Source organism: Lolium perenne, chromosome 3 (genome assembly GCF_019359855.2).
Source record: "Lolium perenne isolate Kyuss_39 chromosome 3, Kyuss_2.0, whole genome shotgun sequence".
NCBI lineage: Eukaryota > Viridiplantae > Streptophyta > Magnoliopsida > Poales > Poaceae > Lolium > Lolium perenne.
In genome coordinates, this window is record NC_067246.2 from 150,248,591 (window position 1) to 150,392,769 (window position 144,179).

General features: G+C 45.0%; 2 protein-coding genes and 2 long non-coding RNA genes across 6 annotated transcripts; 1 reads left to right on the forward strand and 3 right to left on the reverse strand.

The window, feature by feature from the left end:
* Nucleotides 1-1,850: 1,850 nt before the first annotated feature.
* On the reverse strand, nucleotides 1,851-6,625 carry LOC127327086 (protein LOW PSII ACCUMULATION 1, chloroplastic). The gene is made up of 9 exons (XM_051353868.2): nucleotides 6,299-6,625; nucleotides 5,528-5,631; nucleotides 5,085-5,220; nucleotides 4,782-5,013; nucleotides 3,618-3,775; nucleotides 3,345-3,530; nucleotides 3,124-3,224; nucleotides 2,310-2,406; nucleotides 1,851-2,144 (listed from the first exon to the last, which is right to left on the reverse strand). Exons 1-9 carry the CDS (start codon nucleotides 6,548-6,550, stop codon nucleotides 2,070-2,072), a joined length of 1,341 nt encoding a protein of 446 aa, XP_051209828.1. The 5' UTR covers nucleotides 6,551-6,625; the 3' UTR covers nucleotides 1,851-2,069.
* A 38,897-nt stretch (nucleotides 6,626-45,522) lies between these two features.
* LOC127326953 (uncharacterized) lies at nucleotides 45,523-48,625 on the reverse strand. Of its 2 annotated transcripts, XR_007868265.2 has the most exons (4): nucleotides 48,402-48,625; nucleotides 48,068-48,246; nucleotides 46,370-47,945; nucleotides 45,523-45,807 (listed from the first exon to the last, which is right to left on the reverse strand). It is a non-coding gene; the product is annotated as an uncharacterized lncRNA (long non-coding RNA). The 2 variants fall into 2 exon arrangements; XR_007868264.2 differs by having other exon boundaries at nucleotides 46,370-48,246.
* On the forward strand, nucleotides 48,104-49,394 carry LOC127326955 (uncharacterized). Its single transcript, XR_007868267.2, has 3 exons — nucleotides 48,104-48,242; nucleotides 48,926-49,031; nucleotides 49,123-49,394. It is a non-coding gene; the product is annotated as an uncharacterized lncRNA (long non-coding RNA).
* An 8,288-nt stretch (nucleotides 49,395-57,682) lies between these two features.
* On the reverse strand, nucleotides 57,683-63,825 carry LOC127327049 (respiratory burst oxidase homolog protein B). 2 transcript variants are annotated; one of them, XM_051353831.2, is made up of 13 exons: nucleotides 63,555-63,825; nucleotides 62,089-62,679; nucleotides 61,850-62,009; nucleotides 61,584-61,632; nucleotides 61,375-61,488; nucleotides 60,866-61,300; nucleotides 59,539-59,925; nucleotides 59,367-59,459; nucleotides 59,036-59,151; nucleotides 58,843-58,945; nucleotides 58,637-58,716; nucleotides 58,025-58,536; nucleotides 57,683-57,936 (listed from the first exon to the last, which is right to left on the reverse strand). In XM_051353831.2, exons 2-13 carry the CDS (start codon nucleotides 62,642-62,644, stop codon nucleotides 57,827-57,829), a joined length of 2,715 nt encoding a protein of 904 aa, XP_051209791.1. In that variant the 5' UTR covers nucleotides 62,645-62,679; nucleotides 63,555-63,825; the 3' UTR covers nucleotides 57,683-57,826. The 2 variants fall into 2 exon arrangements, with proteins under 2 accessions (XP_051209791.1, XP_051209790.1); XM_051353830.1 differs by lacking the exon at nucleotides 63,555-63,825 and adding an exon at nucleotides 63,369-63,548.
* Nucleotides 63,826-144,179: the final 80,354 nt, after the last annotated feature.

A 144,179-nucleotide genomic window follows, 5' to 3' on the forward strand; every position in this document is an offset into this window, starting at 1 on the left:
TTGTTGATTAAACTTCTGCATAAATTTTACAATAAAGATGTCCCATGAGTTAAACTCATTTGGGATGCTTATTATGAGGACAGGATACTGCATGCTTGCAATCTGATAGGCTCCTTTTGGTGGAGAGATATTTGTAAACTAATGGATAAATATAGAGTAGTGGCTAAGCCGATGGTTAAGGCTGGGAACACCATTTTATTTTGGTTTGATGAGTGGGAGATTGGAAATGCTAGAACACCACTTAGAGCACGCTTTGCCAGATTTTTTTCGTTTGCTATTAACGACATGGTGTCGGTCCTTGACATGTGGCAGTCCCATGATAGAGCTGCACAATGTCATCTTCCTCTTTCATCAAGGGAATACGATGAGTTTACCACAATTTCCTCTTGGCTGGATGGTGTCGAGTTGAGTTCAACTGAAAATGATGAATGGAAGTGTCAGTGGAAAGATGGGGCCTATGTTTCTGCCAAATATTACGCTTTGGTTCATGAACCCATTGTTTCTTGTCCTGTTTATCAGTGGATTTGGAGAAGTAAGTGCATCATGAGGATAAAGATGTTTTCATGGCTGTTAATCAGTGATCGTCTAAATACAAGGGACCTTCTAAGAAACCGAAACTGGAGAGTTACGGAAGATAATCATTGTGAGCTTTGCCCAGGTCGTCATTATGAGGATATTTAACATTTGTTTTTTGATTGTACGTTCAGCCAAAGGATTTGTAATTACCTTCAAATTAAGTGGGAATCCGGTGATGATATGTTACAGGTGGCTATAAATGCGAAGGAAAGTTTTAGGAAGCCATTCTTTTCAGAAGTGACATTTATAGCATGTTGGCAAATCTGGAAATTAAGGAATGGGAAGATCTTCAGAAATGAAAGGGCTAAGTTTACAGCTTGGCGTAGTAACTTTATTCATGACATCTCTTTGCACATACATAGGTTTTCTAAGAAAATGGCTGATGTTGTAGAAGTTTGGTTAGACAATCTCCCTTAATTTTTCTTTTCATTGTACAGCTGTAAATATGTTATCCTTTAATAAATTATAAGCTGTGGGGCTTTTGCCTCACAGTAACCGGTCAAAAAAAAAATCCATGATCTAGTTTTGACATGATCCATCGACGGCAACACTTGTGCGTCGTTACCCTTTCTGAAGGTGTTACTTTTCCAACACTCATGGTTCATCTGTTGTCAAAATGGTGGTTGATGTCCTTATTGGTTACTATTGCCTTAGATTTGTTTTCTTAATAAGTTGGCTGTGTGCATCTTCAATGTTTTAAATTGCTCGTGATAAGTTGTGGCAGTGGCGGGACTATATCTTTTGGATATTTATATATCTTCTAGACAGAGATACATAGCAGCCCGTAGCGAAAGCATAAAAGTCAAAACAAGAGTATTTATAATAAAATGCTGATTTTTTTTCTTGGACTAGTTGAACGCTTTCGCCAGATATCGGCTGTGGAAAGGGTCTTTGCGTCAAGCTTACGTATGTATTAGACACTACCAACTGCACCCACACCTATTTGGTTCCAGCTAATGTCCAGTTGCCAATTAAGTTGCACACCTGCCGCAACAACCTTTTCTAATGGACTAGGATTTTCTATATTCCATTTTCGACCTGATTGATTTGGTGTTCACAACAAGGCGTATGTTTCAGGTAAGTCAGTTCAGGAAAAAGAGAGGTACGCTTCAAGGCACGCAATCTCACTGTGACATGAATGTAAGGAATTGCCATGTCAACTATAATGGCTCTGCTCATCTGCTGTAATACTCTATTTTAAACATGTATTTCAGCATCCCGTCCTCTCTTCTTTCAACAGATCCTTATCACATATAATTGGGATACTGTGGCAATATTGCAAAACAATTCGTCGCTTTCTTAGTATATTTTGCTGTAACTCTACATTTTTCATGGGTGGCGCAAAAATGCCACTTCTTAGAGATGTAAGGGGTATCCACATATCCCATGTTTGCATAAGAGAGAAACTTAGAATATGATATCCAATCTGCTGAGCAACACAATGGCCCGGCCTTCACAAAGGATAAAATGGCACCCATATATGCACCTCTTCTTCATCGCTCAAGTTTGCTCAGCAAATCTTCAAGACGTGGCAGTTCCTGCAAAATGCCGTTCCAATTTGGCATACCCTGCATAGAAAAGCACGCACTTAATTATATACATCTACCGCTAATCCAAACTTAGATAGATTACGTTTCATTCATTCTACAAACGAAATTTATTACTTCTATGACACTACATCAGCAATCAATAGGAATAATTCACACAAAATAAGCCCACAGAAGAAGAATTACTCTTCCAGATCTTCTCACACGACCATCAAGACGGAGGATTATGTAGACGTCTTCACCAGGAGTGACACCTTCCGATTCTTGCTGGTCGCGTATCCAACTGAACAACGAGCAAATAGATGTCAAAGCAATTTAAAAGATAACAAATTGGTGGCGCCAAAATTTTAGGAAGTGGACATTTGAGTTCCTACAGCTACAAACAATACTACTCCAATAACATTAGAAAAAGAGTAAACATACTTAAAGTCTTGGGGTATTTTTTAAGAAATAGTTTTAATGTAGGGTACGCAGAGCCAGTGAAGCTAGTAAAATTCGTAAAATTTCTAGCCAACATATCATTTTCTCTTGATTTAATTCCTAGTTTTAAAATCCCTATAAATTCTAGTCAAACTGTGGCTGACTAGATGCGAACAGGGTAATTTTGCTGATATTCTTCTGCGCTCTGGTTAGCTATGTCCATTATAATGCAGAATGGGCACACTATTAGCATATACAGGGTCCCTTCGGGGATGTCCAATAAAAAAATATTAGCATATACAGGTCACACATATTTTAATGCTAATGGTGTGTTCTGTTTGCGGATACATTAGAACTTTTTGACATTGTAGTGTTGTTAAGAAGCTTATTGCTGTGCGCAGCATTTCCATAATGTGCCTCCACAATTCATCTATGCCGGCTATGCTATGTATCTAATTATGTTACTGTGCTATGTTGAAAATGTAAGATCATCTAAAGGAAATAGAGTGTAGTTGCTTCAAAAATATCATTAGAGGAACAAAATTTATATATTGACAGGAGGAAGGAAAAGAAATTTGACCTTTCCCATTGTTCAGGAGAGACAATATCAGCCTTAAATCGAACCTCAGCTCTCAGGCGTGATTTTGCCGCAATAGACTCAGTACGCTTTTCAAAGTCACCCTGCCAAAACAAAATTTGCGTTGTACTATAAGATGTAGGTACCAAGTTTTATGTATGAAACTACAAACTGAGAAACAAGTGATAGCTTTTGGATTAACAGATGTGTAGGACTAGTCTAACCCCAATTGAAGGAGCAGATGCAGCAGATCTTGTAGTACCAAAGCCTTTTGGTTTTATTTGGGCTTTTTGCAAAGCACCAAAGATCACAGGAATTAGAAGAACGCCTCGTTTGAGAAGTTCAGTTCGGTACCTCTCAGCTCTTTGCATTGCTTGAGTAACTGATGCTTTTGAACCTGCCAATATAACCTATAATACTCTTAATCAACAGGACACTAAGTGAAAGTTTAAACGAAATGCAGTACAGTATGAAGATGATAAGAGAATTATACTGACTGGCCTAGTAATGTCTCGGAGTTGCACAAGTTCAGTAATGCGGTTGGTTGATAGACGCACAGGTAACCTTGAAAGGGTTTCATTGCGAGAAATATTGGTAATCTGCTGCTCTTCTTTCTTGTTTTCCCAGAGAAATAAAGCCACAAGCACAACAATACCTGCAGTGGGCTGATTCAAAAGATTAGTTATTTTTAACAAAGCCGAAAAAAACTGTTCAACAGATGAGTCGCTTGTGAAATAGCGAAGAGATGAACAATAATTAAGCCAACGAGTTCTCATCAATATGAACTTCTCCAAGATTCACAACTCAGCAAACTATGACTAAAACTTGTTTGCATTTTCTTTCCAAAAGAAACTTTTGTGGTAGCTAAAAGCTAATGAGCATTGATAAATGTTAATAAATTTAGTTATCAGTAAACAAGTGCAGAATTATGTTGCGCATATTCCTATTGAGGCATCTAAGACAAAAAACAATACTTAAGATGATCCCCAAGTCTTCGGGAAAAATAATATGCATTGGTTTAGGCAACAGTACCAACTACCAACCACATGAAATGAACAAAATGTTTAATCAAACTAATTTGAGTGAATTATATGTTTGGCGCTGGAGGGTATAGCCTCGCTTCAGGTGGGGCACTACAGCAACTCTGATACTATCATTCTTATTTACTGTTATTCTTAATTTTTTCTTCCCTTTTGTTTTTGTGATGAGTCCACAAACTGTAATGAAGTGTTCTGGCATAATTTTAAATTCAACAAAACGATATGTGTTTAAAAAAGGAAACATGTCTGACGTGAATAGTAGCACTTGCTATAGTTTTGAATTTTTACTAGTAAAAATTTATAACCTTTATTACTCATAATGAATTTGTACTTGAAATGGAACACATAGGTACTCCTACTTTAAATTGAGAAGTACTTCTATGCTCAATCTTTTGGATTTTTTCAGGTAGATTTCATACCTTGGCTGACTTGGGTTGAATGATTACACCCTAAAGTCAAATTAGCACAGGATTTTTTTTTATAGATGACGTTTCTTTCTTCATATGCTGCTACGTACTATGCAACATGATGAATTGCTGCCATTTACTGAGGGGACACATTCTGCAGGTGACCAACCGTTTAACTGTTTTGCAACACCTCTTTTAGGACATGCCAGTTTACCTCCAATATTAATGGCAGCATTCCCAGCAGTTTCCAGAAAATCTGGAGCACCATCACCACCTTGAACTGCAAGTATAAGTCTGGGAATGGTAAAGAATGTTGAAATTCCAGCTGCTGCAATGAAAGCCACATAAAAGAACCTCCGGACACCACGAAATGGCGCTTGTACTTCACTAATAAGCTTCAGGTCTCTTCGGAACCCAGAACCAATATCTTCTCCACCACGTAATGCCTGACATGAATTTAGAAGGTGAATTTTTTTTCAGCATCTAGCAGATCACTAAGTTAAGCATAAAGCCCTACCTCTTCTTGAAGTTCCTTAAATTCTGGTGATGCCCTGAATGGCGCCATGTCTGGGTCATTGAGAATTGTGCCAAATTTGAGATTGTAATCTCGCAAAGCTGTCTTCAAGCAATCAGCTGCTTTTTTGCTTTCTTCCCTGATGAAACAGATGCATCATATAAGGGAAATAAAATAAATAAGGAAAGCTCAAAAGAACAAATCCATCAAAGAATTTAACAATCTCATCAGGTAGCCCAAAGAATGCAACATCCATCCTACAAAAAATGTCCTAGAGTCTTGATGGCAATTTGCCGCCTTGATACATTCAAACAAATTTAGAAAAGTGAAGTTTGAACTGAAAAAGTGGTACTGACGGAGAGGCAAAAGTACTGGTCACAAGCCTAAATGAGAACAGTATGTTCGTAAAGAAAAATCCTTGCACAGTAGCCCGGAGGTGCTCTCACCTGTATGCATGGCAGCATGCCTTGTTATAGAGCGCTGCTTGGGCTTCGATGGTATTTGGATCAAGCTCTAGGGCATTATCAAATTGTTCAAGTGCGTCTCTCACCTGTGATATGCACACACAAAAAAACCAAGAGACTGTAGACAATGATGGAAGATACTACATGCATCATGATCATATCTGTTGATTCTCCAATTAATTGATTATTACAGGAGACCCATGTAACAGTTTGTTTATACAATCAACCCATGGAGGAACACACTTCAGAGATGTATTTATGGGATCGTAAAGAGATATAGGTATTGAAGCCGCAGTAATAATCTCCATCATTAGCAGAGTATGAAGTCTAGTTGTATGACTTTTGAAGTCCAATCTACCAAAAAAACAGTGGTAGTTTACAAGGTGACATCTCAAACTAAGAATATTAGTAACTTTTGGTTAACAACAATTATTCCCTTGAAGGTGCTTTCCAAGCATACGTTCAATGGGATATCCCACAGAAACCCAATTTATACACCCAAACCTGGATGAATTCCGCTGAAATTCATCCCAAACTTAATCAAACTAGGCCTAATCCAATGGACAACATGTTCACTAGAGGAGCTCCTGCATCCAAATTCAAAAAAGACACATCCACCTTATCAACTAAATGCCTAATGAATTCCCGTACAATTCCTAGCTCATATTGATAGACATCCTCCGTGCAAACGAGTAAGTATCCCAGGTCACTCGAACGTTGGAAGAAATGCGACTCGGAATCGGCTTGGCTTACCCTGCCCTTGGAGAAGAGCTCGAGCCCGAGATTGACGCACGACTCTGCTGTCGGAACCGCCTCCTTCTCCGGCGAAGGCGGGGGAGACGGAGGCGACGAGGAGGCATTGGAGCGGAGGATGCCGCGGTGGCGGTTGGAGCGAATGTGGAGAAGGAGGGGGGAGACGATGGATAGAGTTCGGAGCGCGGGGTTGGGGATTCCGCCGCCGCCGGAGAGAAGGGCGAGGTGGGGCCGGAGTGCCGCGGCCGCCATTACGGTTTGAAGGAGGGTGAGGTGGTCGTTTCTCTCGTTATCCGGGTGCCAGTAGTTCTCACTTCTCAGTTCTCACTTTTTTTTTAATTCGTCTCTTGACCTCTCTTTTCGACTCCTTGTGCCTAAATTTGTCCGTGACCTCTAAGTTCCCTATAAATTCCGGCAAAAAAAAACAGTATTGGGCGTTCCAGGATCTAATTTTCTAGCCTCCTGATCCCGTGCTGACACGTGTCTTTTTTTTATTGTCGAGTAGTAAACAAAATCATATTTTTCTTCGTTTTAGCAAAAAATGGTTCATTCGTGAAATAAAAGAAAAAGTTTGAGCTCACCAAACAGATCACTGAAGACTCGCCGGAGACCTCGCAGCAAAAGAAATACTATTATATAAAAAATGGATATCGTCGGAGACATTGACGGAAACTCACCGAAGAACTCACCGGAGACTCTAGTAGCAAACATATTTTGCAATTGTAGCAAAACCGTAAAAAAAACTTTTTAGCAAAATAATTATTGATATGTTGCAAATCCTCGGTGACATCAACGGAGACCTCGCCTGCAAACGGCATCAGCGCCGTCCAAGGTTGAATCAACTCCATCTTCCCAAGGCAGCAACACCAGAACCGCCGGTAGCAAAGCCGGCCTCCATCGGTAGCAAAAGCCACCCTCTACCGGTAGCAACGCCAGAGGCCTAGGTAGCAAATCCACCCTCCATCGGTAGCAACGCCGGCCTCCGTCGGTAGCAAACCCCAAGCGCCCAAAGTAGTAGCATCGTGCCCTACACCACACTGGAGCCCGGCCATCGAACATAGTGTGCCCAGCTGCATACTGCATACCCTAACTCCGAGCCAGTCTGTGATCGCATCCCAGCGGCGAAGCAGTCGCCCGCGGCGAACCAGTCTGCTTGGATGGTGCCTGATCCCATCCAACATAGACCGGCAGCGGGAACTAGGACGCGGCAACACAAGAGAGTATTAGCGCGGCGCTCGGCATCCATCTAGCGGCGGCGCGAGCTCCATGGGCGACAGAGAGGGAGAGACGGAGGGGGGAGGAGAGAGGATATGCAGCGCCGGTGCTTTAAAACGACCCGTGTGAGGCTAGCGAGATATGCGGTGCGCAGCACTTGGTGAACCGGTGGCAACGCTGTGGAGACCGGGGAGCATAGCGTTGTGGAGGAGGATGAGCACATCGGCCTTATCCAAGAAGGAAACGAGTGGATGGCATGCAACGGAAGCGGTGGGGCGTACGTGGGCCATGTGGGACGCGTGGCACACATAGAAGCAGGAGGTTGCGAGCTTATCATCCCCCAGGGAGTAGAATCATTTTCCAAAAAAAAGAAGAAGCAAAAGTCTAGTCACTCCCATAATTTTTCGGGCGCGAGGGAGAGCCAACCACCAAGCTGAAATTTTCCATATCTTATCCGCCGCATCTCTCAATGCCACCATCGGGTCACGGACTCCTCACTCGCACCACAAACGCCACTCGTCTAGCCTTAAATTTTGTGGAGAGTCTCCTCCGCAGCCGGATCCAGCACCACATCCACTATGGCTTCCCTAAGCTCGCTCAGGCATGTCTTGTGCCCAATGCCCTCTTGGGCTCATTGCCACCACCGAGAATTCTCGTGAGCTTTACCTCGTCCTACTCGTCCCTGTGAGCTTGACAACGCCATTGACATGGTCCTGTGGACCGAGAATAAGGATAGTGAGCACCTCGGTGGTGTCAGCAATGCCACGAGTTACTTGGATGAGGTAAAATTTTGTAGGGTTAGGTGTTCGATCAATTAGGGCTACGACTGCGTAATTGCGAGCAAACTCATTTCTGTCTCTGCATTGATTAATGCATAGGACCATATACCATCCATTATTTTTAAAAGCTAAGAGCATCTCCACCGGCGGCCCCGATAGTATTTTGAGGGCCGGCAGCGAAAATGGGCTCGCACAGGTGCGCCCCAAATGGCGCCAGCCAATTTTGGAGCCCAATAGAATCGCAGGCAACCCCGTGTCGGCCCCATCGCCAAGGGCGCGAATCGGGCGCGCCGACACCTCGCGGTACGTCTGAAAACCCCCTCAACCGGCGGCCGCTGTTTCGCCCGGAACAGAGCTCGCCGCCACCGCGATAGCATCGCCTCGCCCGCAAGGTGTTCGTCCGATTGCCGCGATGGACAGCGACGACGAGATGATGGTGCAGCTGTTCACGGAGGAGCAGGACGCTCAGGCTGTTCGGCGGCAACAGCAGCAGCTGATTTCTAACGAACATGTTGCGCGTTCGCCAGCCTTTCTTCGTCGTGCCTCGGTGCGGCGGCTTAAATCCAGTCAAGTGGAGGAACATCAACCGGCATCGCGAAGCCGGCGCAATGCTGCTTGATGCCGACTACTTCAACGACGACGTGACTCATTCTCCGAAGGAATTTCGGCGCCTATTTAGGATGAACAAGGACCTGTTCTTGAAGATTGTCCACGACGCCAGGGAATACGACAACTACTGCATGGCCAAGAAAGATTGCACAGGTTTGTGGGGCTTCACCTCAATTCAGAAGTGCACTGCTGCGATGCGTTGTCTTGCATACAGAGCTCCTCGAGATACTACCAATGACTACCTGTTATCACCAGATTTTAACCAAATCGGAGGTGGGCCGTGATTGAGATGGGCTTGGAGAATATACACGGAAAATATGCATGAATCGGCCTTGTACAAGAGTTTGGGCTAAATTGCCTGTGTATCTGTAAATATAGTAGGATACGTGTCGGTTAGGATTAAAAGGTAGAGTTTAGCTCGTACACGGTTGGGATTATTCCCACGTTAGAAAGTCTACGGACTATAAATATGTATCTAGGGTTATTGAGAAGGAAGACGATCACGTTCACAACAAACCAATCTAGGCGCATCGCCACCCCTTGTTTCGAGGGTTTCTTCCGGGTAAGCGCTATGCTGCGATCTAGGCAGAATCTTGTTTATTCGTTGTTCATGTGTTGCTCGTACTGAAGCCTTTTTGATGGCGAGCAACGCCGTTATCATGGATATGTTAGGGTTAGCATCGGTACGTTCTTGATGTATTTGATTAATCATTCTATCCCTGGATATCTAGCCACCCTTGTACCGATCCTAGGTGCAAGGGTGGCACCTCGCTTAGTCATTGTTTAGTAGATTTGATCCGTTACAATTGCTCCTTGTTCTTCAAGGATTAGTTTGATATCTACATAGTTAGGCCTTGCAAACGAGTTGAAGGATCCAGTAGCACGTAAGGTATAGTTTGCTAGTCCTAGAGAAGATGTTCCGGGAATCAACTCCACGTTGGTTTTTAGGCCTTGTCTAGGGCTGGTTTACTATCATCTTTCGTGTCTGCCAGTGACATAGGCATCCCAAATGGGCCTACCGAAGATAGTACCCGGGGTTTACTGAAGGCCCACTACCCGAAGAATAAGAAGATTCGGAAGCCCAAGATATTATTAAGGAAAGCTAGAGTTGTAATAGGAAGTGTTATTTGTAATCTTGTGGGATGAGTTAGAAACCTTCCCGGACTCTGTAACTTGTACAACACGAATCCCTCGGCTCCACCTCCTATATAAGGGGGAGTCGAGGGACGAAGAATCATCGAATCATTGTTTCTCAAACCCTAGTTTCATAATCGTCGAGTACTTTTCGGCTGAAACCTTCGAGATCTACTTGCCCTCTACTTCCAACTAAACCCTAGTCTACAACCCGTAGGCATTGACAAGTTAATACCTTGTCAATTGGCGCCGTCTGTGGGAACTAGAGGCGTCAAGGATCTGATCTCGATGGCATGTTCAAGATCGTCGACTTCATCAACCGCAAGCTGAAGGAGATATGCCCTAGAGGCAATAATAAAGTGGTTATTATTTATATCTTTATGTTTATGATAAATGTTTATATATCATGCTAGAATTGTATTAACCGAAACATTAGTACATGTGTGATATGTAGACAAACAAGAAGTCCCTAGTATGCCTCTTAAACTAGCTTGTTGATTAATGGATGATTAGTTTCATAATCATGAACATTGGATGTTATTAATAACAAGGTTATGTCATTGTGTGAATGATGTAATGGACACACCCAATTAAGCGTAGCATAAGATCTCGTCATTAAGTTATTTGCTATAAGCTTTCGATACATAGATACCTAGTCCTTATGACCATGAGATCATGTAAATCACTTATACCGGAAAGGTACTTTGATTACACCAAACACCACTGCGTAAATGGGTGGCTATAAAGGTGGGATTAAGTATCCGGAAAGTATGAGTTGAGGCATATGGATCAACAGTGGGATTTGTCCATTCCGATGACGGATAGATATACTCTGGGCCCTCTCGGTGGAATGTCGTCTAATGTCTTGCAAGCATATGAATGAGTTCATAAGAGACCACATACCACGGTACGAGTAAAGAGTACTTGTCAGGAAACGAGGTTGAACAAGGTATAGAGTGATACTGAAGATCAAACCTCGGACAAGTAAAATATCGCGAGACAAAGGGAATTGGTAATGTATGTGAATGGTTCATTCGATCACTAAAGTCATCGTTGAATATGTGGGAGCCATTATGGATCTCCAGATCCCGCTATTGGTTATTGGTCGGAGTGAGTACTCAACCATGTCCACATAGTTCTCGAACCGTAGGGTGACACACTTAAAGTTGGATGTTGAAATGGTAGTACTTGAATTATGGAATGGAGTTCGAATATTTGTTCGGAGTCCGGATGAGATCCGGACCTCACGAGGAGTTCCGGAATGGTCCGGAGAATAAGATTCATATATAGGATGTCATTTTATGTGAAATAAAATGTCGCGGAAGGTTCTATGGAAGGTTCTAGAAGGTTCTAGAAAAGTCCGGAAGAAACCACCAAGGAAGGTGGAGTCCACAAGGGACTCCACCTCCATGGCCGGCCAGCCCTAGTGGGGGTGGAGTCCCAAGTGGACTCCACCATAGGGGGCCGGCCACCCCCCACATGGGAGGTGGGAATCCCACCTTTGGGTGGGAGTCCTAGTTGGGCTAGGTTTCCCCTCCTATGGAAGGTTTTGGTTTCGGGTCTTATTCGAAGACTTGGACACCAACACTTGGGATCCACCTATATAATGAGGGGCCAAGGGAGGGGGCCGGCCACCCCAAGACCATAGCTTGGCCGCCCCCCTTGAGTGGCCGGCCACCCCCTCCCAAACCCTAGCTTTGCTCCTCCACTTCATATTGCCCGCGTAGCTTAGCGAAGCTCCGCCGGACTTCTACACCGCCACCGACACCACGCCGTCGGGCTGTCGGATTCAAGAGGAGCTACTACTTCCGCTGCCCGCTGGAACGGGGAGGTGGACGTCGTCTTCATCAACAACCGAACGTGTGACCGAGTACGGAGGTGCTGCCCGTTCGTGGCGCCGGAACCGATCGTGATCAAGATCTTCTACGCGCTTTTGCAAGCGGCAAGTGATCGTCTACCGCAGCAACAAGAGCCTCATCTTGTAGGCTTTGGAATCTCTTCAAGGGTGAGACTCGATACCCCCTCGTTGCTACCGTCTTCTAGATTGCATCTTGGCTTGGATTGCGTGTTCGCGGTAGGAAAATTTTTGTTTTCTATGCAACGTTATCCTACGGTGGTATCGAGCCGTGTCTATGCATAGATGGTTGCACGAGTAGAACACAATGGTTTGTGGGCGTTGATGCTCTTGTTATCTTTAGTTTGAGTACTTTGCATCTTTATGGCATAGTGGGATGAAGCGGCTCGGACTAACTTTACATGACCGCGTTCATGAGACTTGTTCCTCGTTCGACATGCAACTTGTATTGCATAAGAGGCTTTGCGGGTGTCTGTCTCTCCTACTATAGTAAAGATTCAATTTACTCTTCTATTGAAAACATTAGTATCAACGTTGTGGTTCATGTTCGTAGGTAGATTAGATCTCTCTCGAAAACCCTAAACCACGTAAAATATGCAAACCAAATTAGAGACGTCTAACTTGTTTTTGCAGGGTTTTGGTGATGTGATATGGCCATAATGTGATGATGAATATGTATGAGATGATCATTATTGTATTGTGGCAACCGGCAGAGCCTTATGGTTGTCTTTAAATTTCATGTTGAGTAGTATTTCAAAGTAGTTGTAATAGTTGCTACATGGAGGACAATCATGAAGACGGCGCCATTGACCTTGACGCTACGCCGACGATGATGGAGATCATGCCCGAAGATGATGGAGATCATATCCGTGCCTTGGAGATGAAGATCAAAGGCGCAAGAACAAAAGGGCCATATCATATCACATATGAACCGCATGTGATGTTAATCCTTTTTATGCATCTTATTTTGCTTAGATCGCGACGGTAGCATTATAAGATGATCCCTCACTAAAATCTCAAGATAATAAAGTGTTCATCCTTAGTAGCACCGTTGCCAAGTCTTGTCGTTTGAAGCACCTCGTGATGATCGGGTGTGATAGATTCAATAAGTACATATGACGGGTGCAAGACAAGCTTTGCACATGCGGATACTAAGGTGGCCTTGACGAGCCTAGCATGTACAGACATGGTCTCGGAACACGTGATACCGAAAGGTAGAGCATGAATCATATGGTTGATATGATGAACACTTTGAGTGTTCGCCATTGAAATCACACCTTTTCTCGTGATGATCGGGTTTAGGTGCGGTGGATTTGGTTCGTGTGATCACTAAGACAATGCGAGGGATATTGTTTTGAGTGGGAGTTCACTTAGGTTTTTAATTATGTTGAATTAAAATTTGAACTCAATTTGTCATAAACTTAGTCTAAACTATTGCAAATATATGTTGTAGAGATGGCGTCCCCAATCAATTTTAATCCGTTCCTAGAGAAAGAGAAACTTAAGAGCAACGGTAGCAACTTCACCGACTGGTTCCGTCATGTGAGGATCTTCCTCTACGGCGGAAATCTGCAATTTGTGCTTGATGCACCGCTAGGTGACCCTCCCGCAGAAGATGAATCCGATGAAGTAAAAGCTGTTTACGCGACTCGGAAAACTCGGTACTCTCAAGTTCGGTGTGCCATCCCGTGCGATCTGGAATCCGATCTTCAAAAACGTTTTGAGCACCATGATCCTCATGAGTTGATGAATGAGCTGAAAGCTATATTCGAGACTCATGCGGCCGTGGAATGCTATGAAGCATCGAAACATTTCTTCACTGTATGATGGAAGAAGGCAGCTCCGTTAGTGAGCACATGCTCGCCATGACCGGGCATGCGAAGAAACTTCGATGACTTGGGAATAGTGATTCCTAACAGATCGGGGATTAATCGTGTCCTTCAATCACCGCCACCAAGTTACAAGAACTTTGTGATGAACTACAATATGCGTAACATGAACAAGGAGTTACACGAACTCTTTGGCATGCTAAAAGCTGCTGAGATTGAGATCAAGAAAGAGCACCAAGTGTTGATGGTCAACAAGACCACCGGTTTCAAGAAACAGGCAAGTCTAAGGGAAAATTCAAGAAGGGTGGCAAGAAAGCTGCCACGCCTCCTATGAAACCTAAGAACGGCCCTAAGCCCGATCTTTGAGTGCTATTATCGCAAGGAGAAGGGACACCGGAAGCGTAATTGCTCCAAGTATCTCGGCTGATCTAAAGAGCGGCCTTGTCAAGAAGAAGAAAGAAGGTATATCTGATATACATGTTATAGATGTTCATTTCACCGGTTCTCGTTCTAGTACTGGGTATTTGATACCGGTTCGGTTGCTCATATTTGTAACTCGAAACAGGAACTAAAGAATAAACGACAACCGCTGAAAGATGAAGTGACGATGCGCGTTGGAAACGGATCCAAGGTCAATGTGATCGCGGTCGGCACACTTCCTCTACATCTACCTTCGGGATTAGTTTTAAGCCTAAATAATTGCTATTATGTACTGCGTTGAGCATGAACATTATATCTGGATCTTGTTTAATGCAAGACGGTTATTCATTCAAGTCCGAGAATAATGGTTGTTCTATTTTTATGAATAATATCTTTTATGGTCGAGCACCACAAAAGAATGGCTTATTTCTCGTTAGATCTCGATAGTAGTGATACGCATATACATAACATTGATGCTAAGCGAATTAAACTTAATGATAATTCTACTTATATGTGGCACTCGCTGCCTTGGTCATATTGGAGTGAAACGCATGAAGAAACTCCATCTTGATGGATTACTTGAATCACTTGACTTTGAGTCACTTGATAGATGCGAAGCATGTCTAATGGGAAAAATGACAAAGACTCCATTTTCTGGTATAATGGAGCGAGCTATCGACTTATTGGAAATCATACATACCGATGTATGTGGACCAATGAGCGTAGCATCGCGCGGTGGTTATCGTTATGTTCTAACCTTCACGAGATGATCTGAGTAGATATGGGTATATCTATTTCATGAAACATAAATCCGAAACTTTCGAGAAGTTTAAGGAATTTCAAAGTGAAGTAGAAAATCAACGTAACAAGAAGATCAAATTTCTACGATCTGATCGTGGAGGTGAATATCTCGAGTTATGAGTTTGGCATGCATTTAAAGAAATGCGGAATACTTTCACAATTGACACCGCGGGAACACCTCAACGAAACGGTGTGTCCGAACGTCGTAATCGAACTCTCTTAGATATGGTTCGTAGTATGGTGTCTCTTACTGATTTGCCGTTATCATTTTGGAGTTCTGCATTAGAGACAGCCGCATTCACTTTAAATAGAGCACCATCAAAATCCGTAGAAACGACACCGTATGAATTGTGGTTTAATAAGAAACCTAAGCTGTCGTTCTGAAAGTTTGGGGTTGCGAAGCCTATGTAAAGAAGTTACAACCGGACAAGCTAGAACCCAAAGCGGAGAAATGCGTCTTCATAGGTTACCCTAAGGAAACTATAGGGTACACTTTCTATCACAGATCCGAAGGCAAAATCTTTGTTGCTAAGAACGGAACCTTTCTTGAGAAAGAATTTCTCACTAAAGAAGTGACCGGAAGAAAAGTAGAACTCGATGAGATTGATGAATCTATACTCGTTGATCAGAGTAGCGCAGATGCGGAAGTTGTACTGTACCGCCTTCACCGGCAACAGAGGAAGCTAATGATAATGATCATGAAACTTCGAACGAGGAAACCATCGAACCTCGCAGATCGACAAGGGAACGTGCCACTCCTGATTGGTATGATCCTTGTCTAAATGTCATGATTGTAGATAACAATGATGAGGACCCTGCGACGTATGAAGAAGCGATGATGAGCCCAGATTCCAACAAATGGCAAGAAGCCATGAAATCGAAATGGGATCCATGTATGATAACAAAGTATGGACTTTGGTAGACTTACCTAATAGCCGAAAGGCTGTCGAGAATAAATGGATCTTCAAGAGAAAAACAGATGTCGATGGTAATATTACATCTATAAAGCTCGACTTGTCGCAAAGGGTTTCCGACAAATTCAAGGAGTTGACTACGATGAGACTTTCTCACTTGTAGCGAAGCTAAAATCTGTGAGGATTTTGTTAGCAATAGCTGCATTTTTCGATTATGAGATTTGGCGAGATGGATGTCAAAACGGCGTTCCTTAATGGAGACATTGAGGAAGAGTTGTATATGGTACAACCCAAAGGTTTTGTCGATCCTAAAAATGTCGACAAAGTATGCAAACTTCAGCGTTCAATCTATGGACTGAAGCAAGCATCAAGAAGTTGGAACCGACGCTTTGATAAGGTGATCAAAGACTTCGGGTTTATACGGTGTCATGGAGAGGCCCGTATTTACAAGAAAGTGAGTGGGAGCTCTGTAGCATTCCCGATATTATATGTAGATGACATATTATTGATCGGGAATGATATAGAACTATTAAGCGTTGTTAAGGGATATTTGAATAATAGTTTTTCAATGAAAGACCTTGGTGAAGCATCATATATATTAGGCATCAAGATTTATAGAGATAGATCAAGACGCCGAATAGGGCTATCACAGAGTACATATCTGGACAAGATTCTAAAGACGTGTAGAATGGACGAAAGTAAGAAAGGGTTCTTACCTATGTTACCAGGCAAGGTATTGAGTAAGAGTCTAGGCCCGGCTACGGCAGACGAAAGAGAAAGGATGAGTAACATCCCCTATGCTTCGACGATAGGCTCTATTATGTATGCCATGCTATGTACAAGACCGGATATAGCACATGCCGTTAGTTTGACTAGCAGATATCAAAGTGATCCAGGAATGGAACTTGGACAGCGGTCAAGAATATCTGAAGTACTTGAAAAGAACTAAGGATATGTTTCTTTGTTATGGAGGTGACCAAGAGCTCGTTGTAACAAGTTACACCGATGCAAGTTGGAACACCGATCCCGATGACTCTAAGTCACAATGCGGGTACGTGTTTATATTGAATGGTCTTTGCAAGCTGGGCAAGCTCGAAGCAGGTGCACGGTGGCGAAGTCTTCAACAGAATCAGAGTACATAGCGGCTTCAGAGGCTTCATCGAAGCGGTATGGATGAAGAGGTTCATTGTAGAGCTCGGTGTGGTTCCTAGTGCATTGGACCCATTAATCATTTCTTGTGATAACATGGGTGCCATCGCCAACGCACAAGAGCCAAGGACACACAAGAGGCTGAAGCATATCAAGCTGCGTTATCACGCGATTCGCGAGTACATCGAAGATGGAGCAGTAAAGAATTGCAAAGTACACACCGATCTGAATGTAGCAGATCCGTTGACTAAAGCTCTCCCTAGGGCAAAGCATGACCAACACCAAAATGCCATGGGTGTTAGGTATATTACAATGTAATCTAGATTATTGACTCTAGTGCAAGTGGGAGATCAAGGAGATATGCCCTAGAGGCAATAATAAAGTGGTTATTATTTATATCTTTATGTTTATGATAAATGTTTATATATCATGCTAGAATTGTATTAACCGAAACATTAGTACATGTGTGATATGTAGACAAACAAGAAGTCCCTAGTATGCCTCTTAAACTAGCTTGTTGATTAATGGATGATTAGTTTCATAATCATGAACATTGGATGTTATTAATAACAAGGTTATGTCATTGTGTGAATGATGTAATGGACACACCCAATTAAGCGTAGCATAAGATCTCGTCATTAAGTTATTTGCTATAAGCTTTCGATACATAGTTACCTAGTCCTTATGACCATGAGATCATGTAAATCACTTATACCGGAAAGGTACTTTGATTACACCAAACACCACTGCGTAAATGGGTGGCTATAAAGGTGGGATTAAGTATCCGGAAAGTATGAGTTGAGGCATATGGATCAACAGTGGGATTTGTCCATTCCGATGACGGATAGATATACTGGGCCCTCTCGGTGGAATGTCGTCTAATGTCTTGCAAGCATATGAATGAGTTCATAAGAGACCACATACCACGGTACGAGTAAAGAGTACTTGTCAGAAACGAGGTTGAACAAGGTATAGAGTGATGCGAAGATCAAACCTCGGACAAGTAAAATATCGCGAGACAAAGGGAATTGGTAATGTATGTGAATGGTTCATTCGATCACTAAAGTCATCGTTGAATATGTGGGAGCCATTATGGATCTCCAGATCCCGCTATTGGTTATTGGTCGGAGTGAGTACTCAACCATGTCCACATAGTTCTCGAACCGTAGGGTGACACACTTAAAGTTGGATGTTGAAATGGTAGTACTTGAATTATGGAATGGAGTTCGAATATTTGTTCGGAGTCCCGGATGAGATCCCGGACATCACGAGGAGTTCCGGAATGGTCCGGAGAATAAGATTCATATATAGGATGTCATTTTATGTGAAATAAAATGTCGCGGAAGGTTCTATGGAAGGTTCTAGAAGGTTCTAGAAAAGTCCGGAAGAAACCACCAAGGAAGGTGGAGTCCACAAGGGACTCCACCTCCATGGCCGGCCAGCCCTAGTGGGGGTGGAGTCCCAAGTGGACTCCACCATAGGGGGCCGGCCACCCCCCACATGGGAGGTGGGAATCCCACCTTTGGGTGGGAGTCCTAGTTGGGCTAGGTTTCCCCCCTCCTATGGAAGGTTTTGGTTTCGGGTCTTATTCGAAGACTTGGACACCAACACTTGGGATCCACCTATATAATGAGGGGCCAAGGGAGGGGGCCGGCCACCCCAAGACCATAGCTTGGCCGCCCCCCTTGAGTGGCCGGCCACCCCCTCCCAAACCCTAGCTTTGCTCCTCCACTTCATATTGCCCGCGTAGCTTAGCGAAGCTCCGCCGGACTTCTACACCGCCACCGACACCACGCCGTCGTGCTGTCGGATTCAAGAGGAGCTACTACTTCCGCTGCCCGCTGGAACGGGGAGGTGGACGTCGTCTTCATCAACAACCGAACGTGTGACCGAGTACGGAGGTGCTGCCCGTTCGTGGCGCCGGAACCGATCGTGATCAAGATCTTCTACGCGCTTTTGCAAGCGGCAAGTGATCGTCTACCGCAGCAACAAGAGCCTCATCTTGTAGGCTTTGGAATCTCTTCAAGGGTGAGACTCGATACCCCCTCGTTGCTACCGTCTTCTAGATTGCATCTTGGCTTGGATTGCGTGTTCGCGGTAGGAAAATTTTTGTTTTCTATGCAACGTTATCCTACACAAGCAACGCAATGGATCGAGGTAAACAGATCGCTACTGGTCCTGTCAATTTTGTTCCTCACCCGCCCTCCCGTTTGGATGCATATGCGTATCTGGAGGAGCCTATGGAGATGACGTTCGGAAGATTTCACTTTCGCGTCGAGAAAGAAGGATCGTATCGTGTCGAAATTCCGATTTCGTTGGGATCGTCGGCGGTCGATTCCGATTTTTCAAGCTATACATCGTCAACCGAATCAGGAGAGGAAGAAACTTCGTCGTCACGCTTCATCAGCACCAGGGCAAGAAAAAAACTCGCCAAGATCTTCAGCGACATGTCGTTTGAGTCATCTGCGGACTCATATATAAGCGATGGCTCAAGCAGTGTCGACAGCTACAACTTCATCGACAAATCCACTACAGTGGGCAAGGTCTTCGCCAATCTTAATGATGGTGTCACCAAACCCAACATAGATCTGAATACAAAGTATCATCAGATTTATGTCATCGGAGAGCCAAGCCATGACCAGGAGGAAACATCTGAGGCTTTCGACGATTTGGGAAATCCATACGTTGATCCCTCTAATTTGCGACGAGGTCTAGGCAATAAATATATCGGGCCACAGCCGCGAGACAGAGTTCGACTCCCGCAAGCAGCATGGGATAGAGCCGCAAGAGCTATGGATGGCTCAGAACCAATGGCCACCACAGCCACGCCTGAAGAATTACAAGCATATCAATATAGGCTCGCACGAGCTGCAAGGGAATTGGAAAAACAGACAGCTGAGTTAAACAGAAGAAAGGAGGCAGCCTCTGCATCAAGTAGGCGAAGAGCAGAACTGAGTCGACAATCTAGAACTTCGGGTGATAGCCACCGGGAGGCTCGAAACAGAGCAAGATCAAGGTTACAACACGTACCTGAAGGAGAAAGAGAGCACTTAGTCCAAAACCTCGACATGTCTTTTATGTCAATAGACACGAGAGGGAACATCATCCCTAAGACACCAGAGGCTGGGTATATGGCGTCACAAGCTTTTATCCTCGCATCCAAACCACCTCCAGGAGATCCAAGGGAAACACTGTACAACATGGCGATAGCAGGAGTTGGAGCCATGGGGACGGCGTTTGTATCAACACCTCCCGAAGGAACGGCAAGGCAAAATAGTCCACGACCTGCGACAGCAGCAGCAGCAGCTCCTGAAGGACCAAGTGGAGCTAGGGACACGACAGCACAAGCAAGGGTCGACAGGGCACGACAAAGCAGAAGGGATCATCGGCAGTCCCCAGAATTAAACGACGAGGATATGTGTGGCTTGCCGTGCTTCACGAGGAGAGTGCGAAAAACTCGAGTCCCTTCGGGATTCAAGTTACCTGATAATTTCAAAAAATTCGACGGCCTTCAAGATCCAGAGGATTGGCTAGTTGATTATCTCGAGACGGTGAAACTTACAGGAGGAACCAGAGCAACAGCTATGCAAAGCATCCAGATGCATTTGAGTGGAGCCGCATGATCTTGGATAAAGAAACTTCCTCCAGGATCCATCGACAGCTGGGAAAGCTTCGAGGACGTGTTCGTCAAGAACTTCCGATCCACATGCAAGAAACCCGCGTCATTGGAGGAGCTGAGAGCGTGCCGACAAAAGCCAGACGAGCCAATGAGAAAATATATCCAAAGGTGGAACATTATCAAAAACTCGGCAGAAAATATATCTGACGAGAGAGCGATAGATGCGTTTGTTGCAGGAATTAGGCGTGGAGATTTTGTCGAGGATTTGGGGAGGACCAATCCAAAGACAGTATCTGCTTTAATGGAAATAGCAAACAGATGGGCAGATGGAGAAGATGCTGTTCACAACAAACGGCATAGGTCGCCAGAGGAAGACCGCGGTCGAAACTATCAACCAAGGCGACGATTTCCTCGGCAGTACCCGAGTTATGATGCTCCAGGTCAAATTTCGGCAGGCTTCCGAGCAAACACCGGAGGAAACAATAGAGGTGATTACCAGAGAAGCAATGAGCAACGAGGCGACAATAGAGATGACTCTCAAAACAATAGGCAAAATAGTGGACCAAGGTTCCAGAGGCCTTTCGTGTCTCCCGAAGAAATGATGAACGGGCCGTGTCAGATGCACTTTTTCCTCGACAGCAACGGGAAAAGACAGTCAGGACATCTGCAGAAAGACTGTCGCAATTTCCAGGCAATGTTAAGGTGGGCAGAGCATGCTAATGCTCGGGCAGCACAGAGAAATCCTCGAGAACCCAGGAGTGAGATTCACTTGCCACCTCCTCCCGTGATTACGGACGAAAATCGACATCAGCTCAGAATAGCGGCAGCACCTGCGCCACCGCCTTACGTTGATCCTAACTCTAACGGAGCGGTCTCGATGATTCAGAAGGGAAGGCCATCCAATAGAGCTCAGAAAGTAATCTCGCGGCAGGTGTTCATGGCAGAGAAAATGCCTCCACCAATAGTTGAATACCTTAATTGGTCAGGGCAAGACATTAGCTTCACCATAGCAGATCATCCACAACAAGTTCCTCGACCAGGACAGTCAGCACTTATACTACCAGCGGTCATCGCAGGATTTGACGTGTCTCGCGTGTTTATAGATGGAGGCAGCAGCTTAAACCTTATGTACGCAGATACATTAAGGAAGATGAACATATCCCTAGCAAACCTGAAGCCAATAGATACGAGATTCCACGGTATCACACCAGAGAAGCCAAGCTATCCGCTGGGGAAGATTAATCTCGACGTTCAGTTTGGGACTCGAGAAAATTACATAATCGAAAAGTTGGAGTTTGAAGTCGTAGATTTCCCGTCACAGTACCACGCTCTGTTGGGACGACCAGCATATGCTAGATTTATGGCGGTACCACATTACACGTACCTGCTGTGGAGGATGCCTGGACCTAAGGGACCAATCACAGTCAAAGGAAGCTTTGCTTTAGCCGATAAATGTGACAAGGATTTTCATCGGATATCAGAAACTTTCGGGATGCAAGCTGAGTATTTGGCGTCAAGGCTTATGACTGACTACGACGTGCTGCCAGACGTTGGAAGGCCAAATAAAGAATCAACTTTCAACACTGAGAAAAATTCTAAGGAGGTGCAGATTCACCCGACAGACCCGAAAAAGACGACGTCCATCGCAAACGACATGGATCTCGCATAGGAAAGCGCGCTCGTCGAGTTCCTCCGTGAGAACTGGAAAATCTTCGCATGGTGTCCAGCTGACATGCCAGGAGTACCCAGGGAACTTGCCGAGCACCACCTAAACTTGGATCCATTAGCAAGACCAATCAAACAACCTCTGCGGCGTTTTTCGGAACCAAATCGCAAGGCTATGCTGTCTGAAATTGATCGACTGAGAGAAGCTGGTTTTATCAAGGAGTTGCACACAGAGGCCACATGGGTAGCAAATCCTGTGTTGGTGCCAAAGAAAAACACTAAGGTCCTTCGCATGTGCGTCGACTTTACGTGTCTCAATAAACATTGTCCAAAGGATCACTTTCCCCTCCCGAGGATCGATCAAATTATCGACTCCACGGCTGGATGTGAACGTCTTTCCTTCCTGGATGCATATTCTGGTTATAACCAGATCAGATTAAAAGAAGAAGATGAAGTAAAAACAGCGTTCATCACACCTTACGGCGTGTTTTGCTACAGAACAATGCCCTTTGGTCTGAAAACCGCGGGAGCAACATATCAGAGGATGATGCAGAAGTGTTTGGCGACACAGATTGGAAAAAACGTGCAAGTATACATCGACGATGTCGTCATAACATCAAAAAAGGGGGCGACGCTGATCGAGGATCTCAAGGAAACCTTCGATAACCTCGACAAATTCTGCCTCAAGCTGAACCCGACGAAGTGCTCTTTCGGCGTCCCAGCATGAGAACTTCTTGGGTTTCTAGTTTCAGCAAGAGGGATTGAAGCAAATCCCGACAAAATACAAGCTATCGTAACAATGAGGAAGCCAACAAAGTTGAAAGAAATACAGCAACTAACTGGGCGAGTCGCAGCTTTGAGCAGATTCGTCGCCAGGCTGGGAGAAAAAGCGTTACCGTTCTACGCTCTGATAAAGCAAGGGGAGAAATTCCAGTGGAACGAAGAAGCCGATAGAGCTTTCGAGGATTTGAAACGCACAATCTCGACACCACCAATCTTGGTGGCGCCGAAGGAAAAAGAACCTCTCCTACTGTACATTGCAGCCACACCCCAGGTGGTTAGCACGGTGCTAGTTGTCGAAAGAGAAGAAGAAGGGAAACTCCATGGAGTGCAAAGGCCGGTATGTTTCATCAGTGAAGTTTTATCACCTTCAAAACAGCGGTACCCGCAGTACCAGAAACTAGCATATGGAGTAATTACAACGGCAAGAAAGTTGCGCCACTATTTTTCGGCACATCCGATAATAGTAGTCAATGAAGCACCTCTTTCAAATATACTGAACAATCCAGAAGCTACAGGGCGTGTCTCCCTTTGGGGAATAGAACTTTCCCCTCGGGACATCACGTATGAAAAAAGAAAGGCAATCAAGTCGCAAGTTTTGCCAGATTTCATTGTAGAGTGGATGGAGCTGCAAAACACGGGACCCCCAGATTTATCGAGAACTTGGACCATGAACTTCGATGGATCCAAGAGAGTAGAAGGAGCTGGCGCAGGAGTGATACTTATATCACCTGAAGGCGACAAATTAAAGTACGTCCTACGGATGACGTTCCCAAACGCATCCAACAATGAAGCAGAATACGAAGCCCTCATACACGGGATGAAGATGGCAAAAGCTTGCGGTGCAACTCGACTAAAAATCTTTGGCGACTCACAATTGGTGGCCCAGCAAGTTATGAACCAATGTGATGCAGTCAATGATAGCATGATAGCATATAAGGAGGTGTACAATGAGCTCGAGAAGCTGTTCGATGGATGCGAGGTAAATCAGATCAGTAGATTGAGCAATGATGAAGCCGACGTTCTCGCAAACATTGGGTCGCAGTGCCTTCCAATCCCGCCAGGTGTATTTTGGGAAGAAATAGCGGAGAGATCCACGAAGCCGAAAAAGGTGCAGAAAAAAGCAAAAGAAGAAAAAACTTCGGCGCCCCTCAAGGAAGCCGTGGAGGACGAAGAGGACCAAGAACTTGTGATGATGGTAGAAGTTCCTTGGATGCAAGCGTACATGTCATATATCCTCAGGAAAGAAATACCCGACGATCCAGTTGAGGCAAGGCGAGTTATTCGACGATCCAAAGCTTTCACAGTGATCAAAGGGGAGCTATACAAGCGAAGTATTTCAGGCGTCCTGCAAAGGTGCGTCACACCCGAGGAAGGAAGGATAATCCTAAAAGATGTGCATGAAGGAATATGTGGCCACCACGCGAGCAGTCGAGCTATTGCGGCCAAGATTTTTCGGGCAGGATTTTACTGGTTGACAGCAATTGAGGATGCCAAAGAAATAGTACGAACCTGCGACGCGTGCCAAAGATTTGCCGCAAAACCTCACTCTCCGGCGGCAGAACTGATGCCAATACCATTGTCATGGCCCTTTGCCCAATGGGGACTTGATATGGTGGGCAAGTTGCACAAAGCTTCGCCAGGAGGATATGAGTACCTGCTGGTGGCTGTCGACAAATTCACCAAGTGGGTAGAAGCAAAGCCAATAAATTCACCAGATGCAGTGTCGGCAATAAAGTTTGTGAAGGGCCTCGTTTTTCGGTTCGGAGTGCCTCATAGCATCATCACAGACAACGGTACTAACTTTACAGCCAAGGAGTTCAAGGCATACTGCGCAGAAGTAGGCATTAAATTGCACTTTGCGTCAGTTGGACACCCGCAAACCAATGGACAAGTCGAAAAAGCCAATGGTATCATCTGCAACGGCATCAAAAAGCGCTTGCTAGGACCGCTTGAAAAAGCTCGACATACCTGGCCAGAAGAATTGCCAAGTGTTTTGTGGAGCATCCGAACAACACCAAATACGGCAACACAAGAAACTCCGTTTTTCCTCGTCCACGGAGCAGAAGCAGTACTACCAATTGAAATAGAGCATGATTCTCCAAGAGTAACAGAGTATGACGAGGAAACATTACGAAAAACTCGGGAGGACGATATGGACGCACTCGACGAAGCTCGAGATGAAGTACTATCACGAGTCACCAAATACCAGCAAGACCTGAAAAAACTACCACAGCCGATGATTGCGGCCCAGATCTTTCCAGGTCGGTGATTTGGTTCTACGGCTAAACCAGCAAAGTACTGAAAAGCTCGAGTCACCATGGTTGGGGCCTTACGTCATCACGGAAGTCATCGACGGAGGAGCATACAGGATCAAGGACAAGAAGACAGGGGTTCCCGAGAAAAACCCCTGGAACGTGGCGCAGCTCAGGCGGTTCTACGCTTAGAGTCGAAATATAGTCCTCTTCTGTAAAAATACAATGTACTGAAACGCCTGCGAGTTTTCAGACGCACTCTTTTCCTTTTCGGGGCACCGAGTGGGGCCGGAAAGGTTTTTAATGAGGCGGGCTCGCGGTGCTGCAATATAATAAAGATAGTGGAGATATACTTCTTATTCTTCGACACGCTCGGGGGCTCAACGCCTTCAAGTTACAAAATATATACAATATAGATAAACTAGACTTACCGAAATATTTCGCCTTGGTACAATAATACCTCGCCAAATATAACATCGGAAGCTAACAATTATAAATATAGTATACTCATCAAAATCTTATTGCTTTGGTCTGAAAACCTCGCAACAAAAATATAGAACTTCGTCACCAAGACACTCGGGGGCTTGTAACCCATCGATGGAAAAATAAATATGTCTTCTTACGACAAGAGGAAAAAATCTTTGAGATAGCAAAACAGTATAAACTCCAGCCAAAGGCTCGGGGGCTCGGTGATCCAAAATAGAAATAATACAGAATTGATAGCTTTACAATATAGATCATGTTTACAAATATACAATGACGTATCAATGATGGAACTACAGCAAGAAAAAAAAATCCTCAATGGAAACCTAGCACATGGTCTATGGTTATTCGCTCATTAGAAGGACGAGTACTATGCTCAGCATAGCTTCCCTTCACGAAGAATTCAGCATCCATCCGAAGAAGTTCATCCATCATATCTTCGGCGACAGGAGTCACCAAATCATCAATCTTGCCCATATTTCTCTTCTTCTTCGACATTTTAGCCAGGCACGTGGGAACAATTTGATCCATGGGCAATTTTGGATAGCAAATTTTTATCATCATCATGGCAAATCTTACGCCAGCAGAGAGTTGAGCCCGTACAAAGCCATGGATTCGAGGAGCATCTCGAAATTTTTCCATTAAAGCAGGAAGGGTTTCTGGCATCTTATTCCGAGGGAACATGGTTCCATAAACTAAAAATAAAGTCTTCGTACAGAAGTCGAGGAAGTCACGGACCTGAGCCGCGCGATCTTGGAATCTGACAATTTGGCGGGTGCGCTCAGGAGTAACCCAAAAGTTAGATCCATGTTGTGCATCCAATCTAAGCAAAACATTGGATCGAGCTTCAACACGTTGGTCTTCGGCAGCAGTATCCAAAAATGAGCCTGGCACAGCAAACAAATTATCAAGGAAAGAAAAAACAGCAAGAACAACATCCAACATGGTTATGAACAGGAAACATACCTGTCATGTCCAAGCTGGCGTCAGTCATTAGTTGAAGCATATAATTTTTGCGAGAAGAAGTTTCGGTAGCCTCAGCAACAGCAGCATCCTTTGCAGCAATGGCTTCTCTTGCCTGTTGAAGAGCAATTTTCTCTCTCTCGGACGCTTGTCGAGATTGTTCCATCATCGCAAGAGTTTGTTTCTTCATGGATTGGAGTTGTTGGCGAAGTTGTTGCAAATCTTGCGACAAGTGTTCACTTGAAAAATCTCCGGTAAAGGCTTTCTTCGAGAATGAAGAAGCAGGCGAAGTATCAGCAGAGCAAGGATTGGTCGAGTAGTTATCAAATATTAACTGGAAAAGAAAGTCTCAGGATCAATAATAGTGCAAGGAAGAATTTCATTGATTTCCAGGAAACTTACATGGATATTACAGAAGGGGTTCTCCAAAAGGACTACTGAAATAATTGTTGCCAAAGCTAGTATGGCGTCAATAGCAAAAGAAAAAGAAAAAACAAAGAACGAAAAAGAAGAGGCATTCAACTAGACCTCCGGCCTTGATGAGCTAGGAGTTGCAGATGGCTTGATCCCGAGATAGGCCAGGATTTTCTTCGAGTTGGGCTTGGCTGCCTTGATCAAAGATCGCCATTTTTGTTGCTCTATCTGTTCGGTGTCGCCAACTTTCATCCAGTCAACAGTTTGTTGGCTGTCAGCGACCAAGGCAACAGTGCTTTCGACAGCAATCTTCATGTTTTCTTGGCGCATCTTCAGCCCAAGATCTTCTGGTGGATTGAAGTCCTTGGCAAGAGCAAGGAAAGTCTTGGGCTCCTCTTTCTTCGGGAAGAAGTAGGGGTACAGCTTTGATAATCCTGCGTCAGCATGCTCCATGCCTTCGCGAACTTCGGTTCCATGAAACTCCAGGAAAGATAGTGCGTCAAGGAGAGGATCATTGTCGGGATCTTCAATCTCAAATTCTTGGTTTGTTTTACCTGCCGCAGAAAATATATATTGGTCGACAGCAAGCAAGGAAAAGCAAGTCTAACAACGATAGAAGGGATCGACAAAATTACCAAGGAAGCGTTGATTCTGCATGTTCAAGCGCTTGTTGATCGCCTGTTCACGAGTAGCCTGTGCGGCCTTGTGCTCGTTCAAAGCAGTTTCGGCATCATCAAGTCTTTTTTGCAGATCTTCGACACCAGCAGCTTTTGCCTTGGCCTTATCAGCCTCTGCTTTAGCTTGGCTAGCGTCAAGTTTAGCTTTCTTGCGAGCCGTTTCACTTTGCTCTAGTTTTTGAGCAAGCGTGTCGACAAGCTTGTTGGCTTCTGCAAGTTTCTCTGCCAAAATAGTAAAGAATCATCAAAATGGCGACAAAAAAAGGAGCAAGGAGCTTTACACAAGGGTCAGCAAAAAAGTTAGTACCTTCAGTCTTGCTGGCATACTCACGGTACCCAATGAATTGAGCACCGATGCGAACAAGCTCTTTGATCATAGGCTGTCAAAGAAGAACAAAGAAAGAAAACGTCGGTATGGGAAAAATACGAAGGCATGAAAAAGCAAACAGAGGAAATATAGATAATGACAAAAAAAATCAAGAACTTACATCATCCAAGAGAGAATTAGAGGAGCTACCCAATTGGAGGGTAGGCTCCGGGATTACTTCAACCCTTGTCCTTTTTGGTGAAGGGACAAGAGGGCTTGAAGGAGGAGTGGGAGCGCCAACATTTTGTTGAGGAGGCGAGGATTCCTCCCCTTCAACTGACGTCTCCGAAACAATTAAAGTGTGTGACGTACTCGTTCGAGCAGCCACATCAAGAGTTGGTACTTCCTCCTCATCATCACTGCGATCAAAAGTCGACAGCATAAAAAGCAAGATAGGCAAAAAACTTCGAGTACAAAAAATAAGGGAAATAAAAGTGACTTACGAGCTGATGAGGGATTCAAGATATGGATCATAAGTTGCCTTCTGACGTGAAGGACCAACTTCTTCGGCTTTGGAGGTGCCGGAATCTTCGGCATCATTCCTTTTCCTCTTGTTCCTTGGAGAAACAGTAGGAGGAGGAGATTGTGCCGATGCAGTGCCTTCGGAGGCAGCCTCCTTTTCAGAAGATCCCGCAGATTTTAGAGAATCCACGGGTTCATTCACAAAGGAGGGGGCATCTTGGTTGTCATCGGTGACAACGGCCCTTTCTTCGACTTCTCCACCTTCAGGAAGGGGAGGAAGCGAGATAAGATTTGGGTGGTTCTGTACAAAAAACAGGGGAAGATGTCAGTAAAGGAATTACAAAAACAAGGGGATAGCAAAGCAATAACAAATCAAGCGACAAAGTTTACCTTGGGAAGTGGATTGGTGGCGCTGAATGGCTTTACACGGCAAGAAGAAGGGACAGGATCTTTTTTGCTGAGAGACGAGATTTTTCGGACAAGCTTTTCTAAGTCTTTGACCTCTAAATCCGCTGACAACCGATCTGTGTCCTTGTCGCAAGCATACTTCCAGAGAGGATATTTACGAGCCTGAAGAGGCTGCACTCTGGTCCTAAGGAAATACGCCGTGATTTGGATACCTGACAACTCTTTGCCGCGAGTATTTTGCAACTCATGGATGCGAGTCATCAGGGCTTCTGTCGTTATTTTTTCTTCTTCGGTAGCCTCCTCGTCCCAGGAGCGGCGGCGAAGAATTTTTTCGGCGCCATCGAAAGGAGGGATGTTGTCTTCAGCACATCCATGGTTCTCCTCCTGAATGTACAACCACTTCTTGCGCCACCCCTGAATTGAGTCAGGGAGTTTGACGTCGAAGTAATCGACGGTGGGGCGAACGGAAATTACAACGCCACCTATATTATAGGCGACATTGGGAGAGCCATTGCGGCGACAAAAGAAAATGCGCTTCCATAGCGCCCAGTTAGGCTGGACGCCAAGGAAGGCTTCGTAGAGGGTGATGAAAATAGAAATATGGAGGATGGAATTGGGCGTCAGGTGGTGAAGTTGCAGACCGTAAATAAAGAGCAGTCCGCGGAGAAAAGGATGAATGGGGGCGGAAAGACCGCGGATGAGGTGGTCGACAAAACTTACCTGATACCCCATTGGAGGGGTTGGGTAGCTTTCCTCACTAGGGAAGCTCAGCGCTTTGGGCTTCTTGCTGATCCCCAGCTTCTTCAGCAGATTGATGTCCTGGGTGGAAATCTTGGACCTTTCCCACTCCGCCGTTCCCAGATCCACGGCAGCCATTGATGATTCCGGCGTGTTGTGCTTGATCAACCGACGTGGTGGCATCAACAATGGCACAGGAATGCAGCTTGGAGGAGGTGAGCTTAGGGAATTGAGGAGTGCAGGAGGAGGTTTTGCAGAGGAGAGCAGGAGAACGGCGCGAGCGGAAGTGCTCGAGGAAGAAGAAGGAGTGCTTATATAGAGGTGCGCCGAAACGGCGAACCGTTGGATGGGAAAAGTGTGCGGCAGATGATAGCCACGTGGAAACAAGGGTAAAAAAGTATTTTAACATTGGAAAAGTTACGGTGCGTGCGCCAGAAAAAGCGGAGGACGTGTGTCCCCCACTTGCACGACATGTCAACATAGTGGATCAATTGGGCCCGCAAGGCAGCGGGAGAAAACTTCTCGCGATTTTCGGACTCACAATCGTGGCTATCGTCAGCAATAACGTCACCTAGGCAGAAAAAAAAATTTCGCCTCACCAGCTTCGTAAAAGGCGACATGGAAAAATATTGGTGAGCCTTTGATCAAATACAAGTTTTTGATCAAATGCTCGGGGGCTACTTTGAAAAAATGAAAAGATCAAGAAAGACAAAATAGAAATGGCGTGAGCCTATGACCAAATACAAATATTTGTTCATAGCCTCGGGGGCTACTCCCATCGGGAGCGCTGTTCGCACACCCGAGCAATTGTAAAACTTCGGGAGAGGAAAAAAATATAGCGGCATAAGGCGTGGAGCCTACAACCAAGCACAAATCCTTGGCTGTAGCCTCGGGGGCTACTCCCATCGGGAACGCTGTTCGCGTGCCCGATGAAATTATAAAAAAGAGAAAGAAAGAATGAAAAGAAGAAAGATAGAAGAGCAAAAGAGTATATTTCGAGTTATAAATAACTCTGCATATACTCCCATCGGGAGAGCAATATAGGTCATCTTTGACTCGATAAAATGTGCCATTCCAACAGCCGAATAAGCACTCGACAATATATTCTCAGAACGCCAAAGATGCAATCAATTTCTGAATGCCGCAAATTTGCGAAGGTAAGACCCCAGATCCGTTCTGTGTGGTGTGGCGCCGTCTCTAACGTCGGTTTGCTACTTTTATCCATATCAACAGATACGAAGAAAAATCCTAACGGACGTGTTAGGTACCCGATAAATTTTACTGGGACTCGACAGAATGGTAAGACCTTAAGCGGCACCTATCGAAGTTTACACCGGTATCCCGAGATCATGTCCAGGGACGTGATCTTGAAGTAGGTTTTTGCGGATTGCCACTAGAGCAGTTAACTAGTACCTGATCCGTCAGATGAACTAGCCCCAACTACCATTATCCCTGTACAATATAGAAATTTATGTGAAGAAATATAGAAAAGTTAAAGTTGTCGAATAAAAATAAACAGTGGAGATTTTCCCTGACTCTACGATTCAAGCAAAATCTCGGGGGCTACTGACATAGGCATCCCAAATGGGCCTGCCGAAGATAGTACCCGGGGTTTACTGAAGGCCCACTACCCGAAGAATAAGAAGATTCGGAAGCCCAAGATATTATTAAGGAAAGCTAGAGTTGTAATAGGAAGTGTTATTTGTAATCTTGTGGGATGAGTTAGAAACCTTCCCGGACTCTGTAACTTGTACAACACGAATCCCTCGGCTCCACCTCCTATATAAGGGGGAGTCGAGGGACGAAGAATCATCGAATCATTGTTTCTCAAACCCTAGTTTCATAATCGTCGAGTACTTTTCGGCTGAAACCTTCGAGATCTACTTGCCCTCTACTTCCAACTAAACCCTAGTCTACAACCCGTAGGCATTGACAAGTTAATACCTTGTCAGCCAGGCTCAATTACGTGTAGGACGTTCCGGTTATGTGGTGAAAAACCTAGATCGTCGTAGATCGTTTTAACCTAATATTGATCAAGCAGGACCACCATGTTATCGTAGATCTCATGCGAATCATGGGTGGATCGGCTCCTTGAGCCGATTCACAAGACAACCTGAGAGCCGATCGAGGCTCGTATTTAGTGTTTACGTGTATGCCATGCAGGAAACTAGTCGAAGCAATCCATCACCTTCCTGACCAGGTATAGGTCAGGTGGCACGCCCTTGCACCAGCATCGGACGTGCGTGCCGGAGCATTGCGGGCCGCCGCCCGAGGGACCAGGGCCCACCAGCAGTCCTGGGAGCCTCCCGGCTCTTCGTGTTGCCCGTCGCTACTCGTCGGTGGGTTTTGGTGGTCAACACATTCTGGCACGCCCGGTGGGACCTTCTTCTACATCAACTGCATCAACATCCGCATCAGAGATGGCGGAAGATCCAGTCACGTACGAAGACCTGTCTGAGGAGTACAAGAAGAAGTATGACGAGATCAAAGCTCTCTTCGATGCCGACCTCATCGGCTCTTTTCAGAGGACCCGCTCACACGACATCAGGTGGAAAGGGTTCTCAGCTGAAGGCGCTCTCGATGGAGTGGATCTGTCTACTCCTTCAGAAGAACGCACCAGGTCTCTACGTCAGGAGGTTAATCACATGGTAGCGCATTCGTTACACCGCCATTCTGAGAGCCTGGTGAACGCTTTAGAGCGTGTCGCGCTGCGCGTGGTCCAGGAAATCATGAAGCATCAGTACTCTCCATCAGGACCTGCCCTAGGGACTCACCAAGGAGAGATACCGTTCCAGACCAGACCACCGCTGCCGTTCGCGCTAGCAGCACCAGAACTGCCGAGTTCACCGGCATACGTCGTCTACAAGATCGGTGGCGATCCTAGTGATTACCAGTTCTTGTATGAACCGCCTAAGGAGATCCCGCACGGATACATGTGCACATGTGTGCCAGACTGCAATAACTGGGCGCGCACGAACCAGGTTGCAACAGTAGGGGTTTCTGGAGCAGCAGGAGGGATTTCTGGATCGGATCCCGAGAAGCAGGCGTGGCTAGCTAAATATGCCACTCCAACGAATCATCAAAGCTCAACTCCTGCAGCTAGCACCGTGGATCAGATCAATGCAATCTTGAGGGACCAGTTTGGCATGGTGCCGAAAAGGAGGGCAATCAGCTATTCCAAGCCTTACCCCAACGAGTATGATTTGATCCCATTACCACCCAAATATCGGCTCCCTGAATTCTCCAAGTTTAGTGGATCAGAAGGCTCTAGTTCAGTTGAGCATGTGAGCCGATATTTGGCGCAGCTGGGCATGATCTCAGCATCAGACCCATTACGTGTGAGGTTTTTCGCGCAATCTCTCACAGGATCGGCTTTCGGGTGGTACACCTCGCTGCCACCAGATTCGATCCGGACTTGGAAGCAGATGGAAGAACAGTTCCACATGCAATATCACTCAGAAGATTCCGAGGCTGGCATTGCCGATCTAGCACAAGTACGACAGAAGCGCGGAGAAACGGTATCGGAATACATTCAGCGCTTCAGGGCCGTCAGGAACCGATGCTATTCGGCTCGTATGAATGAAAAAGAAGCAGTCGATCTGGCAGTGGTGGGTCTCGCATCACCGATCAAGGATATGGCTTCCCAAGCAGAGTACACTTCACTGGCGCATATGGTTCAGAAACTATCATTATATGAACAGCGCCACCCAGAGTTGTACCAGGACAAGTTCAAGCGCTCGGTAGTCCTGGTTGAGACAGAAGAAGATGAAGACTCTGCAGGAGATCATGAGGTAGCCGTGGCTGAATGGACTCGGGGGGAAAACCCCGTGTCCTGCAAATGGGTTAAACCACAAGGTCCTGCAAAAGGGTTTGACTTCGACGTAAGCAAAGCTGAGCACATTTTCGACCTCTTACTCAAGGAAAAGCAGCTGAGGTTACCCGAAGGCCATAAAATCCCTACAGTGCAAGAGATGAACGGAAGGCCATACTGCAAGTGGCATAACTCGTTCACCCATACCACCAGCGACTGCAGGGTGTGGCTTCAGCAGATCCAAATGGCGATAGAACAAGGCCGTCTAATTTTCAGCCAGTACGCCATGAAAGTTGACACGCACCCCTTCCCTGGCGTTAACATGGTAGAGTGCACTTACCCCGGGAGGTGCCATCCAGGTTTCTCGTTCAGCATTAACATGGTAGGGCCTGTGCACCACCCTGGTAAGGACAAAGACGAGAGCAGCCGCTCTCGTGGCAAGGACAAAGAAGAGGCCGTTCCACGCGACCGGCCCCAACGTAATGACAAGCGCTACATCACAGAGGAGCAAGTGAGGAACGTGCGGTACCAGCGACCTCTCTCCGAGCACCTCCTCAACAAATATGAGCGTCAGTACGACCAGCGCCGGCGATACGACAGCGACGGCGAAAAAGATCGTCGGTCTAGTGTGGATAACAGGAAATATCGTCGGTATGATCGAGATGACGAAAGATATTAGCGCCGTGCCAAGGAAAAGTCAAGAGAGCAGGACGACGTGGACAGACACTGGGATTGTCCTTTCTTCAAGCATTGCTGGGATTCAGGGATGAGCCGATTGCCTACAATCGGCAACTGCCCAGAGTGTAGACAGAAAAAGAGGGACGCAGGAGATGTGTCAGTGTTCAAGCGTCTAGGGCCTCTCCCGTCTCGGAACAAGCATGCTGAGTCCTCTCGGATGGAAGATCTCGAGGAGTTAGAAGATGAAGATGAAGAAGAAGAAGATAGATACCACCGGCCAAGGTGGTGCCCTGATGGACTCAGCCATTCTCAAAAGCGTAGGGTTCAGCGACTACGTAGCGTGGAGGAAGCCGAGAGACGATACCTACACGCGTTAAGAAAAGCGCGGCCCGATCTGGCCGCGAAAATTCAGCAAACTCTGGACGAGGAGGGTCGTCCACAGAAGAAAGAGTGGCGCCCCAAACAAAAGAAAGCCGATGATAAGACATCGGCTGGCACGAACATGGTGTTCATTCTTCCATCGGAGTTTTGTGCTCCAAGAACAGAAGAGGCACCTATAGCACAGCTCGACTGCGGCCCACGGCCAGTTATCTTTGAGAAGCCACGAGAAAGGAGCTACAGGCATCTGAAGGCCCTGTACTTGAGAGGTTATATCAACGGGCAGCCTGTCAACAAGATGTTGGTTGACACGGGAGCAGCAGTCAGTATAATGCCATACTCCATGCTAGATCGCTTGGGACGCTCTAGCGCGGATCTGATCAAAACCAACGTCACTCTGAACGACTTCAACGGCCAAGCATCAGAAGCACAAGGCGTTCTGAACGTGGATTTAACTGTAGGCCGAAAGACCATCCCTACGTCATTCTTCATCGTCGACAGCAAAAGCACCTACGCTGTCCTACTAGGGAGAGATTGGATCCACGCTAACTGCTGCATTCCATCCACGATGCACCAATGCTTGATACAGTGGGATGGAGATGAAGTGGAGGTCGTCCATGCAGATGATTCAGCCGAAATCTCAACGGCTGGCATGAACATTTGGGAAGCGGGAGACCAAGAGCCTCTCTCCGGAATCAGTTTGGACGGCTGTGAGTGCATCGAAGTGACAAAAAACGGGGTGAGGCTGGTCTTATCCACCGGCCTGACAGTATAGCAAGAGCAAAGGCAACAGACATACGTGGCAAGGCCGATCCCTGCGATCGGCCCCAAAAAATAAAAAGTGACCATCTCATCTCAAGCATGTCACGTAGTCACAATAAAGCACGAACAAGATGTAAACCTTCATTGAGCAATGCAATCAAAATGGGGGCCGATTCCAGCAATCGGCCCATACTATCCTCGCCATACGTTTTGCCTGTGTTTAACATCGATCTAGCAGGCGACGGAAAGCTAGGGTATGGGTTTACATCGGCTGATGAGCTAGAAGAGGTTGACATTGGTCCTGGGGATAAGCCACGACCAACTTTTATCAGCAAAAAGCTAGATCCACATCTCAAGAGCCAGATGATAGCTCTGCTAAAAGAATACCCAGATTGCTTTGCATGGGATTACACAGAGATGCCTGGGTTAGACAGGAGCATCATTGAGCATCTGCTCCCTCTCAAGAAAGGATTTCGGCCGTTCCAGCAACGTGCACGTCAGATGAAGGCCGATATCCTAGAAGAAGTCAAGAAAGAGGTCGAGAAAATGTTGACCGCCGGGTTCATCAGGCCGTGCAGGTACGCTGAATGGATTTCCAATATAGTGCCTGTACAGAAAAAGGATGGCCGATGGCGCGTTGCCATAGATTTTCGAGATCTCAATAGAGCCACTCCAAAGGATGAATATCCCATGCCGGTAGCAGAGACATTGGTCAATGCAGCTGCTGGTCATAAGGTCTTAAGTTTCATGGATGGCAACGCCGGCTACAATCAGATCTTCATGGCTCCAGAAGATATACACAAGACTGCATTCAGAGTACCGGGTTCAGTGGGCTTGTTTGAATATGTAGTCATGACTTTTGGACTGAAGAATGCCGGTGCAACGTACCAAAGAGCCATGAATTACATCTTTCATGATCTCATCGGCAAGTTGGTGGAAATTTACATCGATGACGTGGTGGTCAAGTCTGTCTCCGTAGAAGGACACCTGGAGGATTTGCGACGCATCCTGAACAGAACCAGAAAATTCGGGCTGAGAATGAATCCAAAGAAGTGTGCCTTTGGGGTGATGGCCGGTCAGTTCTTGGGATTCTTGGTTCATGAACGTGGAATCGAGATCGGCCTGAAAAGCCAGGAGGCAGTGCGCACCATGCAACCACCTACCACGAAGAAGGAGCTCCAATGCCTCATCGGCAAAATCAACTTCGTCCGAAGATTCATCTCCAATCTGTCGGGACGAATTGAGCCGTTTATGGGATTGGTGAAAATTAAATCTGATGACGAGTTTCACTGGGGGGCAGAGCAGCAGCAAGCGTTCGACGAGATTAAGGAGTATCTATCGACACCGCCTGTGCTGGTTTCGCCTCAGCAAGACAGACCATTCTACATTTACTTATCGGTAGCCGACACTTCCATCGCGTCAGTAGTGGTGCAACTTTATGATGGTCTGGAAAAGGTGGCTTTCTACCTCAGCAGAAGAATGTTGGATGCAGAGACGAGGTATCCTGAGATCGAGAAGTTGTGCCTCTGTTTGTTTTTCACCTGCACCAAGCTTCGTCACATCTTTCTGACGGCAGAAATCATCATCATATGCAAATCAGACGTCGTCAAACATATGTTGTCGGCTCCTGTTTTAAAAGGCCGACTTGGTAAATGGATGTTTGCATTATCGGAGTTTGATCTCCGGTATCAGCTCGCGAAAGCAGTCAAGGGACAAGCGTTGGCCGATCTCATTGCTGAACGAATCAATACTAATATAGCAGCACTATCTGTACGTGCATGGGCTATGTTCTTCGATGGATCGGCTTGTGACGATGGTTGTGGCATCGGCATTCTGCTCGTGTCGCCTCGGGGGGCAACATATTCCTTCTCCATCAGGTTATCTACCCCTTTCACCAACAATGTCGCTGAGTATGAAGCAATACGCAAGGGAATGGAGTTGCTTTTGGAAGCCGGGGCAGAAGCGGTGGAACTTTTTGGAGACTCTAAGTTGGTGATTTCCCAGCTCACGGACGAATACAAGTGCGAGAGTGAGTCACTCTTCCCATTATGGATGGAATGCCGTGAGCTGATGGCACAATTTCGGTACATCAACTTCAATTGGGTCCCAAGATCTCAAAATACCAAGGCCAACGATCTCGCACAGATGGCGTCAGGCTACAAGGACATACCAGACGGGTCAGAAGTTCAGGTGCAGTTCCTGGAACAGGATGACTGGAGAGCCGATATCTTCAATTACTTGAAGGATCCGGCTCGGGGGCACCTAAACGGATAAGGTATAAGGCCATGAAATATGTCCTTATAGGAGATGACATGTTCTACAGGACGTTAGAAGGGTTACTGCTCAAATGCCTGGGACCAACCGAGTCTAATCGGCTCTTACACGAGGTGCATGAAGGCGCCTGTGGAACTCACCAATCGGCTCATAAGATGAAGTGGCTGATTAGGCGATCAGGGTTTTACTGGCCCACCATGCTTGAGGACTGCTTTAGGTACTATAAAGGGTGTCAAGCGTGTCAGATGTTTGGGAAAATTCAGATGGTGCCCGCATCAGCAATGAACCCCATCATCAAGCCTTGGCCATTTCGAGGTTGGGGCATGGATATGATCGGTAAAATCCATCCTGCATCGAGCAAAGGCCACGAGTGGATTTTGGCCATTACAGATTACTTCACTAAATGGGTGGAGGCTGTCCCTATGAAGAAGGTAAAATCGGAAGATGTTATCAATTTTGTGAAAGAACATGTCATTCATAGATTCGGGATTCCCCAGACTATCACGACCGATGGAGGATCGGTCTTTGTTTCTAAGGAATTCAGAAAGTTCTGCGATGACATGGGGATTAAGCTGATCCGATCGTCTCCATACTATGCTCAAGCCAACGGGCAAGCTGAAGCGTCCAACCAGAGCCTTATCAAGCTGATTAAGAGGAAAGTTGACGAGAACCCTAGGCGTTGGCATGAGGTATTGTCAGAAGCTTTGTGGGCCTATCGCATGTCATGCCATGGAGCTATAAAAACTTCGCCATACCAGCTGGTCTATGGGCAGGAAGCCGTATTGCCTTGGGAAATTACGGCTGGATCGAGACGTGTTACGTTTCAGAATGATCTAACAGCTGAAGAATATGCAGCCCTGATGAGTGATACTATTGAGGATTCAACGGAACTCAGACTTTGGTCGTTGGAGAAGATTAAAGAGAATAAAGCCAAGGTAGCCCGCGCATACAATAAGAAGGTGAGACCAAAGGAGTTTCAGGTTGGTGATCTAGTATGGGAAGCTGTGCTGCCATTAGGGACTAAGGATAAAGAATATGGTAAATGGTCTCCTAATTGGCACGGTCCGTACAGAGTCGACCAGGTTTTGAAGGGTAATGCATACATGCTCGAGCAACTGGACGGTGTTAAATTCCCAGTAGCTGTCAATGGTCAACATCTCAAGAAATATTGTGGGATGACGGACAGTGAAATATGGGGAGCCGATGTATAAAATCGGCCAGTAAAAAAAATTATATACAAATCACAGCCGATGCACAGACATCGACTTTAGAAATATGGATACCAGTACAGCCGATGCACGGACATCGACTTCAGATAAATAAATAAAAAGCCGATGCATAGCCATCGACTCTAGAGGAACAAGCTCAATTGAGCAGTTAACAGATCATTTTCAGGCCAGAGACCGTGACATTTGGGATGATTCTCCCATTGGATTCGCTGAGGAGTTGAATCTGTGCATTTGAGATTTAAGGTTGGCCTGGGCACGGATTGGACCTGTTTGGACGGCAATTTGGGGGATCTGATTTTATTCTCTCAAACGAAGGTTCAGATGACCGCGTAAATAGGCAACTGATTTGGCCTTAATCGCGTTTTGTGGTAAAGGCTGATGCCCTGCCATCGGCTCTTTGTGCGTTGACTTACTTTGGCAATCGGCAAATTTGATGTGAAAGCAAAATCGACATAGGAACATTTTCTTCATTAATAGAGGGGATTTTTTACAAAGAAAGAGCCGATTGCTCAAGGGAGGAAGAACAAAAGAGAGGTCTATTGACCAATCTGCTACTACTACTAGACCTATACTAGTAGGTGCTACTCTACGTGCCGTCGCTGCCCTCGTCGTCGCCGTTGGAGCTGCGGTCGGCACTGCTGCCGGCGGGCTCCTCGTCGCTGCTCCCGTAGCCCTCATTGGGAGCCTCCTCCTCCTCCTCGTCGTCGTCGTCGTCGTCATCTGATCCGGCGCGGAAGCGCTTCGCCGGCGGGTAGTCTTCGAGGGAGTTGTCGTCCTCCTCTTCTTCCTCCTCCTCGGAGGAAGTGTAGTCGTCCCAGGAGAACGAGTCATCCTCGCTCTCCGCCTCCAGTTCCCCATCGGCGAGGAACTGGAGGTCATCGTCACCGCTGGTCAAGGACTTGTCGTCCTCAGACCAGACGGAGGAGTTGTGGTCCTCCTGGTCCCATTCCTCTGGGGCGCGGTGGTTGTGCGCCACCGTCAAATCCCACTCCGGCGTGGGTTCGCGGGAGGAGGAAGATGAGGAAGAGGAGGATTGGGAAGAAAGACCTGACGAGGCGGAGGAGGGGGAAGAGGAAGACATTGCTACAGGAGAAGGGGTTTTTTTTGGTGCCGATGGCTAGTACAGAGCAAGGGGATGAAGAGGCGAACTGTTCGGCACGGTTAAATAAAGGGGATATAGTGGAGATTTAATGCCACAGCAGTTTCCGAGGAAGTGGTGCCACAAGAAAAAAAAACTGTCAGATCACGCGGAGAAGTTGAGAAGGCAAGGCATCATGATGAAGGATACTGTGACGGTTCTGCTCTGCCACGACATGACCCGACGAAGAAAAAGCAGAGTGGTTTTGGAATTATCATTACCAAAACCAGGGGGGCATGTGTTATCACCAGATTTTAACCAAATCGGAGGTGGGCCGTGATTGAGATGGGCTTGGAGAATATACACGGAAAATATGCATGAATCGGCCTTGTACAAGAGTTTGGGCTAAATTGCCCGTGTATCTGTAAATATAGTAGGATACGTGTCGGTTAGGATTAAAAGGTAGAGTTTAGCTCGTACACGGTTGGGATTATTCCCACGTTAGAAAGTCTATGGACTATAAATATGTATCTAGGGTTATTGAGAAGGAAGACGATCACGTTCACAACAAACCAATCTAGGCGCATCGCCACCCCTTGTTTCGAGGGTTTCTTCCGGGTAAGCGCTATGCTGCCTAGATCGCATCTTGCGATCTAGGCAGAATCTTGTTTATTCGTTGTTCATGTGTTGCTCGTACTGAAGCCTTTTTGATGGCGAGCAACGCCATTATCATGGATATGTTAGGGTTAGCATCGGTACGTTCTTGATGTATTTGATTAATCATGCTATCCCTGGATATCTAGCCACCCTTGTACCGATCCTAGGTGCAAGGGTGGCACCTCGCTTAGTCATTGTTTAGTAGATTTAATCCGTTACGATTGCTCCTTGTTCTTCAAGGATTAGTTTGATATCTACATAGTTAGGCCTTGCAAACGAGTTGAAGGATCCAGTAGCACGTAAGGTATAGTTTGCTAGTCCTAGAGAAGATGTTCCGGGAATCAACTCCACGTTGGTTTTTAGGCCTTGTCTAGGGCTGGTTTACTATCATCTTTCGTGTCTGCCAGGCTCAATTACGTGTAGGACGTTCCGGTTATGTGGTGAAAACCCTAGATCGTCGTAGATCGTTTTAACCTAATATTGATCAAGCAGGACCACCATGTTATCGTAGATCTCATGCGAATCATGGGTGGATCGGCTCCTTGAGCCGATTCACAGGACAACCTAAGAGCCGATCGAGGCTCGTATTTAGTGTTTACGTGTATGCCATGCAGGAAACTAGTCGAAGCAATCCATCACCTTCCTGACCAGGTATAGGTCAGGTGGCACGCCCTTGCACCAGCATCGGACGTGCGTGCCGGAGCATTGCGGGCCGCCGCCCGAGGGACCAGGACCCACCAGCAGTCCTGGGAGCCTCCTGGCTCTTCGTGTTGCCCGTCGCTACTCGTCGGTGGGTTTTGGTGGTCAACACTACCTACGGATCGCAGAGTCGACATGTACAGAGACTCTCTACAGGTTATGCCGAGCCGTCATAGCAGTGTTTGCTAAAGACTATATGAGAGCACCAAGAGAAGATGATACAGCCTCGGATCCTGCAAAAGAATGCAGCAAGAGGGTTTCCTGGGATGCTCGGAAGCATTGACTGTATGCATTGGGCAGGAAGAATTGTCTTTTTGCTTGGCAGGGGATCTACAAGGGGCATACTGGTGAGTGCAGTGTCATTCTTGAGGCGGTGGCAGACCATGAGCTTTGGATTTGGCATGCATTTTTTGGTATGGCAGGAACAAACAATGATATCAACGTGCTGCAGCGCTCTCCGGTGTTTGCTGTTAAGCTTCATGCACTAGCCACTTGAACCAAAAGTCCGAACTGATGGAAAGGGCTAGGCAATCCACATATACACTTCACAACACCCCCACTCGCGTGTGACGGGAGAAGAGAAAGTCAACACGCAACACCCCCACTCGCGTGTGACGGGAGAAGAGAAAGTCAACACGTGAAAGAAGAAGAGCACACCGAAACAGCGGTGGCTAAAGAGGGGGGCAACAGCAATTTTTAGGCTTAATTGCGAAAACCACGTGAAAGACAGGATTTGAACTCAAGACCTGGGGCTCTGATACCATGTTAAGCTTCATGCACTAGCCACTTGAACCAAAAGTCCGAACTGATGAAAAGGGCTAGGCAATCCACATATACACTTCACAACATTTGCCAGGCTAGCTGAGGGACAAGCTCCTGCCGTGAACTTTGAGGTAAACGGTCACGCATACAACAAGGGGTACTATCTAGCTGATGGTATCTACCCGACGTATGCTACATCTGTGAAGACAATTCCCTCTCCATCAAACGAGATGGAAGCCTATTTTGCAACATGTCAGGAAGCAGCACGCAAGTATGTTGAGGGTGCTTTTGGGGTGCTTCAGCAGCGTTTCGCCATTGTCAGGTACCCTGCTCTCACTTGGTCTGAGGCACAAATGTGGGAGGTGATAAACGCATGTGTGATCATCCACAACATGATCATTGAGAGCGAGCGCGACACACCTGTGCAGGATGATCATCCATTTAATTATCAAGGGCCACCAGCTGAGGTAGAGCATGTACCCCAAGAATTTGCTGCTTTTCTTCATATGCACAATGAAATTCGAGATACAGGTGTCCATGCATAGCTGAAGGCGGATCTAGCTGCGCATTTGTGGGCGAGGAGAGGAGCAGCCAACAATGCATGATTTTATTTCTATTTGTTTGCATGTATGAATAATTTAAGTATTAATTGTTTGTTGGGTTGTATGAATAATTTAAGTACTATTTGTTTGATTGATTGTATGAATAATTTAATTCTATTTGTGTGATTGTATGAATAAAATGTGATTAATATGTTGTTACAAAATATTGTAAAAAGAAAAAAAATTAGGGGCCACAGGGCGCCAATATGGGAACAACTCCCCCAAATAGAGGATGCAGTGCCGACGTCTCCCAAACGGAGATACCGGCACTCCTGTCGACGCATATTTGAGAGCTACCGATGAAGATGCTCTAAGCAAAGCCAAGCATCGATGCCGAACAAAATCAGCTCACAAAAAAGAACATATCTCTCCTACCTAAGCATGATGACGCGTTGGAGGTCAAGGACCGACAACACTGCCAAACTGGTGGCCAAGGTGCTTTCTATCGGGCTGGCGCTATGAATGCCGCAAATCGTCAGGCACACCAAAGTGCTTCCATTCGCTATCAGTGTATGAACGATAATTTCCAACTTTTCCAGTGCACGGAAAGAAAGATACACAATATTTTTGCTAGTGCAGTCATACTTTCATGACTTTGAGTTCAGAAATATAGCTCTCCGTGATAAATGGTTTTTGAAGCTTCTTATCGAAGATGGACTATGGAAAAACCTTCTAAATATAAAACACATTGGCTATAGTGCATTGTCCAAAGTTTAATGAAAACCCGGTGACTCATACTTCTGGGGTGGACTAACGGCGAATTAAGAAGAAACACTTCTTATTACCATACGGTTTCTTCGAAATTAAGGAGAGTTCTGGGATGATAAATGGCTAGATAATGCTACATTCTTAAAACAATATCCAGCTCTATGCAACATTGTCCGTCACAAGGGGCGATACGATCGCTAAGGTGTTGGAGTCTTCCCCACTAAATGCGACGTTCAGAAGAAATTTTGTTGGTTCTGGGCTTGCTTCATGGCATGCTTTTCTACATCGTTTTGCTTTGGTCTAGTTGTTCCAAGTGACTGAAACGAATTTTGATGGAATCTACAGGAGAGTGGCAAATTCTTAGTAGATTCGAGTGTATAGAGCACTAATCCAACTAGAAGTGCTAGTTAATAACAATAAAAAGATTTGGAAAATGAAGACTCCGCTAGAAATAAAAAAAAATCTTCGTGTGGTATCTTTGTAGAGCGGTAAGTGGTAATCCCCACCATAGACAACCTTGTAAAACTCAATTGGCATAGAAGTACAAAGTGTGTATTCTGTCAAGATGGCTGTATGATCTTCGGATTTATCTTTGTAAATTTGAATGTATCTAGATACCTTTTTATGTATAGATACGCTCGAATTTAAATAAATCTCTGACATCCTTCTATGGTAGGAGAGAGTGCGATAATAGAACTCATGCAGCAATCGCTTGAGGCCCATTTGGCTAGATTTCGGCCTGGCTGAGCAGTGTTCTGGTGGGCATAGCCACGCGACTACGCGTTTTGGGCCAAGTTAAACAACCTGTTTAGCTGGCTTGGTCGGATGTATCCTTGTATTGGACAGACAAGGAAGTACACTCACATCCTTCAAATTTGGCGAGGTTATCATAGCACATTGATTACATGAACACACAAGCAAAATATGTAGAACAACATGCTTAACACACTAAGTTGATCACTAAATTGGTTAGGCTTTAGGCAGGTACATCCCATGCCACCTGATTGGTACCTCACATCAGGGATACAGACCTCCGACTCCAAAAGGACTGGTTTTTTAATGCAAACTGATTAGACAAGTATCACATCTAATTTTTTTCAAAATGGGGATGAATTTGGTCTTCGCATCAAAATGATGCACACAACCATTTATTGTGAAGTACCACTACTACTAGCGACAACTATACATCTTCGTCGTCCTCACCTGGTAGTACCGGAAGATTACTCGCCAAGTTAAGCGCAGACGACCAGCTTATGTGCGTTGTTGTAAGACCCGAGGAGCGTGATCTTCAAGCCCTTATTATTGATGAACCTAAACATGAGGACGTCGCCGACCCACGGCTTGATCTTCCGGACGAAGCTCTTCCAACTTTGAAGAAGAGCCCCCCTCCGCCCGTGTATAACTTCATATCGACACCATACTCGCAGGTGTCAATCCTCAGAGACAGGTTGCGGCATCTTCACCAAGATTGGCTTCATTTTGGGAGGGACCTGAAGAGCATACATGTCCCTCACTTTGACCTGGATATTGAATAGGTGAGGCTCGCGCTCGACGGCGTGGTGCCCAATCCCGGGAGCATGGCCGACGTGCTCTGTCATGTCCATCTCATACACAACCTCAATCAATTGAGAACCTCTGGCCTGACGACGAGATCGTTCTGTCAGATGAAGTCCACGTAGCCCAACAGATGGGTGACTATGCTCGTGCACAGAGTGCCCCAGTCGTTCTTGGGTACCTTGGCATGCACAAACGATCATATTGTGCAATCAGAGGATGTCCTAGCAGTAAAGTAGTAGTAACATACTAGGCGGAAATGCGTGCTTCGTCGTGCCGCCTACAGTACGTTTTGGTATGGTGTGGTACGCACGGTGGACTTGCAGGTTGTTTTGGCCAAGTCACTCTCAGGAATACATCACAAACAACAAAGCCACATTAAAGACGCAAATAAAATTGCATGAGAGAGCCGATCATAAAAGTTAGTAAGACAATATGCCTTCAGAGCATCTCTAGCACCCTTGTACTAACACCCTTAAAAATCAAGAGCAAGGAGTAAGCACCTGCAGACCGAGCTACATCATGAGTTTACAGTAGGACCATGAGAGTAGGAAAATTATATTTTGTATTCTAACTGAATAAAAATAAATCAAGCAGGTTACAGGAATACTGATTTTTTGAAAGCTGAGCAATGTCTAGAATTCCACTAAGCTCAGAGGAAAATGACATGTGTTGACTAAAAGAAGCAAATACATCATTGTTTACATGCTCCTCTACCAAGACAATATTGTTGTTACCGTTCTGAAGCGCCTCATCCTTGACAAAGTCCTTCAAGAATGCTCTGAAGATAAACAAAATAGGAAGAAAAGTTCAGAACCACATGATAAATTCTATATTGACTTGCAAAAATAGTAATATGGAATATCACAAGCTAAGTAGTCCTCTATTTTGACTTAAAAGCTACCAGACTGCTTATTACCAACCGTGTGCACTACCATTCCAGAATAATCAAAGGATCGAGATTTTGGTTTATCTTTTCTGACGCAAAGGAGGTAAAGGAAAACAGTGAAATACCTAAGAAATCTTGCACGGTATTGGCCACTGAGGCGTATTTCGATGTGGCCATAGGAACCACAAGGTGAAACAGAGCTGATAAAAGAATTGGTTGGAAATTAAACCTAATAAATGAGAACATTTTCATGAACACAATTACTTCATATAAACTACACGAGATCAACTCAATTTATTGTTAAGTACAGATTTTTATGTTAGCTTCCATTTTGCAACACTTCAAAAAACAAGTTGCATTTGCATGTATATCTAGACAGAAGCACTATCTTCTATTTTTTTTAGATGCAGTATAGCTAAACAATAGAAGGTTGCAAGAATATAATGTATCTCACCCTCGCTGAATCACTGCCATCTTTGGTTGGACGTTGAAGTACCATCTGAGACATGTACTTATAAAGGCTAGCATTCCTGGAACAATCTGTTCTAGAGCACAATTGCAGTTAATTTGTCAAGAAGAATATGTAACAAATGGTCACTCAGAGAAAAAACACTATCACAGATTCTTTTGTTGATTCCTTTGCGATGCAGTAACATTGGAAGACTCCAAGATGGATCCCCATATATAGTCACAGTTAAGCGTTGGTTTAAAGCATGGCAATACTTTTTCACGTATTTGTAGAAAACTGCACTAAGCTTCAGCAATTAAGTAATCGTTCATGCTCCTATGGTTGGTTTCGTTCCAACCTCCGCTGTGTCCTCCATTTGTTGCCAAGGACAGCGTCCACCAACTTGCACAACAAAGTTCTCTACGTAATGCCCACAAGAAAAAAAAAATGAAATGGTATTATACGAAATAGTTATAGCGGTGTACCTATCTCCCATGTCCCACGTAGAGAAGCTATACATGTCAGGTGGCCATCCTATAAATGAACTATAAGAATATTATGATTTGGTTTTTCTTCTTAACTGCAGATCGGCAGTACTAAAAAACAAATTAGCACTAAGCATGCGTGTACGAAAATGGAACTTAAATACACATGATTGTATTGTTTTAGGCACGTCGATCTTTTCCCAGACCACGCCCAGCCAACATATGTTGTACTCAACAATTGACTGAACAGCCAACAAATAAAGCCTAAACCACCACCTTAATTAATTTACATCAAAACACCCATCGTCTGGGACGTGGTGTTTTTGCTCCCATGTACATATGCTCCATTTTAAGATACATTTTACACATATTTAAAATGTCAAAAAATGCAGAATAAATTGTCGCATGTATATTTCTACATCCTACGTGCTAATAAAGTTTTTTAGCCAAAAAATAAACCTTCTATTCAGTCCGTGTAAAAGGACAAATTTTAGTGCAAAAATAAGGCATCTCTCGAGACATATTTTAGATAAAGGGACCATATGCACCTAAGGTCAGAAATGCATTTCCGCATCCTCTACATATAACAAATTAATTAATACACAATAAGAGCTAAGACTGAAATCACAAAATGGAAGAATTAAACCATAATTGAGATAAATATGCATCAGAAACTGGAGCACATGAAAAGGAACACCAAATGGTGATTGACCACACCACCTGCATATTTAGTTCCTGGCAGCAGCTGCTAAAATGGAGCCAGTGATTAATACGTAGGAAGGACCCCGTCAGCTATTATTGTGCATAATCAGAAGGTAACCTGGCTTGCATCGTGAGGAAAAGAAACATCAAAGCCGGATCATGGAACGAGGCCAAGATCCAAACGGCATGGATGGCTGGATGCACCAAAACGACAACATCAGTATGACAGTATTCGTACTGGAGTGTGTTGGCGAAGAGCAACAACACCGGCAGCCCATAGGACACCGTTGAAATAACCCAGACGCAGTACCAGCGGTCGGGGCCGACGCTGTGTGCCGTTGCAGCCGTGCAGTCCAGGAACCTCAAGAGAAAGGGAACACAGAGGCCTGACAAGTCTGCTGCAGCGGCGTAGATCAGAATCAGGTAGTGGCGTGGCTTTTGTAGATGGAGGCAATCCCCCGGAACCGTACAGCCTGTCCCAGAGAGACATCACACCTCCCTCGTAGTAAACTCTTACCTTCCAGCAGCACTTAGGCCAAGAAGAAGCTGCAGACCTAGGGAGATGGTGGAGCGACGGGGCGGGCCGGCCTAGGAGACGCGGAGCAAGAAGCGGGCGAGCGGCGGCTGCTCCTTTGCCAGCCGGCCGGGATCCGGGAAGAGGCGCACGCCGACCTGCTCTTCTCCGCCGACAGGTACCTGTTTTGGGGGATATCATCAGGCCGACGGCCAGTCTCATCTCATCAAACCACGGCTAAAGTTCAATTGAACTGCACATAGAATTTCTACTGCGATTGGTGGCGTGGAAGATGGGAAAGTTTGAGAGTTCTGACTCAGAACTTCTGAGGGTGTACCAGTTCCAGATGCCGAGCTTGAGGGGCGGTAGGAGCAGGGGGGCGAGGTGTCGATGCGGCACTGGGCGACGCGGTAGATGGTCTCCACGCGAGTCTGGCCCGTTGAGGGTTCCGCTGCCGGCGCTCGTGGTCGCCGGAGAGCGGTGCCTGAGTGGCCGATTGGACGGCGAGGCCGGAAACCTAGAGCGACCCAGATAGTTAATATATGTAACTCACTTTGGCAAGAAGGTCTATTGCTTAGTATATGCCTGAGTGGTATCATTTTTATGATGCTCACTTTGGCAAGAAGGTATACTGGTTAGTTCTGCGATGGATAGCTTATGTGCGTTTTAAACTAAATTTCTGTTTTTGGTAGGTAGGAGTTTTTATGCACATTGTTGCTTGTGCAAAAGTCTGCAAATTCTTTCTGCATCTAAATAGTGATTAACTTGCACATCAACATATAATATTGCACACCTTATTGATTATTCACAAAATCCTTTATAGAATCTATAAACTGGCTGTATGTATGTGTTTATTTTCAGGGAGACTCGTACACAGATAGACAACCAAGTCATGTGGATCTGTTCAGGGAGACACACCACAACAAGGCCGATCGCGTCTCCCCCGAAGTAGAACTTGTTCTTATGAGTAAGCATTCAACGAGTTAGCGCTGAAACTAAGTTTATATACTTTACTTCATCTAACACCAATCTATCTTCTATCTTTATTGCTAAACAAGCCTCAGATTGAAAAGGAGATGTCTCAACCTACTCGATCGAATTTAAGCACCCAACCTGATTTACTGGAGACCGAGCCGAGGGGAAAAGGGGACCTGCAAGATCTTGTCAACTCCCATAATGCTAATATGTTCGAGCTTAACAGAAAGGTCCAGGAAGTGAGAGAGAAACAGGCTACCCTTGAGGCAAGGCTTGAAACGTTAACCAGGTCCGTGCCCGAGTATACATGGTGAACTGGTGGTGTTATGGTGAATAGTTGAACTGTATTTTGGGCTGGTGGTCTTGCTTTTGGCGCAAGCTAAACTGTTATTATTTTGGAGGAGCTCAACTGTTATGGTATGGCGCTAGTACGCAGGATGAACTTAAGATCGAATGTAACTTGATGCACAATTATCTAGTTATTCTGTATGTATTTTTTGAGTGTTTATGTATTATTTCTATGTAATAAGGCCGCCACAAAACGGCCGTTAGTTGACACGCCGGGTTTAACAGGCTGAAAGGAATGACCTAGTTGAGTTAACCAGGCCGGCATTTATCGGCTAGAAGTAATGGTTCGGCTAAGAATATTAATGCACCAGCATTGATGGGCTTGAAGTAACGGGCCGTTTTTGCATTGATTTTTTGGGACGTTGCAACACAATAACGGACCGGGATAGTGCTACGCGTAGTTGACGTATGTCTTTCTGTTCAACACGCGACCATTGGGAACCCCAAGAGGAAGGTGTGATGCGTACAGCAGTAAGTTTCCCTCAGTAAGAAACCAAGGTTTATCGAACCAGTAGGAGCCAAGAAGCACGTCGAAGGTTGATGGCGGCGGAGTGTAGTGCGGCGCAACACCAGGGATTCCGGCGCCAACGTGGAACCTGCACAACACAACCAAATTACTTTGCCCCAACGTGACAGTGAGGTTGTCAATCTCACCGGACTTCTTGTAACAAAGGATTAGATGTATAGTGTGGATGATGATGTTTGCAAAGAACAAAGAGAGCAGTATTGCAGTTGATTGTATTCGATGTAAAAGAATGGACCGGGGTCCACAGTTCACTAGTGGTGTCTCTCCCATAAGATAAATAGCATGTTGGGTGAACAAATTACAGTTGGGCAATTGACAAATAAAGAGGGCATGACCATGCACATACATGTTATGATGAGTATTGTGAAATTCAATTGGGCATTACGACAAAGTACATAGACCGCTATCTAGCATGCATCTATGCCTAAAAAGTCCACCTTCAGGTTATCATCCGAACCCCCTCCAGTATTAAGTTGCAAACAACAGACAATTGCATTAAGTATGGTGCGTAATGTAATCAACAAATACATCCTTAGACATAGCATTGATGTTTTATCCCTAGTGGCAACAGCACATCCACAACCTTAGAACTTTACACACTTGTCCTGCATTTAATGGAGGCATGAACCCACTATCGAGCATAAATACTCCCTCTTGGAGTTACAAGTAAAAACTTGGCCAGAGCCTCTACTAATAACGGAGAGCATGCAAGATCATAAACAACACATAGATTGATTGATAATCAACATAGCATAGTATTCCATATTCATCGGATCCCAACAAACGCAACATGTAGCATTACAAATAGATGATCTTGGTCATGTTAGGCAGCTCACAAGATCTAACAATGATAGCACAATTAGGAGAAGACGGCCATCTAGCTACTGCTATGGACCCATAGTCCAGGGGTGAACTACTCACACATCACTCCGGAGGCGACCATGGCGGTGAAGAGTCCTCCGGGAGATGATTCCCCTCTCCGGCAGGGTGCTGGAGGCGATCTCCTGAATCCCCCGATATGGGATTGGCGGCGTCTCTGTAAGGTTTTCCGTATCGTGGCTCTCGGTACTGGAACTATTATCGACGACGGCTTAAGTAGGCGGAAGGGTAGGTCAGGGGGCGCCACGAGGGACCCACACAGTAGGGCCGCGCGGCTAAGGCCTGGGCCGCGCCGCCCTAGCGTGGCGTCGCCTCGTCGCCCCACTTCGTTTCCCTTTCGGACTTCTGGAAGCTTCGTGGAAAAATAAAATCCTGGGCGTTGATTTCGTCCAATTCCAAGAATATTTCCTTACTAGGATTTCTGAAACCAAAAACAGCAGAAAATAGCAACTGGCTCTTCGGCATCTCGTTAATAGGTTAGTGCCGGAAAATGCATAAATATGACATAAAGTATGTATAAAACATGTGTGTATCATCATAAAAGTAGCATGGAACATAAGAAATTATCGATACGTTGGAGACGTATCAGATAGTAAGGTCGCACATTTAGGCTGTTAAAAGGTCGGCTGTGAGTGGGCCAAGAAAGGGCCACGGTTAACGGGCTTACCTTAATGGGCCACCGCAAATGGGCCTTGTGCATAGCTGGCAGTTATAAACGGATCGTCTTTTAATGGGCCACAATAACCTGGGCCCAAAGTCCAGTTAGTGCCACGTGTGTTCCTGCATGTGGCCCCCGACGTCCACGTGTCGGCATTTCATTTTGCCACGTGTCGAGATGGTATTGGGTCTTCTACACGCATATGTTTCTATTTCGGGTGACACGTGTCGACATGCCAATGGTGACGCTCTAGACACGTGTCAACCTTCGAATGCAAATCTACATGGCCACGTGGTGGGAGAAGGTTCATCCGGAGTGGTCAGCTAGACGACAAAGATGACATCATGCGCTTTTAATTATTGGACCGACAGCTCAATGATTGGTCTGACACGGTGGTCTCGATCGGGGAGGCAGCCGTATGACGGTTATGCCCGTCATGACGTACCGGGCCGGGTGGGCTTTGGGTGTGGGCTAGGCCGTCACGGATCCATGATGGGATAATCTAACCGTCAGTCTGGCCATCTGCGACGCGAGGTTCGCCACGGAATTCCAAACCGTCAGTATGAGGCCTCCATGACAGTTTTTGGCCTTTCACTGACGAACTAAAATCGTTATAGACTAGTGAAATGCTACTAGTGGGAGGAGGGCGCCCCAAAATTCAAATTTCAGAGTAAACATTCTGTGGCGCATGGTCATATGGTGCGCCACAGAATTTGTTTTCGAATTTTCTATTTTGGCAGGAAAAAAATCTTGACTTTGCTGTATCTTTTTACTCTTTTCGAAATTGGCGATTCTAAAAATTATCTAACCGGGTGAACCCGGGTGAATCCGGATGTAGAATTTTCTCCCGGTCATTTTGATATATTGCGCATTTTTTCCCGAGTTCGTATGCAACCAGAAATCCAGTTTGATGATTTTGAAACGCAATTTTGCAAAAAAATGTCGAAATTCATGTTTGTTAATTCTCAATAAAACTAGATGACATAATACATGGGCACCTCGAAGGATTTTATTTTTGAAATTTCTATCTATTTATTTTGTATTTTACAAGGAAAAAAAAGTGATCCAGGGGGTGGGGGGTGAGTGGGGGTGGAGTTGCCTGGAGAGCAAAAAAAATCTTCTGTGGCGCATGGAGTTCATGTGCGCCACAGAAATGTGGATTTTCTGTGGCGCACCAATCCACATGCGCCACAGAAAGTCTTATTTTTGTGGCGCACCACGTAAGGTGCGTCAGAGAATGTCTTATTTCTATGGCGCAGAAAGTCTTATTTCTATGGCGCACCAGGCAAAGTGCGCCACAGAATGTCTTATTTCTGTGGCGCACGTGGTCATGTGCTCCATAGAAATAGTGAAAACAATTATTGGGCCTGGCCGGGTGGGGCCCACCATATTTTTGTGGCGCATGTCAGTGTGGTGCGCCACAAAAATACGCTATTTTAGTGGCGCACAGGAATTATTTCTGTGGCGCATGCAAAACAGGTGCGCCACAGAATAGCATCCCGCCTATAGCTAGTTTCCTACTAGTGGTGGCTGCGATGTATAGCAGTAGAGGTTCTTTTTCACGTGGTGCCACTAGAACTGATGATGTCGAAATAGTGCGTTTGAAGTTCTTGATCGCTTTATCTGCTTCCTCGTTCCATTCGAACTTTTCTCCCTGTTTTATAAGCGTTTATGAAAGTTCAGAGATGGTAAACCTAGAGGGGGTGAATAGGTTTCTACAAGTTTTAATTCTTTCTTTGCAATATTAGGCTTTGCGGAATATAAATATTAGCCTAATGCAAACTAGGTGAGGTACCCTAGATGATAATACAAGTAACTCAAGCACGAAGGCTCTCACAGCATATATAGCACAAGTAAAGAGTTCGGTGAGGGATAACCGAAAGAACACGAAGACGAAGACGAAGATGTATTCCCGTGTTCCATTTCTTTGCAAGAAGGTACGTCAAGTTTGGAGAGGTGGGGATCCCACGAAGGATTTCCCAACGCCATGAAGGCTCACCTTCTTCTCCGAGCTTATCCCACGAAGGAATAGCTCTTTCACTTTTGGTAGACTGTGAGGCAGCCTCCAAACCTTCACAATCTTGTCAGGAGCAAGTTCACAGCCCGGATGCTTCCGGACGCTTTTGCCCACCTAGGGTTTCCAAGAAACCCTAGAGAGCAGGTATCTTGATGAATACAAGGGGGAACAAGATTTGGCTCGGTGGAACTATAGATCAAGACCTCCTCTAGCTTTTCGCCGGAGGGATTTGAGTTTGGGTGGAGGAAGAGGGAGATCTGAGGCTTTTGGTGTTTCTATCAATGGAGTATGAGAGAGTGAGCTCAAGAACAGTTTTTAGTGTAGTGCCTAACCGTTCTGAGCTAGGAGAAGGGGTATATATAGGTCCACTTGAAATCCAACCGTTGGGGACTTGTCCAACTCAACAATGTGTCGAGGAGGCCGGTCCGCCGAGCCTGCCGGTGGCACACCCGGTGCCGCCGGGCCACAGACCGGGCTGGCTGGGAGCCGCTGGGCCTGGCACCGGGCTAGTGTTGAGCGTGAGTGTCGAGCCCCTAGAATCTGCTCCGGTGTGCACTGGTGTATGGGCCGGCCTACGCAGGGCCGGCCGTTGCAGGAGCCGGTGCCACCGGGCTGGGCCCTGGGCCACCCGGTAGAAAACCGGGCGTGGCACCGTGCGTGAGGTGTCGAGTCCCTGGATAGTGCCCGGTGTGCACCGGTGTCAGGGCCGGCTGCGCCGGACCAGCTGGTGCAGCACCCGGTGCCGCCAGACCAGGCGCCGGCCTGAGGAAAACTAGTGTTCCCCTTTTTCGTCGAAGTGGGGGTCTCCCTTCACCTTCTTGTTCCATTGATACACCATTATGTCTGTTAGACTAATACCTGAGAATAATCTTATAGGCATGTATTAGTTCGATTACTCTAGCTACGGTGTCATTGTTACCAAAATAATGGATAGGGGTAAAATACCCTTACAGTATAGAATGGTAAAGCTTTTCTCCCAACCTGGAGACAAATCTACTCAAAGTTGCGACACGCCCCGTTAACTGTTGTATTTCCTTAAGCTTGGTTCGTTTCTTCATCGTCAAGAGGGCTTGTATTTTCTCAGGATTTGCTTCAATTCCTCTAACCGGCACCAAGTATCCGAGGAGTTCTCCTGCAGGAACACCAAAGGAACATTTTTTCGCGTTCAATTTGATGCGAAACTTATCGAGGTTGTCGAATGTTTCTCGAAGATTATCCATTAGAGATGACCCATTTTTTGTCGTGATGACCACGTCATCGATATATACTTGCAACTCACTTCTGCATCATGCGCTGATATGTGGCCCCCACGTTATTGAACCCGAATGACATTGTTTTGTCGCAGAACATGCCATGAGGGGTTATGAAAGATGTTTTGACTTCGTCTTCTATTTTTAATCAAATTGCGTCTTGTGCGGCTGAGTTTATATTGATATGATGTTAGCTCCTCCACCGTTGCTTGCGTTGTCATCGGTTTTGTACCGTTTATGGCCCTTGCGGCTCTATCCCATGAAGCTTGGGAAAGCTGCACCTGCTCTCTTAGCTGAGCTCCAGCATATTTGTTTCATGTTCCTTTTGTGAAATCTGCAGGATGGACATAGGAGTTACCTAATGGGTCGACAACTCAGATTGTTCATCTTCCTCTACTTCGCGACCCGAAACCGTGAGCACGCATATCTGATGGCGTGTCGAGTCTGCGCTATCGTCGAGCTCGGGATCTTGAATCGTCGAGTTCCTTCTGCGTGATGCTAGACTTGGCATCCGCACACCATGCAAAAGGTAGGTGACACTGTCGTATGGATCGGCAAAGACCCCCTCGCTAACAATGAAGTTGATGTTGTTGGTGAGCTAGAAATTAGTGAAGTTGTTGGAGTTCGTGCCCTGAAGCAGATCGGTTTCAGTGGTCGACCCGAAAGTCATCCCGCCGAACAAATCGGTGAATTTCCCGCTATCAGCGGGCTTGGTGAAGCATAGAGGTGAAATCGCCTCGTCGCCTAAGTCGATGGATGGATTCGACGGTCCCGAGGATTCAGACTCAGCCGCCGACCGTCTCGAAAAAATTGGGGCCGAAAAGCGATATGAACCTTCCTTCCCGACGAGGAAGCGGAAACTCCCGAACGTCATGTCCATTGCTTCTCCCAGGTTGGCATATGCAGTCAAACGGGTGGGAGGGTGAGGAACAAAATCGACAAGACCAAATTGGATCTGTTTACCTCCTTCCATTGCGTTGCTTGATGCTAACGATGATGATGCCATCGAGATCAGGACTTTGCTACCTCTCTTCCCACAGACGGCGCCAATTGACGAGGTATCGACTCGTCAATGCCTACAGATTGTAGACTAAGGGTTTCGTGAAATTAGAGGGCAAGTAGAACTCGAAGGTGGTCAGACGAACAAAGGCGTCTAACTAGAAAGAAACGGTGGCTAGGGTTTAACAATGATCGATCCTTTCTTTGCCCTCAGCTTCGCCCTTATATAGGAGGGGAAGCCGAGGCTTTCCGTGTCATACAAGTATACAAAACATCGGTCCGCATTGGGTCTTTCCATATATTGCTACAAGTTTCCCTATATTGACTCTACTTCCTTAATCCGCATGTCTTCAGCTTCATGGGCCTCCAAACCTTCGGGTATGTGGGCCTTCAACTCCTTAGATACCTAAAAGCATGAATCAGGGATATATACGTGACATTCCCATTAGGCACACTCATGTCAGCTCCCGAGCGGTTCTACCAGGTGTGAGAAGAGAGAACGATTGATCCCCCCCCCCAAAGAGGGGAGCTACTGGGCTTATATAGTGCCCGCTACATTTACAAGGAGGCCCTAGAGTCTATGACGCCAACTTCGCCTTCTCTGGCTTCTTCGTGTGGTCCCGAGGCACTGGGGGGCCCGGCAGCCATCCCTGTCACGTCCTTCTGTCGCTGCTGACAGGGACAAGACAGGGCGACGGATGGCTCGTAGGCCGGCATCTAGCCCTGCTCCCTGCGGCTCCTAGCGTAGCGCCGCCGTAGTCTGCACCACCCCGGAGAGTCGGGCCATGATGGCTGGTCGTCACGCTGATCCCTGTTGATCTGCAGTATCGCGGGATCAGCGGGATAAGTCGTCCTCGTGGACTTTTGCACCCAGACGGGCGTCCAGGAGCCTTATCCTGCAAGGATCACCAACTTCTAGAGTCGGTCAGGGAAATGACAAACCCGACCAAGGATGGGCCAGCCGGCATGGCGATGCCGAAGCCGGCCGACCCCGTCTCAAGCTGGATAGTTGATGTCGAAGCCGGCTCAGACCACGGCGCAGCTGGCCATGACCAAGCCGCCCAAGACTTGGTTCCAGCCGGCCGGCCCGGCCCCAAGGCGGCCAGCCACGGCCCAAGCCGGCTGCTCCTCAGCAGGCTTCACGGTGAGCCAGCCGGCCCTGAGCCAACTGTTCCCAGTCCTTTGACATACACGGGGTCATCCCCCGACACCGCCTCCACCTCCTACTCCACCGCAGATTGGTTCCCCCTCGTTTGGTTAGCCTCGTCGGGAACATGAGGGGTGGAGAACCCGATCTACGAATGGAGGTTTCGATAAAAGTAGTGCTTTTCTATACAATTAGGTTACGGTAGGTTAGGGTTTAGGTAGTCGTCTTCTTTTGGTTTCCAAATCAATGGAGAAGACATCGTCTACAATAATTAATCTTTAGCCCCTCTTTCGACAACAAGATCTTCCTCCTGGCGTTAATGATGGTGTTGGAAGATTAAAATTTTCTAGGTATGGTTCTTTAGATTTTTTTGCTGGATCAATCTAGGTTCTTTTCTGATAGTTGCCACGAGGATGTTTGTCCTTGCAATATTTGTTCCGGTTGCTACGTCCACAACAATGGTGATTCGTTCTCTCAGCTCAGGCTATACGGTTGCTTTTTCCTGGCATATTGATGTTGGAACTCTTGTCGATGGTGATTGACTATTTCAATGGTTGCGCGTGTGCACGAAGCCTTGGCATTGCAGCTCAAATTAAAATCATGGGAGAACCTTCATTGATATCTTCAAGTCTGAGCTGCCTCCAGAAAAGTATAAGAAAGAGTTTGAAGATCTCGAAGATTTGTTGGTTTCTTTCGGACTTTATTTTATTTATTTTATAATGGTTGAAGTTAGCTCATGTATCTTTACCATGTATTATTAGTTACTATAAATATGTGGTATTGATTGTCAAAAAAATGCATAACTAAATGTCAGGTGAATAAGTTTAACGTCACATGCTAGTAAATATGTCTGGGCACAAGGCTAAGCAAAACAACTCCAGTTTTATTCATCTACCCTTACAAACCGTATAATGCACATGATGAACCAGACCCTGGACACATGTTGGTATATAAGTTGTACCATCAGAAGTTCTCCTTATGAAACTCAAACTTTGTATTCGTCTTGTGGGTGAAATCTGCCGACAACTGCCGAAGCTGTGGCACGAGAACAGGCTCGCCACAGTAGAAAACCCCTGAAGTAAAACCAAATGTTAGCAGGTGATGGGAGGTAACGGACATTTCTAGTACCATGTGCAGAGTGTGGCAGCAAAAAAGACCTACCAACGCGTTGATTCTCATGGTTGACCGCGACACGCTTGAAGACACTTCGCCAATTAGGCCTGGCGAAGTGAGTCTTGACACTGGTTCCAGACAAGATATCAACCCCCTTCTTTGCATGTTGGAGCTCTTGGAGCATGACAATGAGGGCAGAACGAGCATCGCCTTCCTGATACACACTTGAGCAGTGGTTGTGGAGCTCGATAACTCCATCCTTATCCTTCTCAGCCACCTCATTCATCACCCCTCTGAACCATTCAAAGGAGCCTTCTTCCCTAGTGACCCAGTAGAAGTAGGCCCTCTTCGTCATGAATGGCCTCTTCTTTGCCCTGCCGCTGGCTTCAGGCTCTGTACCACCAACAGACCCCCCACGCTGGATGTGGTTAAGCACATCCTTCACAATGCTGATCAAAGGAGTGGCTCCAATACCAAGTCCGATGAGCAATAGCACATCATACTCTCGGTAATCTTGTGCTGGAGCGCCATATGGTCCATCAATCAAAAGTTTTGGGAATCTAGTACATGTCAACGAAGTTCAGGATCAGGTGAGAGTTTGAAAATACATATACTATGATAAAAACATTTTGGAAAGAAACTGAAGAAATTCCTGTTTACCTTGCATTGCTGTCAGTGACTCCCATGGAGAGGTCAGCTCTAAGAAGTCCACTTTCTCCATCGGCAGGGGGGCGACAAGCCTGGTTTACATTTAGAGTTATTATCGGTTCCATCAGGTAGAGCAATGGCAATCAAATATAACAAACGAACAACTAAAAAAATTACCATGCTTCAGATAAAACAAAGGCCAAAAGATGCTGATTTACCTCAGAAAACACAGTCCTAAGCCGAGAAGTCCAATCACCCCTTGTGCGAATGTGGACACTAAGGTAATTATCTCCTGGTGCCGATGTAATGGAAAATGGGTGCCTGTGATAGAGCAAATTTTCCATGCTATTGGTCATATGCTTATTCAATAATTAAATTAATGCAACTCTTAAAAGTGTGTAATTTGGGTACCATTCATATGGAGATACGGCACGGCAATTTATAAAGATGTACTGCCCACTCCGGTATCTGAAACCAGGTGGCTTGGACATATAAAGAGCCAACACATTCCCTGGATATACCGCAACCTGTTGGGAACATACAAATTGAAGGCCATGAAATAATGAATCCAGAAATTTGCACTAATTAAGGCTTAGTTTCTGTTCAGAGCACATCTCCATATTGAATGGTTTGGTACATTATTATTAGGTGTCATATTTAAAAGAAAAGACCATTACTGTTCATCACATTGAGGGTCAAAAAGATAAACAACGACAGAATTTGAAAAGTTTAATTGTGGTACCTTCTGAATCTTAACTGCATCATGGCTTCTAAATAACCGAACAATGCGCTCACAGGAATATAAGAAGACAGGGTAAGCAATGTACATCCACGTCTGATCATATTAAAAAGTTATCAATAAGTATCAACTTTGATCATTAGATATTCTATTGGTGTGAGGGTATAGACTTTACCGATTTCTTGTACCACTCCTTCGTTAGATATAAACTTGTTCCATGGACGATGAGCAGGGCATACACAATAACAAATAGGTGGTGTGTAAACCAAAAGGCATTGAAACCAGTCAACTTCTTGAGTGGATTAGTGTCCTTGAGCTTGTTACGCCGGAACCATGGCTGGGCTAATACAAAAGCAATTGACATGAGCACTACCATGGAGATACCTGTCCACCCTGCAGTTCCTTTTACAAACCACCAGTAATTTGGTGGCCTTGTGGCCCCAAAGAAAGGCTTCATTGGTTCATATTTTGCATCACTTGCATGGAGCAGGAGAGGAAAATCACATGTCAGATGAGCACCTGCATGCAAAGCAACACCAACTGCAACACCTGCTGCTATTACCTGCACAATCGTAACATGCATATTAGGTAATATCCACTATTTTTAGATGCGGCTGACATGAAGATCTTGTGGCGGCTTGTTTTTCTCTTTATTTTTAGATGGCTGATCCATGTGGAAACTTTGTGTGATCCATGAATTGGTGTAAGAATGTAACTCAGACCTTTTAAATAAGATTAATAAGAGGCCGTATGCACCAATTGATGCAGAGGCTGGGGTCTCCCCCTTATCGAAAAAAAAGGTAATATCCAATATAGTGATGTAGTCACAGTTTTAGTCAGTGGTAAATTATCTATCTGGCCTCGTCAACAGTTTATTCTCGTTTTATCGAGAATTTTATTATTCTCGTTGGCGAGCAATTAGAGACGTTTGAGAGGATTAGAGGCAGGTTATTCTTTAGCACTAGGTTCTTCTATGATGAAGGATCAAAGGGCCCTAAATGGTTGGAGAGAGTCGCAGGAGAGCAACAGTTTCTTGGACTATTTTAAGGTCGTACAAGGCATCTAATTTGTTCTTGATAGAACAGATGCTCATTGTTGTGAAGTGTATATGTGGATTGCCTAGCCCTTTCCATCAGTTTGGACTTTTGGTTCAAGTGGCTAGTGCATGAAGCTTAACATGGTATCAAAGCCCCAGGTCTCAAGTTCAAATCCTGGCTTTCACATGGTTTTCGCAATTAAGCCTAAAAATTGCTGTTGCCCCCCTCTTTAGCCACCGCTGTTTCGGTGTGCTCTTCTTCTTTCACGTGTTGACTTTCTCTTCTCCCGTCACACGCGAGTGGGGGTGTTGTGAAGTGTATATGTGGATTGCCTAGCCCTTTCCATCAGTTCGGACTTTTGGTTCAAGTGGCTAGTGCATGAAGCTTAACACTCATAACATATCTCACTATACGATATCAGATCTAAATACACATTAAAACAGTGTACATATTATTACCATTTACCTTGTGAAAATTTATGTTGTCGTTGAACGGTACAACAGCTCCAACCTTTGTCTTGGATCGAATCCAAGTGATTGTATTTCTGCAGACAGGAAGAAGGACTAGTGCCATATTAAATTTCAGGGTCTCAGCAGCACCCTTTGCAGTGGCAACACAGTAGCCCATAATGTGAAATACAGCTCGGTTACGATACTGGATGAACTTCCAAATGAAAAGGGCGATGCAGATGGAGAGCCAGAGAGTGATGACCCATATCCGCTTCCAGTTTTCTTCTAGGAAGTACAAAAACTCCTGCCAATAATGGCGAAGTGGGCTCATTTCCTTGCTAGGTGCAAGCTTCATGCTAAGAGCTTTGCTAAGTTTTGAGCTGTGGGTGGTCGTTGATCTTGCAACAGCTTCAGATGGCGACTGCAGCAATAGTGCCTCCAAGTCTTCGAGCTGTTAACATTGGAGTGGTCAGAAAAGAACTGTGTAGCGATTCTCAACTGTTATTTGACTAAAAATGGACACACCTCTATGTAGCCCAAGTTGTTAGGGTCAAGCTCTTCCATTATGAGGGCTGTGTACTCATCAGCTCGCTCCTTGATCTTGGAAAGTTTATTTGCTGATGCACTAAGGGCAATAATCTGCAAAAGCATGTTACCATTTGCTTAATCATGCTTTAAATTTACACCATGAGGGCATTAAGATCATATTTTCAGTTTGGAGTCTTCTGGCTGACCTCTTTAACTTCCTCTGCCGTGATTCTTCCATCAGCATTTTTGTCAACCCTGAACAAAAAGGTGACGACATGTTAATACATCAAATGACCTAGAAAACCATAACTAAAGATAAGTTGTTCGATAACTTCACATGGAAATCCCTGTACCACTTAGTTAATTGAGTTCAGTGTTTTGAAGCGAGTTTGGAATTGGCATTTATCGCATATAGGATATACAGTGTGTCTGTTAAGATGCCAAAACAATATATATAGCAGAAACTACTAACATGTCAAAGAATGTCTGGAGACGGTTGTCAAAACCCTGATCACTAAGTTGCTCCCAGAATTCTTTGAGCTCCTCCTTAGTGAGGACTTCCTTCACTATTCCTCTCTTCCTCGCTAATGAATCAAACATTTGCATTGCAAAATCATCAGACCCTTCCATTCCTGCAAAATCAAAAGCAACAACTGAACCACCATTCTATCAAAAATTATATGTCTAGATGCAGTGGAAAATTCAAATTACCAATGCATTTCCCAAATCTCGAACGAAGCAGCATGCCATCGACTTGCAGATGATTGAATCGCTTCTCCACCGCAGCCCAGCCATCATTGCCAACTTTCGCAGTCACAAACTGCATCCCTTTGAGTGCCACCGCGGCCGTACTCTTGCTTCGGTCATATCTCTTCCTTACGACCTTTGGCGCCGGTGTCTGTGGCAGTGGCGCCTTCTTGCTCGGATTCGTCAGCTTTAGCCCATTAGTCACCTGCCTCAGTTTCGATGACAGCTTGCCACCCCTTGATGAGGAAGGTGACACCAATGACAGGCCATCAAACCCACCGCTATGCGCTGAGCCACCATCATCAACCGCCCTGACATCTTGGATTGCCACTGAATCACGTTGTACATCGAGGGTAATCTCGACAACCTCGTCATCGTCTTTGAACCTGGTGGCCTTTGTAGCCCTGTGGCTTGAACCTTCTAAATTGCCGCTGTTTGGTATTAACGTGGCAGTGTCATCTCGTGACCTTCTTGAACTATCAGAATCAGTGACAACCATGCCAGCTTCAATGTCAGCCATCTGTACCACCTCTCAGGACAATTTCCTATGTTTCTCTGGTGAAAGGACAATTTCGTTAGCTGAGAGAGAAACTACGACCGCAAAATTAAAGTTACTGCATGTCTCTTTCAACACACACAAAAGGTTACAGAACGTGTATTTCCTGTTGTTCTATCCATCAATACAATGGTACATCAGTACAAAGGAAAATTACGACTCGCTTTCAAAAAAAAAGGAAAATTACGACTCGGACCAAAATTATCTACAATTCAGCTACATAAAACAGAAGAAAATATCTTGGAAACAGAAGTAGCAACTGAAAGAGGAGACCAGAGTGTTAGCTCCCTTGTCTTATCATCAGATCCAGAGCAATTTCCCAAAAAGGAAATTCGGAAGAAACATAGTAGTAATTGCGGTAACAGAAAGGGAGGACATTTGGGACTTCCAAAAGTAAACAAGAAACCGAGGAAATAACTCGCACCAAAACGGCTCCAGGTGTGCTCAGATCTAGAACTTGCACGAGGAGCACCCACCCTCTCAATCAACCATCCATTCAATGGAGCCAGAAACGGAGATAAGAAATGGAAAACAGAAGAACATCTCTAGGAGGGGAGTGAAGCAGCATCCACTGAAGAGTAAACCAAAATTTAACCACACCGACTGGACCCTAGTGGAGAACCAATAAGAAACCGAGAATCAAGCGCACAAAGTTTTTGATAACAAGAAAAGGGGAACAGATTGTTGCCTTAAAAGAGAAAGATTTCAGCCACCGATTGGAAGCCGGAGCATTTCTTGAAATTCCACCGGATGAACAGAGAAGCGAAACCCCTGCCTAAGCACGCTAATGGTACAAACAGCAGAGTGTTCTCGAACCGGAACGCACGAGGGCTAGCACCAACCAATCTTGCAGATGCAGGTGGCCTTTGCTTACCTGGTAGGCTGGTACTGCTGTCTAGCACTCCTACTCCTCCCAATGCGATGCGCTGTTCTCACACCAAATGAGGCCAGTCGCTTCAGAAAACAACAAAGAGGGTAGTGATGGGATTAGGGGAAATTAGAAATGCTGCTCCCATTGCTATTACTGTTGGTTAGCAGTGTGTACTGCTACCGTGTGTCCGTGGGAGGGGAGAGAGGCTGGGGCCTGGACTGGACAGCTTGACACCCTACGCTGATGGCTGCTGTTGGAGCATGTGCGGAATGGTTGTTGTCTGCAACGCAATCACTGCTCTCCCTCTCTACCCGGACTAGTGCTCTCTGTCTCCACGACCCTGAACCATATTTAAACTTCTAAAGTGGAATGCACCTCTTGATATGTTTTCTTAGTACAAGAATGCACCACTCTAATACTCCTTTTGACAGCAACGTCGAGACAAATAAACAGTAGCATCGTGAATGAAAGTTCTTGAGCAGTTACATGAGGGGTGTTATTTTGTCCGTTTTCTGCTTCGCTTTCATGAATATATATATACATATATATATAGGTTGTCGTCGGTAACAGACTGAGTTAATAAAGTTAAATAAAGAAGCTAAGTTCCGGGAGTGATGTTTTGGAACATGGGAGCATATGCTCCCTTTAGTTTAAAATGCATCTTACACACATTTTGAATTTCAAAAAAATTGAAACGAAAAATTCGCACGTACATCTTCACGTGCTACACGCTTACAAAGTTGTTTCATAAAAAATCGACTTGTCATGTGATGTGTGTAAAAAAGAAAAAAATCAGTGCTAAAAATAATGTTTTTTACAAGATAAAATTTCTCTTTTTACATAGTGCACAAAAAATGTTGGTTTTTCTTGATACTTGACTCGAACACACATATATTATGAAGATGTACATGTAGAATTTTTTGTCAAATTTTTTTAACACTTCGAAATACAATTTTTTGGTAGAGGGAGCATATGCACCCGGGAGCCGAATTGAATTTCTGGTTCCCTCTTTCTCTAGCCCCTCTTGCACTTAATTAACTTCTAGAGCATAAACAAACGTAATAATAAATATTTACCTGGACGTCTCCCCTCCCCCGTCTGTGCGAGAGGGGCGATTTTTTTCCACCTCCCAGTCGATCCACCACCTCGCCGTCGATCCGTTGGATCCCTCGCCCTCCGCCGGCCGCTCCGGCGGCGGGAGGGTGGGGGATCCCCGCCTCGCGTGTGTAGTTTTGGTGGGCTCGGTTGGGGCTTCAACCGGCGGCGCGGAGGAGAAGCTGAGGTCGCCGGCGTTGCTTTTGGTGCAGGTGGGCGTCTTCTTCGGCGGCGGTGCTCGTGGAGCTCCGTGGTGGCGCACCTGCTTGCCGTGCACCCGCGAATCGGAGGATTCGTGCCGTGCTCTCTGCCCCGGCCAGATCTTGCGACGGCGGATCTGGGTGAAGAATAAGATGGAAGCTGCTGTTCATGGTGACCGCGTCGACGGCGGTGGCGGTGCAGGGCGGAGGCTCTACGGAGCCGAGTGGCGTCGACTTCCCGTCCGCACTGGGGTGTCTCCCGATCCAAGGCTTTGGGGAGTTCGTGCGGCGGCGCGCCGGCGCGACGTTCTCGTTTCCGTCTCCGTTGCTGGGGTTCAGAAGGACCAATTTGTAATTTCTTTTTGGTTTCTGGACTGTTCTGTAAGAACCGCGGTTTAATATGAACAGGGTTTTCTCGCAAAAAAAGTAGAGATTTTTTTTTTCAAAATAGGAGCTTAGGTGCCTCCTCTCCATCCCTAAGAGCATATCCACTCGGCCACCCCATACGGCATCCGTCGCATTGCGTTTTTCGGCCCATATGGAGGACCATTGGTGCGGTCATCGAAATGGGGGCCGGTTGGCTCCCAGCCGCAACCCCCATACAATCAAAAAAATTAAATAATATTTGATTGCATAGCATTTTTAACTAGTTGTACTCTTGTCTAGTCCTGTAATACATGTCTTTGAAGTCATCGTACTCGTTGTCGTTGTCGCTTGGCGCGCGCGGCTGGAACCTCTGCGGTGGTTGCGCGAGCTGTAGCTATTGTTGCGCACGTTACAGAGGCCGGTGGACGCAAAGGCTGCAACATTGGCCATGGTCGCCACGGTGTGCACGGTAGGCCTTCTCCTCCTTCTCCTACCAGGACCAGGCGTAGTCCATCGACGCCGGTGGATTGGGTTTGAGGGAGGCGCGTTTGGCGGCTTGCTGGCTGGGATACTCCTCCGGGTCGCCGGCGCGTCTGTGATGTTGCGCAGCCATGGCGTACTCCAGAGGCACCTGCCACCCCAGCCACAGACGCATGAGCCGAAGATGCCACCGTGGGGGCGAGTGCTCCCGGATGGTAGCGTTGCCGCACCCGCTGCCACCATTCTTCGGCTAGAAGTGGGGGTATTGCAGGCAGGGTTAATCGCCCAACATGATGTGGTCCATCACGCTCTCAAGAGTCGGTCACCCCACTAGAGCCCTCGCCCGGCCTCGTTGTTTTTCACAGGAGGTGTCAATCTCCATCGTACCAAGTCGTGTTGTTGTCAGGTTCCAGTGGGGATCCATCCACTGCTCCGATGTGAGCTTGCCGTAGTAGTGGTGGGTGATGGCTGCATGCCGAGCCGCACCTTGCGGGCCGGGAGAGACCGGCACTCAGCCTCCATACGAGAAGGGGGGACCGGTAGCCCGGCGGGAAGGGGTAGTTGGAGGCACAGCGCTTTCGCCTCCGCATAGGTTAGTGAATTAATCGCGCCTGGCTAGCACCAAAATAAAAATGGGGGGCACGTTGGGCGCCTTTTTTTTGGCGCCGGCACCCCCCATAGCCCTTGGGGGGCTTTGGGAAGGCCAGGTGGAGATGCTCTAATAGCATCTTGATGCATGTAAAATGCATGCATGAACTTTGTGGTTTGTTGACACATATTCCCACATATTTGCACCATATATGATGTTATGTCCATGTTTTAAATTGATTTTTGTGGATTTACCAATAATCCCCTTTATTTTGGTTTTAATCCTTCAGGACAGGAAAATCCTATTTTGTGTATTTTTAGCTTTCAGGGACCTAAACAAAGAGAAATGGAGGTAGAATTCTGGAGATGTCAATATTTCATCAAGAAAAGAATCTAGAGCACTTGGACCTCACGAGAAGGGCCAGGAGGGCCAAAAGATCCCAGGTGGCGCGCCCAATTAGCTAGGGTGGGCATGCCACCCAGTCTCTTTTTCTCCTCGGTAGTCCGATTCGCTTGATTCTTTCGCCAACGGACTCCATCTGACCTAAAAACCTCTATATAAAGGAATTCTCGAGGTTTCATCAAGGAAAGTGCGGTACAAACACTGAAACACCAAAACAAAGCTAGAACCAGCGAAGATTGGATGGGGAAGTTTCGCCGGAGCCGTTGCTGGAGGGATCTCTGCCTTCTCCAATGTCTCCACCATCATCACCATGATGAAGAGAGAGTAGTCCACCTCTAGACTATGGGTTTGTGGCATTAGCTTGATCTATTTATGTCTTTTTCTTCATAGATCTAGTACCATATGAGCTTCCCAACATGATTATGGTTGTATATGTAATTCATATGTGGTGGATCTTTATTCTATGATTTGATATATGAAATTGGAACCTATTATGTGTAAGATGTATTGACCGAGACTTATGGTGTTTGATTTGCTGGTCTTCTCACCATTTCCATTAGTTGTCGCTCCTTGTCGTACAGGCGAAGGAATATCCCTCTATCACAATCCCGCAGCCTCGTTCAGACTTGACCGAGACTTATAGTGTTTGATTTCAGAGAAGGAACGAAATAAACATTTTTTAGTGCACCGTGCTCTTCATTTTTGCATTGAAACAAAATTGTTCCACGTCCCATGATCTCAACCATTGAGTTGTCCCCAAATTTAACTTTGCCTTTAATTGACACACTAAATCAATGAACTTCTCTTCAATGCCAGTCATGTGATTACTAGCTCTGTGTCCAAGTACCAAATGTCTCTTCCATTCTTTTCAATTTCTTAGGAATAACCTTCTCTTCATTGAGGAATACTTCCCCTCTGACTTCATCTGCTGCCATAGTAACCTCACACACCTGCATCATCAATAGAGCTTGATTCTCATCATCACCATCTTTTCTGGCCAATTAAGCCTTTTCTTTCTCGGGCTGCTTACAATCTTTCTTGAAGTGTCCTTTTCTGCGACAATTGTGACACTTCACCATTTTTATATCAAACTTCCATCAAGGGTCTCTGTCTTTTTTCCAGACTTATATCTTTGCCCTCCATGAACCCTCTGTGTTTTTCTTCTTGCTGGAGAAATCCCACCAAGTCTTCAACGGACAAGGTATTTAAGGGCACACATTGTTCAATAGATGTGACGATCTGCATGAATCTAGCAGGTGCAACAGCTAAGAATTTTAGCACAACTCTAAGGTCGGGTACATTCTCACCAAGGGAACGAAGTCCAGAGACCAGTGTGTTGATCCGCTGTGCGAACGCATCAACTGCTTCACTGTCGCCCATCTTCAGTTCTTCAAAGTCCAGCCGCATCGACTGCAGGCTGGCCTCCTGAACGCGTTCGTGGCCAACGTTCGCCACTTTGATGGCATCCCACGCCGCCTTCGCTGAGTCGTGGCCGGCAAGCAATGACATGACGGAGTCCGGCACCGCCGAGTAGATGCCGAGGAGCGCTTCATGGTCGACTTCGAAATCGACATCAGTGTGCTCGATGGCTTCCCAGACACGCTCTGCTCGAAGAGCAACACGCATCTTCATCGCCCAAATCCCATAATTCTTGGAGGTAAGCTGCGGCCAGTCGATGTGTGGTCGTGCTCGTGGATGCACTAGCGGCAGAGTAATTTCACCACTCTTGCCATCGGTCACCGCCTTCAGCTTCGCCGCCGCCTTCACCCATCAAGGCGTTTCTTGGGCGCCTCTGCATCCGCGATCTCATCCGGAGTTGGTGGCGCCATCAACCGCCGCCGCCCGCCGCCGACGGAAACTAACCTAGCTCTGAGGCCAAATGTAAGGACCGGAGCTGCCACTCTCGTCTCACTATTTTCGGTGGACACACACGCAGCTAGCTCTATACGATTCAGGGAAATAGAGAAGCTCCCTTTGGCTTTGGGAGCCTTCCTCTTCTTTACTGAATATTCAGGGTTATGTTGCTACACATTGTAACCCTCTCTTTTACATCTGCTGCCCGATCAGCAGTACACCCAGGTCGTGCTTCTACAGTGCACCGACCATACACAATATCAGCTACACTAGTGCTGATCTAAGCCATGCCTCTACTAGCCTGCTGCAAGAAGCAACACTGTAGATGACTGAAGATGTTGCCAGACATTGTGCTTATACAATTGCAGCAAATGCCGGTCAACTGAACTTCAAAATACACACATTCACTTTTGTGTCAAATACATCACTGTACAAGGTCACAGGTAACACGTGGTGGTAGTGGCCGCGGCCGTGGCTTCGGGGAAGCCGCATGAGCTCCTCCCGGCTTTGGAGCTTGGCCAGTAAGGCGTCGGTGAAAGAATGGCGGTGACCGTCGTGACCTTCTGGTAAAATCCTAGTGAATCCGAGCTCGATGCGTCAGTGCAAACTTTGTGGGAGGATTTGAAGGTCCAGTGAAGACGACGGGCGCGTTGTGCACCTCTGTAAGAGCATCACTAGTAGTACCCTAAATCATCAAACCCTCAAACCAGTTTAAGGGTTAAGAATGGATATTTTTTGGCACTTTTAGAGGTTGTGATAAGGGGTTGCCCGATATTCTCAGTAAGCGACAGGTGATGATGAACACGAGATGGTAGCAGCGGATGAAATCGATGATATGAGGAAGGTAACTTGTATGACGCCGACGAAGTCTCTCGATTGATTCCTGATGCCAACGCAACAGCTCTCAACTCTGCAAGATATTCGCAACTCCACACACTTGCGCACGTAGCCGTCGACCACGAAGCGGTAGATTGCAATCTTCTAATCCCCAATGGAACAGCAGATCACACAAACTTTCAGTAGCATAAAACTCCAGATCGCAACGAATTGGAGAGTTGTGATTCAATAGTTTTGCATAGCAAACAACTAAGAACTAGGGTTTATCTTAAACATGGTCTAAAGCAGCTAGGGGGGCGTCCAGGGCACTTATATAGGCGTCCGGGACGACTTCTGGTCGAAAAGATACAAGAATAACCGACCCAGAATAGATCTGGTGATAGGGCAAAGGTGGCCGATCTTTCGATGAGAGTATGATAACGTAGATTTGTTGGTGGAGTTCGTGCTTGACGATCCGACTACACGTGCAAAGCTTGTGCGCCAATGCAATCGCTAGGACAATCTCCGGGAGTTACTGATCTTGCGGGAGCACGATCAGCCTGACCAGAAGGTCTTAATTCCTACCTGAAATCGAGAACAAGTAAGAACTAAAGATGCAATCAGAATATTGCGAATAGAGATGAAAGCTTGATTGATAATGGTGGGATTCCGAATAATCGGTCTTGTTCTGGGCGTTGGCCTCAAAAGAAGTACACGAAGTTGCAGCAATTGACTAACTTTTAATCTAATCAAAATCCGAGTCTAAACGTGACGGCTATGGGGGTATTTAAAGGAGGAAAAGGTGGGGTTTCAGCCAGCCATACGTATGGTGGCCGAAACAACCCCTAGAAGGCCTTTCCCCCTTCAATACGGACTCTAAAAATTGGTTGTCTTAATTCCTGCGAAAATGACATGGGCCTGGCCCAAAACTAAAGATGACGCAACACCATATTATGCTATGGACGAAATTATGAAGTGTGAATCTCTATATTTCGTCCATGTCTTCATCTCTTCTTATGGTGGCTTCAAAGTTCTGAAATCTCCACTTGTGGCGTCATCTTCGATCCTCAAATACTTGCTGCCATCTCCTCCATGCGTGATCATGCTCCAATGCTTGTCCTCCTCATCCATGCTAGATCCATCATTCCTAAGAGTAACAAACATATCTGATTTAGGCAGCATCATATTCTCATGTATGTGAGGAATATATAGTTCCAAGAATCGAAAGTACCTGATAGTTAAGTTGTTTGGCACGAGCTCGAGTGATTGGTCCTTGTATTTGTGTGGCTATAGGTACAATGGTTGTATCAATAGATGGGATGTCCTCATCATGCCCCCCTTCTTGAATTGAAGTCGTCCTCGACGAAAGCTCCTCTTCTTCACCAAAGTAAGGCTTCAAATCTGCAATGTTAAATGTAGGACTAACCGGACCCAATTCTGCAAGAAGCTCAAGTTTATATGCATTATCATTTATTTTCTCTAACACCTTAAAAGGACCAGCAATGCGTGGCATTAGTTTAGACTTGCGCAATTCAGGAAAACGATCTTTGCGCAAATGCAACCAAACAAGATCACCAACATCAAACACAACATGCTTTCTTCATCTATCCCCAGAAATTTTATACTTAGCATTCATGCGTTCTATATTGTCTTTAGTAGTCTCATGCAATTTTAATATCAATTCAGCACGGTCTGTAGCATCCAAATTATTTTGCACCGAAGATGGTAAAGGCAACAAATCAATAGGTGCACGTGGTACAAAACCATACACAATCTCAAAAGGGCACATCTTAGTGGTAGAATGCAGCGAACGATTGTAAGCAAATTCAATATGAGGTAAACATTCTTCCCACAATTTTAAGTTCTTCTTCAAAACAGCCCGCAGCATAGTAGACAATGTTCTATTTACTACTTCAGTTTGTCCATCAGTTTGGGGATGACATGTAGTACTAAACAACAATTTAGTCCCCAACTTTGCCCATAAACATCTCCAAAAATGGCTAAAAAACTTAGTATCACGATTAGAAACAATAGTATTTGGCACACCATGTAAACGAACAATTTCGCGAAAGAACAAATCAGCAACATGTGTAGCATCATGAGTCTTATGACAAGGAATAAAGTGTGCCATCTTAGAAAACCGATCCACAACAACAAATATACTATCCCTCCCCTTCTGTGTACGAGGCAAACCCAAAACGAAATCCATAGAAATATCCTCCCAAGGTACAATAGGAACAGGAAGAGGCATATATAAACCATGTGGATTAAGTCGAGACTTAGCTTTTTGACATGTAGTGCAGCGTGCCACAAATCTCTCAATATCTCGACGCATACGTGGCCAGAAGAAGTGTGCAGCAAGTCCATCCTCCGTCTTCTTCACACCAAAGTGTCCCATCAATCCTCCTCCATGCGCCTCCTGCAACAACAAAAGACGAACGGAACTATCTGGGATGCATAGCTTGTTAGCACGGAACACAAATCCATCATTGAGGACGAATTTGTTCCATGTTCTACCATCTATACAATTCAGCATCACATCTTTAAAATCAGCATCATGCAAGTATTGTTCCTTTATAGTTTCTGATCCAAATATCTTGAAGTCAAATTGAGATAGCATAGTATAACGGCGCGACAAAGCATCAGCAATAACATTATCTTTACCCTTTTTGTGTTTGATAACATAAGGAAAAGACTCAATAAATCCAACCCACTTTGCATGGCGACGATTCAACTTAGCTTGACTACGAATATGATTCAAAGATTCATGATCAGAATGTATAACAAATTCTTTAGGCCATAAATAATGTTGCCAAGTTTCTAATGTCCGAACGAGCGCATATAATTCTTTATCATAAGTAGAATAGTTCAGACTAGGCCCACTCAAATTTTCACTAAAATATGCAACAGGTTTGCCCTCTTGTAATAACACACCTCCCAAACCAATTCCACTATTCAAGCTCAAAAGTCTTATTGAAATCAGGAAGTTGGAGTAATGGAGCATCTGTTAACTTATCTTTCAGAATCATGAAGGCTTCTTGTTGTGCATCGCCCCACACAAAGGGCACATCCTTCTTTGTAAGCTCATTCAACGGTGCAGCAATGGATCCAAAATCTTTCACAAAGCGCCTATAGAAACCAGCGAGGCCAAGAAAACTCCTCACTTGTGTGACCGTCTTTGGCTGCGGCCAACTCTCAATTGCCTCAATCTTGGCTGGATCAACTTCAATTCCCTGCGCAGTAACAACATAGCCAAGAAACGCAACTCGATTGGTGCAAAAGGTGCACTTCTCAAGATTACCATACAAACGTGCATCACGTAAAGCATTGAAAACAGCACGTAAATGATCCGAATGTTCCTCCAAAGATTTGCTATAAATCAGAATATCATCAAAGTATACCACCACAAAACGTCCAATAAAAGCACGTAAAACTTCGTTCATTAGTCTCATGAAAGTACTAGGTGCATTAGTTAAACCAAAAGGCATTACTAACCACTCATATAAACCGAACTTAGTTTTAAACGCTGTTTTCCATTCATCTCCTAATTGCATACGAATCTGGTGGTAACCACTACGCAAATCAACTTTAGAGAACATAATAGAACCACTCAATTCATCAAGCATATCATCTAAACGAGGTATTGGATGATGGTATCGAATGGTAATATTATTAATAGCTATACAATCAGTACACATGCGTGAAGAACCATCCTTCTTAGGTACCAAGATAATAGGAACATCACATGGGCTAAGAGACTCACGAATGTAACCTTTATCTTGGAGAACCTGAATTTGTCGTTGAATCTCTTTCGTCTCTTCAGGATTGGTACGATATGGTGCACGGTTGGGCAGCGAAGCTCCTGGAATCAAGTCAATCTGGTGTTCTATCCCACGAATAGGTGGCAATCCAGGTGGAACATCTTGTGGAAACACATCAATGAATTCCTGCAAAAGGTTAGCAACCGCAGGTGGCAAAGAAGGAGGCATATCCTCAAATGAAAACATAACTTCTTTGCAAATGATAGCATAGCATTGAGTAGTGTTCACATCAAGTTCAGCAATATCAGATTTGCTCGCAAGCAAACAAGGATTCTTCAAACGAATTTCAGTAGCATGGTTTGAATCAGATTTAGTATTAGTCTTATGTGGCACAAAATCTGCAGCAACAATCTGATTTTCACTCTTATGTTTCTCCTCATTTTTTACTCTACTAGCTCTAGCAAGATCATCTTTTACTATTTGTTCAGGAGTCATAGGTTTGAGACCAATTTTCTTTCCATCATGCATAAGAGAATATTGATTAGTTCTACCATTATGAACATATTCTCTATCAAATTGCCAAGGTCTACCAAGTAACAAAGAACAAGCTTGCATAGGTACAACATCACAATCAACAAAATCAGAATATGTACCAATAGTAAAATGCACACGTGTCTTGTTACCTTGAGCTTCCGAGAGCTCTCAAACCATTGAATGTAGTATGGATGTGTGCGTTGTCTTGTAGGGAGAGAAAGCTTCTCCACCATGTCAACGCTAGCCAGATTATTGCAGCTCCCTCCATCAATGATGATCCGTATAGCTCTCTCTTTTACAACGCCTCTTGTTTGAAACAGATTGTGGCGTTGATCATGCTCAGTTTTGCTCAATTGCACGCTCAACACACGCTGCGCAACTAAGCTCCTGTACTGATCAGCAGTGTCAGCTTCCATTACCTCCATCTCTCTCAGAATCAGAATTGGCGCCATCACGTGCAGCAATAAGGGCCAATGTGTCTTCATCAAAGTCACTTGTAGAATCATATTCTCCATCTTCACGCACCAACATCACATGCTTGGTTCTGCATTCTCTCTCTATGTGTCCAAAGCCCAAACATTTGCGACATCGAATGTCACGCGTCTTCCCCGTGGAGGCCATCAAAGATGAACTCCGAGGAGGACCAGCAGATGGTGGTGGAGTAGCAGCCGGTGGTGCTCGTGATGCATGCGCGGTGTACTTGGAGGTAGTAGGCGCTGGTGCAGCCCCACGGGATGGTGGTGCTGATGGTCGCGGAGACCATGATGATGTACGACCTGCAGAAACATTAACTCTTCTCCATGGTGGTTGACGATCCTGCACTTCAAGTTCAGCTTTGCAAGCAAGATGAAACAAGCGAGTAATAGTGTTGTACTCCTTATAATCTAAAGTATGCTGAATCTCTTTATTCAAACCACCAAAGAAACGTGCAAGCGTAGCCTCATTATCCTCTACAATACCACAGCGAATCATGCCAGTTTACAATTCTTGATAATAGTCTTCTACAGATTTTTTTCCTTGTTCTAAGCGAGACAATTTTTTCAGCAAATTACGTTGATAATGTGGAGGAACAAAGCGAGTACGCATAGCAAGTTTTAAACCAACCCAAGTAGTAGGAACATTTGCTGGATGTGCTCTACAATATTCAGACCACCAAATAGAAGCAAAATCTTTGAACTCACAAGTAGCAGCACTAACACGCAAGTGATCAGGGTATTTTAAACATGCAAAGCGTTGTTCTACCTCCAATTCCCATGTAAGATATGCATCAGGATTATATCTACCCTCAAATGGCGGAATATTATGTTTCAGTTTAGCAACATGATCATCATCACGTACCAGTCGTGGAGGTGGGCGAGCGTTGCGGTTCAGTTGTCGTGGACGACCAGGTGCAGGTTGTTCGACTTCCTCGCCGTCCAGCACGTTCTCCTCGACCTGCTCATCCGCGCACCCTTCATAATCTTCGTATCCTTCATCAGAAGGCGCGTCAGGTGCGGCTGCTGCAGCAGGAGCGGTACCCGCAGGCACATCCGCACGAGGAACGCGGCGTGCGCGTCGTCGCACGTTGTCACGAGGTGGCGGCAACCGGGTCAAGAGCTCCTGGAACTTGGCGTCGAGCTTGGAGTTGAAAGCTGTCTCGAGGCCATCCAGCTTGTCCAGCGCGTCAGTGAGTTTGGCGTCAACATCACTAAGGCGCGCATCGACGTCGCGTCCATGCCCGCCCAAAAGGTGGGTGAAGTGAGCATGCAACTCCTCAGACGTCATATTGGCCGGGTCAACAGCGGCTGGTGTAGGTCCTGACATGGTTAGTACGCAAAAAGCACAAATGTATATGCCTACAAACTACGGAATATGGTGGTTCACGCGCAATTCGTCAAGAAAAATACAAAGCTCTTACAAGTTCTTACCAAACAGGAGGAAGGTGATACGACAACCAACAAGTATCAGCGTCTCCAAAGATTGCCAAAGCGATTACCAGGTGTCGACACAAAGCATGTGGAGACAATATGTAGAGCTATAGGAAGGCTAATATGGTAGCAAACAACAATTGTCAAAACAGCAATGCAATATTGAAAGTATGCTCAACAACGGTACTGTGCTGGTCCAAGACTAGACCGTACTAGAGACGCGAGCCTAGTTCACCAACGAAGTCACGATGCGGCACACAAGCAACGAGCAGCGATGAAGTGATATATGGTGGTGGTTGGCTCCAGTAAGCACAAAGGAATAGCTCAAAAGCAAGATATAAGTGAAGAATACAGGAATTTCCGAGTAGTAAACTTAAAGGTCAAAAATCTCAACCTTCCCGACGTTTTTGGCAATTCTGAGAGTTCGGAGAGCTGCACAACAACAAAGTCTGGATATAAATTTTTCTCTCGGTGATTTTGACTGGTCAAATGTCGAAAACGGAGTTCGTATGCAAAAGTTATGCTCGGTCAAAGTTTGCTGTCGAAAACTGCCCAATTCGGACTAAATTCGACGTGACTAGTGGAAATCGTGGTCAACCCGACTGGGATGCAGATTTGACTTTTTTTTTGCAAATTTTTTTTCCGCGATTTTTTGTTTGTTTTTGCTCTTCTACTCACAAACGGAAGGCGGCGATTATCTGGACACGACTATGGACACAGTAATGGTGGTGCGTGTATACGGATGTATATGCTGATGGAGGAAGTATTTGGCAGGTGTATATGGCAATGGTGGAAGTATGTGGCAGGTGTATATGGCGATGATGGCGGTGATCTGCGTATGGTGCGAGTGGCGGCGGCGTAACTAATATGACCAGAACTCAAAACTCTAAAGGAACTAGACGCTAAGACCAGCAACTCGACACGAAGATGCAGACACAAATTCAACTATGCAAAACTTAAAAGACAATGCAAGGCGTGGCAGGTGGTTTATGGGACAGATGTATATAGCGATGGCGGAAGTATATGGCGGGTGTATGTGGCAGTGGCGGAATTATATGGCAGGTGTATATGGTAGTGGTAGCGGTGATCTGTGTATGGTGCGAGCGGCGGCAGCGGCGTGACTAATATGACCAGAACTCGAAACTCTAAAGAAACTAGACGCTAAGACCAGCAACTCGACACGAAAATGCAGACACAAATTCAATTATGCAAAACTAAAAAGACAATGCAAGGCGTGGCAGGGGGTTTATGGGACGATGATCTAAAATTGTAACATCCCAAATTTTAAAACAAAGAGAAAATGAAATTTCCTTTTTTCAAAAATGAGAACCAACAAAAAAAATTCTTACATAGAGTGCTATTCATGGTGCTCATACCTAATACTTGTGTATTTCCATGATTGTTTGTTTATTACCTTGAACCTACTTCCAAAACCCTAAAACCTTCACCATCTCAAAACAAAGTGGATCAATTATGAGAAATCAAAATAAAATAAAAAGACATATGTGGGCATATAGCCCTAATATGTAAATCTTGAACCCTACCTTTCTTACTTTGCTAAATGGTGATGAACCATGGTAAACCCCACTAAACCCTAAACCTCATCCCTCTTATCACCACCCTTAAACACAAAATAAAGAGGGAGGATATTAAATGAGAAAAAGCCTATGTAAGCCTATGGCTATTTTTGCAAATGATAAACTTTGCTTTGTCTACCTTGTGTAGATGATTTGAAATACTTCAACAAACCTAAACTAGTGCTTACCAACCCAATTCAAGTGAGAAACAAAAATAAGTTAAACATATGCATAGAGGCATATGTGGCACTTAGCCATAATATCAATTCTTGACCTATGCACCCACACTTTCCCCATATGGTTTGAAATTGTTAGCAAACTCAATCTTACCCTGAAATAGATCCTCACACATGGCCAATTGGATCAAGAGAACCAAATTGGAAAAAAATAAGAAAAATCCAATTCCACACACACATGTGCTTGTGGACATTTTTGCAAATCTTGGACCTAGGACAATTTGGCCTTCACCATTAGTTGTATAATGTTACTAAACACTTATTACAACTTTTGGAATCAAAGAAACTCAAATAAAATCAAATTTGAACTCAAATTGTGATCACATATGATATTGGTCAAATCTACCAATTTCAGTCTGGTCACTACTTTGAGCCTCTGTATCTCAAGTTTTTCAAACCAAACAATTCCAATTCTTTGCACCTCATCCAAGTACACATCAAAGTGAACAACTTTTGTAAAGACCACCATATCAAGTTCTTCTTGGATCAAAAACTATGCTCATGCAAAGTTGAGACTTTTTAACAAATTCAACAATCTCCCTCTTTGCAAATTTTGCAATTCCTTTATTTTTAAAATGCCACCACCACCATTGTGTGTCTCTGGTCACTTGCAACTCAATCAAACAACACAATTTCAAATTTTGGAAGTGCATGACTGATACGTCTCCAACGTATCGATAATTTCTTATGTTCCATGCTACTTTATTGATGATACCAACATGTTTTATGCATACTTTATGTCATATTTATGCATTTTTCGGCACTAACCTATTAACGAGATGCCGAAGAGCCAGTTGCTGTTTTCTGCTATTTTTGGTTTCAGAAATCCTAGTAAGGAAATATTCTCAGAATTGGACGAAATCAACGCCCAGGATCTTATTTTTCCACGAAGCTTCCAGGAGTCCGGAGAGGAAACGAAGTGGGGCGACGAGGCGACGCCACACCAGGGCGGCGCGGCCCAGGCCCTGGCCGCGCCGTCCTGTGGTGTGGGCCCCTCGTGGTGCCCCTGACCTACCTCTTCCGCCTACTTAAGCCTTCGTCGAGAATAACTCCAGTACCGAGAGCCACGATACGGAAAACCTTCCAGAGACGCCGCCGCCGCCAATCCCATCTCGGGGGATTCATGAGATCGCCTCCGGCACCCTTCCGGAGAGGGGAATCATCTCCCGGAGGAATCTTCACCGCCATGGTCGCCTCCGGAGTGATGTGTGAGTAGTTCACCCCTGGACTATGGGTCCATAGCAGTAGCTAGATGGTCATCTTCTCCTAATTGTGCTATCATTGTTGGATCTTGTGAGCTGCCTAACATGATCAAGATCATCTATCTGTAATGCTACATGTTGCGTTTGTTGGGATCTGATGAATATGGAATACTATGCTATGTTGATTATCAATCTATTATCTATGTGTTTTTTATGATCTTGCATGCTCTCCGTTGCTAGTAGAGGCTCTGGCCGAGTTTTTGCTTATAACTCCAAGAGGGAGTATTTATGCTCGATAATGGGTTCATGTCTCCATTAAATCTGGGGGAGTGACAGAAACCTCTAAGGTTGTGGATGTGCTGTTGCCACTAGGGATAAAACATCAATGCTATGTCTAAGGATATATTTGTTGATTACATTACGCACCATACTTAATGCAATTGTCTGTTGTTTGCAACTTAATACTGGAGGGGGTTCGGATGATAACCTGAAGGTGGACTTTTTAGGCATAGATGCATGCTGGATAGCGGTCTATGTACTTTGTCGTAATGCCCAATTAAATCTCACAATACTCATCATAACATGTATGTGCATGGTCATGCCCTCTTTATTTGTCAATTGCCCAACTGTAATTTGTTCACCCAACATGCTTATTCTTATGGGAGAGACACCTCTAGTGAACTGTGGACCCCGGTCCATTCTTTTACATCGAATACAATCAACTGCAATACTCGTTCTACTATTTTCTGCAAACATCATCATCCACGCTGTACATATAATCCTTTGTTACAGCAAGCCGGTGAGATTGACAACCTCACTGTTACGTTGGGACAAAGTACTTTGGTTGTGTTGTGCAGGTTCCACGTTGGCGCCCGAATCCCTGGTGTTGCGCCGCACTACACTCCGCTGCCATCAACCTTCAACGGGCTTCTTGGCTCCTACTCATTCGATAAACCTTGGTTTCTTACTGAGGGAAAACTTGCCGCTGTACGCATCACACCTTCCTCTTGAGGTTCCCAACGGACGCGTGCTGTACGCGTATCAAGACTGTTTTCTGGCGCCGTTGCCGGGGAGATCAAGACACGCTGCAAGGGGAGTCTCCACCTCCAATCTCTTTACTTTGTTTTTGTCTTGCTTTATTTTATTTACTACTTTGTTTGCTGCATTATATCAAAACACAAAAAAATTAGTTGCTAGCTTTACTTTATTTACTATCTTGTTTGCATTCTCCATATTAAAAAACACAAAAAAATTAGTTACTTGCATTTGCTTTACTTATTTCATCATGTTTCCTCCTAATTTTACTTTAAAAGATATACCGGTAGGACGAGGGTATATAATTGGAAGAGATAATATAGAAGCATTTTTCACCCATGTTAGCATGGATGAAGATTTTGAAGATATACCATTATTAAAAGCTGCTCCTACTTATGAAAGTGCCTCTGCCTGTTTAGTACACCTATTGGAAACTAGATTTATTAGTCTCAACCCCATGATACAACACATGTTTCTTACACTTTCTGAAATGGAGAGGGGAGAAAAGAGAGATTTTGTTTTAAAAGTCCTTGATAGGGAATTTAAAGATGCTAGAGAAGCTAGAAAAGTTTTCATTAAGCATAAGAGGCTTGGTATGTTTACCGATTTTAAAAGAACACTTGAAAAGATGGACATGGATAGAATAAGGTATACTAATAATGTTAATGATGGTGGGGAGATTAAAGCACCAATATCTTGCAAGCTCCTAGGAATACATGAAGCGCTAGATGATAATTATGATTGGCTTGTCCCTGAAAATTTGTTTGATGAGAATAGCAAGCCTAAGACTAATGAAAAGGGAGCCTCTGAAACTTACAAAATACAATGCATGGTTGAGAAAACTCCAAACCCCGATGTTGATGCATCATATCTTGATAATACTTGATACACACTTTCTGCGCCTAGCTAAAAGGCGTTAAAGAAAAGCGCTTATGGGAGACAACCCATGATTTTACTACTGCACTTTTGTTTTATATTTGAGTCTTGGAAGTTGTTACTACTGTAGCAACCTCTCCTTATCTTAGTTTTGTTGCATTGTTGTGCCAAGTAAAGTCTTTGATAGTAAGGTTCATACTAGATTTGGATTACTGCGCAGAAACAGATTTCTTGCTGTCACGAATCTGGGCAGAATTCTCTGTAGGTAACTCAGAAAATTCTGAAAATTTACGTGAGTAATCCTCAGATATGTACGCAACTTTCATTAAATTTGAGCATTTTCATTTGAGCAAGTCTGGTGCCTCTTAGAAATTCGTCTTTACGGACTGTTCTGTTTTGACAGATTCTGCCTTTTATTTCGCATTGCCTGTTTTGCTATGCTTGATGGATTTTTATATTCCATTAACTTTCAGTAGCTTTGTGCAATGTCCAGAAGTGTTAAGAATGATTATGTCACCTCTGAACATGTGAATTTTGATCATGCACTAACCCTGTAATGAGTTGTTTTAAGTTTGGTGTGGAGGAAGTTTTCAAGGATCAAGAGAGGAGGATGATACAATATGATCAAGGAGAGTGAAAGCTCTAAGCTTGAGGATGCCCCGGTGGTTCACCCCTGCATATTTCAAGAAGACTCAAGCGTCTAAGCTTGGGGATGCCCAAGGCATCCCCTTCTTCATCGACAACATTATCAGGTTCCTCTAGTGAAACTATATTTTTATTCCATCACATCTTATGTACTTTGCTTGAAGCGTCTGTATGTTTTTGTTTTGTTTGAATAAAGTTGGATCCTAGCATTCATTGTGTGGGAGAGAGACACGCTCCACTGTTGCATATGGATAAATATGTCCTTAGGCTTTTGATGCGGGGTGGCCTTCGGTCACTCCCACACCAAGACCAACAAGTCCCCCAAGTGGACCAATGACGAGAGCCCGAGTTAAAGATCTTCATGATGAGGTGAACTCGCTCCTTACCACCCTTGATCTCGGTACCCCTTTGGATGGATTACTACCTCATGCCGACGTGCTATGTGTCATTAGGTACAAGGAGCATCAAGATCACGGAGTGGAGGACACACCATGGTCAAAGGGAGGAGAGGAGCAGCTGGACGCGAAGATGGACATGGAGCTGGACCGGAAGTCGCCCGAAGAGCACAACGAAGAGAAGTTGGCCGGCCGGTCTAGAACCCTGTCTGACCGGCCTCCTGACCGGCCCCCCGGTCCAGAACCCGGTCTGACCGGCCTCCTGACCGGGCCACCCGGTCACCAACCGGGTTTTGCGCTTGTGCCATCCGGGCGCTATCCAGGGGCCCCGGAACCTCGTCCGGTCGTCGCCCGGTCCCAGGCCCGGTCTGGACCGGCCTGCCCGGTCCCAGGCCCGGTCTGACCGGCCTCCTGACCGGCCTGCACGACTTAAGTCGCCAAATCGGCCCGAACTTGTTTCACTTGTACCTTTTCGGCCCGTGACGCCTTGTAAGACTATATAAGCACCCCAGGCGCCCCTTTACCTCTTTAGACTTGTTTTGAACTCAAACCTACCTTTGAGCTTAGTCTCCCTAGGGTTATCATCCCTCTGTAATCAAGGCACCTTGGTTGTTGATTTGGATCTTGTTGAGTGAGATTCTAGTACAAGTTACTCTCTCTCCCTCACCAAGCTCTTCTTCTCCAATCCCAATCTCTCTCCGGGAATTATACCACGTGTCTCTTCCTCGGAGATTCTATTGGCGTGGTCCATCGAGCCACGGAGGTAAGCATCGGGTGTATCGGGTTGGTGTGCGTGCGTGAGTCTCGGAGTTCCTCGTGTTCGTCGTGTTCTTCGTGTTCCTCGCGTTCTTCCATCTTCCCCCTTGGTTTCGAAGTCAATCCGCGAGATCGGGCCACACACGGGGTCTTAGACCTCATCATATGGTATCAGCAGCTCTTGGTTACCGCGGATTTGACCTTCCACCCACTCGATTTCGTTCCTAGAAATTTTTCCAAAAAATAGCCCCAAATTGCCTCTTGACCGATCTGTGATTTGGTTGCGTTTTGAGTGGTCCGTGGATCTGGTGTTGTTGTGCTTGATCTACTATTTTCCCAACTTTGAGCCTCCGATTCCATCGTTTCCCTTCGTTTTGGTCGATTTGGATTTGGTTTGGGGAAGAACAGGAGAGAGAAAGCTCCAGCCCGCGAAATCCGGTTGAGGACCCGGTCAACCGGGCCCACGACCGGCCGAGCCAGCCCGAGAACCCGGTCGACCGGGCGGCAACCGGGCAAGCCGGTCCAGATCCGGTCCGACCGGGCCCTGCATCGGCGCCTCCTCGTGCCCTCCTTCGACCTCGACTTCCGGCGATCTCCACCACCACCACCACCACCACCACCACCATCGCAGGTATAACTTGCAGCTTTCACCTTGTAACCCTCTTCCTTTTGCGATCTATCCCATCGAGCATTGCTTGTCTAGTGTTGCGAGACATTGCACGTGGCCCCGCATTGTGAGGTGTGTGTGTCACGTTGAGTAAGGCACCCAAGCAAACACTCGTGTGGCAAGATAGCAAAAGCGAGGCTAACGCTAACATAGTGCGTGAAAAAGCCCCAAAAACACAAAAAGAGTGCGAGTAGCACCATACATCCATACATCCATACGCCCATACATACAAAAGTGTCCAAGTGCCACCAAAGATACAAACAAGTGCAAGTGCCACCATATACAAAAGAGAAAAAGCTTTTAAGCAAAGAGAGATACGAGAAGAGAGGCCGCGTGTGAATCTTGTTGTCTCTTCCTTTGCAACCGAAGCTTTGGCTCTCTTTGTGTTAGTGTGACAACGAGCACTTATACATACACTTTTCCGCTCACTTTTGGTTGCACTAACCCCGTTTATCTCGTGTGTGTGTTCCACAACTTTTTCCGTGTTTATAGTGATCTTCACATTGACATTTGGATTTTGGACCTCACCCACTTTTTAACAACATACTCGATCTTGGATTTGTCTTTTGGCTTTCCACAACACTCGCCTAACACCATATTTGCTAGCTTTTGCGTGTGGTTTTGCGTGTGTTCCCGATACACTTGATCTTGCTTTCGGCTTGGTGGATTGCCTCAATACTATCTTACCTTGGTAAGGGTACGAGGTAGTCTCCTTCCACTAACATACACAACATAGTTCTTGTCTTTCCATCATGGATAGGAACGGAGATACCAATAGGGATGAAGAGATCCTCCGCAACACCGAGAGGTTGGCTACTCAACACAACCTATGGACGCAACGACAAGAGTTCAAGGAGCAACTCACCCTCTTCGAGACGCGCATCGATGAGCAATACGATGAGGTGGCTCACAACTTCTCCGCCGTGAACCAAGACTTGGCTCTTCTTCGTGAAGCTACGGACAACTTGAATGGCCAAATGGCGGCCAATGATGCCAACATGGAGTGGCGCATGGATAGCCTCGAGCGCGCCATCACCAACTTGGGTCGTCATCGCCGACACCACTCTACTTCATCGTCCTCAAGCTCGCCACAAGATTACTATTCTCATGGTGGCCTTTCGTCCTCAAGCTCCTCTTCAAGGCATGAAGACCATCATCGACCTCATCGCCCACAAGCTCGTCATGAAGACTCCCGCTCCAACTCTAGGCGTGGAGAAATACATCGCCATGCTCGTCCACATGAGCGTCCTCCACAAGACCAAGTCCTTCAACAAGATCGTCACCAAGCGGATCGCCATGCCCACCATGGGCGTGATGGCCATCCCCAAGACCAAGGTCCTCAAGATCAACCTCGGCGAGATCTCTGTCGCCACCCTCGCCATGACCAACGTGGACGAGGAGAGCTACACCATGATCAAGATGAGAGACCCAACATTGAGCATCGTCCTCAACCGCGACAAGATCTTCAACCACATCCTCACCGTGAACCAAGTGAAGCAAGCGTTCATCTTCAACGCCAACCCAATGCTATGGTTGGCCGAAGAAGACCTCCTATTCCTCCTCTAGCCGCAAGAGATGAAGGCGCCCCTCCTCGTAGAAGAACCTTGGAGGATGAAGAGAACATGTATGGCAAACTCAAGTTCAACATGCCCAAGTTCAAAGGTGAAGACGACGCCGAAGCCTACCTCTCATGGGCACTCAAGGTGGACAAGATCTTCCGCATCCACAACTACTCCGGTGCCAAGAAAGTGGCTATGGCATCACTCGAGTTTGAAGACTACGCCAACACTTGGTGGGAGCAAGTCCTCACTCTTCGAGAAGAAAAGGGTGAACCTCCTATTGACACTTGGGAAGACATGAAGAAAGAGATGCATGCTCGCTTTGTCCCCACGCACTACATGACCGACCTCTTCAACAAGCTCCAAAAGTTGAAGCAAGGCACCAAGACCGTTGAAGAGTTCTACAAGGAGATGGAGCTCACTATGATGCGAGCCAACATCCAAGAGTCCGAGGAACAAACCATTGCTCGCTTCTTCAATGGCCTTACTTACCCCATCAAGAGGATCGTCGAGTTCCAACCCTACTCCAACATGGTTGAGTTGGTCCACCAAGCATCGAAGGCCGAGCGCCAAGTGATTGAGGACATCAAGTACTCCAAGGCCAAGTCCTATTTCTCCTCCAAGCTCGCTACATCGACTCCTACTACAACATCAACTCCTCATGCTCCAAGTGCCAAGGCCGACGCATCCTCTACACTATACAAGAAACCGACTATCCAAAGTCCCATGAAGCAAACGGTCTCCTCCACCGCCTCCTCTAAGGCATCCACGGGACCCTCTAGTGTCACTTGCTTCAAGTGTGGCACCCAAGGTCACAAATCATTTGAGTGCAAGAACACCAAGGTTATGATCACTATGGAGAATGGTGACATCGAGACGTTTGATGAGGATGAATATGAAGCCCTTGTGCAAGCCGCCGTGGAAAGTGAAGAAGCTTATGAGCAAGAAAGTGGAGAAGATCCTCTCTTATGTGAGCATGACCCAAGTCCCTCACTTGTGGTCACAAGGGTGCTAACCACACAACCTCATGCTATGGAAGAACAACGATGCAACATCTTCCAAACCCGTGCCGGAATTGGTGGCAAGTCGATCAAGGTCATCATAGATGGTGGAAGTTGCCATAACCTTGCGAGCACCGAGTTGTGTGAGAAGCTCAACCTCACTCTACACAAGCATTCTCACCCTTACCATATCCAATGGTTGAGTGACAAGGGCAACGTCAAGATACAACATACCGTCACCGTCACTTTCAAGATTGGACCTTATGAGGACACTATTGAGTGTGACGTGGTACCCATGACGGTGTGCCACATGTTGCTTGGCCGCCCTTGGCAATATGACAAGAAGGCTATACATGATGGACTCTCCAACACATACACCTTCAAGGTCAACGACAAGAAGTTCGAGTTGCGCCCGATGACTCCTAGCCAAATCATCGCGGATAATGCGAAGGCTTTAGCGAGGGCACAACTCCGCACCCACCATAGTGAGATAAGAGGAGAGGGAGCGACCCACCACAAAGATAGTGAGCGCCACAAGCCATATATGAGTGAGTCCAAGAGTGTCCTTCTAGCCACCAAGAGTGAGTGGAGAGAGCTCCAAGAGAACCCATCCACCATATTGCACTACGTGCTCATATGCAAGGGACCCTCGACGGCGACTAACGACTTAACCAACATTCCTCCGTCTTTGTTGTCTCTTTTGCAGAAATTTCAAGATGTCTTCCCCGACGAGCTCCCTCATGGACTACCACCACTCCGAGGCATAGAACACCGCATCGACCTCATACCCGGCGCTCCGCTCCCAAACCGTGCCGCCTACCGCACCAACCCCGAAGAGACCAAGGAGATCCAACGCCAAATTCAAGATCTCCTCGCCAAAGGGTACGTCCGCGAAAGCCTTAGCCCTTGTGCGGTTCCCGTGATTCTTGTGCCTAAACCGGATGAGACGCAACAGATGTGTATGGATTGTCGCCCCATCAATGCCATTACCGTCCGTTACCGCCATCCCATTCCGCATTTAGATGACATGCTTGATGAACTTAGTGGTGCCACGATTTTCTCTAAAATCGATTTGCGTAGTGGTTACCATCAAATCCGCATGGCTATTGGTGATGAATGGAAAACAGCATTCAAGACCAAACTCGGTCTCTATGAATGGCTCGTTATGCCTTTCGGTCTTTCCAATGCACCATCTACTTTCATGCGCCTCATGAATCACATCTTGCGTCCTCTCATTGGCAAGAGCGTGGTTGTCTACTTCGATGATATTCTTATTTATAGCAAAAACCTCGAGGACCATGTGCAACATGTGTGATACGGGCTAAGCCCGTGTGGGTTGCCCGATCTCACGAATTGACCCGGGTGAGTGTGATTGCGGAGGGGGATTCGCGGGGAAGTGGATGAACGCGAAGAACACGATACAAACACACGCACACACACAATCGGTTATCCTCGTTGGCCCGATACACCAACTCGATAGAGGTTGCGAGAAAAGACCTTCCGGTAGAAGTCCCGCAAAGAGATCGACAAATCGAAGCACGCGAGATCTAGAAGGGTGAAAAGACCGGAAGGTTGATAGAAGTGCAAGCAAAAGACCAAAAGGTAGAAGTGCAAGCAAAAGATCAAACAAACGGTAGAAGTCACCAAAGAGATCTTCACGAGTCGATAAGGAGCCCGGGTGATACAATAGGAATTAACCTAAGGTGGGGGTTACCCAAATCCACAAAGGGATAGTAGAGGCATAAGCCAATTCATCTAAACATCATCTCTCCCTCATGAAGGTGGGGGTGGAGGTCTATTTATAGGGAACCACTAAGGAGGGGTAGTTTGGTAACTGGGTACAAACAGTCAGGGCCACCGATGGGCAGATGGACGGTCCAGATCGATGCTGACTTGTTGGGGCGGCAGTGCCGGTGGAGGCAGGGCGGCAGTGCCGGCGCGGGCGTCGAGCGGGTGGCTTGGCGGCGATGCGGCGATCCAGCCGGCAGTGCCGGGGTCGGCGGCAGTGCCGGCCTGAGGTGGGCGGCAGTGCCGGCCCTGGAGCTCCATGCTCCTCTTCCTCCTTCTCTTCCATGCCTCCGTGATATCGGCCTTGCGTCCTCGGGTCTCCATGGCATTCTCTCTTTCCTCCGTACTTGTCGTCGAGTTCCTATCATCAAGAAGTGACGGAGTATGAAGTAGTATATCGTTCCAAGTAGGCGATTCGAGGCACGCGTAAAGGAGAAGATTCACCTTAGCGTGCCGTCTTGTCGATGAAGCACATGATGAAGCGAAGACCGTAGGTCGGGCTACATCATCTCCCCCCACTTGAAAAAGAGTCGTCCTCGACGATAAATCTTCATGAACGTGTAGAGGAGGTAGATGACACCAACGCTTGAATGTCGCTTCACTTGTCAAGAGCCCTACCAATAGCACAAGAAAAGCCAAGCAACACTCAAAGCGTAGCCAATGTTCCACGGGTTTAGCAAGATAGCGCAAGTAGAAGGAGGTCACCTTAGCAAGATGTCGGTGTGCTCTCATTGCGAGATCTTGTGTAGTAGATGTATGGGGTTGAACCCATTCGTTGACGCTCATCCATATGTCACATGTACCTTCACACAACAAAGACCAAGCAAAGTATATGTGTGCGTGATAGAGGAGCATATCATCAACGACATGTCCATTCATGTTCACAACACCGTTAGCACAACACAAATTTATCAAGAATAATGCATGTGCATGGTCAATGTGTAAGAACTCCATATGAACATCTTCTAAGTGCGGGAACACAAAAACTCCAAAATGTGAGACGACCACGGTGTCCATCTCATGTAGAAATCCATTTTCATTGTTGCACTCAAGGCATCGGAAAGAGAAAGTGTTCAACATCCTTGAAGCAATAAGTGGAGAATTTGGCAAAAACACATACGGAAGAGTGTCCAAAATATCATCAACATGTGTGCACACAAACCATTGGAAAGAGAAATTGGTCCTCATATTTGGTGCAACACACAACATATCTTTCAAAAAGTTCATCAAGAAAACATTTGCACAACCGTGCGTGCCAACAAACCAAATGAAAGAGAAATTGGTCAACTTGTTTGAGGCAACACCAACGGTAAGAATCACATCATCATGCTTGCAAAAGAACCATGAGAAAGAGAAATTGTTCGGCATGTTCAATGCAAAGCATGGGAAAGGTATTAGAGCCGGGTTCGATCTTGAACTTACGTGTATTATGCTCTCTAGAGCTCTCTTTGTCAACTCGTGCTCAATCGAGGTTGACATTGGCATTCTTGTACCTACACACACAATAGGCAAAGCAAAGAACGTGTGTGCATGGTATATGAACACATCATCCATCATGATGGTCCATCTCTTTTGCACATCACCATTAGCGTTAAGCAAAGCATCATAATAGATATGGTGAATATGCGGAGTAAACATGGGAACATGCTCAACATGGATATATGCAAAGTCTCCAAAATTTGAGAGAGCTATGGGGGCAATCTCATTTACAAGCATATTAACATCATTGCAAACCAAGCATTGGAAAGAGCAAGTATTCAACATTTTGGTTGCATTAATGGGAGAGTATTGCAAGCATCTAGCACAAAACATGTTCAACATTTGATCATGGTTGTCGACAAACCTAGGGAAAGAGCAATTGTTCATCAAGGTTGTCACAACACAAGCATTAGCATCATCATTTTCATTGCAAGCAATACATGGGAAAGAGCAATTGTTCAACATATTGCAAGCAATAGGAGAGAAAGTGAAACTCTCATAGCATGGCATGGACATATTATCATAAGCAACTACTTCCACATGATCAACAATGGTGGTATCACAAGTATCACAAGGGAAAGTGAAAGAAGCATATGACATAGCAATAGGATCATCCAACTCATGCATGCACTCATCAAGCATCATGTCCACTAGTGGGATCATGGCATCATCAACACCCATATAGGTACCTTTGTAGTCCGACTCATTTGAAGTGGGTGTTGTGGAAGAGGTAGGCTCCTTGTGGCCTCCATGTTCATCTTCAATCAAGCATGGTGTGATAGCATCATCTTCATGCACCATGTACATCTTCTTTTCCGTGATCGGGAACTCGTCATCCATGGGACCTAATGAGACACAAGGAAACACACTAGAGGTAGAGGGTAAGTTGTTAGAATTCGAAATGGCCTCACATGACCTATCAACTACCTCTCTCATCTCATGTTGTGTATCACTCATGCTCTCCAAGTGTATGCACTCAAGCTCACATATAGTGGATGCACTCATCTCACATATAGTGGAGTTGCTCCTCTCACATATAGTGGAGTCCTTCATCTCCATGGCAATGGCGTCGTCGATGTCCGAGCAACCTAGCAAAGAGGAAGACAACACAAGAGGAGTAGAGGTTAATGTGTTAGAAATCAAAGCGTCCTCACTCAACTCATGTGGTGTGTCACTCTTGCTCTCAAGGTGTTTGAAGTAGGATTTGCACTCGGCTTTATCTTGGGTGGTCATATTGGCTTCAAGAGCTTCTAGCTCGGCAAAGTAGGCTCTCATCTCGGCCTTATCTTGTGGGGTCATTTTGGGTGGCTCTCACTAGGAAGTGTGTATGGATGGTGGAAAGAGAACTACCAAAAGGTCAAAACTCGCAAACCAAAATCGAGAAAATGGTTCAAGTTAGAGAATAATCGATATGTACTCACACACACACTCAAAGCACACGCAAAAGGCTAAGAACTCTATATGGTGGTAGGTGAGGAAGTGAATAGCAAACGAAAAGAACCAAAGAAAATGTCTATTGTCAAATGTGGGTAAGATCCAAAGTCAAATGTCAAAAGCGGTGATCTATGTCAAGAAAACACGGAAACACACACAAGGAAGAACAATGGGGTTAGCGCGACCAAGGAAGTGAGCAAGTAACAAGATGGTCCTAACAAAGACTATTAGCTCGGTGTCGCGCCAACACAAGAGAGACTGTAGCTTGGTTGCATATGAGAGAAGCAACTAGATTTGCACAAATGTCACTCTTCTCTTTTCTCTCTTAGTGCTCACAAGCTTTGCACTCCTTTGTATCGGTGGACACACACTCTTTTTGTATTTCCTTTTCCTTTTTCTCTTTTTTTTCTTCTATGCTTAGAAGCTTTCTTTTTCTCTATATATATGTCACACTCTTTCTTCTTTTGTGTATCTTTCTCACCGAGCTTGCTTCGGAGCTTTGCTCAACACAACGCACACACACCCTCTCACGGTCGTGACAATTGTGCAGTGCTTCGCAACACTCGGAAGCCACTCTCAATGGGATAGGTACACAAAGAAAGAAACGGGGCTACAAGGGGAGGCAAGTTATACCTATTGATGTTAGGCGGTGTCAAGCACACGAACTTGCGATGGCGAAGTGGTGGTGTCGATGACGATGGCGAAGTTGCGCCGGAATCCGGGGTGCCAACGGTGTCGTCGCGGTGTTGATGTAGGCGCGGAAGCGAAATAGACAACCGATGCACTCCAAATCGGAAACCGAGCAAATTATGTCAATGCCCGAAAAGTTGGGTCAAAACGAGCGGTCGAAAGTTGGGCTCAAAAAATCGTCAAAAATTAGACGTAGACTATGTGGAGTCGTTGGAGGATGTTGGTAAAGTTTGGTGCCAAACGGACGCCGGAAAGTTGTCAAAATTTGGGGCAAAAAGATGGATCAGAATTGGACCAAACTGAAATCAGGAACACAGCACAGAGCGGCAGTGCCGTGGTGTGTCTACCGGCACTGCCGGGGTGATCGGGCCGGCACTGCCGGGGTCAGGCTGATTTTGCTCAGATGATTGGCCTGCGCGTGTGGAAAATGGAGGAGCTGCAGATGGCCTGGGCAAAATTGCTGCGCGCAATGGAGATGCAGGAGGTGGTTCAGCGTGCGGAGGAATGGGGCTTCGTGGTTGGCCGCTTGTGCGGGCGTGGCTGCTGCAGCCTTGTGCTGCTGGTCGAGCGGGTGCGTGGAGCGGGCGGCCAGGGGCGAGCGGCAAGAGCTGGGCGGTGGTCTGGTGGAGCGGGAGCAGGTGGTGGCCGGCGGCCTTTGTGTGCGCGGACGCGCGTGTGCTGTTGCGGGCGGTCTGGCGGCGGCTTGTGGGTGCAGCTCGGCTGAGCGGAGCGGGCAGTTGGCGGCGGCGGGCGGGCCAGGGGCAGGCGCGCGGCGAGCTGAGCTGGGTGAGCGGAGGAGCTGCTGCGCGGGGTGGGAGCCGGCCGGTAATGGAGCAGCGGAGGGAATCAAGGAAGGGTGGCGGCGGGGTAGCCCAGCGGCAGTGCCGCTCTACAATGGCCGGCAGTTCCGGGTAGGCCGGCAGTGCCGGTAAAACGGGGCCGGCAGTGCCGGTCGTGGACGACTGGACGAACCGGGGACGAACGCAGCGGAAATTGAGACGAAAATCCGTCGATTCTGAGCGAAATACAAGGAATTTGACGGTGAAATTTGGAGGAGATGTAGATCAGCACTAGAGACAATAGATCTGTAGACCAAAACCACAAACAACTCAACAAATCCAGAGATCCAAATTCGAGCTATTTTTTGGGGCAAAATTTTTTGGGAAATTTTTGGGCGAAATTGGTGAAATTGGAGGATCAAATTCGTGGCAACCTTTGCTCTTATACCATATGATACGGGCTAAGCCCGTGTGGGTTGCCCGATCTCACGAATTGACCCGGGTGAGTGTGATTGCGGAGGGGGATTCGCGGAGAAGTGGATGAACGCGAAGAACACGATACAAACACACGCACACACACAATCGGTTATCCTCGTTGGCCCGATACACCAACTCGATAGAGGTTGCGAGAAAAGACCTTCCGGTAGAAGTCCCGCAAAGAGATCGACAAATCGAAACACGCGAGATCTAGAAGGGTGAAAAGACCGGAAGGTTGATAGAAGTGCAAGCAAAAGACCAAAAGGTAGAAGTGCAAGCAAAAGATCAAACAAACGGTAGAAGTCACCAAAGAGATCTTCACGAGTCGATAAGGAGCCCGGGTGATACAATAGGAATTAACCTAAGGTGGGGGTTACCCAAATCCACAAAGGGATAGTAGAGGCATAAGCCAATTCATCTAAACATCATCTCTCCCTCATGAAGGTGGGGGTGGAGGTCTATTTATAGGGAACCACTAAGGAGGGGTAGTTTGGTAACTGGGTACAAACAGTCAGGGCCACCGATGGGCAGATGGACGGTCCATATCGATGCTGACTTGTTGGGGCGGCAGTGCCGGTTGAGGCAGGGCGGCAGTGCCGGCGCGGGCGTCGAGCGGGTGGCTTGGCGGCGATGCCGGGAGCGATCCGGCAGATGCCGGGGTCGGCGGCTTGCCGGCCCGAGGTGGGCGGCAAGGTCGCCCTGGAGCTCCATGCTCCTCTTCCTCCTTCTCTTCCATGCCTCCGTGATATCGGCCTTGCGTCCTCGGGTCTCCATGGCATTCTCTCTTTCCTCCGTACTTGTCGTCGAGTTCCTATCATCAAGAAGTGACGGAGTATGAAGTAGTATATCGTTCCAAGTAGGCGATTCGAGGCACGCGTAAAGGAGAAGATTCACCTTAGCGTGCCGTCTTGTCGATGAAGCACATGATGAAGCGAAGACCGTAGGTCGGGCTACATCAATGTGAGAGAGGTCTTGTGCATCTTGCGTCATGAAAAGCTTTATGCTAACCTCCCCAAGTGCACCTTTGCTCAAAACAAATTGGTTTTCCTTGGCTTTGTGGTTTCCGCTAATGGGATTGAAGTTGATTCTTCCAAGGTGGAGGCCATCCACAATTGGCCTACTCCTACAAATGTTGGTCAAGTCCGAAGCTTCCATGGACTTGCCGGTTTCTATCGTCGCTTTGTGAAAGATTTTAGCACCATTGCTTGCCCTTTCAATGAGCTTACCAAAAAGAATGTTCCGTTTGTTTGGGGCAAGGCCCAACAAAATGCTTTTGATGAGTTGAAGAAACGCCTTACCGAAGCTCCCCTTCTTGTTCTTCCAAATTTTGCAAAAACTTTTGAGATTGAGTGTGATGCAAGTGGGCTTGGTATTGGTGGTGTTCTTATGCAAGAGGGCAAACCCGTGGCATACTATAGCGAGAAGTTGGATGGCGCACGCCTCAACTATCCTATATATGACAAGGAGCTCTACGCTTTGGTTCGTGTTCTTGAAGTTTGGCAACACTATCTTTGGCCAAAAGAGTTTATCATTCATTCCGACCATGAGTCCTTGAAATATTTGAAAAGCCAACACAACTTGAACAAACGACATGCAAAATGGGTCGAGTTCATTGAGTCCTTCCCATATGTGATAAAATACAAGAAGGGCAAGGACAATGTTGTGGTGGATGCTCTTTCCCGCAAAAACACCCTTTTGCTAACTCGTTTGGATTTTCATGTTTTGGGACTTGAAGAGATCAAAGAACTCTATCCTTCCGATTCTTTCTTTGCTCCAATTTTTGAGAAGTGCTCCGTTGAGCGAGGAGTGGATGATTTCTATTTGCATGATGGCTACTTGTTCAAAGCTAACAAGATTTGCATTCCCGAGTCTTCGCTTCGAAAATTGCTTTTGCAAGAGTCACATGGAGGTGGTCTTATGGGACACTTTGGTCGAGAGAAGACATATGCCATGCTCTCAACCCACTACTATTGGCCAAGAATGTACCGCGACGTCGAACGCCTTTGCCGCCGGTGCACCACATGCTTACAAGCTAAGTCTACCTCCAACCCTTATGGCCTTTACACTCCTTTGCCTATCCCACATGCACCATGGACCGATATTAGCATGGATTTTGTTCTAGGATTGCCTCGTACTAAGCATGGTCATGATTCTATATTCGTGGTAGTGGATAGATTCTCTAAGATGGCTCATTTCATACCTTGCCATAAGAGCGACGATGCTTCACACATTGCTTCTTTGTTTTTCAGGGAAATTGTTCGCTTACATGGAGTACCGCAAAGCATTGTGTCGGATCGAGACGTCAAGTTCATGAGTTATCTTTGGAAGTCGCTCATGGCAAAGTTTGGAGTGAATCTCTTATTCTCATCATCCTCGCACCCGCAAACGGACGGCCAAACGGAAGTGGTCAATCGAAGCCTCTCCACCCTCCTACGCATTCTCGTGAAGAAGAACTTGAAGTCATGGGAAGAATGTCTTCCACACGCGGAGTTCGCCTACATCCGCGCCAAGCACTCGACTACATCAAGGAGTCCCTTCATGGTCATCTACGGGTTTGAGCCGCTCACGGCACTCGACATACTCCCGCTCCCCCTTCATGAGCGGATCAACATGGATTTCGACAAGCGCACCGCCGCCGTGAAGAAACTTCATGAAGAAACAAGAGCTACCATTCAAGAACATGTGCGTCGTCAAGCTACCCGCCTCAACGCCAAGAAGAAGGAACGCATATTTCAAGAAGGCGACCTCGTTTGGATCCACCTCCGGAAGGAAAGATTCCCTCATGAACGCAACTCGAAGCTCAAGCCAAGAGGAGATGGCCCCTTCAAGGTCCTCAAACGCATCAACAACAACGCTTACGTCATCGACATCCCCACCTCCAAGTACTTGGTGAGCAACACATTCAACGTTGCGGACTTATCGCCATATCATGGAGATGAGGAGGAACAAGAGTCGAGGACGACTCTTTCCCAAGGGGGGGGAGATGATGCAGGGTGGCCTTCGGTCACTCCCACACCAAGACCAACAAGTCCCCCAAGTGGACCAATGACGAGAGCCCGAGTTAAAGCTCTTCATGATGAGGTGAACTCGCTCCTTACCACCCTTGATCTCGGTACCCCTTTGGATGGATTACTACCTCATGCCGACGTGCTATGTGTCATTAGGTACAAGGAGCATCAAGATCACGGAGTGGAGGACACACCATGGTCAAAGGGAGGAGAGGAGCAGCTGGACGCGAAGATGGACATGGAGCTGGACCGGAAGTCGCCCGAAGAGCACAACGAAGAGAAGTTGGCCGGCCGGTCCAGAACCCGGTCTGACCGGCCTCCTGACCGGGCCCCGGTCCGTAACCCGGTCCGACCGGCCTCCTGACCGGGCCACCCGGTCACCAACCGGGTTTTGCGCTTGTGCCATCCGGCGCTATCCAGGGCCCCGGAACCTCGTCCGGTCGTCGCCGGTCCCAGGCCCCGGTGCGGACCGGCCTGCCCGGTCCCAGGCCCGGTCTGACCGGCCTCCTGACCGGCCTGCACGACTTAAGTCGCCAAATCGGCCCGAACTTGTTTCACTTGTACCTTTTCGGCCCGTGACGCCTTGTAAGACTATATAAGCACCCCAGGCGCCCCTTTACCTCTTTAGACTTGTTTTGAACTCAAACCTACCTTTGAGCTTAGTCTCCCTAGGGTTATCATCCCTCTGTAATCAAGGCACCTTGGTTGTTGATTTGGATCTTGTTGAGTGAGATTCTAGTACAAGTTACTCTCTCTCCCTCACCAAGCTCTTCTTCTACAATCCCAATCTCTCTCCGGGAATTATACCACGTGTCTCTTCCTCGGAGATTCTATTGGCGTGGTCCATCGAGCCACGGAGGTAAGCATCGGGTGTATCGGGTTGGTGTGCGTGCGTGAGTCTCGGAGTTCCTCGTGTTCGTCGTGTTCTTCGTGTTCCTCGCGTTCTTCCATCTTCCCCCTTGGTTTCGAAGTCAATCCGCGAGATCGGGCCACACACGGGGTCTTAGACCTCATCAGCTTTACTCATAATGTTCATGGCGAAGGTTGAAACTGCTTCGTTAAATTGTTATATGGTTGGAAACGGGAAATGCTACATGTGGTAATTGGTAAAATGTTTTGGATAATGTGATACTTGGCAATTGTTGTGCTCATGTTTAAGCTCTTGCATCATATACTTTGTACCTATTAATGAAGAAATACACAGAGCTTGCTAAAATTTGGTTTGCATAATTGGTCTCTCTAAGGTCTAGATAATTTCTAGTAAGGGTCGAACAACAAGGAAGACGGTGTAGAGTCTTATAATGCTTACAATATGTCTTTTATGTGAGTTTTGCTGTACCGGTTCATACTTGTGTTTGTTTCAAATAACCTTGCTAGCCTAAACCTTGTATCGAGAGGGAATACTTCTCATGCATCCAAAATCCTTGAGCCAAACACTATGCCACTTGTGTCCACCATACCTACCTACTACATGGTATTTCTCCGCCATTCCAAAGTAAATTGCTTGAGTGCTACCTTTAAATTTCTATTCTTTATCTTTGCAATATATAGCTCATGGGACAAATAGCCTAAAAACTATTGTGGTATTGAATATGTACTTATGCATCTTATCTCTTATAAGTTGCTTGTTGAGCGATAACCATATTCCTGGGGACGCCATCAACACTTTGTTGAATATCATGTGAGTTGCTATGCATGTTCATCTTGTCTGAAGTAAGGGCGATTTACCATGAGTTGAATGGTTAGAGCATGCATATTGTTAGAGAAGAACATTGGCCGCTAACTAAAGCCATGATCCATGGTGGAAGTTTCAGTTTTGGACAATTATCCTCAATCTCATATGAGAATATTAATTGTTGTTGAATGCTTAAGCATTAAAGAGGAGTCCATTATCTGTTGTCTATGTTGTCCCGGTATGGATGTCTAAGTTGAGAATAATCAAAAGCGAGAAATCCAATGCGAGCTTTCTCCTTAGACCTTTGTACAGGCGGCATAGAGGTACCCCTTTGTGACACTTGGTTAAAACATATGTATTGCGGTGATAATCCAGGTAATCCGAGCTAATTAGGACAAGGTGCGGGCACTATTGGTATACTATGCATAAGGCTTGCAACTTGTAGGATATAATTTACATGATACATATGCTTTATTACTACCGTTGACAAAATTGTTTCTTGTTTTCAAAACCAGAGCTCTAGCACAAACATAGCAATCAATGCTTCCCTCTGCGAAGGGCCTTTCTTCTACTTTTATGTTGAGTCAGTTCACCTATTTCTCTCCATCTCAAGAAGCAAACACTTGTGTGAACTGTGCATTGATTCCTACATACTTGCATATTGCACTTATTATATTACTTTATGTTGACAATATCCATGAGATATACATGTTATAAGTTGAAAGCAACCGCTGAAACTTAACCTTCCTTTGTGTTGCTTCAATACCTTTAATTTGAATTTATTGCTTTATGAGTTAACTCTTATGCAAGACTTATTGATGCTTTACTATTCATGAAAAGTCTTTGCTATATGATTCAATTGTTTACTCATTGCATTAACATTGCTTTGAATCGCTGCATTCATTACATGTGCTTACAATAGTATTGATCAAGATTATGATGGCATGTCACTTCAGAAATTATATTTGTTATCGTTTACCTACTCGGGACGAGTAGGAACTAAGCTTGGGGATACTGATACGTCTCCAACGTATCGATAATTTCTTATGTTCCATGCTACTTTATTGATGATACCTACATGTTTTATGCATACTTTATGTCATATTTATGCATTTTCCGGCACTAACCTATTAACGAGATGCCGAAGAGCCAGTTGCTGTTTTCTGCTGTTTTTGGTTTCAGAAATCCTAGTAAGGAAATATTCTCGGAATTGGACGAAATCAACGCCCAGGATCTTATTTTTCCACGAAGTTTCCAGAAGTCTGGAGAGGAAACGAAGTGGGGCGACGCCACACCAGGGCGGCGCGGCCCAGGCCCTGGCCGCGCCGGCCTGTGGTGTGGGCCCCTCGTGGCGCCCCTGACCTACCCCTTCCGCCTACTTAAGCCTTCGTCGAGAATAACTCCAGTACCGAGAGCCACGATACGGAAAACCTTCCAGAGACGCCGCCATCGTCAATCCCATCTCGGGGGATTCAGGAGATCGCCTTTGGCACCCTGCCGGAGAGGGGAATCATCTCCCGGAGGAATCTTCACCGCCATGGTCGCCTCCGGAGTGATGTGTGAGTAGTTCACCCCTGGACTATGGGTCCATAGCAGTAGCTAGATGGTCGTCTTCTCCTAATTGTGCTATCATTGTTGGATCTTGTGAGCTGCCTAACATGATCAATATCATCTATCTGTATTGCTGCATGTTGCGTTTGTTGGGATCTGATGAATATGGAATACTATGCTATGTTGATTATCAATCTATTATCTATGTGTTGTTTATGATCTTGCATGCTCTCCGTTGCTAGTAGAGGCTCTGTCCAAGTTTTTGCTTGTAACTCCAAGAGGGAGTATTTATGCTCGATAGTGGGTTCATGTCTCCATTAAATCTGGGAGAGTGACAGAAACCTCTAAGGTTGTGGATGTGCTGTTTCCACTAGGGATAAAACATCAATGCTATGTCTAAGGATATATTTGTTGATTACATTACGCACCATACTTAATGCAATTGTCTGTTGTTTGCAACTTAATACTGGAGGGGGTTCGGATGATAACCTGAAGGTGGACTTTTTAGGCATAGATGCATGCTGGATAGCGGTCTATGTACTTTGTCGTAATGCCCAATTAAATCTCACAATACTCATCATAACATGTATGTGCATGGTCATGCCCTCTTTATTTGTCAATTGCCCAACTGTAATTTGTTCACCCAACATGCTTATTCTTATGGGAGAGACACCTCTAGTGAACTGTGGACCCCGGTCCATTCTTTTACATCGAATACAATCAACTGCAATACTCGTTCTACTATTTTCTGCAAACATCATCATCCACACTGTACATCTAATCCTTTGTTACAGCAAGCCGGTGAGATTGACAACCTCACTGTTACGTTGGGACAAAGTACTTTGGTTGTGTTGTGCAGGTTCCACGTTGGCGCCGGAATCCCTGGTGTTGCGCCGCACTACACTCCACCGCCATCAACCTTCAACGTGCTTCTTGGCTCCTACTGGTTCGATAAACCTTGGTTTCTTACTGAGGGAAAACTTGCCGTTGTACGCATCACACCTTCCTCTTGGGGTTCCCAATGGACGCGTGCTGTACGCGTATCAATGACATAGCACCAATTTGACAAAAGTTTGGAAACTCAAATAGGCATCCATTCCCAAAACACTATTTGCAATAGTGTATGGCCCAACCTTGAGCACCACTTGACCCTCTCATGTCCCCTGGTCCCCTCCAGCACCAGTGCACCTAATAGAAACCCCAGGAACTAGCCAAACTAGGCCATGGCAATGCCATGCCGGCCACCTTGCATGTGCACATGCCTCTCTCCCTCTCTCTCAACCCTAGCACCTGCCACCGTGTCCCCCTGCTCCCTCACACCCTACTGAGCAAGCCTACCTCAGCCATGGCCGGAGAACGACCCGCCACCGTCGGGAACGGGACGCGCCCACGATGTCCAGAACGCGCCAGGGTGCACATCGGCACGCCTTGGACGCCGCAGAGCGGACACGTGCGCCGTCGACCCGGGGCCCCTCTCGCCCTCTCTGTCAACACCCGGATTTTTAAGTCCGGATGCCTATTATGTCATACATCGCAATCCCAGGAAATTGTTGTTGCGAGGCATAATAGTTAAGTACCACAGTCATCATTCATTACAAACCATAATGTCTTACAAATTAGAATCACATGATCCATATTACACGAATAGTTGATCTAATGATCAACGAACAAACACAAGTTCATAGCGGAAGCGTAAGATACAAGGACTCTCTAGTCCACAGGCCAATGCTTGACGTTAGAAGCTCCTAGTTGTGGTAGACGTCCTGCTGATCGTCATCCTCGTACTGCTGCTCGGCTTCATAGTCTGGCCATTTGAATAGCCAGGGACAAAGCCGTGAGTACTTTAAGTACTCGCAATCTAATACTAGTGTAAGTACTAACATTACTATTGAGAGTGTTCTAAGCTCTAAGGTTATTTGCATAAAGCCAACTTTATTTGATAAACATTTTAGTAAACCACTCCTCATGTGCTAACTAACTCAAGTGGGAACATTAGTGTCATTCCCACAACTCTGTTGTGATTCAATTTCAAAGTCACCGTTCAAAAATCAAGTTCAAATTCACCAGTCACATAGATATAAATTCTGATGACGGAAAAAGTATGGCCTTTCCAATTGTCCATATCCGCGGACGCGGCTATTCGAATAGTTCTACACTCTGCAGAGGTTGCACACTTGTGCCACAACATTTGATTACATCCGTCAGGGATAAAACCCCGAATAATCGTAACTCAGTACGCGGATCATCAACCGTTAACCTTTCACTTACACACCCTAGTATAGGCACCTCTCCCCATGAGCTTGGCCTCCCGGTGAAAACCAACTGTTAACCCGGGAACTGCACAGGGCTTGGCCGTACAATTCACCTCACTTCACATCATTTCTCAACAACGGAGGCAGCCTCAAGCGTAACCCCTATGACGTGTGTTCAGAGGGAACCCATACTAAGACACATAAATTTCCAGCTAAGCCTTACCCATAATCAGGTATTGTGGGGGTACTCAAAAATTGGAATGGTATCGCATCCAACTCAATCATCAGTTTTAGTCATTTCACCAAGTCAAAATTCATGTCATATTCACCTTCAAAATCTTTCAATGGAAGTGACTCATCATTCCAAGGTTTTCAACTTCATCATTTCATAAACACATGTTCCCATCTAGAGTAGTCATTTTTAATTTAGCACTAGCATCTAGGTAATGAGGGGTGCTAAGTACTTTGCTTTGCTTCTAGGATAACTTTGATACTCTTGTACTAATCCAATACTATCCAAGTGAATCATAAATCAAAAAGTACTTTGATAAAACAAAAGTAAATAAAACTTGTAAAGTAAAGCTGGGAAATAGGATCATAAACATTAAGTAAATGGGTAATGCTTTGCTCATGGTGAGCTTTGCACTTTGCAAGAGTATTATCTTGCCTTGGTTGGGGAATTGGTCAAAGTGGTCTTCTTCTCCTTGGAAGTAGACCTCCTCCTCCTCCTGGTACTCCTCGGTACTAGCGTCTAAAATACGAATACGGGGTACACAATTGTGGCACCCCCGGGATCAGGGTTAGACAAATACCAGATCTTCGTCTGACATAAGCCTAACCTAGAGCTCGAGAGACTACAGTGAGAGAATCGGTAACACAACAGTGACTCTACGACTCAAAAAGTAATACAAGCTCATAACTGAGCGAAGAACCAAAGTATTACAAGCAGAGGTCACTGACCTGACATACATCAATCAACGGAAGCGAAGTTATGCTATTAGACATAGCAAGATAGCAAAAGGCCTAAGAGGCCAGGAGCATAACGGCGACGTCCCAGCCCATAGATTCCAGGCTGCCACCTGGGAACCCCAAGCTACTCATCGATGTCGACTTAGAAAACACCATCTGTTGGAGCGACTTCGTCTGAAACAAGAGCATGCAAAGCTGAGTACAGAGACTCAGCAAGACTTAGTACAACCTTTTAGCAAAGCGAGTATGCGGGCTTTCTGTGGAGCTTCTTTTGCGTAAAGCCAGTTTTCCTTTGTAAGACAAGAGAGAGGAGAAGCTCGACTACTCAGAATCTTTAAAAGGGGATAAGAGAGCGACATCTCTATCTCTATTGATCATCATATTGTATCCACCAATCTTCATCATCTCGAACCACTATCCTCGGATTACCCCCTCAACACCCGAAGAAGGTATCCGTAAACACACATTGTTTGCCAAGTTTTACGTTGAGGTTAAAGTTCTCTATGATCTCCACGTCCGTTCCCAAGTCGTCCGTAACCGTGGACACGGCTTTTCGAAAAGATTTATAACCCTGCAGGGGTGCACAACTTTACCCACACGTGCCAACCGACTCTTAATGCCAAGCTATTAGCTCTCTTCCTTGGAAAGCTGGCAGAGGGTGGTCGACCACGACCTTTACCTTGCTGTCGCCGAGACCATGAGTCACGCGCTAAGGATTATTCCGCCGTAACGGGTCAAGTCCCGAAGTCGGTCCTTAACGATGTGAGGCGAGGTGGGTTTCCCCAGGGACTCTAACCCCAGCCACCACGGCCACGCTTACCTACCTGTATGCTATGCACCTTTTCACAAACATTTTTGATGCATATGTCCAAATAACGCGCAAACTATGTGACTCATGGAATCTACTAGGCAAGTTAGTGAGTCGAGAGGGTACCATAATAGGGCCTCGTGTGGTTGTACGCTCAGTCTTGGTTCAAGAGGCGAGAACTCGGTTCCTAGGGTCGGCAGAAACGAAACAACCCACCACACCCCAATGTGGCCTCTCGTCTGAGCCTTTAATCATGTTTAACAACATCTCTACACTTACCACGTCAACCTGTCATGCTAGATTCATTTCATTGTATGGCTCCAGTCCGAAGACCGGAGTAGTAGCGTAACAAACTAAGCATGGCTAAGCATAAAGAGATAAAGGCTCTAGCGATGCACACATGCCCAAAACTAGTTATGCTAGGAGCAGTGGATCAGGGTATTTGAGGCTACAAGGGTGGAACATGCAATAGATAGGGTAACTCTACCTATCGATAAAAGACAGTTGAATCGTATGCAATATATAGGAACCAGAGTAAAAGCATTTCGAAAACATATATGAACCAGGCTAGGGCTTGCCTTTGTCCCTGACAAACCGAAGTGGATCTTTGAAGATCCCATGCTTGACTTGTTCGTCGATGGACAAGTGTTGAGTTGCGTCGTTGTCGATCTTCATCGTCTCGGACTCGCGTTCTCTATCGATCGCGAAGAAGCAAACACTAGAAATCAAGAAGTAACATTCAATACATGGCATAATGCAACGCGCATAAAAGTATGAATGATATGTCATATTAAAGTTATTGAAACTAACCCTAATACATCATGGCCAAATTAAATGGAATTCGAATGCATAATACATTGCATTTCGATGACTTCCATAAAGTGGTATTTCGTTATTCTAACAAAATTGTTAATTGAAGTTGTTTAACTATGCATGATGATAGCATAAGTAGATAGGTTTCATTTTTCTGAACATTTTGACATATTATACACATTTTTCTGATTTAAAATGAAATAGTTATGAATTAAGCAAGAGTTAAACATTTTCTGAAAATTAGGAAAAGGAATTATGACGTGGGCATGACGTCATGATGACGTCAGCCACGCCATGAGCTCCCAATTGAGCTCGGGCGGGTTTCAATCCGCTGATTCGGAGGGCGATAGGGGCGCGCGCTAGGGGGAAAAGACGCGCGGCGACGCGGGGAACCTTTAGATGGCGGCGCCGCTCGTTTTGGGTCGCCGGAGCTTCGTCGGCGACGAAGTCCGACGGCGGCGGGCGCAGGTGCTTGTGGGGGCGGGGCTACAGAGCCAGAGGGAGAGGGCCGAGGACACCGGCGTGACGGGTAGCTCACCCTGAGCGCGACGGAAACGACGGCGAGGCCGGAGGTGGCCGGGAACACCGGCGAGAGGCGGTGGTCGGCGACGGAGGCGGAGCTCGATTCGCTCGCTTCGAGCCGCCTCGACCTGCGCTGGTTGGCGGGGATGGACGAGGACTCCACGGCGGACCTCCTAGGTTGCTCGGCCGGGCGCGGGGAGGAGTAGAACGGCGGCGCCGGCGAGGTCTGCGGGCGGTAGGGTTTGCTGCTTGGCTCACAGAGAGAGAGAGAGGAAGGAGGGAGCCAGGGAGAGGATAGGGATGAGGGGGAGACGTCGGGGGAGCGAGGCGCAGGACGCCTCCTTGCCTAGGCGGCGACAAGCAGGAGGTGGCGAGCGACGCCCAGGGAGCCTCCACGTAGGTGCTTGTCTCGTGGAGGAAGAAGACAAGGTCCATGTTTTGCAGATAACCCCCTGGTTTTGGAGATTTTCCAGAAAACTTCAAAACAGGGACATATCCAGTTTTATTTTGCTATTTGGCAACCTTTTGAAGATCTGAGATAACTCAAAAACTTTAGGGAAAATATTTAGTGGCCTGCCCAATAATTTGAGGATCCACATGTTTAAGTTTTCGAAGTTTGAAACATTTTGGGAGAATTTAAACAGAGGGAAGTTTGCATACATTTGGGTTTACACTTTATTGAAATGCAAATTTTCTTAATGCATTTTAAATAATGCTCATGAATGCACAAACAACTTCCTAATTAGGGTTTGCTAAACAGGGATGTTACAACTCTATCCCCCTTACAAGAATCTCGTCCCCGAGATTCCTAAGGTAGGAAAAGAGAAGGTAACAAGGACTACACCGGTCTTCGACGAGCTTATCGATACCATGCCGATCTTCTTTGTTGAGGAAGTTCATCCACGACACCATGAAGAAGTTGATCCCCAACACCATGAAGAACTCTTCATTTTGCTTTCTTCACTCTAAAGGAAAGAGGGAATGACACTAGATGGTGGATCTTTACAAAGATCGAGTATCTCATGGTCAACTCAATGAAGGAGTATTGAAAAACAACTCTTGAGTTAACAAACATGAAACACGTCAAGGTAAAGGAGGAGACTGAAGAAGTTTCAAATTTGGTAGGCAATTGCTCCACGCTTGAGAAGAATACAAAGGGACAAGATAGCGAAGACTTAAATTGCCTTTGATACCATGACGTGGCACATTTAGAAAGGGTGACTCGTTGAAACATAGAAGACTACCAACCAGAGCTACTTGGAATATAAGAATCATAGTCACTCTTTTGGTATGGGTGCATGAAACGATTGAAGTGTATTTCAAAAGGCTGGGGACCATAGATGGCTGACGAATTCACACAACGTGTGAATTGATTGGAATTTCAGGTATAAGCCAAATGAAGGGGAAAAGCATTGTCGATCGACATAGCAAGGATCACCGGGGAGTGAAATTTGTCCGAGCGAAGTTGTTGTCATTGGATAAATGATTTCAAGGGATTGACCTAGAGACATTTAGCAGCTCTTCTTATAAGGTTCTTCTTGATGTTCTAGACACCAATATTAGGCTATTGAATAGCCTTCAATAGGTCATCAAGCGGAGGTCAAGACTTCAGGATTTGAAAAGCATCATAAGGGCAAATCCTAGAATAAGTCACATAAGATCCTCATGGAGAGTGGTTATTCTTGATGATTCAAGATATTATGGCATTAGGCCTTCCGACTAATTGTGTTAACCACGACATCAATCTTGCCGGATTTACAAGGAGACCTATCCCAAAAATCCTTGAGAAACACCAACCATCATTGCCACTTGAGATTCAGCTTAGGTGAGGTGTAAAGATACTTTCGGACTTAGAATATTTGAATGTAAGATTTGCAACAGTTACCACCAAGGTAAAGTTGCTAGATTCTCAAGATATGGCAATGTCAAGCTCCAAAGGATTTGAGCTAGATTGTGTAATACATGTGGTTACAACTGCGATGGCAATTGCGTCCATATGAACTTGCAATGTAACACAAGTGAGTCCTTGTGGAGACATCAAATAAGATATCGAAGCTATTAAGTTTCTTCTCTTTCTTGAACAAACCAGTCAGTGCCTTAGCGTGCATAGAGGAAATTTCGAGACAGTGGAGGTGGCAACCTTCCATCTCATGAATACTTCGCACATGCATGACTGACTTGCGATGATTCCCGAGGAAAACAAAGGGAACTCGACTCAGATCCACGGCGACATCTTTCAGCAAATGCACGTGAACCAGAGAAGGTCACTTCCAACATCCAGAACACATACTTCGTGATGACACAAAGATGGTTCTCAAAAGTTTCCAATATTAGTGCCACTTGTTCAATGTGAACCTCTTTAGACATGGAGGAAATAAGAATTTCATTGATGGGCTCAATGACAAACTTATCAAGATACTCCAATGAGGGACTCATATTCCATATAGACTCGGCAGAAATATTGGTCAGACCAAGGACATGAAGGTATACTCAGACGAGACACCATGAGTATAAACATCATCAAATTAGTCCTTGGAACTGAGTTTGATTTGACGATAGCCCAGGCTCAAATCAAACACGGGGAAGATAGCATATCCACAAAGGAAACACTTTTGACTTCAACACAAACAACACTAGACATCCCTTTATGAAGGAACAAAGTTGGATAGAGCTCTTGTCTTTCAACTCTCCAAGTTGTTGTTTAAGCTCAACCAATTAGTCCTGGGTATATTGTACGGTTTCTTGGAGAAAGGAGTAGTTCACAGAAATAACTAACTCATGAACTCGATAACACGGTCATGTAACAACATGGTAATACTTCTAGAAAGACAACTAGAATATCACGAACCACCGATATATCACTGAGTTTGAGAGGGGATCTTGCTTTACAAAGCAACCGATGTGGTCTTAAGAGCTTTGGCATAACCTAACACTTTGACCGAATATGTGAGCCTGAACAAATGAACTTGGCAACACAATCAAACTTCGCTTAGTAATTAGCGAACAAATCATGCTAAGAATGACACAAATGTCATTGGATTTCGAAGCAATAAGAATTGCTAAGAATCTCGGATAGCCACATCAATAAGTACACCCCAACATTGCCAAGCACAGACAGCTCGGAGAAAGGGTGAATAAAGACGTGCAAGAGAATCACTTCGTCAATAAGGCCATGATACACAGCACGACCTCATGACATGGAAGAGGGTGATACTCTATAGTAGAACAGATCATAAGCTAACGAGGCTTCTTAATCTGCGGATTACAACACTTTGACCAAGTCTTTGAAATGGGCAAGGTACTGGAGTTTGTTTCTCCTGACATACCAAAGTGAAATGTCTTGACGAACCACAAGAGTAACATACACTGGAAAACACCAATGCACATTTACAACTTGGCTGCTAAGTAGCAGACAAAGGTTGGAAAGCTACTAAAGAAGAAGAACACGATCAGGATCATAATTCCTGAGAGGTAGATGCACAAGTAAACACTCTTGGGAAACTCATGCTGAAAAGGGAGGTATGGCAGAGTCACGGATATAGATGCGAGACTCACAAAGAGAACTCTTGTCGTGATCCATTTGGTTCAGTGAAAGAACCCCTGCGGTAGCTAGTGGAAGGGAAAGATCTTTGTTGTCGCAATTCAATCGCGACAAGTAACCACAAGCTTGAAGGATAGCTTCATTTGAATTTAGCCAGCTCGATGTAATGTTTGATCATTAACACCAGTGTTTAATGGAATGGATCTTGGGTTAAAGGCCAGCTTCATGTACTAAGATTCATTAGAATCGGCACAATCGGGGACCTTCAGTTCAAGTCCAAGGGTTAAAACCCGAGAAAGGAGTAACTACTAAATGAGTGACACAAAAGACACTTCGAGGTAGTAGTCACGATGTACCATCTAAAAGAAATGCATAGCTTCTGAAGTACCCAAGAAAATAGGAAGGAGGCATTCAAGGCGAAAGGAAACCTCGGAGCCTAGAACAGAAGGATGTGGAACCCACAAAATGGAGAGATCATGATGGAAAGAAATCTCTCTATTAGAACAACAAGGAGGATGCACAAAACACACTCGACTCTAGAGAACTCTGCACTAGGTCAACTGGTTTAGGAACGACATGCTCTTGAAGCACCTAAGTTTGAAACACTAGAGGAGATAGGAAAACTTTCAAATCAACACAAGGTAAGGCACCTTAGAATTAGAGCGATACCAGATAAGGAGTAAAAGGAAGCCTAATCAGAATTTTCGCAAATACTTTCAGCTTTCAAATAGTTTTCACAAACACTAGACTCAACATCGACCAGTAGAAAGAGTTTCCTACAGGCAGTCATGCTCTGATACCAAAACCTGTGGCACCCCCGGGATCAGGGTTAGACAAATACCAGATCTTCGTCTGACATAAGCCTAACCTAGAGATCGAGAGACTACAGTGAGAGAATCGGTAACACAACAGTGACTCTACGACTCAAAAAGTAATACAAGCTCATAACTGAGCGAAGAACCAAAGTATTACAAGCAGAGGTCACTGACCTGACATACATCAATCAACGGAAGCGAAGTTATGCTATTAGACATAGCAAGATAGCAAAAGGCCTAAGAGGCCAGGAGCATAACGGCGACGTCCCAGCCCATAGATTCCAGGCTGCCACCTGGGAACCCCAAGCTACTCGTCGATGTCGAATTAGAAACCACCATCTGTTGGAGCGACTTCGTCTGAAACAAGAGCATGCAAAGCTGAGTACAGGGACTCAGCAAGACTTAGTACAACCTTTTAGCAAAGCGAGTATGCGGGCTTTCTGTGGAGCTTCTTTTGCGTAAAGCCAGTTTTCCTTTGTAAGACAAGAGAGAGGAGAAGCTCGACTACTCAGAATCTTTAAAAGGGGATAAGAGAGCGACATCTCTATCTCTATTGATCATCATATTGTATCCGCCAATCTTCATCATCTCGAACCACTATCCTCGGATTACCCCCTCAACACCCGAAGAAGGTATCCGTAAACACACATTGTTTGCCAAGTTTTACGATGAGGTTAAAGTTCTCTATGATCTCCACGTCCGTTCCCAAGTCGTCCGTAACCGTGGACACGGCTTTTCGAAAAGATTTATAACCCTGCAGGGGTGCACAACTTTACCCACACGTGCCAACCGACTCTTAATGCCAAGCTATTAGCTCTCTTCCTTGGAAAGCTGGCAGAGGGTGGTCGACCACGACCTTTACCTTGCTGTCGCCGAGACCATGAGTCACGCGCTAAGGATTATTCCGCCGTAACGGGTCAAGTCCCGAAGTCGGTCCTTAACGATGTGAGGCGAGGTGGGTTTCCCCAGGGACTCTAACCCTAGCCACCACGGCCACGCTTACCTACCTGTATGCTATGCACCTTTTCACAAACATTTTTGATGCATATGTCCAAATAACGCGCAAACTATGTGACTCATGGAATCTACTAGGCAAGTTAGTGAGTCGAGAGGGTACCATAATAGGGCCTCGTGTGGTTGTACGCTCAGTCTTGGTTCAAGAGGCGAGAACTCGGTTCCTAGGGTCGGCAGAAACGAAACAACCCACCACACCCCAATGTGGCCTCTCGTCTGAGCCTTTAATCATGTTTAACAACATCTCTACACTTACCACGTCAACCTGTCATGCTAGATTCATTTCATTGTATGGCTCCAAATCAAGACCGGAGTAGTAGCGTAACAAACTAAGCATGGCTAAGCATAAAGAGATAAAGGCTCTAGCGATGCACACATGCCCAAAACTAGTTATGCTAGGAGCAGTGGATCAGGGTATTTGAGGCTACAAGGTTGGAACATGCAATAGATAGGGTAACTCTACCTATCGATAAAAGACAGTTGAATCGTATGCAATATGTAGGAACCAGAGTAAAAGCATTTCGAAAACATATATGAACCAGGCTAGGGCTTGCCTTTGTCCCTGACAAACCGAAGTGGATCTTTGAAGATCCCATGCTTGACTTGTTCGTCGATGGACAAGTGTTGAGTTGCGTCGTTGTCGATCTTCATCGTCTCGGACTCGCGTTCTCTATCGATCGCGAAGAAGCAAACACTAGAAATCAAGAAGTAACATTCAATACATGGCATAATGCAACGCGCATAAAAGTATGAATGATATGTCATATTAAAGTTATTGAAACTAACCCTAATACATCATGGCCAAATTAAATGGAATTCGAATGCATAATACATTGCATTTCGATGACTTCCATAAAGTGGTATTTCGTTATTCTAACAAAATTGTTAATTGAAGTTGTTTAACTATGCATGATGATAGCATAAGTAGATAGGTTTCATTTTTCTGAACATTTTGACATATTATACACATTTTTCTGATTTAAAATGAAATAGTTATGAATTAAGCAAGAGTTAAACATTTTCTGAAAATTAGGAAAAGGAATTATGACGTGGGCATGACGTCATGATGACGTCAGCCACGCCATGAGCTCCCAATTGAGCTCGGGCGGGTTTCAATCCGCCGATTCGGAGGGCGATAGGGGCGCGCGCTAGGGGGAAAAGACACGCGGCGACGCGGGGAACCTTTAGATGGCGGCGCCGCTCGTTTTGGGTCGCCGGAGCTTCGTCGGCGACGAAGTCCGACGGCGGCGGGCGCAGGTGCTTGTGGGGGCGGGGCTACAGAGCCAGAGGGAGAGGGCCGAGGACACCGGCGTGATGGGTAGCTCACCCTGAGCGCGACGGAAACGACGGCGAGGCCGGAGGCGGCCGGGAACACCAGCGAGAGGCGGTGGCCGGCGACGGAGGTGGAGCTCGATTCGCTCGCTTCGAGCCGCCTCGGCCTACGCTGGTTGGCGGGGATGGACGAGGACTCCACGGCGGACCTCCTAGGCTGCTCGGCCGGGCGCGGGGAGGAGTAGAACGGCGGTGCCAGCGAGGTCTGCGGGCGGTAGGGTTTGCTGCTTGGCTCACAGAGAGAGAGGAAGGAGGGAGCCAGGGAGAGGATAGGGATGAGGGGGAGACGTCGGGGGAGCGAGGCGCAGGACGCCTCCTTGCCTAGGCGGCGACAAGCAGGAGGTGGCGAGCGACGCCCAGGGAGCCTCCACGCAGGTGCTTGTCTCGTGGAGGAAGAAGACAAGGTCCACGTTTTGCAGATAACCCCCTGGTTTTGGAGATTTTCCAGAAAACTTCAAAACAGGGACATATCCAATTTTATTTTCCTATTTGGCAACCTTTTGAAGATCTGAGATAACTCAAAAACTTTAGGGAAAATATTTAGTGGCCTGCCCAATAATTTGAGGATCCACATGTTTAAGTTTTCGAAGTTTGAAACATTTTGGGAGAATTTAAACAGAGGGAAGTTTGCATACATTTGGGTTTACACTTTATTGAAATGCAAATTTTTCTTAATGCATTTTAAATAATGCTCATGAATGCACAAACAACTTCCTAATTAGGGTTTGCTAAACAGGGATGTTACAACAATCATCATACCAAACTAAGTGACTACACTATGCACACTCATGATCTACACACTTTAAGCTAGCATCACATTTTAATATTGAGTTGGTGGATGTGTTCTTTTTATCATTTAAGAAAAATAATTTCCTCTCATACTAATCTTGAATGTTACTTTGAATTATTCAGAGAAATAATTTCCTCTCATTATCTTATTAAGATTTAATTTCTCTTATGCATAATATGTGACCTAGGTTGACCCAAGTCAACCTCTTCACACTTACCATGTTGAGAAAATGATTTAAATGAGGTGAGCACCTCATACCATTTAATTCTAGCATATCAAAGATTTAATATCACCAACAATTTCTATGAGACCTAATTGACGAGAGTCTCTACTTCATTTGAAATTGGTGGTGACAAGATTTAAATGAGAGAAACTCTCTCATAGGATTTCTTAATAGTTTTGGACAATATCTTTGACTAGAAATAGCCATAAAGTCATTTAATTCAACTAGGCCATGATCATTCAAAGTAAGCATGGTATATTTTTGTGGAAACAATTAGTATATGTGAAGAGTGAATTATAGGAGTTGGAATTAATTGAAAAGCATTTATGGTTGATTTTTAAGAATTATTCTAAGGCAGAAAAGTCCCTGCCTTGTTTATTTTGTCACTTTAATTCTACAACAGATCTAGGGTTCAAACCAGTGGCATTGTGTAGATAATTTCATAAGGTTTCCAAATATATAAAATTTGCAAAATTTGGCCTAGTAGATTTCTCCCTATTGAATTTCAAAGTTTACATCAGATTGGGTTATTTCTCTATTTTTCAAATTTGAATTCAAACCGTGGGCTGGCGGGAGATCTTAACGGTCTAGGCAGAGAGAGAAGGAGATGGGCCGGCCCAGCTTCGCAGCGGGCCAGCTGACAAGGTGGGAACCACCTGTCAGTGGGTTTCCACGCGCGAAGCGGTACGTTGAATGGGAGCCGTGCGATTAGAGGGAGATCGCACGGTCAAGGAGCATCGTCGTCGACGGCGAGAAGGGGACTCACTGGCGGCGGAGGTAGGGGGTCGGAGCGGCCGTCGGAGCTCCGGCGAGCGTCGGAGTGGTGCGCCGCGTCATTGTCGAGGACGAGGATCTCCCTGGTAGCAGCGGCGTGTCCTGGGGTGGCCTCCTGCTCCGGCTTGCTCCGTGTACTGGCGGCGGCGGCGAGCTTGCGATTGGAGGTCTCCGGCGGCTAATTGAGCAGGGGTGGTGGTCGAGGCGAGTCTGTGGGAAGAGGGAAGGTGAGTGGAGTGCTCAATTTGAGGAGGCGGGGGCTCCTTTTATAGCAGCTCCGAGCAAGGGCGGAGGGTCACGGTGACGGTGGCGGTGGCTCTCTCCCGTCGATCAACGGCGTGGGCGAGTGTACGGCATCGCTTAGAAGGGCTCAAGGAACGTCACGGTGAGCTCGGAACAGCGTTCGGTGGTCAAGCATAGTGGCGAGTGTCACGCGTCGACGCGGTACTGTGGCGGACGTCGTCGTCCTCCTCGACGGCGACAGGGCATGGGAGAGCTCGGGGCAGCGTCTGGCGGGGTCCTGGTGCTGAGGTGAGTCATCGTGCAGGAGCTGGTGGCGAGGGACAGGCTGAGGCGACGAGGCGCAGCGCGCTCTGGCGCGTCCAGGGCGCTCGCCGTGCGCGCACTGGCGCGTGCATGGGCATGCCTGGGCGCGTCTGGGCGTGTTGATTTCTATAGGCTGCGACGCGATTTTTCAACGGGGCAAAGTCTGGTCGTGGTCAACTGAGTGAGAGGGAGAGAAGGGACATGGCGGTGCAGGCCAGAGGTGGCCAGAAATGGTGATGGCATGAGAGTGGCATGTCATGCCACGGCATGGCATGCTTTGGTCAAGTGGGCTTGCTCCAGTGCTTGGCAAGTGGAGGAGGTGATGCAGTGAGGTGAGAGGAGGGTCCAGAGCATCAGAGGAGGGCAGGCATGGACTTGGTCTCCTCCACAATTCGGTATGGGCATCAAATTTGTCCCTGCCCACCAAGTGTTTGTTAAAATGGCCGAAAGAACTTTATTTTTGAATTTTGCAATTCTTTTTGGTGGGTTGTAATCATATATTAAATGGAGTAGAATGGTGGTGGTTTGGTTCAATTTGGAGTTGGTTTGCAAAATCTCAATTTGCATATGATCTTGTATTTGTTTCAAAGTCCCTACTTTACTTGCTTGCCATTTGAATTTGAGACAGAGTTTGAGGTGGGTGTCTTGAGCAAAGTTGTAGTCCTTGATGAGATCTTGGAAGAGGTACAAAGAGTTGGCCAAGTGTAGAAAGAGAAAATTGAAAACCAGGGGCTCAAAGTGGGTATCATGCTGAAATTTGCACAAGTGACCATAATCACATGTGAGCTCAAATTTGATTCAAATTTGATTTGAATTGAGTTTGATTGTTTCCAAAAGTGTTAATAAGTGTTTAGTATCCATTTACAACCAATGGTGCAAAGCAAAATGGTCTAGGTTAAAGATTTGCAAATATGGCATAGGCCATATGTGTGTGTTGAGTTGATTTTTATATTTTATTTTCCATTTTCTTTTTTCTTTGTCTTTGGATGATCAAGTGATCATGGTTAGGGTTTTCGATTGAGAGTAAACACATAAGCAAGCATCATGGCAAAAGCACACTCAAATAATTAATAAGGTGAGCTATATGCATAGTCCTATATGATGAGAAAAAGTTTTTTGTTGGCTCTGATTTTTGGATTCTTGAATTCTCTCTCTTGTTCCTTTTTATTGAAACTTGGGATGCTACACTCTCCCTTCACCAGCTAGCTCCACTGGACGACCAACGCCCGCCAGACAAGCTCCCCTGGCTGCGCGCGCGCTGTCGCCGGCAACAGCATCGCCGCCCTTCTGCCACGTCCTCGCACGCGCCCGACATGGATAGACCCCGCCTATCTGAAAGTGCATGGAACCCCCATGTGTGGTTTTGGTAATTAACGACAATCCCTATGGACTAATGTTTGCATTGAGTTATATTTGTAGGAGTTGTCCATAGGCAATTCTTAAACCATATGTTGGCTTCAAGGTTGCAATAAGAAGAATTTGATGAAGGATATCAAGTGTCAAGTATGTCTTGAAGATGAAGATGAAGTGAGCCCTCAAGTTACTTCAAGACATCAACATGATGAAGAATGAAGAAATGAAGTGCAAGTTCAAGATGAGCCATCTCGAAAAGATCCTTTGCTTGAGTCTTGCCATCCAAATGAAGAAGATCAAGTCTCAAGTATGTCTTGAAGATGAAGATGAAGTGAGCTCTCAAGGTTAACTTCAAGACATCAACGAAATGAAGTGCAAGTTCAAGATGAGCCATCTCGAAGAGATCCTTTGCTTGAGTCTTGCCATCCTTATGGTGATCATGTATATGTGAAGATGCGCCGAAGAAGAAGCTCTCCCATGGTGGATTATGGGGGAGCAATCCACAAGACTTCGTCAAGCAAGCACAATCAAGAAAGGCGTTCCATCTTGTTGAGGTCAAGATCGTCGTCATCGAGCTCAAGTGGAATGCGCAAGTATAAGGTTTGCTCTTGATAGGGTTTCTTTCTCACCGGTCTCATAGTGTAGTTGGAGACCGGTTTATAGTTTAGTTGTCGTACTATCAAGAGGGCTCTCGAGTGAGTAACTCGATCGTATCGTTCGGAGAGAGCTCAAACCTTTGCATCCTCGCATCATCTTTCTTGGTTGTTATTTGGACCTTATCCATGTGATGTTTTAGAGCTTGTGCTTATTCTCATGACAAGCTCTAGTTCATCGAAAACGGATTTCGCATAGATCACTTGTTGCATTTTTGAGTTTGGTTCATCATCTTTCTTGGTTTTATTTGGATCTTATCCATGTGATGTTTTAGAGCTTGTGATTATTCTCATGACAAGCTCTAGTTCATTGAGAATGGTTTTTGCATGGATAACTTGTTGCATTTTCGAGATTGGAGGTTTTACCGGTATGTCTTTTTTAGATAGGTCAAACATTTCATCATTTGTTTCTATCCTCCCTAGTTGGACTATGATGTTTTCCTGCATGATCTTGTAGAGCTTGTTCCTAGCTTCAAAACAAGCCCAAGATCATCAAAATTGGAGTCCGGATGCTAAAGTTATGCCCGTTTTAGTTTTGGTGTTTCTGCAGTTTTCTGGGGGGCGGATAATCCGGCCTGAATACCAATTCCGGGCAAATATCCGGCCCGAGTCCAGGTGCGATTTTCGGGGGGCGGATAATCCGGCCCGGGGGCGGATTTTCCAGCCTGGGAGGTTCCAAACGGTCATATTTTGTTGGGAGTGGGTATATAAGACCCCCTTCTTCCTCCTTGGGCTGGTTGGTTCACTCTCTCTCTCTCTCTCTCTCCCCTCCATTGTTGTCCTTCAAAGCTTGCCCTAGTTCTTGATTCCTCCCATGATTCTTGCATATTCTTGAGGGAAAAGAGAGAGGAGATCTAGATCTACATCTTGACCAATCAAATCCCTCTCTTTGTGAGGGGAATCCACTAGATCTAGATCTTGGAGAAATTTGGTGTTCCTCTTATTTTGTTCTTCCTCTCTTATTCCCCCAATAGCTTTTGTAGCTTTGTTGGAATTTGAGAGAGAAGTACTTGAGCATCTTTGTGGTGTTCTTGCCATTGCATTTGGTGCATCGGTTTGAGTTTTCCACGGTGATTCGTGGAAGTGAAAGCAAGAAGGTTGTTACTCTTGGGTTCTTGGAACCCTAGACAGATTCTATGCCTTTGTGGCATCTTCGTGGTGTTCTTGGGGACTCCAATTAAGTTGTGGAGATTCTTCAAGGGCAAGGCCTTTGTGGCATCTTAGTGGTGTTCTTGGAGACTCCAATTTAGTTGTGGAGATTCTTCAAGGGCAAGCCTTTGTGGCAATTTGTTGGGAGCCTCCAATTAAGTTGTGGAGATAGCCCCAAGCTTTGTGCGGGTTCGGTAACCTCCCTAAGGTTGCACAGTGGATCGAGGACATCCCTCTTGGTGGGAATTCTCGAGGAGAATACGGTGGCCCTCGTGCATTTGGAGTGACTTGTCCTCCACACCGCTCCAACAGAGAGTAGAACTCGCAAGAGTGTGAACTTCGGGTTACATCGTCGTCTCCCGCTTGCTTCGGTTATTCCTATACCCGAGCTCTTTACTTATGCACTTTACTTTGTGATAGCCATCGTGCTTAAAGTTATATATCTTGCTATCACCTAGTTGCTTATATTGCTTAGCATAAGTTGTTGGTGCACATAGCTCTTTACTTATGCACTTTACTTTGTGATAGCCATCGTGCTTGAAGTTATATATCTTGCTATCACTTAGTTGCTTGTATTGCTTAGCATAAGTTGTTGGTGCACATAGGTGAACCATTGCTTAGAATAAGTTGTTGGTGCACATAGGTGAACCATAGTATATAGGCTTTGGGCTTGACAAAGTAAACGCTAGTTTTATTCCGCATTTGTTAAGCCCATCTCGTAAAAGTTTTAAATCGCCTATTCACCCCCCTCTAGGCGACATCCGTGTCCTTTCAATTGGTATCAGAGCAAGGTATCTCATTCTTAGGCTTCACCCGCCTTGAGAGTAAAGATGTCGGTTAGGGGATTAGTGCACAATAACTTGTTTATATTTGATGGCACAAATTATGATCTATGGAAAATTTATGTGCTTAATATTTTACGGGGTATGTCCCCGGACATGGAGCGATTTATTAACATGGGTTTTTCTTCTCCTAAGGATCCTCAAAATTTATCTCTTGAGGAGGAGAAAAACTCTTGCCTCGATGCTCTTGCTTCTCATGTGTTTTCCATTGTTGTGAGCAATGTAGTTACTTCTTCAATCATGCCCTTTGGGAGCGCTCATGAATTATGGACAAAGCTTAAAGACAAATATGATGTGTCCAATATTATTGAGGATGATTGTATTGCTTCCACTTCAGGCCGTGATGAGTTCTCATCTTCATCCACTTCACCAAAGTGTGGTAAGACACAAGGTAATGATATGGTGAGTGGTGATGAAAATTGCAGCATTGATATTGAGCTTACTATTGATGATTCCTCATCTCTATCTCATTGCAATGCTTCATCTTCGGACTTAAACACATCTAGCACTAGAAATGATTTACATGCTTGTGTTGATAGTCCTTGCATGTCATGTGTAAGTTGCTTGAATAAATCTCATGATGATATGCTTGATTTGTCTTGTGGCCATGATAAAAATGCTTCTATTTCCTCTAGTTGTTGTGTGGCTAACAATGTAGAGGAAACCAAAGATTCTATTGTCAAGACAAGATCTTGAAAGGAGCCTCAAGTAACTCCTCATCTTTATCTCACGGTTCTCATATATGCCTTATGGCCAAGGGTTCTGATACGTCTCAAACGTATCTATAATTTCTTATGTTCCATGCTAGTTTTATGACAATACCTACACGTTTTGCTCACAGTTTATAATGATTTTATGCATTTTCTGGAACTAACCTATTAACAAGATGCCGAAGTGCCAGTTCCTGTTTTCTGCTGTTTTTGGTTCCAGAAAGGCTGTTCGGGCAATATTCTCGGAATTCGACGAAACAAAATCCAAATATCTTAATTCACCGACACGGACCAGAACACCGAAGGGGAGTCGGAGAGGAGGCCCAGGCCCTCCAGACCATAGGCTGGCGCGGCCTAGAGGGGGGGTGCGCCGCCCTATGGGGTGGGCCCCCCAGGCACCCCTTCGCGCCGCCTCTTCGCCTATAAAATCCCTTGCGACCTAAAAACCCGATACCAATTGACGAAACTCCAGAAAGACTCCAGGGGCGCCGCCGCCATCGCAAAACTCCGTTTCGGGGGACAGAAGTCTCTCTTCCGGCACGGGGAATTTCCCCCGGAGTCATCTCCATCGACACCACCGCCATCTTCATCGCCATTGTTGTCTCCCATGATGAGGAGGGAGTAGTTCTCCCCCGAGGCTGAGGGCTCTACCGGTAGCTATGTGGTTCATCTCTCTCTCTCCCATGTTGTGATCTTTATGTGATCATGAGCTTTGTATCACTATTAACCTATGTGCTACTCTAGTGATGTTATTAAAGTAGTCTATTCCTCCTCCATGATGTAATGTTGATAGTGTGTGCATCATGTAGTACTTGGCGTAGGTTATGATTGTAATCTCTCGTAGATTATGAAGTTAACTATTACTATGATAGTATTGATGCGATCTATCCCCCTTTCATAGCTATTGTTGACAGTGTGTATGCTATGTTAGTACTCGGTCTAAATTGCAACGGTCTATTATGCACTCTAGAGGTTACTTAAATATGAACTACGGATGTTGTGGAGCTTGTTTACTCCGGCTTGAGGTGTGCTTTTGTAGCCCTACACAATGAATGGTGTTTGTTATCCAACAAGAGAGTGTAGAGAAAGTAGCATTTATTTATTCAGTTATGTGATCATTGTTGAGAGTGTCCACTAGTGAAAGTATGATCCCTAGGCCTTGTTTCTAAGCATTGAAACACCATTTCCAACAAGTTATGTTACATGTTTGCTTGCTACCATCTTTATTTCAGATTGCAATTACTACTTACAATCATCCATATTACTTGTATTTCACTATCTCTTCGCCGAACTAGTGCACCTATACATCTGACAAGTGTATTAGGTGTGTTGGGGACACAAGAGACTTCTTGTATCGTAATTGCAGGGTTGCTTGAGAGGGATATCTTTGACCTCTACCTCCCTGAGTTCGATAAACCTTGGGTGATTCACTTAAGGGAAACTTGCTCCTGTTCTACAAACCTCTGCTCTTGGAGGCCCAACATTGTCTATAGGAATAGAAGCGTGCGTAGACATCAAGCTATTTTCTGGCGCCGTTGCCGGGGAGGTAAGGTAAAAGGTATTCACATCCTCCGACTACTAAGCTATTTCCTAGCATTGTTGCCGGTGTGTGAGTGCTCGAAGTTATTTCCTTTAGATCCTGCAATTATATCTTTTTGTTTCTTGTTTTTATTTCACTAGTTAGGCTTAATGGAAAACAACAAAAAAATTAGAGATCTTTATGAAATTTATCTTGAGTTAGGACATGAGGTGTTTGAAGATAAAATTAAAAAACCTATGGAACTTTATATGCATGCTAATGGCAATGTTATTAGTATGAATGCTTTGAACACCATTGTTGCTAATGCTATGGAAAATTCTAAGCTTGGGGAAGCTAGTTTTGATGAGCATGATATTTTTAGTCCGCCAAGCTTTGAGGAGAAAATTTTCTTTGATGATACTTCGCCTCCCATTTATGATGATTATAATGATAGTGGTATTTTGGTGCCACCTACTATGGAGGATAAAGTTTATTATGATTATACCATGCCTGCAATTTATGATGATTACAATGATGATTGTGATAGTTTTACTCCCACTATTACTAATAAAATTGATTATGCTTATGTGGAGAGTAATGATACTTTTATGCATGTAGATCATGATAAGAATGTTTCATGTGATAGTTATATTGTTGAGTTTGTTCATGATGCTACTGAAAATCTTTATGAGAGAGGACAATATGGTTGTAGGGATTTTCATGTTACTAAAACACCTCTCTTTTTGCTGAAAATCTTGAAGTTGCGCTTATCTTGTTTTCCTATGCTTATTGCATTATGCTTACATGACTTGTTTATTTACAAGATTCCTTTTCATAGGAAGTGGGTTAGACTTAAAAGTGTTTCTTATTTGCTTTTGATGCTCTCTTTTGCTTCAACTCTCATTCTTATGTGAGCATCATAAAATTGCTAAGTCCATCTTAATGGCTTTAAAGAAAACACTTCTTGGGAGATAACCCATGTCTTTATTTTGCTACTGTTTTGTTGTGTCTTGGAAGTTGTTACTACTGTAGCAACCTCTCCTTATCTTTATTTTATTGCATTGTTGTGCCAAGTAAAGTCTTTGATAGTAAGGTTGATACTAGATTTGGATTACTGCGCAGAAACAGATTTCTTGCTGTCACGAAATTGAGTAGCCCCCTCTGTAGGTAACTCAGAAAAATCTGCCAATTTACGTGCGCGATCCTCAGATATGTACGCAACTTTCATTCAATTTGAGATTTTTCATCTGAGCAAGTTAAGTGCCCCTGAAAAATTCGTCTTTACGGACTGTTCTGTTTTCACAGATTCTGCCTTTTATTTCGCATTGCCTCTTTTGCTATGTTGAATGGATTTCTTTGTTCCATTAACTTTCAGTAGCTTTGTGCAATGTCCAGAAGTGTTAAGAATGATTGTGTCACCTCTGAATATGTAAATTTTTGATTATGCACTAACCCTCTAATGAGTTTGTTTTGAGTTTGGTGTGGAGGAAGTTTTCAAGTGTAGCACCCTACCTTTTAATAAAGGCAAGATACATGTGTATAGTGCTATTCCCGGGATCACTGATAGCACACACATTACAAAATATAGTAATCATTGCAATAGTATCAAATTAGTACATCGTTGATCCAGAGGGTACAATAAAACCTTACAAATTGCATAGTCACATGGACTAGCTCAACCATGTTCAGAATAAACACAGCGGAAAGTAAAACAGCAATGAGCCTTCATCATCTTCATGTGCCACAGGCAGTCATGTTGGAATGTAGACTCGAGATCCTACCACGTACTTCTCCTCAGAAATATGCTGCACGTTTGAATATGCAGCCCCACGAATGGAGGTCAGTACAATGATGTACTGGCAAATGACACTTATATGGTGGCAGTTTTGGGCATGACTATCTACATGATATTTGGCAAGTGGAGTTCAGGCAAATTTGCATAAAGCCAATTTTATCCTACATTTTATTTCAAAACAAAACATTTTTGAAAATCTTTGAATGACATTACGAAATCACACCATGGTTAAATCCTCCATGGGTTTTAGAATAATCACATGGTTACATCTCCCATGAGTTTTCGAAGGTTGATCAATTTTAAACACATTCAGAAAAGTGATGAGATTCCTCCGTACATTCCCTGCCTAGAAGCTCAAATTGTCCATAACCGGGGACACGGCTAAGATCTTAGGTTTTAACTCTCGAGAGGTTGCGCTCTTTACCCACAATTCGCAACCAAGCCTTTTTGCCAAAATTCTTCATCTTCACTAAGGCCAGGACGAGGTCACTACGAAGCTTTTCTTTAGTAGCCCCTCTACCTACCGGATCCGCCCGTACCCTGAAACTCCACCCGCTGGCGGTACCCTAGGCGAGGTTTCCCAGTAAGTACTTAGTTAAGACAGAGCCCATAATGTATTGTGGTTGCACTGGAAGCTATCTAAAACAAGGACGACATAATAATCTCTCTAATCCTGGGTGGCAACCCCTATTCAACCGCGCACTCTCAGGCACCCACCCGTCCACTGGTCCATCCCCAGGGATCGGCGCCCTGAGCAGCCGCCCACCACTCAAACAATCCACCCAGGTGATTCATTAAGGTTTGTTAATTTTCACTTTTCAAACCATCACAATCGAAACAATGAAATAACATTTGGTATTTGATGTTGCAGAGCAAAAATAAAGTATCCTATTAATAGGTTCAGGAGTAGCTACACACTACTAGGGCTTGCTAAGCATAGCATAATACTTTTCTTTTGAAAACAAAATCCTACCATGCATACTAGTTGAAAAACACTAATGCATAACGAAATAGGTAGGATTTGAATGTCATTTGCCTTTTTGGTAGTCGAAGCGCGTTCACTTCTCTTAATCAAAATACGCTCCTCTCCGTACAAACTATAACATAGAATATAGCACAACATAAACATATCATTCAACAACAACATCATAATCAAACAAGACAACAATCGGAAATCGCTCTATGATACTAAGGTATGGCATAAGGTTTAGCTTGCAAGATATGGCGATGAGAGTTTGGATGGAAAGTCACATGATTAGAAAGAATTGGATAATCTAAGATATAAATGAAGAATATTTATGCTTTCAAAAGCATGAAAAGAATTCAGAACGGCTTATGTGAATTGAATCACATAAGTGATAAATAGTGCAACAATAATACTATTGAATAAGTGTGAGAACAATTACTCAAAATAGTATGTACACACAGGCTTGGGTATAACCAAATGATATATAGAATTACTCAATTTACTCATTTATAAGTTGAATAGTTTTAAACTAAGTCAAAGGAGTGAACGAAAATGAATTTGGATAAACACGATATTGGTTCAAGGTAAAATGTGTAGTGGTATTGGTGTGTGGATGCGATCATGAGTTTTACCTTCACAACAGGATCATGTTGAGAAGGGATTATAGAAATCGATAATGGACATATACTCAAATTCTCATATTTGAATTTGAATATTTGCAAAGCGATTCAAATATTTTGGACAGTGGTGCTATTGGATGGAATGCTGTAAAACAGGGCTTATGTAATTGACATAGTGTGACAACACTTATCAGAGTAGCACAAGGTCACACATAGCATTGGATATGAACTAATGATATATTGAACTACTCAAATAACTCATTTGAAAATTGAATAGTTCGAACTAAGTGGAAGGGTTGAATGGCATGAATGATATCGGGATTTGGTTCGCGGAGCCTAAGGAATAACCAAGGTTCATCACATGAAATATGGGTAGAGTATCTCCACCCTACTAAAGCAAGGTAAAAATCTAAACTAGGACATGTCACAGTTTACTCAAATAAGCCAATTGTTATTTGAATAATATGAACTAGACAACCAGGGGTAAGCTATGCATCATATGTGAATATGATAAAGAATTATAACTAGTCCTGGAAGATGGGTATGATCATAAGGATCAATTTGGCTAAAGGAACTATGTCGAAACCAGTTATAGGACTACACTTTTCGCGAAAAGTTATTAGAAGAAGTTTTCCGAATGGAAGAACTTTCTACACGGAAGTTGTAGAGAATTCTATTACAAGCGTATCGCCAGAAGAATCTCTCGGAAAAAGTTGGCAGGATTTATTTTATAGACGATGTTGTGGATCAAATGGATACCGCGAAAATAAAGTGAGCGAAACTGTCACGCAATATGTCTAAGATGATCTACGTGATTTGCCGATTCCGAGGGTATAGGGTTTGTCAACATCCAACGTGTAGAACTTAAGATATGGATTTTACAAAACTAGACATAAGTGGTTACAGTTCTAATAGTGTACGAAAAGTTGTCCGGACAAGTTGCTCGGATGGAAAAACTTCCTACACGAAAGTTGTAGATGATCTAATTACAAACCTAACGGAAGAACCACTATTCTAAACAGAGGTGCAGATCTAAGGAAAAAAAATTGAGATGTTGCATGACAATCTACGTAAAAAGAGCGAAAATAAACTTATTAACGGGTCGCGTTGCAGATGTTGCGTCACGTGTGTTGCACCGTATGCGGCAAACTGCGTCGCGAAAGAGCAGCGCGATTGTGGGCCGCGAGATAGTGCAGCAGCCTTGCTACCGCTACCGAACGGGCAGGGCTCTGTTGCGTGCGTCGCGCTGCGCGAGAAAAGCAGCAGAGAAGCGGCGCTGCGTGCATGGGCTACGTGGACGAGAGATGCGCTGGGTGTGCGTCTCCGGCGGAGATCCTGGCAGGTATTTATAGGGAGCTGGGCGGCTTAGGGTTTGCTCCACCGGGTGGGCCTCCTGGGCCGGCAGCGGGACTGCTGGACGAGCTGGCTGGGGGCGCACTGGGCCGCCGGGAAGGCTGGGCGTCCGGGTGGGCCGATTCGGCCAGGTGGGCTGCGGCGTGGGTGACGCCGCGCTGGCTGCCGCGTGTGGGCGGTGGGCCGGTCGGTCGGCTGCGCCTTTTTTTTTTCGAATAATATTGTAAATGCATTTTAGGGTTTCAAAAATAATCGAAAAAATACAAATGAGGTACCGTTGGATTCGTTATGAAAAATACTTCAAAATGAGACTAAATTTGGAACAAAAATATAAACTTTATAAAACCAAAATTTGACATACATGTCTATGTGGCTATGTTGCCCTTTTAGGTTTTAATGTTTTCTCAAATACAAATCAATTAAGGATTTGAAAACTTTGAAATCAAGGATATGTTTGATTTTGAAAATACTTTAAAACCACAAGTCGTTGAAAACACTATTTTGAAATTAATTTGTAAATAACTTTAATTTTTTTTAATTCTTTGTGAATTTTCAATCAATTTCAAACAATCGAGCAGCAAACTCATTTTTATTTTACATTCCAAAATTTGGAAAATTTCGGGATGTGACAGACTACCACCCTTAAAAGAAATCTCGTCCTCGAGATTTGAGAAAGGCTAGAAAGAAAAGGTTTCGATTCAGGTCTTCTAATAGGTTCATACTTACTATTGCTTCTTTTTCGAACATCTCCGAGGAGATTTCTAACGTTAACATTGAGCTTTGAAAACTCAACACTAAACCATATACGATCATCCATCCACTGTATCCATTCTTACGAGGGTACTCATGGGAAACTCCTTGTGATACCTTCTCATGCGGCATCTGGTGCATATTCCAAGGGTATGGCTTCTACCACCCTTAAAAGAAACTTTTGTTAAGTAGTCTTAGGTTTTGGGTTTAGGCTAAGCTAATCTTGGTTATGGCTTAGCACATCCGGGGATATTGCTTGACAACAGGTCATATTTGGAATACATCTATGGTTTATGGCTTCTGAGTTAAAATACAACAGGCGAATGTTTATTCACATATAGTGAACAACATATATCTCCAAGGTGAGTCTAAAAGGTTCCTTCACAGTACGGCTTCTAATCCAAATGGTTGGTTGAACTAATTTTGATACTGATGGGTTGCTCTTTGGGTCAATCAAGAGACACAGATGTGTAAACTTCATGACATCCTTCATATTTTCCTTCTTGGTGTCTTCGACATCCTTCCACAACTCTAAACTAGTGGCTAGATCTTCAAACTAAACGTAGTCCTACGCTTGGCAGCACTTGCCTACTATAAGGGTATAATATTTCTCCACCCTAAGGTTTATGCTTATTCGCCGATATCTCTTTTGTAGGTATGTCTCTCTAGATTCGCAAAGTCAATATTACGAAAGCGAATAATAAGAGTAGTAGGAATGGTGATCAATCCATCCTCACCCAGATTACTACTCCGTATTTGATTTATTGAATCTCGCATTCTAACACTTGGTCAACCTCACAAGTTTGATAAAACTTACATGGAATGATTGAATCAATGTTTCAATCTCCATTATTGAATTGTTTTGAAAACACCTCTATCAATCCTTAACTGCGGTTTTGCGGAACTCTTACTCTACTCTTCTTCATATTGATAGGAAATATCAAGGTTGTTTTCACTACTGTTGTCTTCATGGCGAGTTGCCGAGAAAACATTCTCTGGGTTGGGTATAGATGAGAATAGATAGAAGGATTCTACAGAAGATTCCTACCCAAACACATCAGATCAAGACAATCATCTTACAAACAACATCTAACAAGCATCAAGCAACATGTTTCAAACACAAACAAAAACTAGCATGGTCATACCTCAATTTGGTAAGATCAATACTTTGTTACTCTATCGTTGATTCGCTAAAAGAAAACTAATGGTGGTATAGTCTATTTCTACATTGGATGCATCAAGTTTCTATTCTACTCTTTCGTCGGTGTATCTTCGTGTATTGTGTAGTCTGCATCGAAGTTTTTCTTCAAGTTCTTCATTGGTCTCCCATGAAACACTTCTTGCGGAGTCGAAGAATTTCACATGAAGCATCAGTTCCTCACTTCAGGCACGAGGTCATCATCTCTACTTCCTTGATGGTTTTCATGAAGTGGGTCATCTAAGGTGAGAGGAAAACAATTTTGAAGATGAAGTAGATGAGAATACAAGAGGTTCAAAATCCAAACATATCTTTAATTGAAATAGGAATAGACAAAATTTTCATCCTAGAGTCTTCCTATTTCTAATCCAAACCTAGGGTCTCGATCCTACAGGCAACACTATGCTCTGATACCATTCTGTAGCACCCTACCTTTTAATAAAGGCAAGATACATGTGTATAGTGCTATTCCCGGGATCACTGATAGCACACACATTACAAAATATAGTAATCATTGCAATAGTATCAAATTACTACATCGTTGATCCAGAGGGTACAATAAAACCTTACAAATTGCATAGTCACATGGACTAGCTCAACCATGTTCAGAATAAACACAGCGGAAAGTAAAACAGCAATGAGCCTTCATCATCTTCATGTGCCACAGGCAGTCATGTTGGAATGTAGACTCGAGATCCTACCACGTACTTCTCCTTAGAAATATGCTGCACGTTTGAATATGCAGCCCCACGAATGGAGGTCAGTACAATGATGTACTGGCAAATGACACTTATATGGTGGCAGTTTTGGGCATGACTATCTACATGATATTTGGCAAGTGGAGTTCAGGCAAATTTGCATAAAGCCAATTTTATCCTACATTTTATTTCAAAACAAAACATTTTTGAAAATCTTTGAATGACATTACGAAATCACACCATGGTTAAATCCTCCATGGGTTTTAGAATAATCACATGGTTACATCTCCCATGAGTTTTCGAAGGTTGATCAATTTTAAACACATTCAGAAAAAGTGATGAGATTCCTCCGTACATTCCCTGCCTAGAAGCTCAAATTGTCCATAACCGGGGACACGGCTAAGATCTTAGGTTTTAACTCTCGAGAGGTTGCGCTCTTTACCCATAATTCGCAACCAAACCTTTTTGCCAAAATTCTTCATCTTCACTAAGGCCAGGACGAGGTCACTACGAAGCTTTTCTTTAGTAGCCCCTCTACCTACCGGATCCGCCCGTACCCTGAAATTCCACCCGCTGGCGGTACCCTAGGCGAGGTTTCCCACTAAGTACTTAGCTAAGACAGAGCCGATAATGTATTGTGGTTGCACTGGAAGCTATCTAAAACAAGAACGACATAATAATCTCTCTAATCCTGGGTGGCAACCCCTATTCAACCGCGCACTCTCAGGCACCCACCCGTCCACTGGTCCATCCTAGGGATCGGAGCCCTGAGCAGCCGCCCACCACTCAAACAATCCACCCAGGTGATTCATTAAGGGTTGTTAATTTTCACTTTTCAAACCATCACAATCGAAACAATGAAATAACATTTGGTATTTGATGTTGCAGAGCAAAAATAAAGTATCCTATTAATAGGTTCAGGAGTAGCTACACACTACTAGGGCTTGCTAAGCATAGCATAATACTTTTCTTTTGAAAACAAAATCCTACCATGCATACTAGTTGAAAAACACTAATGCATAATGAAATAGGTAGGATTTGAATGTCACTTGCCTTTTTGGTAGTCGAAGCGCGTTCACTTCTCTTAATCAAAATACGCTCCTCTCCGTACAAACTATAACATAGAATATAGCACAACATAAACATATCATTCAACAACAACATCATAATCAAACAAGACAACAATCGGAAATCGCTCTATGGTACTAAGGTATGGCATAAGGTTTGGCTTGCAAGATATGGCGATGAGAGTTTGGACGGAAAGTCACATGATTAGAAAGAATTGGATAATCTAAGATATAAATAAAGAATATTTATGCTTTCAAAAGCATGAAAAGAATTCAGAACGGCTTATGTGAATTGAATCACATAAGTGATAAATAGTGCAACAATAATACTATTGAATAAGTGTGAGAACAATTACTCAAAATAGTATGTACACACAGGCTTGGGTATAACCAAATGATATATAGAATTACTCAATTTACTCATTTATAAGTTGAATAGTTTTAAACTAAGTCAAAGGAGTGAACGAAAATGAATTTGGATAAACACGATATTGGTTCAAGGTAAAATGTGTAGTGGTATTGGTGTGTGGATGCGATCATGAGTTTCACCTTCACAACAGGATCATGTTGAGAAGGGATTATAGAAATCGATAATGGACATACTCAAATTCTCATATTTGAATTTGAATATTTGCAAAGCGATTCAAATATTTTGGACAGTGGTGCTATTGGATGGAATGCTGTAAAACAGGGCTTATGTAATTGACATAGTGTGACAACACTTATCAGAGTAGCACAAGGTCACACATAGCATTGGATATGAACTAATGATATATTGAACTACTCAAATAACTCATTTGAAAATTGAATAGTTCGAACTAAGTGGAAGGGTTGAATGGCATGAATGATATCGGGATTTGGTTCGCGGAGCCTAAGGAATAACCAAGGTTCATCACATGAGATATGGGTAGAGTATCTCCACCCTACTAAAGCAAGGTAAAAATCTAAACTAGGACATGTCACAGTTTACTCAAATAAGCCAATTGTTATTTGAATAATATGAACTAGACAACCAGGGGTAAGCTATGCATCATATGTGAACATGATAAAGAATTATAACTAGTCCTGGAAGATGGGTATGATCATAAGGATCAATTTGGCTAAATGAACTATGTCGAAACCAGTTATAGGACTACACTTTTCGCGAAAAGTTATTAGAAGAAGTTTTCCGGATGGAAGAACTTTCTACACGGAAGTTGTAGAGAATTCTATTACAAGCGTATCGCCAGAAGAATCTCTCGGAAAAAGTTGGTAGGATTTATTTTATAGACGATGTTGTGGATCAAATGGATACCGCGAAAATAAAGTGAGCGAAACTGTCACGCAATATGTCTAAGATGATCTACGTGATTTGCCGATTCTGAGGGTATAGGGTTTGTCAACATCCAACGTGTAGAACTTAAGATATGGATTTTACAAAACTAGACATAAGTGGTTACAGTTCTAATAGTGTACGAAAAGTTGTCCGGACAAGTTGCTCGGATGGAAAAACTTCCTACACGAAAGTTGTAGATGATCTAATTACAAACCTAACGGAAGAACCACTATTCTAAACAGAGGTGCAGATCTAAGGAAAAAAAATTGAGATGTTACGCATGACAATCTACGTAAAAAGAGCGAAAATAAACTTATTACCGGGTCGCCGCGTTCTCCAAATAGCGTTGCAGATGTTGCGTCACGTGTGTTGCACCGTATGCGGCAAACTGCGTCGCGAAAGAGCAGCGCGATTGTGGGCCGCGAGATAGTGCAGCAGCCTTGCTACCGCTACCGAACGGGCAGGGCTCTGTTGCGTGCGTCGCGCTGCGCGAGAAAAGCAGCAGAGAAGCGGCGCTGCGTGCATGGGCTGCGTGGACGAGAGATGCGCTGGGTGTGCGTCTCCGGCGGAGATCCTGGCAGGTATTTATAGGGAGCTGGGCGGCTTAGGGTTTGCTCCACCGGGTGGGCCTCCTGGGCCGGCAGCGGGACTGCTGGACGAGCTGGCTGGGGGCGCACTGGGCCGCCGGGAAGGCTGGGCGTCCGGGTGGGCCGATTCGGCCAGGTGGGCTGCGGCGTGGGTGACGCCGCGCTGGCTGCCGCGCGTGGGCGGTGGGCCGGTCGGTCGGCTGCGCCTTATTTTTTCGAATAATATTGTAAATGCATTTTAGGGTTTCAAAAATAATCGAAAAAATACAAATGAGATACCGTTGGATTCGTTATGAAAAATACTTCAAAATGAGACTAAATTTGGAACAAAAATATAAACTTTATAAAACCAAAATTTGACATACATGTCTATGTGGCTATGTTGCCCTTTTAGGTTTTAATGTTTTCTCAAATACAAATCCATTAAGGATTTGAAAACTTTGAAATGAAGGATATGTTTGATTTTGAAAATACTTTAAAACCACAAGTCTTTGAAAACACTATTTTGAAATTAATTTGTAAATAACTTTAATTTTTTTTAATTCTTTGTGAATTTTCAATCAATTTCAAACAATCGAGCAGCAAACTCATTTTTATTTTACATTCCAAAATTTGGAAAATTTCGGGATGTGACATCAAGGATCAAGAGAGGAGGATGATACAATATGATCAAGAAGAGTGAAAAGTCTAAGCTTGGGGATCCCCCCGTGGTTCACCCCTGCATATTTCAAGAAGACTCAAGCATCTAAGCTTGGGGATGCCTTGGGCATCCCCTTCTTCATCAACAACTTATCAGGTCACCTCTAGTGAAACTATATTTTTATTCCGTCACATCTTATGTGCTTTACTTGGAGCGTCTGTGTGCTTTTATTTTCATTTTGTTATTTTCATTCTCTGAATAAATTCATGCTTGTGTGGGAGAGAGACACGCTCCGCTTGTTCATATGAACACTGGTGTTCTTAGCTTTACTTTTAATGTTCATGGCGAAGGTTGAAAACTGCTTCGTTCATTGTTATTTGGTTGGAAACAGAAAATGCTTCATGTGATAATTGGTATATTGTCTTGAATAATTTGATACTTGGCAATTGTTTTGCTCAAATAGACCATGTTTAAGCTCTTGCATCATGTACTTTGCACCCATTAATGAAGAACTACCATAGAGCTTGTTGACATTTGGTTTGCATGATTGGTCTCTCTAAAGTCTAGATATTTTCTGGTGAAGTGTTTGAACAACAAGGAAGACAGTGTAGAGTCTTATAATGCTTGCAATATGTTCTTATGTAAGTTTTGCTGTACCGGTTCATACTTGTGTTTGCTTCAAATAACCTTGCTAGCCAAAGCCTTGTACTGAGAGGGAACTCTTCTCGTGCATCCAAATCCTTGAGCCAAAACCTATGACATTTGTGTCCACCATACCTACCTACTATGTGGTATTTCTCTGCCATTCCAAAGTAAATTGCTTGAGTGCTACCTTTAAAATTTCATTCCTTGTCTTTGCAATATATAGCTCATGGGAAAATAGCTTAAAAAGTATTGTGGTAAAGAATATGTAGCTTATGTATCTTATTTCATGTAAGTTGCTTGTTGAGCGGTAACCATGTTTCTTGGGACGCCATCAACTATACACCTTTGTTGAATATCATGTGAGTTGCTATGTATGTTCGTCTTGTCTGAAGTAAGGGTGATTTATCATGATCAAATGGTTTGAGTATGCATATTGTTAGAGAAGAACATTGGGCCGCTAACTAAAGCCATGAATCATGGTGGAAGTTTCAGTTTGGACATTAATCCTCAATCTCTTATGAGAATATTATCTGTTGTTGAATGCTTATGCATTAAAGAGGAGTCCATTATCTGTTTTCTATGTTGTCCCGGTATGGATGTCCTTAGATGAGATCTATCAAAAACGAGAAATCAAATGCGATCTATCTCCTTGGACCTTTGTACAGGCGGCATAGAGGTACCCCTTTGTGACACTTGGTTGAAACATATGTTATGCAATGATAATCCATGTAAATCCAAACTAATTAGGACAAGGTGCGAGCACTATTGGTATTCTATGAATGTGGCTTGCAACTTATAGGATGTCTTATGCATAACACATATGAATTATTACTACCGTTGACAAAATTGTTTCTATGTTTTAAAAATAAAAGCTCTAGCACAAAAATAGTAATCCATGCTTCCCTCTGCGAAGGGCCTTTCTTTTACTTTTACGTTGAGTCAGTTTACCTACTCCTTTCTATCTTAGAAGCAAACACTTGTGTCAACTGTGTGCATTGATTCCTACATACTTGCTTATTCGCATTCATCATATTACTTTGTGTTGACAATTATCCATGAGATATACATGTTGAAGTTGAAAGCAACCGCTGAAACTTATATCTTCCTTTGTGTTGCTTCGAAACTTTCTACTAAGAATCTATTGCTTTATGAGTTAACTCCTATGCAAGTCTTATTGATGCTTGTCTTGAAAGTATTATTCATGAAAAGTCTTTGTTATATGATTCAGTTGTTTAGTCATTGTCTTTACTATTGCTTCGAATCACTTCATTCATCTCATATGCTTTACAACAGTATTAATCAAGATTATGATAGCATGTCACTTCAGAAATTATCCTTGTTATCGTTTACCTACTCGAGGGCGAGTATGAACTAAGCTTGGGGACGCTTGATACGTCTCAAACGTATCTATAATTTCTTATGTTCCATGCTAGTTTTATGACAATACCTACATGTTTTGCTCACACTTTATAATGATTTTATGCATTTTCCGGAACTAACCTATTAACAAGATGCCGAAGTGCCAGTTCTTGTTTTCTGCTGTTTTTGGTTCCAGAAAGGCTGTTCGGGCAATATTCTCGGAATTCGACGAAACAAAAGCCAAATATCTTAATTCACCGAGACGGACCAAAACACCAAAGGGGAGTCGGAGAGGAGGCCCAGGCCCTCCAGACCATAGGCTGGCGCGGCCTAGAGGGGGGGGGGGGGCGCCGCCCTATGGGGTGGGCCCCCCAGGCACCCCCTCGCGCCGCCTCTTCGCCTATAAAATCCCTTGCGACCTAAAAACCCGATACCAATTGACGAAACTCCAGAAAGACTCCAGGGGCGCCGCCGCCATCGCGAAACTCCATTTTGGGGGACAGAAGTCTTTGTTCCGGCACGCCGCCGGGACGGGAAATTGCCCCCGGAGTCATCTCCATCGACACCACCACCATTTTCATCGCCATTGTTGTCTCCCATGATGAGGAGGGAGTAGTTCTCCCCCGAGGCTGAGGGCTCTACCGGTAGCTATGTGGTTCATCTCTCTCTCCCATGTTGTGATCTTTATGTGATCATGAGCTTTGTATCACTATTAACCTATGTGCTACTCTAGTGATATTATTAAAGTAGTCTATTCCTCCTCCATGATGTAATGTTGAAAGTGTGTGCATCATGTAGTACTTGGCGTAGGTTATGATTGTAATCTCTTGTAGATTATGAAGTTAACTATTACTATGATAGTATTGATGCGATCTATTCCCCCTTTCATAGCTATTGTTGACAGTGTGTATGCTATGTTAGTACTCGGTCTAAATTGCAACGATCTATTATGCACTCTAGAGGTTACTTAAATATGAACTCCGGATGTTGTGGAGCTTGTTTACTCCGGCTTGAGGTGTGCTTTTGTAGCCCTACACAATGAATGGTGTTTGTTATCCAACAAGAGAGTGTAGAGAAAGAAGCATTTATTTATTCAGTTATGTGATCATTGTTGAGAGTGTCCACTAGTGAAAGTATGATCCCTAGGCCTTGTTTCTAAGCATTGAAACACCATTTCCAACAAGTTCTGTTACATGTTTGCTTGCTACCATCTTTATTTCAGATTGCAATTACTACTTACAATCATCCATATTACTTGTATTTCACTATCTCTTCGCCGAACTAGTGCACCTATACATCTGATAAGTGTATTAGGTGTGTTGGGGACACAAGAGACTTCTTGTATCCTAATTGCAGGGTTGCTTGAGAGGGATATCTTTGACCTCTACCTCCCTGAGTTCGATAAACCTTGGGTGATTCACTTAAGGGAAACTTGCTGCTGTTCTACAAACCTCTACTCTTGGAGGCCCAACACTGTCTACATTAATAGAAGCTTGCGTAGACATCAGGTTCCACGGTACCTCCTACCATGGAACCTAATATTTCTCGTGGGGATAAGGATGAGGATGAATATGAAGAAGATGATTGGGTTGTCTCTCTACGCGATAAGGGTAAGAGTGTTTTCAAGGTTATTTGCAAAGATAAAATTGCTTGCTCTCACTTCTTTGAAATCTTGACTACCGCTATTGAGAGCCAAAAACTTATTTGGATGCATGAGAACACCATTGATAAAAAGGGTGCTCTTGAACGTGAGTATGCCAATGATGTGGCATCCCTAAAGGATGAACTTGAAGAAGAACAAACCACCAAGGAAGCTCTTGAGGAGACCTTTGCTCTAGAATTGTCTAGAGAAAAGGAAAACCATGATAGAGCTCTTGAGATGGCAAATGAACTAAAGCTAAAAAATGATAATCTTGTATTTGTTAATGCTAAACTCCTTGAGGATTTTGAGCAACTCAAAAAGGGCTCAAGGGTCATTGAGAGTGCACTCACTAAACTCACTGAATAGCTTGAGAAACTTAAAGATTCATATCTAAAAGAGCATGCAAAGTTGCCTTCTCCTATTGCTATTAATAATGATGCTTGTGCTACTAACTCTACTTCTTGTGAAGCATCTATTTTGAAGGAGAATGTTGAGCTAAGGGCTCAACTTGATTTGCTAACTAGCAATTATGGGAAATTGGAAGAAAATCATGGAAAGCTTGCTAGCTCCTGATACGTCTCCGACGTATCGATAATTTCTTATGTTCCATGCTTGTTTTCTGATGATTTTGGTAGAAAATCATGGAAAGCTTGCTACATGTTTTGTTCACACTTTATGATGATTTTATGCATTTTCTGGAACTAACCTATTGACGATATGCCGAAGTGCCAGTTCCTGTTTTCTGCTGTTTTTGGTTTCAGAAATCCTAGTAAGGAAATATTTTCGGAATTGGACGAAATCAACGCCCAGAGTCTTAAAATTGGACGAAGCTTCCAGAACACCCGAGAGCCGCCAGAGGGGGGCCACAGGCCCACCAGACAGTAGGCTGGCGCGGCCAGAGGGGGGGCCGCGCCCCCCTAGTGTGTCGCCGCCTCGTCAGCCCTCCGACTCCGCCTCTTCGACTATTTAAAGGTCCCTGACCTAAATCTTCGATACGGAAAAGCCACGGTACGAGAAACCTTCCAGAGCCGCCGCCATCGTGAAGCCAAGATCTGGGGGACAGGAGTCTCTGTTCCGGCACGCCGCCGGGACGGGAAGTGCCCTCGGAAGGCTCCTCCATCGACACCACCGCCATCTTCATCACCGCTTCTATCTTCCATGAGGAGGGAGTAGTTCTCCATCGAGGCTAAGGGGCTGTACCGGTAGCTATGTGGTTAATCTCTCTCCTATGTACTTCAATACAATGATCTCATGAGCTGCCTTACATGATTGAGATCCATATGATGATGCTTGTAATCTAGATGTCGTTATGCTAGTCAAGTGAATTTTACTTATGTGATCTCCGGAGACTCCTTGTCCCACGTGTGTAAAGGTGACAGTGTGTGCACCGTGTGGGTCTCTTAGGCTATATTTCACAGAATACTTATTCACTGTTATGGATAGCATAGTGAAGTGCTTATTTATATCCCTTTATGATTGCAATGTGCTTTGTATCACTACTATTCTATGTGTTACTCTAGTGATGTTATTAAAGTAGTCTATTCCTCCTCCACGGTGTAATGGTGACAGTGTGTGCATCGTGTAGTACTTGGCGTAGGTTATGATTGTAATCTCTTGTAGATTATGAAGTTAATTATTGCTATGATAGTATTGATGTGATCTATGCCTCCTTCATAGTGTGATGGTGACAGTGTGCATGCTATGTTAGTTCTCGGTGTAATTGTGTTGATCTATCTTGCACTCTAAGGTTATTTAAACATGAATATCGAATATTGTGGAGCTTGTTAACTCCGGCATTGAGGGTTCGTGTAATCCTACACAATTAGTGGTGTTCATCATCCAACAACAGAGTGTAGAGTGGTTCTATTATGTGATCATTGATTGAGAGTGTCCACTAGTGAAAGCAGGATCCCTAGGCCTTGTTTCCACACATCGAATCTCCGTTTGTTTACTGTTTTGTTGCATGTTTACTCGCTGCCATATTTTATTCAGATTGCTATTACCACTCATATACATCCATATTACTTGTATTTCACTATCTCTTCACCGAACTAGTGCACCTATACATCTGACAAGTGTATTGGGTGTGTTGGGGACACAAGAGACTTCTTGCTTTGTGGTTGCAGGGTTGCATGAGAGGGATATCTTTGACCTGTTCCTCCCTGAGTTCGATAAACCTTGGGTGATCCACTTAAGGGAAACTTTCTGCTGTTCTACAAACCTCTGCTCTTGGAGGCCCAACACTGTCTACGAGAATAGAAGCACCCGTAGACATCAAGCACTTTTCTGGCGCCGTTGCCGGGGAGGAAAGGTAAAAGGTACTCACACTCCGGATCTCGGCTATTAAGCTATTTTCCGGCGCCGTTGTAAGTACTCGAAGCTATTTCCTTTAGATCCTGCAATTGCATCTTTTTGTTTCTTGTTTATCACTAGTTTGACATAATGGAAAGCAACATGGAGCTTTTTATTCTTTTTCCTGAGTTAAGACATGGATGGTTTGATCCGAAAATTAAAAAACCCATGGAACATATTGGTATGAATACTTTGAACACCATTGTTGCTAATGATATAGAAAATTCTAAGCTTGGGGAAGCTGGTTTTGATGAGCATGATCTTTTTAGTCCCCCAAGCATTGAGGAGAAAATTTTCTTTGATGATACTTTGCCTCCTATTTATGATGATTATAATGATAGTAGTCTTTTGGTGCCGCCTGTTATGGAGGATGAATTCGATTATGATTACAATATGCCTCCTATATTTGATGATGAGAATAATAATGATAGCTACTTTGTTGAATTTGCTCCCACTACAACTAATAAAATTGATTATGCTTATGTGGAGAGTAATAATTTTATGCATGATACTTGCTAAACTTTAGTTTGAAGTCCTCCCAAGTCATCATTTGCCCTGCATTCAATGCGCGAGCACTTGTCCACCAGGCACGTGCAGGTCCAGCCAGATAGTGGGTGGCGAACAACACCTTCTCGTTGTCCTCCACTCCGGCAACCTCGAGATTGTTCTCCATGGTTTGGAGCCAATCATCAGCATCGAGGGGTTCCTCCGTCTTGCTGAACACCGGTGGGTTGGTGTTTTGGAAGTTCTTCAGCTTCGACCCTGGGTGGTCGTGGTTTCCGTGGCCTTGATTGCCCTGAGCAATCTGTTGAAGTGCAGCTAAGTTGGCTTGCCGGTCAGCTCTCTCAGCTTCTCTCTCTGTCATCATCTGTTGCAGCATTTGCAGCATTGCGGTTTCGCTGCGAGTTGGGGGTGCCATCTGAACAGGGATATGGATCATGAGATGAGAGGGAAATTTATATGGCTCATTTTGGGATAAAAGTTCACACAATTTTAAAACTTGTTTCATAGAATAATAATAATAATAATACACACACAAACATAGTCATGGAGGTAGCAAATATTACAAGCCAATAGTTCCGGAGGGTTTGAAGAACCCTTTCAACAAACTACGATACATGGGGCGGGTACAAGGGACCGATACATAACACGGGACGCAAGTGCTCAGACGGGACTACTCGCCATCGACGTTGATCGGGTAGACGTTGTCTACCCCGGCAGCAAGGTGCTCGTGGCCATCCTCGTAAGGGTGGAACTCCAGGTCGTCGTCTTCCTCCTCCTCGTAGTCGTCGTCGTTGCTGCCGTAGGAGTAGCCGTCCCATGGATGTTCTCCCCTTCACCTTCGCCCTACAGCTCCTGGATTTGTTCAGCTTGGGTGGCGATGGTCGCCTTCAGAGTGGCGATCCTGGCCTTGAGGCGGTTGATGGCGTAGTCCTTCTTCTGGTTGGCGCGGCGGAGAGCCCTGCGCTCCCCGGCGATGACCTTGATGGTCTCCGCCTGCTGCGCCAACTGAATGTGAGTGTGGTTGGCGTATTCGCGGGAGTTGTCCAGGTCGATGCGGGTCTCGTTCAACATGAAGTCGAGGTGATCCACATGGTGGCGAAGTTGCGGGTGCGACGGCAGGTTCATTGGCACCCCGAGGGAGTTGTGCCTTGCATAGTGCACAAAGCGACTATCCTCGAAGTCCATGAAGTTTTGCCCGCACAGACGTGCGAGCCCCTCCTGAAGTCCACGGGCGAGACCGTCCGCCCAGTTGTTCTCCCGGAAGGAGAACTGGATCCTCGCGCTCATTGGGAGCGTGAACCTTCCACGGAGGTCCACCATGATCACCCATTGGAGTTGACCACCGGTCTGGTCATTGATCATCCCACCAAAGACTTCCGATGGTGCGCGCCTGAGGAATTCCGAGAGGGAGAAGAGGTCCCTCTTGAAAATGATCTCTCCACCGTTCCCCAACTGATAGAACTCAGTCTGGAGGAAAGGCTGCGCATCGACGACGTGATCCATCTGTAGAGGGATTAGATGATTAAGTTAGAGAGGTGCAAGTGTTCCAAATTTTAATTCACTCATAAGAAAGAGCATGAATTTAAAGTTTGCCAAAGACTCTTCAAGGTAAGAGGGGGAATAACGTTTTCGTAACTAGTCAATTCCTGGAATTTGAAACTAAGTTTTTGAACATCCATTCTAACTAGGGTCTCCTAAGGTCAAACAATGGCTCTGATACCAACTTGTCAACACCCGGATTTTTAAGTCCAGATGCCTATTATGCCGTACATCGCAATCCCAGGAATAATGTTTTTGCGAGACATAATAGTAAGTAGCATAGAGTCATCATTTATTACAACACATATTGTCTTACAACCATAGATCACATGATCCAATATTACACGAATATATTGTTCAACAACACAATTAGTAGCGGAAGCGAAGTAGTAGTGGACTATCTATTCCACAGGCAACGCTTGACGTTAGAAGACGATCCTAGTTATCGTAGACGTCCTGCTGTCCGTCATCCTGATACTGGTGCTCTCCTTCATAGTCTGGCATTTGAATAGCCAGGGCAAAGCCATGAGTACTTTAAAGTACTCGCAAACTAACTCTAGAGTAACTACTTATTAAGTGTAGTAAGGGGGTGCTAAGCTCTAGGTTTATTTGCATAAAGCCAAGTTTTAGTTTGATAAACATTTAGTAAAGCCTTATCATGTGCTAGACTAACTCAAGTGGGAACATTAGTGTCATTCCCACAACTCATATTGATTCACCTCAATATCACCTTCCAATTCATCATCCCTTTTTAAGATCAAAAAATTATGATAACGGAGATAGTATGGCCTTTCCAATCGTCCGTAACCGTGGACACGGCTATTCGAATAGGTTTAACACTCTGCAGAGGTTGTACTCTTGTGCCACAACTTTTGATTACATCCGTCAGGGATAACCCCGAATCATCGTAACACAGTACGCGGATCATCAACCATAACCTTTCACTTATATATGCTAGTATGAGCACCTCTCCCCATGAGCTTGGCCTCCCGGTGAAAACCGCAGTTAACCCGGGAACTGCACAGGGCTTGGGCCGTACATTCACCTCATTTTAACATCGTTCCACACTTAACGGAGGCAGCCTCGGCGTAACCCCTATGATGCTTGTTTAGAGGGAACCCATACTAAAATACACAAGTTTCTAGTTAAGCCGTACCCATAATCAGGTATTGTGGGGGTACTTGTATAATTGGAAGGGTATCGCATTCAAACCCAATCATCAATTTTATCAAAAATCACCATCTTCTCTTGTTCACATCCACCTCCACTTTACATTCTTTCAAAGTCATTTCACTTCACCATGTTCCCATCTAGAGTAGTCTATTTTAATTGATTAGCACTAGCAACTATATGAGGGGTGCTATCTAGCTTTGATTTGTGCTAAGCTAACTTCCACATTGTTCTACTCTAGACCAAGTGAATCATGAATCAAAAGGTACTTTGAAATAAATAAGCAAAAGTAAATGTAAAGTAAAAACATGGGATAGGTAAGACATAATATAAAGTGTGATGGTGCCTTTGCTCCTGTAGAGCTAAGCACTTGTGTGTAGCAAGGGTTAGCTTGCCTTGAGCTGAGTAGTTATCGAAGTTCTCCTCTTCTTCCTGAGAGTAGGCCTCCTCCTCTTGGTATTCCTCGTTACTAGCATCTATATACGAATACGAGGTATAAATACTAAACCAAGCTCACATACTAAACTAAAAACACTCAAAGAGTTCACACACTAATCCTATCATCATATCAAACATGGCATGGTGGATTACTTGATTGATTCTTATTTAAGAGATAATTAATTATCCTTAGTTCTTTAATTTGGTATTTAGATCCTTAGAGAAATTAATTTCTTCTCATTATATCTTATTAAGATTTAATCTCTTCATACAATAATCAGGTATGAAATATAGGTTGACCAAGGTCAACATTCCATATCTATTATATGTGAGTATAATTTAACTGAAGTGCTATACTTCACATAGTTTAATACTAACATTTAAATGAATTAAAATCTCTAAGTAATAATAATCAGAGGTTCATTAGCCTAAGTCATTCCCTCTGGTTGTATTACTTAGGATCAAGATTTAAATGAGAGAGTAGCTCTCATATTATTTGTTGAGTTTGAATTCCAAGATTTAATGCACTAGTAATGGCTACATAGCCACTAATTTGATCTAGTCCATGATCATACAAATAACATGTCTATATTATTGCATAATCAATTAGAGGACATCATTTGTGATTTATTAGAGTTGGAAACAATTCAAAATCTATTTTGGTTGAATTTTAAATAAAGTTTGAATGTACAAAAGTCCCTGTCTTATTATTTTTATCAGATTAATTCTACCTTGAACTTGAAGATGGGACCAGTGGCATTAGTTAGATAATTTCATGGGCTTTCCAACGGTATAAAGTTTGCTAAATTTGGTTTGGCAGATTTCAAACTATTCAAAATTTACTAAACCATACAAGACATTTGAAATATGAATAAATCCATATTTGAATTCGTGGGCTTAGGCGGGAACGTTACTGGGCCGAAACAGATTTGAAAAACACTGCGCAGCCCATCTAGCAACTGGTGCGTGTGGGCTGCCCTGACGAGGTGGGGGCCACCTGTCGGCGACGCTTAACACAGCGAAGCGGTACGAGGGATCTAAGCCTTAGGATTAGAACGAGATCCTACAACGTGTGAGCGTCGTCGTCTCCGATGAGTGACGAGCTCACTGGCGGCGAGCCTAGGGGGTCGGAGGGAGTACCAGGCCGTTGCAGGTGGTGGGCAAGCTGCGCGGAGAAGTGGTAGTCGATGAGGAAGCCCCTGGTGCCGCGGCGGAGCTCGGCGAGGCTCCAGGCGAAGCAGAGCTTCCGCGGGCTCCGGCGGACTTGAGCTCGCGATTCGAGCGACTCCGGCGATGAGTGGTGAAATTGACTGGGGGAGAATGCTCAGTGAGGAGAGGGGAGTGAGTTGTGTGAAGAGAGGAGGAGCCGATCGTCTCTATTTATAGTGGGCGGGAGGTGGCCGAGTGTGCTGTGGAGGAGCGGCCATGGCGTGGCTCTTGTGGCGATCCAAAGGGCAAGGCGAGGACGGCTAGGGCTAGCTGGTGTCCAGGCGATGCTCAATGTGTAGCTGGCGAGGCCAAAGCGTGAAGAGACGGCTCGAGCGCATCCAATGTCTGCGGCGAGGCGTGCGGCAGAAAAGTGAGGAGGACGACGACGACGGAGCAGGGGCAGGCCTGGGCGTTTGTCTAGCGTGTAGAGGGCGGGGAGTAGATGCTCGACGCAGTGGTAGGGATGCAGGGGGAGGACGACGTCGCTCGAGCGCGCGACGTACTGGCGCGGCCAGAGCGCGGTGAGCGCGCGTGCTGGCACGTCCTGGCATGCTTTGGGCGCGCGTGTTCTGGCCAATGCCGTGGCTCGGCGTTGCTGGGGCGTGTACGGTGAGGTTCCTTGTGCTGCAGAGATGCTCTGGGACAAGGAGAAACGTTGAGAGGAGGGCCAGAGAGGGTTTGGCCAAAGGTGGCCGGGTGTGCTTTGGCATGGAGCATTTCTCTCACTTTTCCACTTTCTCCAACCCTAGCAAGTACCAAGCTCGATGCAGGGATCATAGATGTAGCTAATGATCACCAGAGAAAGTTGGTTTAGGCTTAGAACCAGTGGACAATAGCATGTAACACTAAATGGAAACAATGCCTGCCAAGTGTTTGATAAAATGGCCGCATGACACTTTTGTTGGAATTTTGGTTTTCTTTTTGGTGAATCTCATTTATATAATTAATGTGTTGGATTGGTGGTGGTTTTGTTCAATTTGGAGTTGTTTTGCAAAATGGCAAAAGTGACATGATCTTCTCTTTATTTCAACATCACTACTTGTCACATTCATACTGGTCAACCTAGTCAACTCTGGCCATGGTGGTCAACATCAAAGTTACTCACCTTGACATGGTCTTGGATGACATGGCTTTGGTTGACCAAGTTTAGTTTAGGAATAGAGAAAACCAGAGGGGTAAAGTAGTGAAGAAAATATTTTTGTGACAAGTGACCATTATATGTGTGAAGAATTTGAGATTTCCTTTGGTTTGATTCTTGTTTCAATGATGCAATTGTGTTAGTTTAACATATTTAGGTATTCTACAAGCAAGATGGCAAGCAATTATGGCCTAGGGTGAAGATTTGCAATTTGGCATAAGGTGTATGTGAGGGAGAAATAGGGTTTTCTCATTTTTCTTCTTTTCTTCTCAAATTAGGGTTAGATGATCTTGGGTTAGGGTTTAAGCACACTTTCTTATCATATTAACACTCATCATGGCAAATGCACAAAAGAAAATCACTCAAATGCATGAAACTATATGTGGCACTATATGCATAGAAAAAGTTTTTGTTAATTGCAAATTTTGAGTTTGGGAAATTTTCTTTCTTGTTTACTATTGTTGAAACTTGGGATGTTACAAACCCTTCCCCCTTACAAAAGATCTCGTCCCGAGATCTGCGAGAAAACTAGGTACTAAAGAGATCTGGGTACTCAGTCCTCATGAAGTCTTCTCTCTCCCAAGTGGCTTCTTCCTCGGTGTGATTACTCCATTGGATCTTCAGAAACTTGATACTCCGGGTACGGGTGGTTCTGAAAGCTTCTTCCAAGATGCGAATAGGTACTTCGCGGTATGTCAGATCTGAGTTGATATCCACAGCTCGGTGATCGATGTTCTTGAAAACTTCTGTCTTTTCGGGCACTTCTAAGCACTTCCGGAGTAGCGAGATGTGAAACACATTGTGTACCGCTGACATTTCTTCCGGTAACTCCAGTTGATAGGATACTTCTCCTCGGCGACTCAGGACTTTGAAGGGTCCGACATATCGGGGTGCAAGCTTTCCTCTAAGCTGGAATCTCTGCATTCCTTTAAGAGGGGACACTTTGAGATATACGAAATCTCCGATCTCGAATGTCATCTCTCGGCGTCTCTTGTCGGCGTAGCTCTTCTGTCTTGATTGGGCTGTCTTGAGGTACTCGCGGATCTTGTGAACCTTCTCTTCGGCTTCTCAGAGAATATCTGGTCCAAAGACTTGACTCTCTCCTACTTCCGACCAATTCAGAGGGGTGCGGCACTTCCTTCCGTACAGTGCTTCAAAGGGGGTCATCTGCAAGCTGGCTTGATAGCTGTTGTTGTATGAGAATTCTGCGTACGGCAAGCAGTCTTCCCACTTAGATCCATACTCTAGCACACATGCTCTCAACATATCTTCTAGTATCTGGTTGACTCGTTCAGTCTGTCCATCTGTCTGCGGGTGATAGGCGGTGCTGAAATTCAGACGAGTTCCGAGTCCTTCATGTACTTTCTGCCAGAATCTGGAGGTGAATTGAGATCCTCTGTCAGATACTATCGACTTTGGGGTTCCGTGCAAGCTGACTATCCTTGAGATATATAACTCTGCGAGTCTTGGTCCTTGATAGGTGGTCTTGACGGGGATGAAGTGGGCGACTTTGGTCAGTCTGTCGACCACTACCCAGATGGAATCATTTCCTTTACTTGATTTGGGCAGTCCGGTGATGAAGTCCATTCCTACGGAATCCCACTTCCATTCGGGAATCTGTAGGGGTTGCAACAGTCCTGCAGGGCGTTGATGTTCTGCTTTGACTCTTTGACAGATGTCACACTTGGCGATGTAGCTTCCAATTTCTCTCTTCATTCCATGCCACCAGAATTGTTCCTTCAAATCCTGGTACATCTTGGTTCCTCCGGGGTGAATGGAGTATAGGGTGTCGTGAGCTTCATTCAGAATAACTTGCTTCAACTCTGAGTCTGACGGCACGCAAAGGTGCTTGTTATACCATAGCACTCCTTCTTCATCTACGGTGAATCCCGGTGCTTTTCCGGCAGCTATTTGGCTCTTGATCCCGTCAATGCTAGCATTTCCTTTCTGAGCTTCCTTGATCTGACTAATCAGGGTGGGTTGGAGTTCAATGCTGGCTAGATATCCTTCGCTAACCAGTTCCAGTCTAAACTGTTCAAACTCTTCAAACAGGCTGGGTTGCTCAATTGCTAACATGGAGTTCAACTGACACGGTAGTCTACTCAGAGCATCCGCTACCACATTGGCCTTGCCGGGGTGATAGTGGATTTCCATGTCGTAATCCTTGATTAATTCTATCCATC

Coding starts and splice junctions, on each gene's coding strand:
- LOC127327086 (XM_051353868.2), bottom strand. CDS start 6,550: ATGGCGGCCGCGGCACTCCGGCCCCACCTCGCCCTTCTCTCCGGCGGC. Junction 5,221..5,527: donor GCATGCTGCCATGCATACAG/GTGAGAGCACCT, acceptor CTGTTTCATCAG/GGAAGAAAGCAAAAAAGCAG. Junction 3,531..3,617: donor TCCGAGACATTACTAGGCCA/GTCAGTATAATT, acceptor AGAGTATTATAG/GTTATATTGGCAGGTTCAAA.
- LOC127327049 (XM_051353831.2), bottom strand. CDS start 62,644: ATGGCTGACATTGAAGCTGGCATGGTTGTCACTGATTCTGATAGTTCA. Junction 58,946..59,035: donor GCCGTATCTCCATATGAATG/GTACCCAAATTA, acceptor GCTCTATCACAG/GCACCCATTTTCCATTACAT. Junction 57,937..58,024: donor CCATGAGAATCAACGCGTTG/GTAGGTCTTTTT, acceptor GTTTTACTTCAG/GGGTTTTCTACTGTGGCGAG.